Here is a 121,896-nt window from a genome sequence, read left to right as displayed (position 1 = left end):
TGATAAGGGGGGGGGAGTGGGGGGGGACGGAGGCGGAAGAAGGTAACGGAGGTGGGAGTATTGTAATTTTCAGTGGCGTTCTTCTACCTACTAATTTTATCAAGTCTTCCTTCAGTCCTAAAGAAGGGTCTCAGCCAAAATGTCGGTTCTTTATTCACCTCCCTGGGTGCTTCTTGACCTGCACAGTTCCACCAAAATTTTGTGTGCATTGGTCTGGATTTCCAACATCCGCAATTAATTTACAATTGTTCTGTTGCCGCCAGTAAGGCTACAAGAAAAAGCACCAGCAACTCCCATCAACACGTACAAAAGCTGGATGAACTCAGCAGGTCGGGCGGCATCCGTTGAAATGAGCAGTCAACGTTTCGGGTCGAAACCCTTCGTCAAGACTCTGCCCAAAACGTTGACTGCTCATTTCAACAGATGCTGCCCGACCTGCTGAGTTCATCCAGCTTTTGTACGAGTTGATTTGATCACAGCATCTGCAGTGTACTTTGTGTTTACCAGTAACTCCCAGTCACCCCCTAGACAACGCAGAACAGCACATCACAAGAACAGCCATTTCATCACCGGAGTTCCAATCACTTTAATGCCAGTATGTGAAACATGCCAGAACTGATTATGAGTTGGGGCCAAGCACAAAACACAGGACAATGCCAATAAAAGACAGGGTAATAGCAGCCAACAATTTACAAGACAGTCGTGCAAACCATGAGCAGTCACTAGTTAGCAGAACGGCCACATGCGCAAAGTCAATAATCGCGTTTAAATAAATGTGAACATATGAACCGACCCCATAATTCTCATCAGAACAATGAGAGTCTGAATGACCACTGAACGGATGTTGTGCAGGGGCCGTTAAGGGCATTTACACCTGACCGAGTTATATTGAGAGGCTGGATAGTTACTGGAAAGAAACTTCGGAGATGACGTGAGGTCCTGCTGGTCGTGGACTTGTACTCCCTGATGCAATTTGGCCCGAACATGCCGCCAAATTAAACTAAATCTCTTCTGCCTGTCACTGACGCGCATCGCCCACACTCAGCATATTCTTGTCGGCGACTTCAGTCATTGACCAGTCGGCTAAAGGTGGGAGGTGCCTGCCTGTCTCGTTCGGGGAGGCGGTGTATCCTCCCCCGAGGGCTGACTCCTCTCTGCGTTCGCCGGCGCCACCCGCATTGCCCTCCCCAACCCCGACCACTTTATTCTCCGATAGTCGCCCCGCCGCTCGCACTTCAGACGAGATTTCCGGATCCCGGGGGCAGAGGCGCTTCGTGCAGACGGTGAGTTTGTGCGTTCGGGAGGGAGCGGACAGCGAATGCGGCCGCGCCCCCACGGGGCAAAGTCTCGGCTGCTGCCGGCGGCTGCACGTTCGCGAAGTAATAATGTCACAGAGACGGCGGAAAAAAAGTGTGCGAGGCATTTCCTTCAAACGTCACTGGGTCAGCCGATGGCTCTGTGAAGTAGGAGAGCTGCTAACAGCGGCCAAGGTTGCTCTGGCCTCAGTCACGTCTTTGTGAAACGTGTGAGTGTTTGATGTGATGGTTAGGCGCGCGTTTCGTTTGAGTGTAGATAGATAGATAGATACTTTATTCATCCCCAAGGGGAAATTCAACATTTTCCAGTGTCCCATACACTTATTGTAGCAAAACTAATTACATACAGTATTTAACTCAGTATAAATATAGTGTAATATAGTGTAGTGTGTGCGTGCCCCCACATGAGTCTGTCAGCTAGTGTGTAGTGTGTGCGCCCCCACATGAGCCTGTCCGCTTGTGTGTAGTGTGTGTGTGTGCCCCCACATGAGTCTGTCAGCTAGTGTGTAGTGTGCGCGCCCCCACATGAGCCTGTCCGCTTGTGTGTAGTGTGTGTGTGTGCCCCCACATGAGCCTGTCCGCTTGTGTGTAGTGTGTGTGTGTGCCCCCACATGAGCCTGTCCGCTTGTGGGTAGTGTGTGTGTGTGCCCCCACATGAGCCTGTCCGCTTCTGGGTAGTGTGTGTGTGTGTGCGCCCCCACATGAGTCTGTCAGCTAGTGTGTAGTGTGTGCGCCCCCACATGAGCCTGTCCGCTTGTGTGTAGTGTGTGTGTCTGCCCCCACATGAGCCTGTCTGCTTCTGGGTAGTGTGTGTGTGTGTGCGCCCCCACATGAGTCTGTCAGCTAGTGTGTAGTGTGCGCGCCCCCACATGAGCCTGTCCGCTTGTGTGTAGTGTGTGTGTGTGCCCCCACATGAGCCTGTCGGCTTGTGTGTAGTGTGTGTGTGTGCCCCCACATGAGCCTGTCCGCTTGTGTGTAGTGTGTGTGTGTGCCCCCACATGAGCCTGTCCGCTTGTGTGTAGTGTGTGTGTGTGTGTGTGTCCCCACATGAGCCTGTCCGCTTGTGTGTAGTGTGTGTGTGGGTGTGTGTCCCCACATGAGCCTGTCCGCTTCTGGGTAGTGTGCGTGTGTGTGCCCCACATGAGCCTGTCCGCTTGTGTGTAGTGTGTGTGTGTGCCCCCACATGAGCCTGTCCGCTTGTGTGTAGTGTGTGTGTGTGCCCCCACATGAGCATGTCCGCTTGTGTGTAGTGTGTGTGCGTGCCCCCACATGAGCATGTCTGCTTGAGTGTAGTGTGTGCCCCCACATGAGCCTGTCCGCTTGTGTGTAGTGTGTGCGTATCCCCACATGAGCCTGTCCGCTTGTGTGTAGTGTGTGTGTGTGTCCCCAGATGAGCCTGACCGCTTCTGGGTAGTGTGTGTGTGCACCCACATGAGCATGTCCGCTTGTGTGTAGAGTGTGCCCCCACATGAGCCTGTCCGCTTGTGTGTAGTGTGTGTGCACCCACATAAGCCTGCCCGCTTGTGTGTAGTGTGTGTGTGTGCCCCCACATGAGCCTGTCCGCTTGTGTGTAGTGTGTGTGTGCACCCACTTGAGCCTGTCCGCTTGTGTGTAGTGTGTGTGTGCACCCACATGAGCCTGTCCGCTTGTGTGTAGTGTGTGTGTGCACCCACATGAGCCTGTCCGCTTGTGTGTAGTGTGTGTGTGCACCCACATGAGCCTGTCCGCTTGTGTGTGGTGTGTGTGTGTGCCCCCACATGAGCCTGTCCGCTTGTGTGTAGTGTGTGTGTGCCCCCACATGAGCCTGTCCACTTGTGTGTAGTGTGTGTGTGTGCCCCCACATGAGCCTGTCTGCTTGTGTGTAGTGTGTGTGTGCCCACACATGAGCCTGTCCGCTTGTGTGTAGTGTGTGTGTGTGCCCCCACATGAGCCTGTCCGCTTGTGTGTAGTGTGTGTCTGCACCCACATGAGCCTGTCCGCTTGTGTGTAGTGTGTGTGTGCCCCTACATGAGCCTGCCTGCTAGAGTGTTGTGTGTGTGTGTGCCCCCCACATGAGCCTGTCCGCTTGTGCGTAGTCTGTGTGTGTGCCCCCGCATGAGCCTGTCCGCTTGTGTGTAGTGTGTGCGTGTCCCCACATGAGCCTGTCCGCTTGTGTGTAGTGTGTGTGTGTGTCCCCAGATGAGCCTGTCCGCTTCTGGGTAGTGTGTGTGTGCACCCACATGAGCATGTCTGCTTGTGTGTAGAGTGTGCCCCCACATGAGCCTGTCCGCTTGTGTGTAGTGTGTGTGCACCCACATGAGCCTGCCCGGTGGGTAGTGTGTGTGTGTGCCCCCACATGAGCCTGTCCGCTTGTGTGTAGTGTGTGTGTGCACCCACTTGAGCCTGTCCGCTTGTGTGTAGTGTGTGTGTGCACCCACATGAGCCTGTCCACTTGTGTGTAGTGTGTGTGTGTGCCCCCACATGAGCCTGTCCGCATGTGTGTAGTGTGTGTGTGCCCACACATGAGCCTGTCCGCTTGTGTGTAGTGTGTGTGTGTGCCCCCACATGAGCCTGTCCGCTTGTGTGTAGTGTGTGTCTGCACCCACATGAGCCTGTCCGCTTGTGTGTAGTGTGTGTGTGCCCCTACATGAGCCTGCCTGCTAGAGTGTTGTGTGTGTGTGTGCCCCCCACATGAGCCTGTCCGCTTGTGCGTAGTCTGTGTGTGTGCCCCCGCATGAGCCTGTCCGCTTGTGTGTAGTGAGTGTGTGTGTCCCCGCATGAGCCTGTCCGCTTCTGGGAAGTGTGTGTGTGTGCACCCACATGAGCATGTCCGCTTGTGTGTAGTGTGTGTGTGTGTGCCCCCACATGAGCATGTCCGCTTGTGTGTAGTGTGTGCCCCCACATGAGCCTGTCCGCTTGTGTGTAGTGTGTGCGTGTCCCCACATGAGCCTGTCCGCTTGTGTGTAGTGTGTGTGTGTGTCCCCACATGAGCCTGTCCGCTTCTGGGTAGTGTGTGTGTGCACCCACATGAGCATGTCCGCTTGTGTGTAGTGTGTGTGTTTGCCCCCACATGAGCATGTCCGCTTGTGTGTAGTGTGTGCCCCCACATGAGCCTGTCCGCTTGTGTGTAGTGTGTGTGCACCCACATGAGCCTGTCCGCTTGTGTGTAGTGTGTGTGTGTGCCCGCACATGAGCCTGTCCACTTGTGTGTAGTGTGTGTGTGCCCGCACATGAGCCTGTCCGCTTGTGTGTAGTGTGTGTGTGCACCCACATGAGCCTGTCCGCTTGTGTGTAATGTGTGTGTGTGCCCGCACATGAGCCTGTCCGCTTGTGTGTAGTGTGTGTGTGCACCCACATGAGCCTGTCCGCTTGTGTGTAGTGTGTGTGTGCACCCACATGAGCCTGTCCGCTTGTGTGTAGTGTGTGTGTGTGCCCACACATGAGCCTGTCCGCTTGTGTGTAGTGTGTGTGTGCACCCACATGAGCATGTCCGCTTGTGTGTAGTGTGTGTGTTTGCCCCCACATGAGCATGTACGCTTGTGTGTAGTGTGTGCCCCCACATGAGCCTGTCCGCTTGTGTGTAGTGTGTGTGCACCCACATGAGCCTGTCCGCTTGTGTGTAGTGTGTGTGCACCCACATGAGCCTGTCCGCTTGTGTGTAGTGTGTGTGTGTGCCCCCACATGAGCCTGTCCGCTTGTGTGTAGTGTGTGTGTGCACCCACTTGAGCCTGTCCGCTTGTGTGTAGTGTGTGTGTGCACCCACATGAGCCTGTCCGCTTGTGTGTAGTGTGTGTGTGCACCCACATGAGCCTGTCCGCTTGTGTGTAGTGTGTGTGTGCACCCACATGAGCCTGTCCGCTTGTGTGTGGTGTGTGTGTGTGCCCCCACATGAGCCTGTCCGCTTGTGTGTAGTGTGTGTGTGCCCCCACATGAGCCTGTCCACTTGTGTGTAGTGTGTGTGTGTGCCCCCACATGAGCCTGTCTGCTTGTGTGTAGTGTGTGTGTGCCCACACATGAGCCTGTCCGCTTGTGTGTAGTGTGTGTGTGTGCCCCCACATGAGCCTGTCCGCTTGTGTGTAGTGTGTGTCTGCACCCACATGAGCCTGTCCGCTTGTGTGTAGTGTGTGTGTGCCCCTACATGAGCCTGCCTGCTAGAGTGTTGTGTGTGTGTGTGCCCCCCACATGAGCCTGTCCGCTTGTGCGTAGTCTGTGTGTGTGCCCCCGCATGAGCCTGTCCGCTTGTGTGTAGTGTGTGCGTGTCCCCACATGAGCCTGTCCGCTTGTGTGTAGTGTGTGTGTGTGTCCCCAGATGAGCCTGTCCGCTTCTGGGTAGTGTGTGTGTGCACCCACATGAGCATGTCTGCTTGTGTGTAGAGTGTGCCCCCACATGAGCCTGTCCGCTTGTGTGTAGTGTGTGTGCACCCACATGAGCCTGCCCGGTGGGTAGTGTGTGTGTGTGCCCCCACATGAGCCTGTCCGCTTGTGTGTAGTGTGTGTGTGCACCCACTTGAGCCTGTCCGCTTGTGTGTAGTGTGTGTGTGCACCCACATGAGCCTGTCCACTTGTGTGTAGTGTGTGTGTGTGCCCCCACATGAGCCTGTCCGCATGTGTGTAGTGTGTGTGTGCCCACACATGAGCCTGTCCGCTTGTGTGTAGTGTGTGTGTGTGCCCCCACATGAGCCTGTCCGCTTGTGTGTAGTGTGTGTCTGCACCCACATGAGCCTGTCCGCTTGTGTGTAGTGTGTGTGTGCCCCTACATGAGCCTGCCTGCTAGAGTGTTGTGTGTGTGTGTGCCCCCCACATGAGCCTGTCCGCTTGTGCGTAGTCTGTGTGTGTGCCCCCGCATGAGCCTGTCCGCTTGTGTGTAGTGAGTGTGTGTGTCCCCGCATGAGCCTGTCCGCTTCTGGGAAGTGTGTGTGTGTGCACCCACATGAGCATGTCCGCTTGTGTGTAGTGTGTGTGTGTGTGCCCCCACATGAGCATGTCCGCTTGTGTGTAGTGTGTGCCCCCACATGAGCCTGTCCGCTTGTGTGTAGTGTGTGCGTGTCCCCACATGAGCCTGTCCGCTTGTGTGTAGTGTGTGTGTGTGTCCCCACATGAGCCTGTCCGCTTCTGGGTAGTGTGTGTGTGCACCCACATGAGCATGTCCGCTTGTGTGTAGTGTGTGTGTTTGCCCCCACATGAGCATGTCCGCTTGTGTGTAGTGTGTGCCCCCACATGAGCCTGTCCGCTTGTGTGTAGTGTGTGTGCACCCACATGAGCCTGTCCGCTTGTGTGTAGTGTGTGTGTGTGCCCGCACATGAGCCTGTCCACTTGTGTGTAGTGTGTGTGTGCCCGCACATGAGCCTGTCCGCTTGTGTGTAGTGTGTGTGTGCACCCACATGAGCCTGTCCGCTTGTGTGTAATGTGTGTGTGTGCCCGCACATGAGCCTGTCCGCTTGTGTGTAGTGTGTGTGTGCACCCACATGAGCCTGTCCGCTTGTGTGTAGTGTGTGTGTGCACCCACATGAGCCTGTCCGCTTGTGTGTAGTGTGTGTGTGTGCCCACACATGAGCCTGTCCGCTTGTGTGTAGTGTGTGTGTGCACCCACATGAGCATGTCCGCTTGTGTGTAGTGTGTGTGTTTGCCCCCACATGAGCATGTACGCTTGTGTGTAGTGTGTGCCCCCACATGAGCCTGTCCGCTTGTGTGTAGTGTGTGTGCACCCACATGAGCCTGTCCGCTTGTGTGTAGTGTGTGTGTGTGCCCGCACATGAGCCTGTCCACTTGTGTGTAGTGTGTGTGTGCCCGCACATGTGCCTGTCCGCTTGTGTGTAGTGTGTGTGTGCACCCACATGAGCCTGTCCGCTTGTGTGTAGTGTGTGTGTGTGCCCGCACATGAGCCTGTCCGCTTGTGTGTAGTGTGTGTGTGCACCCACATGAGCCTGTCCGCTTGTGTGTAGTGTGTGTGTGCACCCACATGAGCCTGTCCGCTTGTGTGTAGTGTGTGTGTGTGCCCACACATGAGCCTGTCCGCTTGTGTGTAGTGTGTGTGTGCACCCACATGAGCCTGACCGCTTGTGTGTAGTGTGTGTGTGTGCCCCCACATGAGCTGTCCGCTTGTGTGTATTGTGTGTGTGTGCCCCCACATGAGCCTGTCCGCTTGTGTGTAGTGTGTGTGTGTGCCCCCACATGAGCCTGTCCGCTTGTGTGTAGTGTGTGTCTGCACCCACATGAGCCTGTCCGCTTGTGTGTAGTGTGTGTGTGCCCCTACATGAGCCTGCCTGCTAGAGTGTTGTGGGTGTGTGTGCCCCCACATGAGCCTGTCCGCTTGTGCGTAGTCTGTGTGTCTGCCACCGCATGAGCCTGTCCGCTTGTGTGTAGTGTGTGTGTGTGCCCCCACATGAGCCTGTCCGCTTGTGTGTAGTGTGTGCACCCCCGCATGAGCCTGTCCGCTTGTGTGTGTGTGTTCCACCACATGAGCCTGTCCGCTTGTGTGTAGTGTGTCTGCCCCCACATGAGCATGTCCGCTTGTGTGTAGTGTGTGTCCCCCCACATGAGCCTGTCCGCTTGTGTGTAGTGTGTGTGTGTGCCCCCACATGAGCCTGCCCGCTTGTGTGTAGTGTGTGTGTGTGCCCCCACATGAGCCTGTCCGCTTGTGTGTAGTGTGTCTGCCCCCACATGAGCATGTCCGCTTGTGTGTAGTGTGTGTCCCCCCACATGAGCCTGTCTGCTTGTGTGTAGTGTGTGTGTGTGTGCCCCCAGATGAGCCTGCCCGCTTGTGTGTAGTGTGTGAGTGTGTTCCCCCACATGAGCCTGTCCGCTTGTGTGTAGTGTGTCTGCCCCCACATGAGCATGTCCGCTTGTGTGTAGTGTGTGTGTGTGCCCCCACATGAGCCTGTCCGCTTGTGTCTAGTGTGTGTGTGCCCCCACATGAGCCTGTCCGCCTGTGTGTAGTGTGTGTGTGCCCACACATGAGCATGTCCGCTTGTGTTTAGTGTGTGTGTGTGCCCCCACATGAGCCTGTCCGCATGGGTGTAGTGTGTGTGTGTGCCCCCACATGAGCCTGTCCGCTTCTGGGTAGTGTGTGTGTGTGTGCGGCCCCACATGAGTCTGTCAGCTAGTGTGTAGTGTGCGCGCCCCCACATGAGCCTGTCCGCTTGTGTGTAGTGTGTGTGTGCACCCACATGAGCCTGTCCGCTTGTGTGTAGTGTGTGTCTGTGCCCCCACATGAGCCTGTCCGCTTGGGTGTAGCGTGTGTGTGCCCCTACATGAGCGTGTCCGCTAGAGTGTGGTGTGTGTGTGTGCCCCCACATGAGCCTGTCCGCTTGTGGGTAGTGTGCGTGTGTGTGCCCCACATGAGCCTGTCCGCTTGTGTGTAGTGTGTGTGTGTGCCCCCACATGAGCATGTCTGCTTGTGTGTAGTGTGTGTGTGTGCCCCCACATGAGCCTGTCCGCTTGTGGGTTGTGTGTGTGTGTACCCCCACTTGACCCTGTCTGCTTGTGTGTAGTGTGTGAGTGTGCCCCCACGTGAGCCTGTCCGCTTGTGTGTAGTGTTTGTCTGTGCCCCCACATGAGCCTGTCCGCTTGTGTGTAGTGTGTGTGTGTGCCCCCACATGAGCCTGTCCGCTTGTGTGTAGTGTGTGTGTGTGCCCCCACATGAGCCTGTCCGCTTGTGTGTAGTGTGTGTGTGTGCCCCAACATGAGCTTGTACGCTTGTGTGTAGTGTGTGTGCCCCCACATGAGCACGTCCGCTTGTGTGTAGTGTGTACACCCCCACATGAGCCTGTCCGCTTGTGGGTAGTGTGTGTGTGTGCGCGCACATGAGCCTGTCCGCTTGTGTGTAGTGTGTGTGTGTGCCCCCACATGAGCCTGTCCGCTTGTGGGTAGTGTGTGTGTGTGCCCCCACATGAGCCTGTCCGCTTCTGGGTAGTGTGTGTGTGTGTGCGCCCCCACATGAGTCTGTCAGCTAGTGTGTAGTGTGTGCGCCCCCACATGAGCCTGTCCGCTTGTGTGTAGTGTGTGTGTCTGCCCCCACATGAGCCTGTCTGCTTCTGGGTAGTGTGTGTGTGTGTGCGCCCCCACATGAGTCTGTCAGCTAGTGTGTAGTGTGCGCGCCCCCACATGAGCCTGTCCGCTTGTGTGTAGTGTGTGTGTGTGCCCCCACATGAGCCTGTCGGCTTGTGTGTAGTGTGTGTGTGTGCCCCCACATGAGCCTGTCCGCTTGTGTGTAGTGTGTGTGTGTGCCCCCACATGAGCCTGTCCGCTTGTGTGTAGTGTGTGTGTGTGTGTGTGTCCCCACATGAGCCTGTCCGCTTGTGTGTAGTGTGTGTGTGGGTGTGTGTCCCCACATGAGCCTGTCCGCTTCTGGGTAGTGTGCGTGTGTGTGCCCCACATGAGCCTGTCCGCTTGTGTGTAGTGTGTGTGTGTGCCCCCACATGAGCCTGTCCGCTTGTGTGTAGTGTGTGTGTGTGCCCCCACATGAGCATGTCCGCTTGTGTGTAGTGTGTGTGCGTGCCCCCACATGAGCATGTCTGCTTGAGTGTAGTGTGTGCCCCCACATGAGCCTGTCCGCTTGTGTGTAGTGTGTGCGTATCCCCACATGAGCCTGTCCGCTTGTGTGTAGTGTGTGTGTGTGTCCCCAGATGAGCCTGACCGCTTCTGGGTAGTGTGTGTGTGCACCCACATGAGCATGTCCGCTTGTGTGTAGAGTGTGCCCCCACATGAGCCTGTCCGCTTGTGTGTAGTGTGTGTGCACCCACATAAGCCTGCCCGCTTGTGTGTAGTGTGTGTGTGTGCCCCCACATGAGCCTGTCCGCTTGTGTGTAGTGTGTGTGTGCACCCACTTGAGCCTGTCCGCTTGTGTGTAGTGTGTGTGTGCACCCACATGAGCCTGTCCGCTTGTGTGTAGTGTGTGTGTGCACCCACATGAGCCTGTCCGCTTGTGTGTAGTGTGTGTGTGCACCCACATGAGCCTGTCCGCTTGTGTGTGGTGTGTGTGTGTGCCCCCACATGAGCCTGTCCGCTTGTGTGTAGTGTGTGTGTGCCCCCACATGAGCCTGTCCACTTGTGTGTAGTGTGTGTGTGTGCCCCCACATGAGCCTGTCTGCTTGTGTGTAGTGTGTGTGTGCCCACACATGAGCCTGTCCGCTTGTGTGTAGTGTGTGTGTGTGCCCCCACATGAGCCTGTCCGCTTGTGTGTAGTGTGTGTCTGCACCCACATGAGCCTGTCCGCTTGTGTGTAGTGTGTGTGTGCCCCTACATGAGCCTGCCTGCTAGAGTGTTGTGTGTGTGTGTGCCCCCCACATGAGCCTGTCCGCTTGTGCGTAGTCTGTGTGTGTGCCCCCGCATGAGCCTGTCCGCTTGTGTGTAGTGTGTGCGTGTCCCCACATGAGCCTGTCCGCTTGTGTGTAGTGTGTGTGTGTGTCCCCAGATGAGCCTGTCCGCTTCTGGGTAGTGTGTGTGTGCACCCACATGAGCATGTCTGCTTGTGTGTAGAGTGTGCCCCCACATGAGCCTGTCCGCTTGTGTGTAGTGTGTGTGCACCCACATGAGCCTGCCCGGTGGGTAGTGTGTGTGTGTGCCCCCACATGAGCCTGTCCGCTTGTGTGTAGTGTGTGTGTGCACCCACTTGAGCCTGTCCGCTTGTGTGTAGTGTGTGTGTGCACCCACATGAGCCTGTCCACTTGTGTGTAGTGTGTGTGTGTGCCCCCACATGAGCCTGTCCGCATGTGTGTAGTGTGTGTGTGCCCACACATGAGCCTGTCCGCTTGTGTGTAGTGTGTGTGTGTGCCCCCACATGAGCCTGTCCGCTTGTGTGTAGTGTGTGTCTGCACCCACATGAGCCTGTCCGCTTGTGTGTAGTGTGTGTGTGCCCCTACATGAGCCTGCCTGCTAGAGTGTTGTGTGTGTGTGTGCCCCCCACATGAGCCTGTCCGCTTGTGCGTAGTCTGTGTGTGTGCCCCCGCATGAGCCTGTCCGCTTGTGTGTAGTGAGTGTGTGTGTCCCCGCATGAGCCTGTCCGCTTCTGGGAAGTGTGTGTGTGTGCACCCACATGAGCATGTCCGCTTGTGTGTAGTGTGTGTGTGTGTGCCCCCACATGAGCATGTCCGCTTGTGTGTAGTGTGTGCCCCCACATGAGCCTGTCCGCTTGTGTGTAGTGTGTGCGTGTCCCCACATGAGCCTGTCCGCTTGTGTGTAGTGTGTGTGTGTGTCCCCACATGAGCCTGTCCGCTTCTGGGTAGTGTGTGTGTGCACCCACATGAGCATGTCCGCTTGTGTGTAGTGTGTGTGTTTGCCCCCACATGAGCATGTCCGCTTGTGTGTAGTGTGTGCCCCCACATGAGCCTGTCCGCTTGTGTGTAGTGTGTGTGCACCCACATGAGCCTGTCCGCTTGTGTGTAGTGTGTGTGTGTGCCCGCACATGAGCCTGTCCACTTGTGTGTAGTGTGTGTGTGCCCGCACATGAGCCTGTCCGCTTGTGTGTAGTGTGTGTGTGCACCCACATGAGCCTGTCCGCTTGTGTGTAATGTGTGTGTGTGCCCGCACATGAGCCTGTCCGCTTGTGTGTAGTGTGTGTGTGCACCCACATGAGCCTGTCCGCTTGTGTGTAGTGTGTGTGTGCACCCACATGAGCCTGTCCGCTTGTGTGTAGTGTGTGTGTGTGCCCACACATGAGCCTGTCCGCTTGTGTGTAGTGTGTGTGTGCACCCACATGAGCATGTCCGCTTGTGTGTAGTGTGTGTGTTTGCCCCCACATGAGCATGTACGCTTGTGTGTAGTGTGTGCCCCCACATGAGCCTGTCCGCTTGTGTGTAGTGTGTGTGCACCCACATGAGCCTGTCCGCTTGTGTGTAGTGTGTGTGCACCCACATGAGCCTGTCCGCTTGTGTGTAGTGTGTGTGTGTGCCCCCACATGAGCCTGTCCGCTTGTGTGTAGTGTGTGTGTGCACCCACTTGAGCCTGTCCGCTTGTGTGTAGTGTGTGTGTGCACCCACATGAGCCTGTCCGCTTGTGTGTAGTGTGTGTGTGCACCCACATGAGCCTGTCCGCTTGTGTGTAGTGTGTGTGTGCACCCACATGAGCCTGTCCGCTTGTGTGTGGTGTGTGTGTGTGCCCCCACATGAGCCTGTCCGCTTGTGTGTAGTGTGTGTGTGCCCCCACATGAGCCTGTCCACTTGTGTGTAGTGTGTGTGTGTGCCCCCACATGAGCCTGTCTGCTTGTGTGTAGTGTGTGTGTGCCCACACATGAGCCTGTCCGCTTGTGTGTAGTGTGTGTGTGTGCCCCCACATGAGCCTGTCCGCTTGTGTGTAGTGTGTGTCTGCACCCACATGAGCCTGTCCGCTTGTGTGTAGTGTGTGTGTGCCCCTACATGAGCCTGCCTGCTAGAGTGTTGTGTGTGTGTGTGCCCCCCACATGAGCCTGTCCGCTTGTGCGTAGTCTGTGTGTGTGCCCCCGCATGAGCCTGTCCGCTTGTGTGTAGTGTGTGCGTGTCCCCACATGAGCCTGTCCGCTTGTGTGTAGTGTGTGTGTGTGTCCCCAGATGAGCCTGTCCGCTTCTGGGTAGTGTGTGTGTGCACCCACATGAGCATGTCTGCTTGTGTGTAGAGTGTGCCCCCACATGAGCCTGTCCGCTTGTGTGTAGTGTGTGTGCACCCACATGAGCCTGCCCGGTGGGTAGTGTGTGTGTGTGCCCCCACATGAGCCTGTCCGCTTGTGTGTAGTGTGTGTGTGCACCCACTTGAGCCTGTCCGCTTGTGTGTAGTGTGTGTGTGCACCCACATGAGCCTGTCCACTTGTGTGTAGTGTGTGTGTGTGCCCCCACATGAGCCTGTCCGCATGTGTGTAGTGTGTGTGTGCCCACACATGAGCCTGTCCGCTTGTGTGTAGTGTGTGTGTGTGCCCCCACATGAGCCTGTCCGCTTGTGTGTAGTGTGTGTCTGCACCCACATGAGCCTGTCCGCTTGTGTGTAGTGTGTGTGTGCCCCTACATGAGCCTGCCTGCTAGAGTGTTGTGTGTGTGTGTGCCCCCCACATGAGCCTGTCCGCTTGTGCGTAGTCTGTGTGTGTGCCCCCGCATGAGCCTGTCCGCTTGTGTGTAGTGAGTGTGTGTGTCCCCGCATGAGCCTGTCCGCTTCTGGGAAGTGTGTGTGTGTGCACCCACATGAGCATGTCCGCTTGTGTGTAGTGTGTGTGTGTGTGCCCCCACATGAGCATGTCCGCTTGTGTGTAGTGTGTGCCCCCACATGAGCCTGTCCGCTTGTGTGTAGTGTGTGCGTGTCCCCACATGAGCCTGTCCGCTTGTGTGTAGTGTGTGTGTGTGTCCCCACATGAGCCTGTCCGCTTCTGGGTAGTGTGTGTGTGCACCCACATGAGCATGTCCGCTTGTGTGTAGTGTGTGTGTTTGCCCCCACATGAGCATGTCCGCTTGTGTGTAGTGTGTGCCCCCACATGAGCCTGTCCGCTTGTGTGTAGTGTGTGTGCACCCACATGAGCCTGTCCGCTTGTGTGTAGTGTGTGTGTGTGCCCGCACATGAGCCTGTCCACTTGTGTGTAGTGTGTGTGTGCCCGCACATGAGCCTGTCCGCTTGTGTGTAGTGTGTGTGTGCACCCACATGAGCCTGTCCGCTTGTGTGTAATGTGTGTGTGTGCCCGCACATGAGCCTGTCCGCTTGTGTGTAGTGTGTGTGTGCACCCACATGAGCCTGTCCGCTTGTGTGTAGTGTGTGTGTGCACCCACATGAGCCTGTCCGCTTGTGTGTAGTGTGTGTGTGTGCCCACACATGAGCCTGTCCGCTTGTGTGTAGTGTGTGTGTGCACCCACATGAGCATGTCCGCTTGTGTGTAGTGTGTGTGTTTGCCCCCACATGAGCATGTACGCTTGTGTGTAGTGTGTGCCCCCACATGAGCCTGTCCGCTTGTGTGTAGTGTGTGTGCACCCACATGAGCCTGTCCGCTTGTGTGTAGTGTGTGTGTGTGCCCGCACATGAGCCTGTCCACTTGTGTGTAGTGTGTGTGTGCCCGCACATGTGCCTGTCCGCTTGTGTGTAGTGTGTGTGTGCACCCACATGAGCCTGTCCGCTTGTGTGTAGTGTGTGTGTGTGCCCGCACATGAGCCTGTCCGCTTGTGTGTAGTGTGTGTGTGCACCCACATGAGCCTGTCCGCTTGTGTGTAGTGTGTGTGTGCACCCACATGAGCCTGTCCGCTTGTGTGTAGTGTGTGTGTGTGCCCACACATGAGCCTGTCCGCTTGTGTGTAGTGTGTGTGTGCACCCACATGAGCCTGACCGCTTGTGTGTAGTGTGTGTGTGTGCCCCCACATGAGCTGTCCGCTTGTGTGTATTGTGTGTGTGTGCCCCCACATGAGCCTGTCCGCTTGTGTGTAGTGTGTGTGTGTGCCCCCACATGAGCCTGTCCGCTTGTGTGTAGTGTGTGTCTGCACCCACATGAGCCTGTCCGCTTGTGTGTAGTGTGTGTGTGCCCCTACATGAGCCTGCCTGCTAGAGTGTTGTGGGTGTGTGTGCCCCCACATGAGCCTGTCCGCTTGTGCGTAGTCTGTGTGTCTGCCACCGCATGAGCCTGTCCGCTTGTGTGTAGTGTGTGTGTGTGCCCCCACATGAGCCTGTCCGCTTGTGTGTAGTGTGTGCACCCCCGCATGAGCCTGTCCGCTTGTGTGTGTGTGTTCCACCACATGAGCCTGTCCGCTTGTGTGTAGTGTGTCTGCCCCCACATGAGCATGTCCGCTTGTGTGTAGTGTGTGTCCCCCCACATGAGCCTGTCCGCTTGTGTGTAGTGTGTGTGTGTGCCCCCACATGAGCCTGCCCGCTTGTGTGTAGTGTGTGTGTGTGCCCCCACATGAGCCTGTCCGCTTGTGTGTAGTGTGTCTGCCCCCACATGAGCATGTCCGCTTGTGTGTAGTGTGTGTCCCCCCACATGAGCCTGTCTGCTTGTGTGTAGTGTGTGTGTGTGTGCCCCCAGATGAGCCTGCCCGCTTGTGTGTAGTGTGTGAGTGTGTTCCCCCACATGAGCCTGTCCGCTTGTGTGTAGTGTGTCTGCCCCCACATGAGCATGTCCGCTTGTGTGTAGTGTGTGTGTGTGCCCCCACATGAGCCTGTCCGCTTGTGTCTAGTGTGTGTGTGCCCCCACATGAGCCTGTCCGCCTGTGTGTAGTGTGTGTGTGCCCACACATGAGCATGTCCGCTTGTGTTTAGTGTGTGTGTGTGCCCCCACATGAGCCTGTCCGCATGGGTGTAGTGTGTGTGTGTGCCCCCACATGAGCCTGTCCGCTTCTGGGTAGTGTGTGTGTGTGTGCGGCCCCACATGAGTCTGTCAGCTAGTGTGTAGTGTGCGCGCCCCCACATGAGCCTGTCCGCTTGTGTGTAGTGTGTGTGTGCACCCACATGAGCCTGTCCGCTTGTGTGTAGTGTGTGTCTGTGCCCCCACATGAGCCTGTCCGCTTGGGTGTAGCGTGTGTGTGCCCCTACATGAGCGTGTCCGCTAGAGTGTGGTGTGTGTGTGTGCCCCCACATGAGCCTGTCCGCTTGTGGGTAGTGTGCGTGTGTGTGCCCCACATGAGCCTGTCCGCTTGTGTGTAGTGTGTGTGTGTGCCCCCACATGAGCATGTCTGCTTGTGTGTAGTGTGTGTGTGTGCCCCCACATGAGCCTGTCCGCTTGTGGGTTGTGTGTGTGTGTACCCCCACTTGACCCTGTCTGCTTGTGTGTAGTGTGTGAGTGTGCCCCCACGTGAGCCTGTCCGCTTGTGTGTAGTGTTTGTCTGTGCCCCCACATGAGCCTGTCCGCTTGTGTGTAGTGTGTGTGTGTGCCCCCACATGAGCCTGTCCGCTTGTGTGTAGTGTGTGTGTGTGCCCCAACATGAGCCTGTCCGCTTGTGTGTAGTGTGTGTGTGTGCCCCCACATGAGCCTGTCTGCTTGTGTGTAGTGTGTGTGTGCCCCCACATGAGCCTGTCCACTTGTGTGTAGTGTGTGTGTGCCCCCACATGAGCCTGTCCGCTTGTGTGTAGTGTGTGTGCCCCCACATGAGCCTGTCCGCTTGTGTGTAGTGTGTACACCCCCACATGAGCCTGTCCGCTTGTGGGTAGTGTGTCTGTGTGCCCCCACATGAGCCTGTACGCTTGTGTGTAGTGTGTGTGTCTGCGCGCACATGAGCTTGTCCGCTTGTGTGTAGTGTGTGTGCCCCCACATGAGCATGTCCGCATGTGTGTAGTGTGTGTGTGTGCCCCCACATGAGCCTGTCCGCTTCTGGGTAGTGTGTGTGTGTGTGCGGCCCCACATGAGTCTGTCAGCTAGTGTGTAGTGTGCGCGCCCCCACATGAGCCTGTCCGCTTGTGTGTAGTGTGTGTCTGTGCCCCCACATGAGCCTGTCCGCTTGGGTGTAGCGTGTGTGTGCCCCTACATGAGCGTGTCCGCTAGAGTGTGGTGTGTGTGTGTGCCCCCACATGAGCCTGTCCGCTTGTGGGTAGTGTGCGTGTGTGTGCCCCACATGAGCCTGTCCGCTTGTGTGTAGTGTGTGTGTGTGCCCCCACATGAGCATGTCTGCTTGTGTGTAGTGTGTGTGTGTGCCCCCACATGAGCCTGTCCGCTTGTGGGTTGTGTGTGTGTGTACCCCTCTTGACCCTGTCTGCTTGTGTGTAGTGTGTGTGTGTGCCCCCACGTGAGCCTGTCCGCTTGTGTGTAGTGTTTGTCTGTGCCCCACATGAGCCTGTCCGCTTGTGTGTAGTGTGTGTGTGTGCCCCCACATGAGCCTGTCCGCCTGTGTGTAGTGTGTGTGTGTGCCCCAACATGAGCCTGTCCACTTGTGTGTAGTGTGTGTGTGTGCCCCCACATGAGCCTGTCTGCTTGTGTGTAGTGTGTGTGTGTGCCCCCACATGAGCCAGTCCGCTTTTGTGTAGTGTTTGTCTTTACCCCCACATGAGCCTGTCCGCTTGTGTGTAGTGTGTGTGTGTGCCCCCACATGAGCCTGTCTGCTTGTGTGTAGTGTGTGTGTGCCCCCACATGAGCCTGTCCACTTGTGTGTAGTGTGTGTGTGCCCCCACATGAGACTGTCCGCTTGTGTGTAGTGTGTGTGCCCCCACATGAGCCTGTCCGCTTGTGTGTAGTGTGTACACCCCCACATGAGCCTGTCCGCTTGTGGGTAGTGTGTCTGTGTGCCCCCACATGAGCCTGTACGCTTGTGTGTAGTGTGTGTGTCTGCGCGCACATGAGCTTGTCCGCTTGTGTGTAGTGTGTGTGCCCCTACATGAGCATGTCCGCTTGTGCGTAGTGTGTGTGCCCCCACATGAGCCTGTCCGCTTGTGTGTAGTGTATGTGTGTGCCCCCACATAAGCCTGTCCGCTTGTGTGTAGAGTGTGTGTGTTCCCCCACATGAGCCTGCCTGCTTGTGTGTAGCGTGTGTGTGTTCCCCCACATGAGCCTGTCCGCTTGTGTGTAGTGTGTGTGTGTGTGCCCCACATGAGCCTGTCCGCTTGTGTGTAGTGTGTGTGTGTGCCCCTAGATGAGCCTGTCCGCTTGTGTGTAGTGTGTGTGTGTGCCCCCACATGAGCCTGTCCGCTTGTGTGTAGTGTGTGTGTGCGCGCGCACATGAGCCTGTCCGCTTGTGTGTGATGTGTGTGTGCCCCCACATGAGCCTGTCCGCTTGTGTGTAGTGTGTGTGTATGCCCCCACATGAGTATGTCCGCTTGTGTTTAGTGTGTGTGTGTGCCCCCACATGAGCCTGTCCGCTTGTGTGTAGTGTTTGTCTGTGCCCCCAGATGAGCCTGTCCGCTTGTGTGTGGTGTGTGTGTGCCCTCACATGAGCCTGTCCGCTTGTGTGTAGTGTGTGTGTGTGCGCGCACATCAGCCTGTCCGCTTGTGTGTAGCGTGTGTGTGCCCCTACATGAGCGTGTCCGCTAGAGTGTGGTGTGTGTGTGTGCCCCCACATGAGCCTGTCCGCTTGTGTGTAGTGTGTGTGTGCACCCACTTGAGCCTGTCCGCTAGTGTGTAGCGTCTGCGCGCCCCCACATGAGCCTGTCCGCTAGTGTGTAGCGTGTGCGCGCCCCCACATGAGCCTGTCCGCTTGTGTGTAGTGTGTGTGTGCCCCCACATGAGCCTGTCCGCTTGTGTGTAGTGTGTACACCCGCACATGATCCTGTCCGCTTGTGTGTAGCGTGTGCGCGCACCCACATGAGCCTGTCCGCTAGTGTGTAGTGTTTGTGTGTGTGCCCCCACATGAGCCTCTCCGCTTGTGTGTAGTGTTTGTGTGTGTGCCCCCACATGAGCCTCTCCGCTTGTGTGTAGTGTTTGTGTGTGTGCCCCCACATGAGCCTGTCCGCCTGTGTGTAGTGTTTGTGTGTGTGCCCCCACATGAGTCTCTCCGCTTGTGTGTAGTGTGTGTGTGCCCCCATATGAGCCTGCCCGCTTGTGTGTAGTGTTTGTGTGTGTGCACCCACATGAGCCTGTCCGCTTGTGTGTAGTGTGTACACCCCCACATGAGCCTGTCCGCTTGTGGGTAGTGTGTCTCTGTGCCCCCACATGAGCCTGTACGCTTGTGTGTAGTGTGTGTGTCTGAGCGCACATGAGCTTGTCCGCTTGTGTGTAGTGTGTGTGCCCCCACATGAGCATGTCCGCATGTGTGTAGTGTGTGTGTGTGCCCACATGAGCCTGTCCGCCTGTGTGTAGTGTGTGTGTGCCCCCACATGAGCCTGTCCGCTTGTGTGTAGTGTGTGTGTGCCCCCACATGAGCCTGCCCGCTTGTGTGTAGTGTGTGTGTGTGCCCCCAGATGAGCCTGCCCGCATGTGTGTAGTGTGTGTGTGTGTGCACCCACATGAGCCTGTCCGCTTGTGTGTAGTGTGTGTGTGTGCCCCCACATGAGCCTGTCCGCTTGTGTGTAGTGTGTGTGTGTGCCTCCACCTGAGCCGGTCCGCTTGTGTCTAGTGTGTGTGTGCCCCCACATGAGCCTGTCCGCCTGTGTGTAGTGTGTGTGTGCCCCCATGAGCCTGTCCGCTTGTGTGTAGTGTGTGTGTGTGTGTGCCCACACATGAGCATGTCCGCTTGTGTTTAGTGTGTGTGTGTGCTCCCACATGAGCCTGTCCGCTAGTGTGTAGCGTGTGTGTGCACACACTTGAGCCTGTCCGCTTGTGTGTAGTGTGTACACCCCCAAATGAGCCTGTCCGCTTGTGGGTAGTGTGTGTGTGTGCGCGCACATGAGCCTGTCCGCTTGTGTGTAGTGTGTGTGCCCCCACATGTGCATGTCCGCTTGTGTGTAGTGTGTGTGCCCCCACATGAGCCTGTCCGCTTGTGTGTAGTGTGTGTGTGTGCCCCCACATGAGCCTGTACGCTTGTGTATAGTGTGTGTGTGTGCGCGCACATGAGCTTGTACGCTTGTGTGTAGTGTGTGTGCCCCCACATGAGCACGTCCGCTTGTGTGTAGTGTGTACACCCCCACATGAGCCTGTCCGCTTGTGGGTAGTGTGTGTGTGTGCGCGCACATGAGCCTGTCCGCTTGTGTGTAGTGTGTGTGCCCCCACATGAGCATGTCCGCTTGTGTGTAGTGTGTGTGCCCCCACATGAGTCTGTCAGCTAGTGTGTAGTGTGCCCGCCCCCACATGAGCCTGTCCGCTTGTGTGTAGTGTGTGTCTGTCCCCACATGAGCCTGTCCGCTTTTGTGTAGTGTTTGTCTGTGCCCCCACATGAGCCTGTCCGCTTGTGTGTAGTGTGTGTGTGCACCTACATGAGCCTGCCTGCTAGAGTGTGGTGTGTGTGTGCGCCCCCACATGAGCCTGTCCGCTTGTGGGTAGTGTGTGTGTGTGTGCCCCACATGAGCCTGTCCGCTTGTGTGTAGTGTGTGTTTGTGCCCCCACATGAGCCTGTCCACTTGTGTGTAGTGTGTGTGTGTGCCCCCACATGAGCCTGTCCGCTTGTGGGTAGTGTGTGTGTGTGCCCCCACGTGAGCCTGTCTGCTTGTGTGTAGTGTGTGTGTGTGCCCCCACATAAGCCTGTCCGTTTTTGTGTAGTGTTTGTCTGTGCCCCCACATGAGCCTGTCCGCTTGTGTGTAGTGTGTGTCTGCCCCCACATGAGCCTGTCCGCTTTTGTGTAGTGCTTGTCTGTGCCCCCACATGAGCCTGTCCGCTTGTGTGTAGTGTGTGTCTGCCTCCACGTGAGCCTGTCTGCTAGTGTGTAGCGTGTGTGTGCACCCACTTGAGCCTGTCCGCTTGTGTGTAGTGTGTGTGTGTGCCCGCACATGAGCCTGTCCGCTTGTGTGTAGTGTGTGTGTGCACCCACATGAGCCTGTCCGCTTGTGTGTAGTGTGTGTGTGCACCTACATGAGCCTGCCTGCTAGAGTGTTGTGTGTGTGTGTGCCCCCCACATGAGCCTGTCCGCTTGTGCGTAGTCTGTGTGTGTGCCACCATATGAGCCTGTCCGCTTGTGTGTAGTGTGTGTGTGTGTGCCTCCACATGAGCCTGTCCGCTTGTGTGTGCTGTGTGTGTGTGTTCCCCCACATGAGCCTGTCCGCTTGTGTGTAGTGTGTCTGCCCCCACATGAGCCTGTCTGCTTGTGTGTAGTGTATGTGTGTGCCCCCACATCAGCATGTCCGCTTGTGTGTAGTCTGTGTGTGTGCCCCCACATGAGCCTGCCTGCTTGTGTGTAGTGTGTGTGTGTGCCCCCACATCAGCATGTCCGCTTGTGTGTAGTGTGTGTGTGTGCCCCCACATGAGCCTGTCCGCTTGTGGGTAGTGTGTGTGTGTGCCCCCACGTGAGCCTGTCTGCTTGTGTGTAGTGTGTGTGTGTGCCCCCCACATGAGCCTGTCCGCTTGTGCGTAGTCTGTGTGTGTGCCACCGTATGAGCCTGTCCGCTTGTGTGTAGTGTGTGTGTGTGTGCCTCCACATGAGCCTGTCCGCTTGTGTGTGCTGTGTGTGTGTGTTCCCCCACATGAGCCTGTCCGCTTGTGTGTAGTGTGTCTGCCCCCACATGAGCCTGTCTGCTTGTGTGTAGTGTATGTGTGTGCCCCCACATCAGCATGTCCGCTTGTGTGTAGTCTGTGTGTGTGCCCCCACATGAGCCTGCCTGCTTGTGTGTAGTGTGTGTGTGTGCCCCCACATCAGCATGTCCGCTTGTGTGTAGTCTGTGTGTGTGCCCCCACATGAGCCTGCCTGCTTGTGTGTAGTGTGTGTGTGTGTGTTCCCCCACATGAGCCTGTCCACTTGTGTGTAGTGTGTCTGCCCCCACATGAGCATGTCCGCTTGTGTCTAGTGTGTGTGTGCCCCCACATGAGCCTGTCCGCCTGTGTGTAGTGTGTGTGTGCCCCCATGAGCCTGTCCGCTTGTGTGTAGTGTGTGTGTGTGTGTGCCCACACATGAGCATGTCCGCTTGTGTTTAGTGTGTGTGTGTGCTCCCACATGAGCCTGTCCGCTAGTGTGTAGTGTGTGTGTGCACCCACATGAGCCTGTCCGCTTGTGTGTAGTGTGTGTGTGCACCTACATGAGCCTGCCTGCTAGAGTGTTGTGTGTGTGTGTGCCCCCCACATGAGCATGTCCGCTTGTGTGTAGTGTGTGTGCCCCCACATGAGTCTGTCAGCTAGTGTGTAGTGTGCCCGCCCCCACATGAGCCTGTCCGCTTGTGTGTAGTGTGTGTCTGCCCCCACATGAGCCTGTCCGCTTTTGTGTAGTGTTTGTCTGTGCCCCCACATGAGCCTGTCCGCTTGTGTGTAGTGTGTGTGTGCACCTACATGAGCCTGCCTGCTAGAGTGTGGTGTGTGTGTGCGCCCCCACATGAGCCTGTCCGCTTGTGGGTAGTGTGTGTGTGTGTGCCCCACATGAGCCTGTCCGCTTGTGTGTAGTGTGTGTTTGTGCCCCCACATGAGCCTGTCCGCTTGTGTGTAGTGTGTGTGTGTGCCCCCACATGAGCCTGTCCGCTTGTGGGTAGTGTGTGTGTGTGCCCCCACGTGAGCCTGTCTGCTTGTGTGTAGTGTGTGTGTGTGCCCCCACATAAGCCTGTCCGTTTTTGTGTAGTGTTTGTCTGTGCCCCCACATGAGCCTGTCCGCTTGTGTGTAGTGTGTGTCTGCCCCCACATGAGCCTGTCCACTTTTGTGTAGTGCTTGTCTGTGCCCCCACATGAGCCTGTCCGCTTGTGTGTTGTGTGTGTCTGCCTCCACATGAGCCTGTCTGCTAGTGTGTAGCGTGTGTGTGCACCCACTTGAGCCTGTCCGCTTGTGTGTAGTGTGTGTGTGTGCCCGCACATGAGCCTGTCCGCTTGTGTGTAGTGTGTGTGTGCACCCACATGAGCCTGTCCGCTTGTGTGTAGTGTGTGTGTGCACCTACATGAGCCTGCCTGCTAGAGTGTTGTGTGTGTGTGTGCCCCCCACATGAGCCTGTCCGCTTGTGCGTAGTCTGTGTGTGTGCCACCGTATGAGCCTGTCCGCTTGTGTGTAGTGTGTGTGTGTGTGCCTCCACATGAGCCTGTCCGCTTGTGTGTAGTGTGTGCACCCCCGCATGAGCCTGTCCGCTTGTGTGTGCTGTGTGTGTGTGTTCCCCCACATGAGCCTGTCCGCTTGTGTGTAGTGTGTCTGCCCCCACATGAGCCTGTCTGCTTGTGTGTAGTGTATGTGTGTGCCCCCACATCAGCATGTCCGCTTGTGTGTAGTCTGTGTGTGTGCCCCCACATGAGCCTGCCTGCTTGTGTGTAGTGTGTGTGTGTGCCCCCACATCAGCATGTCCGCTTGTGTGTAGTCTGTGTGTGTGCCCCCACATGAGCCTGCCTGCTTGTGTGTAGTGTGTGTGTGTGTGTTCCCCTACATGAGCCTGTCCACTTGTGTGTAGTGTGTCTGCCCCCACATGAGCATGTCCGCTTGTGTCTAGTGTGTGTGTGCCCCCACATGAGCCTGTCCGCCTGTGTGTAGTGTGTGTGTGCCCCCATGAGCCTGTCCGCTTGTGTGTAGTGTGTGTGTGTGTGTGCCCACACATGAGCATGTCCGCTTGTGTTTAGTGTGTGTGTGTGCTCCCACATGAGCCTGTCCGCTAGTGTGTAGCGTGTGTGTGCACACACTTGAGCCTGTCCGCTTGTGTGTAGTGTGTGTGCCCCCACATGAGCATGTCCGCTTGTGTGTAGTGTGTGTGCCCCCACATGAGCCTGTCCGCTTGTGTGTAGTGTGTGTGTGTGCCCCCACATGAGCCTGTACGCTTGTGTATAGTGTGTGTGTGTGCGCGCACATGAGCTTGTACGCTTGTGTGTAGTGTGTGTGCCCCCACATGAGCACGTCCGCTTGTGTGTAGTGTGTACACCCCCCCATGAGCCTGTCCGCTTGTGGGTAGTGTGTGTGTGTGCGCGCACATGAGCCTGTCCGCTTGTGTATAGTGTGTGTGCCCCCACATGAGCATGTCCGCTTGTGTGTAGTGTGTGTGCCCCCACATGAGTCTGTCAGCTAGTGTGTAGTGTGCGCGCCCCCACATGAGCCTGTCCGCTTGTGTGTAGTGTGTGTCTGCCCCCACATGAGCCTGTCCGCTTTTGTGTAGTGTTTGTCTGTGCCCCCACATGAGCCTGTCCGCTTGTGTCTAGTGTGTGTCTGCCCCCACATGAGCCTGTCCGCTAGTGTGTAGCGTGTGTGTGCACCCACTTGAGCCTGTCCGCTTGTGTGTAGTGTGTACACCCCCAAATGAGCCTGTCCGCTTGTGGGTAGTGTGTGTGTGTGGGCGCACATGAGCCTGTCCGCTTGTGTGTAGTGTGTGTGCCCCCACATGAGCTTGTACGCTTGTGTGTAGTGTGTGTGCCCCCACATGAGCACGTCCGCTTGTGTGTAGTGTGTACACCCCCACATGAGCCTGTCCGCTTGTGGGTAGTGTGTGTGTGTGTGCGCGCACATGAGCCTGTCCGCTTGTGTGTAGTGTGTGTGCCCCCACATGAGCATGTCCGCTTGTGTGTAGTGTGTGTGCCCCCACATGAGCCTGTCCGCTTGTGTGTAGTGTGTGTGTGTGCCCCCACATGAGCCTGTACGCTTGTGTATAGTGTGTGTGTGTGCGCGCACATGAGCTTGTACGCTTGTGTGTAGTGTGTGTGCCCCCACATGAGCACGTCCGCTTGTGTGTAGTGTGTACACCCCCACATGAGCCTGTCCGCTTGTGGGTAGTGTGTGTGTGTGCGCGCACATGAGCCTGTCCGCTTGTGTATAGTGTGTGTGCCCCCACATGAGCATGTCCGCTTGTGTGTAGTGTGTGTGCCCCCACATGAGTCTGTCAGCTAGTGTGTAGTGTGCGCGCCCCCACATGAGCCTGTCCGCTTGTGTGTAGTGTGTGTCTGCCCCCACATGAGCCTGTCCGCTTTTGTGTAGTGTTTGTCTGTGCCCCCACATGAGCCTATCCGCTTGTGTCTAGTGTGTGTCTGCCCCCACATGAGCCTGTCCGCTAGTGTGTAGCGTGTGTGTGCACCCACTTGAGCCTGTCCGCTTGTGTGTAGTGTGTACACCCCCAAATGAGCCTGTCCGCCTGTGGGTAGTGTGTGTGTGTGGGCGCACATGAGCCTGTCCGCTTGTGTGTAGTGTGTGTGCCCCCACATGAGCTTGTACTCTTGTGTGTAGTGTGTGTGCCCCCACATGAGCACGTCCGCTTGTGTGTAGTGTGTACACCCCCACATGAGCCTGTCCGCTTGTGGGTAGTGTGTGTGTGTGTGCGCGCACATGAGCTTGTCCGCTTGTGTGTAGTGTGTGTGCCCCCACATGAGCATGTCCGCTTGTGTGTAGTGTGTGTGCCCCCACATGAGCCTGTCCGCTTGTGGGTTGTGTGTGTGTGTGCGCACACATGAGCCTGTCCGCTTGTGGGTTGTGTGTGTGTGTGCCCACACATGAGCATGTCCGCTTGTGTGTAGTGTTTGTCTGTGCCCCCACATGAGCCTGTCCGCTTGTGTGTAGTGTGTGTGTGTGCCCCCACATGAGCCTGTCCGCTTGTGTGTAGTGTGTGTGTGTGCCCCAACATGAGCCTGTCCGCTTGTGTGTAGTTTGTGTGTGTGCCCCCACATGAGCCTGTCCGCTTGTGTGTAGTGTGTGTGTGTGTGACCCCACATGAGCCTGTCCGCTTGTGTGTAGTGTGTGTGTGTGTGCCCCCACATGAGCCTGTCCGCTTGTGTGTAGTGTGTGTGTGTGTGACCCCACATGAGCCTGTCCGCTTGTGTGTAGTGTGTGTGTGTGTGTGCCCCTACATGAGCGTGTCCGCTAGAGTGTAGTGTGTGAGTGTGCCCCCACATGAGCCTGTCCGCTTGTGGGTAGTGTTTGTCTGTGCCCCCACATGAGCCTGTCCGCTTGTGTGTAGTGTGTGTGTGTGCCCCCACATGAGCCTGTCCGCTTGTGTGTAGGGTGTGTGTGTGCACCCACATGAGCCTGTCCGCTTGTGTGTAGTGTGTGTGTGCCCCCACATGAGCCTGTCTGCTTGTGTGTAGTGTGTGTGTGTGCCCCACATGAGCCTGTCCGCTTTTGTGTAGTGTTTGTCTGTGCCCCCACATGAGCCTGTCCGCTTGTGTGTAGTGTGTGTGTGCCCCCACATGAGCCTGTCCGCTAGTGTGTAGCGTCTGCGCGCCCCCACATGAGCCTGTCCGCTAGTGTGTAGCGTGTGCGCGCCCCCACATGAGCCTGTCCGCTTGTGTGTAGTGTGTGTGTGCCCCCACATGAGCCTGTCCGCTTGTTTGTAGTGTGTACACCCCCACATGATCCTGTCCGCTTGTGTGTAGCATGTGCGCGCACCCACATGAGCCTGTCCGCTAGTGTTTAGCGTGTGCGCGCCCCCACATGAGCCTGTCCACTTGTGTGTAGTGTGTGTGTGTACCCCCACATGAGCCTGCCTGCTTGTGTGTAGTGTGTGTGTGTGTGTGCCCCCACATGAGCCTGTCCGCTTGGGTGTAGTGTGTGTGACCCCACATGAGCCTGTCCGCTTGTGTGTAGTGTGTGTGTGTGTGCCCCCACATGAGCCTGTCCGCTTGTGTGTAGTGTGTGTGTGTGCGCGCACATGAGCCTGTCTGCTTGTGTGTAGCCCGTGTGTGCCCCTACATGAGCGTGTCCGCTAGAGTGTAGTGTGTGTGTGCCCCCACATGAGCCTGTCCGCTTGTGTGTAGTGTGTGTGTGTGCCCCCACATGAGCCTGTCCGCTTGTGGGTAGTGTGTGTGTGTGTGCCCCACATGAGCCTGTCCGCTTGTGGGTAGTGTGCGTGTGTGTGCCCCACATGAGCCTGTCCGCTTGTGTGTAGTGTGTGTGTGTGCCCCCACATGAGCATGTCTGCTTGTGTGTAGTGTGTGTGTGTGCCCCCACATGAGCCTGTCTGCTTGTGGGTTGAGTGTGTGTGTGCCCCCACTTGACACTGTCTGCTTGTGTGTAGTGTGTGTGTGTGCCCCCACGTGAGCCTGTCCGCTTGTGTGTAGTGTTTGTCTGTGCCCCCACATGAGCCAGTCCGCTTGTGTGTAGTGTGTGTGTGTGTGCCCCCACATGAGCCTGTCCGCTTGTGTGTAGTGTGTGTGTGTGCCCCAACATGAGCCTGTCCGCTTGTGTGTAGTTTGTGTGTGTGCCCCCACATGAGCCTGTCCGCTTGTGTGTAGTGTGTGTGTGTGTGACCCCACATGAGCCTGTCCGCTTGTGTGTAGTGTGTGTGTGTGTGCCCCCACATGAGCCTGTCCGCTTGTGTGTAGTGTGTGTGTGTGCACCCACATGAGCCTGCCCGCTTGTGTGTAGTGTGTGTGTGTGCCCCCACATGAGCCTGTCCGCTTGTGTGCAGTGTGTGTGTGCGCCGCCACATGAGCCTGTCCGCTTGTGTGTAGTGTGTGTGTGTGCCCCCACATGAGCATGTCCGCTTGTGTTTAGTGTGTGTGTGTGCCCCCACATGAGCCTGTCCGCTTGTGTGTAGTGTGTGTCTGTGCCCCCACATGAGCCTGTCCGCTTGTGTGTAGTGTGTGTGTGTGCCCCCACAGGAGCCTGTCCGCTTGTGTGTAGTGTGAGTGTGTGCCCCCACATGACCCTGTCCGCTTGTGGGTAGTGTGTGTGTGTGCCCCAACAGGAGCCTGTCCGCTTTTGTGTAGTGTTTGTCTGTGCCCCCACATGAGCCTGTCCGCTTGTGTGTAGCGTGTGCGCGCACCCACATGAGCCTGTCCGCTAGTGTGTAGCGTGTGTGTGTGTGCCCCCACATCAGCCTGTCCGCTTGTGTGTAGTGTGTGTCTGTGTGTGTGTGTGTGCCCCCACATGAGCCTGTCCGCTTGTGTGTAGTGTGTGTGTGTGCACCCACATGAGCCTGCCCGCTTGTGTGTAGTGTGTGTGTGTGCCCCCACATGAGCCTGTCCGCTTGTGTGCAGTGTGTGTGTGCGCCGCCACATGAGCCTGTCCGCTTGTGTGTAGTGTGTGTGTGTGCCCCCACATGAGCATGTCCGCTTGTGTTTAGTGTGTGTGTGTGCCCCCACATGAGCCTGTCCGCTTGTGTGTAGTGTGTGTCTGTGCCCCCACATGAGCCTGTCCGCTTGTGTGTAGTGTGTGTGTGTGCCCCCACAGGAGCCTGTCCGCTTGTGTGTAGTGTGAGTGTGCGCCCCCACATGAGCCTGTCCGCTTGTGGGTAGTGTGTGTGTGTGCCCCCACAGGAGCCTGTCCGCTTTTGTGTAGTGTTTGTCTGTGCCCCCACATGAGCCTGTCCGCTTGTGTGTAGCGTGTGCGCGCACCCACATGAGCCTGTCCGCTAGTGTGTAGCGTGTGTGTGTGTGCCCCCACATCAGCCTGTCCGCTTGTGTGTAGTGTGTGTCTGTGTGTGTGTGTGTGCCCCCACATGAGCCTGTCCGCTTGTGTGTAGTGTGAGTGTGTGCCCCCACATGAGCCTGTCCGCTTGTGGGTAGTGTGTGTGTGTGCCCCCACAGGAGCCTGTCCGCTTTTGTGTAGTGTTTGTCTGTGCCCCCACATGAGCCTGTCCGCTTGTGTGTAGCGTGTGCGCGCACCCACATGAGCCTGTCCGCTAGTGTGTAGCGTGTGTGTGTGTGCCCCCACATCAGCCTGTCCGCTTGTGTGTAGTGTGTGTCTGTGTGTGTGTGTGTGCCCCCACATGAGCCTGTCCGCTTGTGTGTAGTGTGTGTGTGTGCACCCACATGAGCCTGCCCGCTTGTGTGTAGTGTGTGTGTGTGCCCCCACATGAGCCTGTCCGCTTGTGTGCAGTGTGTGTGTGCGCCGCCACATGAGCCTGTCCGCTTGTGTGTAGTGTGTGTGTGTGTGCCCCCACATGAGCATGTCCGCTTGTGTTTAGTGTGTGTGTGTGCCCCCACATGAGCCTGTCCGCTTGTGTGTAGTGTGTGTCTGTGCCCCCACATGAGCCTGTCCGCTTGTGTGTAGAGTGTGTGTGTGCCCCCACAGGATCCTGTCCGCTTGTGTGTAGTGTGAGTGTGCGCCCCCACATGAGCCTGTCCGCTTGTGGGTAGTGTGTGTGTGTGCCCCCACAGGAGCCTGTCCGCTTTTGTGTAGTGTTTGTCTGTGCCCCCACATGAGCCTGTCCGCTTGTGTGTAGCGTGTGCGCGCACCCACATGAGCCTGTCCGCTAGTGTGTAGCGTGTGTGTGTGTGCCCCCACATCAGCCTGTCCGCTTGTGTGTAGTGTGTGTCTGTGTGTGTGTGTGTGCCCCCACATGAGCCTGTGCACTTGTGTGTAGTGTGTACACCCCCACATGAGCCTGTCCGCTTGTGTGTTGTGTGTACACCCCCACATGAGCCTGTCCGCTTGTGGGTAGTGTGTCTGTGTGCCCCCACATGAGCCTGTACGCTTGTGTATAGTGTGTCTGTGTGCGCGCACATGAGCTTGTCCGCTTGTGTGTAGTGTGTGTGCCCCCACATGAGCCTGTCCGCTTGTGTGTAGTGTGTGTGTGTGCCCCCACATGAGCCTGTACGCTTGTGTATAGTGTGTGTGTGTGCGCGCACATGAGCTTGTACGCTTGTGTGTAGTGTGTGTGCCCCCACATGAGCACGTCCGCTTGTGTGTAGTGTGTGTGTGTACCCCCACATGAGCCTGCCTGCTTGTGTGTAGTGTGTGTGTGTGCGCGCACATGAGCCTGTCCGCTTGTGTGTAGTGTGTGTGCCCCCACATGAGCACGTCTGCTTGTGTGTATTGTGTACACCCCCACATGAGCCTGTCCGCTTGTGTGTAGTGTGTGTGCCCCCACAGGAGCATGTCCGCTTGTGTGTAGTGTGTGTGCCCCCACATGAGCCTGTCCGCTTGTGTGTAGTGCGTGTCTGTGCCCCCACATGAGCCTGTCCGCTTGTGTGTAGTGTGTGTGTGTGCCCCCACAGGAGCCTGTCCGCTTGTGTGTAGTGTGAGTGTGTGCCCCAACATGAGCCTGTCCGCTTGTGGGTAGTGTGTGTGTGTGCCCCCACAGGAGCCAGTCCGCTTTTGTGTAGTGTTTGTCTGTGCCCCCACATGAGCCTGTCCGCTTGTGTGTAGCGTGTGCGCGCACCCACATGAGCCTGTCCGCTAGTGTGTAGCGTGTGTTTGTGTGCCCCCACATCAGCCTGTCCGCTTGTGTGTAGTGTGTGTCTGTGTGTGTGTGTGTGCCCCCACATGAGCCTGTGCACTTGTGTGTAGTGTGTACACCCCCACATGAGCCTGTCCGCTTGTGTGTTGTGTGTACACCCCCACATGAGCCTGTCCGCTTGTGGGTAGTGTGTCTGTGTGCCCCCACATGAGCCTGTACGCTTGTGTATAGTGTGTCTGTGTGCGCGCACATGAGCTTGTCCGCTTGTGTGTAGTGTGTGTGCCCCCACATGAGCCTGTCCGCTTGTGTGTAGTGTGTGTGTGTGCCCCCACATGAGCCTGTACGCTTGTGTATAGTGTGTGTGTGCGCGCACATGAGCTTGTACGCTTGTGTGTAGTGTGTGTGCCCCCACATGAGCCTGTCCGCTTGTGGGTAGTGTGTCTGTGTGCCCCCACATGAGCCTGTACGCTTGTGTATAGTGTGTCTGTGTGCGCGCACATGAGCTTGTCCGCTTGTGTGTAGTGTGTGTGCCCCCACATGAGCCTGTCCGCTTGTGAGTAGTGTGTGTGTGTGCCCCCACATGAGCCTGTACGCTTGTGTATAGTGTGTGTGTGCGCGCACATGAGCTTGTACGCTTGTGTGTAGTGTGTGTGCCCCCACATGAGCACGTCCGCTTGTGTGTAGTGTGTGTGTGTACCCCCACATGAGCCTGCCTGCTTGTGTGTAGTGTGTGTGTGTGCGCGCACATGAGCCTGTCCGCTTGTGTGTAGTGTGTGTGCCCCCACATGAGCACGTCCGTTTGTGTGTATTGTGTACACCCCCACATGAGCCTGTCCGCTTGTGGGTAGTGTGTGTGTGTGTGTGCACGCACATGAGCCTGTCCGCTTGTGTGTAGTGTGTGTGCCCCCACATGAGCATGTCCGCTTGTGTGTAGTGTGTGTGCCCCCACATGAGCCTGTCCGCTTGTGTGTAGTGCGTGTCTGTGCCCCCACATGAGCCTGTCCGCTTGTGTGTAGTGTGTGTGTGTGCCCCCACAGGAGCCTGTCCGCTTGTGTGTAGTGTGAGTGTGTGCCCCCACATGAGCCTGTCCGCTTGTGGGAAGTGTGTGTGTGTGCCCCCACAGGAGCCTGTCCGCTTTTGTGTAGTGTTTGTCTGTGCCCCCACATGAGCCTGTCCGCTTGTGTGTAGCGTGTGCGCGCACCCACATGAGCCTGTCCGCTAGTGTGTAGCGTGTGTGTGTGTGCCCCCACATCAGCCTGTCCGCTTGTGTGTAGTGTGTGTCTGTGTGTGTGTGTGTGCCCCCACATGAGCCTGTGCACTTGTGTGTAGTGTGTACACCCCCACATGAGCCTGTCCGCTTGTGTGTTGTGTGTACACCCCCACATGAGCCTGTCCTCTTGTGGGTAGTGTGTCTGTGTGCCCCCACATGAGCCTGTACGCTTGTGTATAGTGTGTCTGTGTGCGCGCACATGAGCTTGTCCGCTTGTGTGTAGTGTGTATGCCCCCACATGAGCCTGTCCGCTTGTGTGTAGTGTGTGTGTGTGCCCCCACATGAGCCTGTACGCTTGTGTATAGTGTGTGTGTGTGCGCGCACATGAGCTTGTACGCTTGTGTGTAGTGTGTGTGCCCCCACATGAGCACGTCCGCTTGTGTGTAGTGTGTGTGTGTACCCCCACATGAGCCTTCTTGCTTGTGTGTAGTGTGTGTGTGTGCGCGCACATGAGCCTGTCCGCTTGTGTGTAGTGTGTGTGCCCCCACATGAGCCTGTCCGCTTGTGTGTAGTGTGTGTGTTTGTGCCCCCACATGAGCCTGTCCGCTTGTGTGTAGTGTGTGTGTGTGCGCGCACATGAGCCTGTCCGCTTGTGTGTAGTGTTTGTGTGTGTGCCCCCACATGAGCCTGTCCGCTTGTGTGTAGTGTGTGTGTGTGCCCCCACATGAGCATGTCCGCTTGTGTGTAGTGTGTGTGCCCCCACATGAGCCTGTCCGCTTGTGGGTTGTGTGTGTGTGTGCGCGCACATGAGCCTGTCCGCTTGTGTGTAGTGTGTGTGCCCCCACATGAGCCTGTCCGCTTGTGTGTAGTATGTGTACCCCCACATGAGCATGTCTGCTTGTGTGTAGTGTGTGTGCCCCCACATGAGCCTGTCCGCTTGTGTGTAGTGTATGTGTGCCCCTACATGAGCCTGTCCGCTTGTGTGTAGTGTGTGTGTGTGCCCCCACATGAGCCTGCCTGCTTGTGTGTAGTGTGTGTGTGTGTGCCCCCACATGAGCCTGTCCGCTTGTGTGTAGTGTGTGTGTGTGCACCCACATGAGCCTGCCCGCTTGTGTGTAGTGTGTGTGTGTGCCCCCACATGAGCCTGTCCGCTTGTGTGCAGTGTGTGTGTGCGCCGCCACATGAGCCTGTCCGCTTGTGTGTAGTGTGTTTGTGTGTGCCCCCACATGAGCATGTCCGCTTGTGTTTAGTGTGTGTGTGTGCCCCCACATGAGCCTGTCCGCTTGTGTGTAGTGTGTGTCTGTGCCCCCACATGAGCCTGTCCGCTTGTGTGTAGTGTGTGTGTGTGCCCCCACAGGAGCCTGTCCGCTTGTGTGTAGTGTGAGTGTGTGCCCCCTCATGAGCCTGTCCACTTGTGGGTAGTGTGTGTGTGTGCCCCCACAGGAGCCTGTCCGCTTTTGTGTTGTGTTTGTCTGTGCCCCCACATGAGCCTGTCCGCTTGTGTGTAGCGTGTGCGCGCACCCACATGAGCCTGTCCGCTAGTGTGTAGCGTGTGTGTGTGTGTGCCCCCACATCAGCCTGTCCGCTTGTGTGTAGTGTGTGTCTGTGTGTGTGTGTGTGCCCCCACATGAGCCTGTCCGCTTGTGTGTTGTGTGTACACCCCTACATGAGCCTGTCCGCTTGTGGGTAGTGTGTCTGTGTGCCCCCACATGAGCCTGTACGCTTGTGTATAGTGTGTCAGTGTGCGCGCACATGAGCTTGTCCGCTTGTGTGTAGTGTGTGTGCCCCCACATGAGCCTGTCCGCTTGTGTGTAGTGTGTCTGTGTGCCCCCACATGAGCCTGTACGCTTGTGTATAGTGTGTCTGTGTGCGCGCACATGAGCTTGTCCGCTTGTGTGTAGTGTGTGTGCCCCCACATGAGCACGTCCGCTTGTGTGTAGTGTGTACACCCCCACATGAGCCTGTCCGCTTGTGGGTAGTGTGTGTGTGTGCGCGCACATGAGCCTGTCCGCTTGTGTGTAGTGTGTGTGCCCCCACATGAGCATGTCCGCTTGTGTGTAGTGTGTGTGCCCCCACATGAGCCTGTCCGCTTGTGTGTAGTGTGTGTGTGTGCCCCCACATGAGCCTGTACGCTTGTGTATAGTGTGTGTGTGCGCGCGCACATGAGCTTGTACGCTTGTGTGTAGTGTGTGTGCCCCCACATGAGCACGTCCGCTTGTGTGTAGTGTGTACACCCCCACATGAGCCTGTCCGCTTGTGGGTAGTGTGTGTGTGTGCGCGCACATGAGCCTGTCCGCTTGTGTGTAGTGTGTGTGTGTGCCCCCACATGAGCCTGTCCGTTTGTGTGTAGTGTGTGTGTGTGCCCCCACATGAGCCTGTCCGCTTGTGTGTAGTGTGTGTGTGTGCCCCCACATGAGCCTGTCCGTTTGTGGGTAGTTTGTGTGTGTGCGCGCACATGAGCCTGTCCGCTTGTGTGTAGTGTGTGTGCCCCCACATTTGCATGTCCGCTTGTGTGTAGTGTGTGTGCCCCCACTTGAGCCTGTCCGCTTGTGGGTTGTGTGTGTGTGTGCGCGCACATGAGCCTGTCCGCTTGTGGTTTGTATGTGTGTGTGCCCACACATGAGCATGTCCGCTTGTGTGTAGTGTGTGTGCCCCCACATGAGCCTGTTCACTTGTGTGTAGTGTGTGTGTGTACCCCCACATGAGCCTGTCCGCTTGTGGGTTGTGTGTGTGTGTGCGCGCACATGAGCCTGTCCGCTTGTGTGTAGTGTGTGTGCCCCCACATGAGCCTGTCCGCTTGTGAGTAGTATGTGTACCCCCACATGAGCATGTCTGCTTGTGTGTAGTGTGTGTGCCACCCACATGAGCCTGTCCGCTTGTGTGTAGTGTATGTGTGCCCCTACATGAGCCTGTCCGCTTGTGTGTAGTGTGTGTGTGTGCCCCCACATGAGCCTGCCTGCTTGTGTGTAGTGTGTGTGTGTGTGCCCCCACATGCGCCTGTCCGCTTGTGTGTAGTGTGTGTGTGTGCACCCACATGAGCCTGCCCGCTTGTGTGTAGTGTGTGTGTGTGCCCCCACATGAGCCTGTCCGCTTGTGTGCAGTGTGTGTGTGCGCCGCCACTTGAGCCTGTCCGCTTGTGTGTAGTGTGTGTGTGTGTGTGCCCCCACATGAGCCTGTCCGCTTGTGTGTAGTGTGTGTCTGTGCCCCCACATGAGCCTGTCCGCTTGTGTGTAGTGTGTGTGTGTGCCCCCACAGGAGCCTGTCCGCTTGTGTGTAGTGTGAGTGTGTGCCCCCTCATGAGCCTGTCCACTTGTGGGTAGTGTGTTTGTCTGTGCCCCCACATGAGCCTGTCCGCTTGTGTGTAGCGTGTGCGCGCACCCACATGAGCCTGTCCGCTAGTGTGTAGCGTGTGTGTGTGTGTGCCCCCACATCAGCCTGTCCGCTTGTGTGTAGTGTGTGTCTGTGTGTGTGTGTGTGTGCCCCCACATTAGCCTGTCCGCTTGTGTGTTGTGTGTACACCCCCACATGAGCCTGTCCGCTTGTGGGTAGTGTGTCTGTGTGCCCCCACATGAGCCTGTACGCTTGTGTATAGTGTGTCAGTGTGCGCGCACATGAGCTTGTCCGCTTGTGTGTAGTGTGTGTGCCCCCACATGAGCCTGTCCGCTTGTGTGTAGTGTGTCAGTGTGCCCCCACATGAGCCTGTACGCTTGTGTATAGTGTGTCTGTGTGCGCGCACATGAGCTTGTCCGCTTGTGTGTAGTGTGTGTGCCCCCACATGAGCACGTCCGCTTGTGTGTAGTGTGTACACCCCCACATGAGCCTGTCCGCTTGTGGGTAGTGTGTGTGTGTGCGCGCACATGAGCCTGTCCGCTTGTGTGTAGTGTGTGTGCCCCCACATGAGCATGTCCGCTTGTGTGTAGTGTGTGTGCCCCCACATGAGCCTGTCCGCTTGTGTGTAGTGTGTGTGTGTGCCCCCACATGAGCCTGTACGCTTGTGTATAGTGTGTGTGTGTGCGCGCACATGAGCTTGTACGCTTGTGTGTAGTGTGTGTGCCCCCACATGAGCACGTCCGCTTGTGTGTAGTGTGTACACCCCCACATGAGCCTGTCCGCTTGTGGGTAGTGTGTGTGTGTGCGCGCACATGAGCCTGTCCGCTTGTGTGTAGTGTGTGTGTGTGCCCCCACATGAGCCTGTCCGTTTGTGTGTAGTGTGTGTGTGTGCCCCCACATGAGCCTGTCCGCTTGTGTGGTGTGTGTGTGTGCCCCCACATGAGCCTGTCCATTTGTGGGTAGTGTGTGTGTGTGCGCGCACATGAGCCTGTCCGCTTGTGTGTAGTGTGTGTGTGTGCCCCCACATGAGCCTGTCCGTTTGTGGGTAGTGTGTGTGTGTGCCCCCACATGAGCCTGTACGCTTGTGTATAGTGTGTCAGTGTGCGCGCACATGAGCTTGTCCGCTTGTGTGTAGTGTGTGTGCCCCCACATGAGCCTGTCCGCTTGTGTGTAGTGTGTCTGTGTGCCCCCACATGAGCCTGTACGCTTGTGTATAGTGTGTCTGTGTGCGCGCACATGAGCTTGTCCGCTTGTGTGTAGTGTGTGTGCCCCCACATGAGCACGTCCGCTTGTGTGTAGTGTGTACACCCCCACATGAGCCTGTCCGCTTGTGGGTAGTGTGTGTGTGTGCGCGCACATGAGCCTGTCCGCTTGTGTGTAGTGTGTGTGCCCCCACATGAGCATGTCCGCTTGTGTGTAGTGTGTGTGCCCCCACATGAGCCTGTCCGCTTGTGTGTAGTGTGTGTGTGTGCCCCCACATGAGCCTGTACGCTTGTGTATAGTGTGTGTGTGTGCACGCACATGAGCTTGTACGCTTGTGTGTAGTGTGTGTGCCCCCACATGAGCACGTCCGCTTGTGTGTAGTGTGTACACCCCCACATGAGCCTGTCCGCTTGTGGGTAGTGTGTGTGTGTGCGCGCACATGAGCCTGTCCGCTTGTGTGTAGTGTGTGTGTGTGCCCCCACATGAGCCTGTCCGTTTGTGTGTAGTGTGTGTGTGTGCCCCCACATGAGCCTGTCCGCTTGTGTGTAGTGTGTGTGTGTGCCCCCACATGAGCCTGTCCGTTTGTGGGTAGTGTGTGTGTGTGCGCGCACATGAGCCTGTCCGCTTGTGTGTAGTGTGTGTGCCCCCACATGAGCATGTCCGCTTGTGTGTAGTGTGTGTGCCCCCACATGAGCCTGTCCGCTTGTGGGTTGTGTGTGTGTGTGCGCGCACATGAGCCTGTCCGCTTGTGGTTTGTATGTGTGTGTGCCCACACATGAGCATGTCCGCTTGTGTGTAGTGTGTGTGCCCCCACATGAGCCTGTTCACTTGTGTGTAGTGTGTGTGTGCCCCCACATGAGCCTGTCCGCTTGTGTGTAGTGTGTGTGTGTGCCCCCACATGAGCATGTCCGCTTGTGTGTAGTGTGTGTGTGTGCCCCCTGATGAGCCTGTCCGCTTGTGTGTAGTGTGTGTGTGTGCCCCCTCATGAGCCTGTCCGCTTGTGTGTAGTGTGTGTGTTTGCCTCCACATGAGCCTGTCCACTTGTGTGTTGTGCATATGTGCCCCCACATGAGCATGTCCGCTTGTGTGTAGTGTGTGTGTGTGCATCCACATGAGCCTGTCCGCTTGTGTGTAGTGTGTGTGTGTGTGCCCCCACATGAGCATGTCCGCTTGTGTGTAGTGTGTGTGTGTGCCCCCTGATGAGCCTGTCCGCTTGTGTGTAGTGTGTGTGTGTGCCCCCTTATGAGCCTGTCCGCTTGTGTGTAGTGTGTGTGTTTGCCTCCACATGAGCCTGTCCACTTGTGTGTTGTGGATATGTGCCCCCACATGAGCGTGTCCGCTTGTGTGTAGTGTGTGCACCCCCACATGAGCATGTCCGCTTGTGTGTAGTGTGTGTGTGTGCATCCACATGAGCCTGTCCGCTTGTGTGTAGTGTGCGTGTGTACCCCCACATGAGCCTGTCCGCTTGTGTGTTGTGCGTATGTGCCCCCACATAAGCCTGTCCGCTTGTCTGTAGGGTGCGCGCGCTCGTATGAGAGTGAGTGTTTCTCCATGTCTACGTGCATGATTTCTCAGTGTGGTGTTGAGCCTCTCGGGGTTGTTAGGGAATGTACCCCTTCAGCTTTCTGGGAGGGAAGGTTTGGGACTTGGTTCCAGTAACATGGAACCGATATGTTCCTGTGTTCATACACCTTTGTTCTTGGTGGAATTTGGATTGGGGTGAGGTGAACATGAACATGGACAGCCCCAAGCCCAGCTCTGAAAGGTGGAGGATTCCCATCGCATGAAAAGCTAACGCTGCAGGAACTCCAACAGAACTTCCAGAGGTCTCCTGGGGAAAAATTGAAAGACTGGTCCAGGACAGAGGATCTAGTGAGATACCTTCAATGGCCTTTGCCCCAGTAGGGGGTGATCGGCTTAAGAAGAAGAAGAATAAAGTGATGGGGTGCTTCTAATTTGCAGAAGTCATCTTGCTGCTCTGAGGTCCTTTCTCACTGCCTCTGACCTGCACACTTTAACAAATAGACACACCCATACATGTGAAAAGGCATGTGTACTAAAATTTAAACACATACAAAAGCATTTATACGCCTGTTCACACTTGTACATACAGGGTGGCATACAGTACACACAATTACACCAGCATTCAATAGCAAAGAAATCCACACATTGCAGATATGGAGAAACAGGTACATAGGGGTGGGGGCAGGGTATGGGACAGGGGGCAGAGAAGGAGTGCCAGGAATGTAGTGGGACGTGGCGTGGATGCAGACGCACCCAGCCCTGAGACACCAGGCTAGGTAATTTGTTATAAGTGGAATTGAGTATAGGAGTAAAGAGGTCCTTCTGCAGCTGTACAGGGCCCTGGTGGGACCCCACCTGGAGTATTGTGTGCAGTTTTGGTCTCCAAATTCTTACTATTGAGGGAGTGCAGCGTAGGTTCACAAGGTTAATTCCCGGAATGGCGGGACTCGTATGTTGAAAGATTGGAGCGACTGGGCTTGTATACACTGGAATTTAGAAGGATGACAGGGGATCTGATTGAGACATAGAAGATTATTAAGGGATTGGACACGCTGGAGGCAGGAAGCATGTTCCCGCTGATGGGTGAGTCCAGAACTAGAGGCCACAGTTTAAGGATAAGGGGTAGGCCATTTAGAACTGAGATGCAGAGAAACTTTTTCACCCAGAGAGTGGTGGATATGTGGAATGCTCTGCCCCAGAAGGCAGTGGAGGCCAAGTCTCTGGATGCATTCAAGAGAGAGTTGGGTAGAGCTCTTATAGATAGCAGGGTCAAGGGATATTGGGAGAGGGCAGGACCAGGGTACTGATTGTGTATGATCAGCCATGATCACAGTGAATGGCGGTGCTGGCTAGTAGGGCCGAATGGCCTACTCCTGCACCTATTGTCTGTTGTTTCCAAACAATTGATTTATTGATCATTGCAGAATGATCTCTCTGATGCTTCCTGCTCCCTTCCCTCTCCATTCCCCTTTTCCCAGCCATGATTCCCCTCTCCCTGTCCTCTTCCCACTCTCAGTCCACAATAGAGACCCATAATCAGAATCGGGTTTATTCGCACTCACATGTCATGAATTTTTTTTTAGTGGTGGCAGTACAGTGCAATTCATAAAATTACTACAGTCCTGTGCAAAAGTCTTAGGCACCCTAGTTATATATATGCATTGAAGACTTTTGTACAGTTCTGTGCACGGGCGTGCATGCACGCACGCACACACACAGCATATATACACATGCACAAGCAAATAGGTGGTTTGCTTTGGAACTGAACTCTCTGCCAGAGAATACATTTGGGAGTTTACAGATTCCTCTGGTTCAAGCTGACAGAAGTGATGTCAGACCATATCGGAATAAACCAATTCCAGTTCCAATTCCTTAACAGCAATCTGCCATGGCAGCGATGGAACTCCTATAAAAGGTGGCAGAAAAGGCAGAGGAAAGAGGGGATATGATGATCTGCTGCATGAGTGGCCTTAACTGTCCACAACACCTATGCCAATGATTAGCTTTATTTATTTGTTAAATGTACATCAAAAGATATGGTGAAATAAATTGTTCTGCGTCAAATCAAATCGGCGAGGATTGTGCAGGGGGAAGACTACAAGCATCACCATGCTTCAAGTGGCAACATAGCATGCCCACAACTTAACTAACTACAATTATACATTTTTGATGTGTGGAAAGAAACTGAAGCACCTGGAGGAAACCCACGTAGTAATGGGGAGAACATACAAACTCCTTAAGGCAGCGGTGGAAATCGAACCCCAATCTTACAGCTGGCACTTTAAAGCATTGCTCTAACTGCTATGCTACCTGATTTCTCCTTACCCTGAGTATGACTGCTGCAATTGTGAGGTGTAGGATCAACATTCCCTCCAATTTTCTTTTACAGCTGAATGAATCAACCATTCCTCTAAGCAGGAAATTTTTACATGGCCTGTTTATGTGGCACTTTACATTTTTTTTTGTAATATGCATTCTATGAATATTTAAAATGAAAAATTTTAAAAATCACGTATTTTTATTTCATTTATTAATTGTACGTTACAGTGAAGTTCAGTACGACAAACAAACTCTTTCACATTTCTGAAGTATTTTCCGGCTGTGTCCAATTCCAGCTACTTAAAACAAAGACTACGTGCGTTATCACACAGCTGCACACCCAGACTGCTTAGAGGGAACATTGTGTAGGATACTTCAACAGAAAATCTTTGCTGCGTATAAAATAGAAGGCTGCAATTGGTGGTGGAACAATTCTTGAAAGGTTTCATATGCCTGACTTTGAGATCTAAGGCTTTATGCAAGGCATTGATGTTAAAAGAGAGACTGTTTAATTGATAATCTCAGCATGATGTGGTTTTTATGACTGCTCAACAAATGTCATTAGCAAACCAGGAATCTGTTATTAAAGAGGCAGCATGGTCAGCAAATGTTAATGCAGTCAAGAGTAATCCAGATGGTTTTAAGGAATTAAATTGTGTTTAACATCTCAGAGTGCTTCAAGAAAAAGGAAATCAGGTGTGGTTTATTTGGATTTCCAAAAGACATTCAATAAGATGTCACAGAAAGTGTTCTCAGTTGGAAATATTGACTGTTTAATCTCCACCATAGATGCTGCCTGACCTGCTGAGTTCCTCAAGCATTTTGTCTGTTTTGCTTTAAGTTTCCAGTATCCATAGAAAACACTCAATTGCTGTCTCCTGTACCTAATAAAGAGACCACAGAATGTATGTTTGTAGAGTTCTGCTGCTTTAGCCCATCCACTCCAAGGTTCGATGTCTTGTGCATTCAGTGCACATCACTGTGGTAACATGTGGTTATTGGAGTTACTTGGGTTATTGGTGTCCTGTCAGCTTGAGCCAGTCTGGCCATTTCCCCCCCGGCCTCTCTCATTGTTCACTGGATGTTTTTCTGTTTTTGGCACCATTCTCTGTAAACACTAGGTCTGTTATGCATGAGGATCCCAGGAGATCAGCGGTTTCTGAGATACGCAAGCCACTCATCTGGCACCGACAATCATTCCACGGTCAAAGTCACTTAGATCTCATTTCTTCCCCGTTCTGATGTTTGGTCTGAACAACATCTGAACCTCTTGACCACGTCTGCATGCTTTTATCCATTCATTGGCTGCCACATGATTGGCTGATTAGATATTTGCATTAACAAGCAGGTGTACAGGTATAACTAATATAGTGGACAATGAATGTAAAATATATGTTATGTGTTTTATATATATGTAACTCCCTGGGTCGCCTCAGGCTCCCTCAGCTCGTTCTTGTCTAGGGGGAGCAGCCTTCGGCCCCGCCAAACTGGGTAATCAGCTGGTGTGGATGCTGTGTGATGTCCCCGCCTCGCCCAAAAACAGACAGTACACCATAAGCGATTAAATGAGTACAATTTATAAAGGTTACTATAACTAAGTGATTAATAACGATACAGTATATATGAAGAGAAAATTAAAAAAAAGGCGCCAAACTTATCAAAGTCCAAACCACTTCGTGCACAACCGTTGGAGCTCAATTACTGAAGTCTTCTGGCCACCATTCGATCCCCTCCGAACTCCTCGACTCGCAGCTCAGGACCCTCCGAACTCCTCGACTCGCAGCTCAGGACCCTCCGAACTCCTCAACTCTCCAAACAGCTCAGGACCCTCCGAGTGGTCAACCAAGCACATCTAGCTTCATCCCCCCCCCCCCCGGAGAATCTCCCGGCCTCGGACCCCCCTTTGGGGTCCGATCCTCACCCAGCTTAGAGCATTGTGTCCTCTCTCTCGACCCCCTCGCGCCGATCTCTCTCCAGAAGCCCGTCAACAAAAGCTTACAGACTCAGAAGAAAGAACATTAATCCCCATTTGGTTTACAAAGGAATACCATTCTCGTTATCAGTAAATTAGCATTCCTGCTAGTTAACAAAAGGAAACCCTTTCCCAACAGTAACAAAAAAAGAAACCCCCTTTACATATACAATATGGAGCATTATAATTATATATTATGTAATTATATATAATATCTAATTTTTAATTTTATATATTCATATTCATTTAAGGAGGTGGGCTTTGCGATCTAAGCCAGCATTTAATTGATGATCCCTAATTGCTGTTGAGGTGGTGGTGAACGGCCTTTTTGCCTCATTGCAATACTTAAGATACAGGTTATTCCACAGTGCGGTTCAAAGTTCAAAGTAGATTTATTATCAAAGGGCAGATATGCCAACATGTATGTAGCACCCCCTGGCTCGCCTCAGGCTCGCTCAGCTCACTTCCGTCTAGGAGGAGCAGCCTTCGGCCCCGCCAGACTGGGTAATCAGCTTGTGTGGATGCTGTGTGATGTCCCCAACACGCCAAATGACAGACAGTGCATCATATGCGATTAAATGATTACACTTTAGAGATCTTACTAGGACTAAGTGATTAATAACGATACATTATATATGAAGGAAAAGAAAATAACGAAAAGGCGCCAAACTTATCAAAGTCCAAACCACTTCATGCAAAACCGTTGGAGCTCAATTAATGAAGTCTTCTGGCCACCATTCGATCCCCTCAGACCTCCTCGATTCGTAGCTCAGGACCACCCGAACTGATCAACCAAGCACCCTCGTCACCGTCTCCTCTCCTTGCCGAAAATCCTAGCCTCGGACCCCCGCTCGGGGTCCATTCTGTCGCCCAGCTTACAGCATTGCATCCTCTCTCTCTCTCCCCCTCGCGCCAACTCCCCAAAAGCCCGCCAATAATAGTTTACAGACCCAGAAGAGAGAATAACATTAATGCCAATTGTTTAACAAATGAATACAATTCTCGTTATCAGCAACTCTAAACCCAAACAAACTGTGAGAGAAAGCACTTGAAAGTAGCATTCCTACTTTTAACAAAGCAAAGAAGCCATTTTGATTAACATATGCAGTAACAAAGAGAAAAAAAAACCCCTTACACCAATAAGAAACCCCTCCCTTACACTCTCCCCCCACCAAATTTAGTCATGTCCTCATGACTGCTAAATAACTTGCCAACCCTTCCTGCCAACACACATCCTAACCCAGGCACAAACAGCGACATTGCTCCCCAAACAGTAGACCTCATGCCCTGTTCCTCAGGCGCTACATAGGACAACTTATCTGGGAGTTTCCTAACCCTCCAAGACCTCTGTACCCCCTCAACTACACCCTTCAGGCTCGGACACAACCAGGGATACCTCGGGTCTGCTTGCTACCACCTCTCTCAATATCTCACTGCAACTTGAAGCCCCCCTGTCCAGTGACCGGGTCCTGCTGTAACCCAGGCTGCCCACAGCTAGCCCTCCCCACTACATCTGACTCACTGGGAGAAGGGCCAAAGGTCTTTTCCTCAATCAAGGGAAAGTTAGCAAAAGGCAGCATGTACCGCCCATCCAGCACATCAACCTTCGAATCCGTATTCTTCCTCATTTCTGCGATCGGTGGCTGCTGTTTGATTTTCTCCAGACGGAAGCACTCAGCCTGGACTGCTCCTGCAGCCTCTTCAGCCTCCTGCAATCGAGACGTCAGCTTCTCCTCTGGCTCCTCCAACTCTTGCCACCTTCCCAGCAGTGCTGACTCACGCTTTATGCTCATCTCCATTTGGAACGCAGCTGCTCCACCAGCTTCTTGCACCCTGACCTGAAAAGCAGCAGATAAAGATAGGTCAGCCTCCAGAGATAAGTTCACTGAACTTATCTCCAGCCTTTTCTTCCAGGTCAACTTTCAGGTATTCCACTTAACCTGGACTGTCGATGGTCATCTTCAGGTTCCCTTCAAGCTTCTGCTACCCTCTTCTGAGATCTGTCTGCAATTGCTTCACTTCCGCAAACTCCCCTCTGCAGGCTCTCGGTTTGCTGTTACTCTTAGCTAGATAACTTTCTTTGTCTTCCCCAACTTGTAAGTCTTCCAACTGGTTCCAGATCACTTTCGCCAGTCTCTGCGGCGAATTTGGTCTCTCCGTCGTCACTTCAAACTTGATCCTGTAGAGACAGTCACTCACGAGCTGCGACCTGTGCCAGACCTGGCACGTGTCCAGAGAAAGCTTTAGCTGTTTAGTTCTCAGCCGCTCCTGCAACAGTCTCGCTTCAGATCCTTCCGAGGCAGATCCAAATACCAGGAGGTCATCCACATACGCCAAAACTCCAGACACCTCCACATCCCCCATGGTCTTCCACATGCCCACCGGGAAGGTTGCAAGGGCTCTGGATATGCCCTGTGGCATCTTTTCGGACTGGAAGAATCCTAGGGGACCTATAGCGGCAGTCTTCTCCTTGTCGGCCTCACTCATTGTGATTTGGCAACATCCACTCCTCAGATCCAGCACCTTAAACCACTTTGCACCACTCAGACAGGTCATCGCCTTTTCGGCCCTCAGGGGCGTGTTCTGGTTATTGATAGTGTGCCTCTTCAAAGTACTATAATCCACATACACGCTGCCTACGTCTTTCACAGCTGCAAGGGCCAGTCGCCGTGAACTCTCTCTCACCGAGGTGTCTTCAGCGGTCCACTCCCCTCCCTCGTGGTGTTTCTGAGTGTCCACTAAGAGGATTTCACCCTTAGATACTTCCCCTAGACCGTACCACCACGGGCTCTCGTTTGAATTCTGTACCGGCCCAATGCTGCTACACACATCCGCACAAGCAGCTTGAAACTCTGGGTGCATCGACCAGCGGGGTGTTGATCTCCTCCAGAATCAAAACACTGCCCATCTCAACAGTGTCTGGACGCATCAGCATAAATGATTCACAAACCTCAGGCACCCCCACATTGGCTTCTAAGAACTCCATTTTCACTGACCAATAACTGTCATCTGGATAATCACCGGCACTGGTACCCCAAATCTCCAGTGCCCTCAATGTTGTCAAGGGTAAATGCTTCAAATACCAGTTGTAAAACAAACTGTACAGCAATTTGACTTATGCCCCGGTGTTGAAGATAGCTTTAGCATGGCTTCCAACCATCCGTAACGACACCCGAGTGCGTGGTCCCTCTAAGCCTTCAGGAATAGGGTCTGTTCCTTTCAGGACTTCCTTGGCACTTTGCTGGGAACGTGCTTCCCCAGAGACCCCAAGCCGTTCCCCCACTGGGCCTCCTCTGAGTTTCCCGACACCTCTCAGATCAACTGAACAACAGAGGGAGGAGCTGATCTCCTTGACAGATCCCCCTGGCACTCCCCCCAACACGCATGCAGTGATAACCAGGAATCGCACACCAGCATTCCTTCCCCGCAGCCTGCATAATTTAAAGAGGGCGATCGCACAGAATTCCACAGAATGCAATCCCGGACAGAACACCCCACAACGTAGCCCCTTGGCATGCCTCAGGCTCACTCAGCTCACTTCTGTCTGGGGGAGGAGCCTTCAGCCCTGCCAGACTGGGTAGCCAGCTTGTGTGGATGCTGTGTGATGTCCCCACCCCGCCAAATAACAGACAGTACACCATATGCGATTAAATGATTACACTTTATAGATCTTACTAGGACTAAGTGATTAATAATGATACAGTATATATGAAGGAAAAGAAAATAAAGAAAAGGTGCCAAAACTTATCAAAGTCCAAACCACTTTGTGCACAACTGTTGGAGCTCAATTAACAAAGTCTTATGGGCACCATTCGATCCCCTCAGACCGCCTCGATTCGTAGCTCAGGACCACATGAAGTGATCAACCAAGCACCCCCGGCACATCTATCATTGTCTCCTCCCCTTGCCGAAAATCCTGGCCTCGGACCCCCCGCTCGGGGTCCGTTCCGTCACCCAGCTTACAGCATTGCATCCTCTCTCTCTCACCCCCTCACGCCAACTCCCCAAAAGCACGCCAATAATAGTTTACAGACCCAGAAGAGAGAATAACATTAATCCCAATTGGTTAACAAATGAATACAATCCCTGTTATCAGCAACTCTAAACCCAAACACCGAGAGAAAGCACTTATCATAACAAAGAAGCATTCCTACTTTTTACAAAACAAAGAAGCCATTTTGATTAACATACACAGTAACAAAGAAAAATGAAACCCCTTTACACCAATAAGAAACCCCCCTTACATATACAACCCTGAGATTCATTTTCTTGTGGGCATTCACAGTAAGTCTAAGAAACAATAGAATAAAGCTGGGTCAAACAATGTTGATGCCAAAATCTAGTGAAATAGAAATATTAATTCGAGAAGGAAAAATTAAAAAATTTACATCTTGTATTTATAATTTGATTCAAAAACAGACAATTAAATCAGGAATTCATAAATCAAGACAAAAATGGGAATTTGATTTGAATGTTAAAATTGATGAAGAAAACTGGTCAAGATTATGTTCTGATAGTATGAGAAATACAATAAATGGTCGACTTAGATTAATACAATATAATTTTTACATCAATTATATATAACACCACAGAAAATAAATAGATTAAATTCAAATATGTCTGACCAATGTTTTCGATGTAATCAAGAAATTGGTACTTTTTTACATTCTACTTGGTCTTGTTTTAAAATTCAACCATTTTGGATAAATCTAAGACTTTTATTGGAACAAATTACTGGAGTACAACTCCCACATATTCCAGTATTATTTTTATTAGGAGACATTGAAGGGACAATACCAAAACTTAAATTGAATAAGTATCAGAAAAAATATATAAAAATTGCATTGGCAGTAGCCAAAAAAGTTATTGCAGTTACTTGGAAATCTGATTTATATTTAACTATGGATCATTGGAATAATGAAATACATAGTTGTATTCCACTTGAAAAAATTACATATAATCTAAGAAATGAATATGATATATTTTTGAAAATTTGGCTCCCATACATACAAAAGATGGGATTAACAGTTCCTAATGTTTACAATTTGCAGTTACTGTTCTATAGATTTGCTAAGTATGCCCACAAAGAAAGAATCTCAGGTGATGCGGTGATTTGTATGTGCTCTGATAATAAATTTTACTTTGAACTTTGAATTTTGAGATGCTGTTGCCAATCTGAACTGCTTGGCATCTGGAAGTGAGGAAATTGAGGGTACAATTGAACAGTAAGGTAATGAGGCCATTGTCTTAGTTTCGAGAGGATTGATAAGGAACATCATGATGTATGTATTTTTGATGTCCACATGTTCCAGGATTGAGTGAAGAGCCAATCAAATGGTGTCTGTGTAGTCCTGTTGCACTGGTAGACAAACTGGAGCAGATCCAAGTTGCTTCTCAGGCAGTAGTTGATATGTTTCATTACCAGCATCTCAAAACACTTCATCACAGTGATTATAAGTGTTACTGGATGATAGTCATTGGGACAGGTTACTACTTTTTTCTTAGGCACCAGTATAATTGAAGCCTGCTTGAAGTAAGTGGGTACCTCAGACTGCTGAAGTGAGAGTTTAAATCTATCAGTGAACACTCCAGCCAGGTGATCAGTGCAGGTTTTTAGTTCTTAGCCAGGTACACCATTGGTGCTGGGTGCTCTCTGTGGGTTCACCTACCTGAAGGATGCTCTCACGTTGGCCTCAGAGTGAAATCACAGGGTCATCGGCGGCTCTGAGAGTTCCTCCATGTTTTTACAGTCAAAGTGAGCATAGAAGGTGTTGAGATCAACTGGGGGTGAAACCCTGTTGTCAACCATGTTGCTTAGTTTTTCTTTGTAATAGCAGTCAAACCCTACCACAGCTATCGACTATCCTTCAGTGATTCAAGTGTAGTCTGGAATTGCCACTGCACCTGTGAGATGGCTTTCCGACGATCATACCAGGCCCTCTTGTATCATCCTCCAGACCCGAATGCCACTGATCTGGCCCTCGGCAGTTTGCTGATTTCATGCTGAGTGTGCTTCTGACTGGGGAAGACTCTGAATGATTTTTTGGTGGCGCACTCATTATGACTGCTTTAATGAAGCCCGTGTCAACTTTGGTGTACTTGGATAGATCCTCTGTGTCCTTGAGCACGTCCCAGTCCACCGACTCGTAGCAATCCGGCAGCTGATCTTCTGCCTTCCGTGACCACCTCTTTGTTGTCCCTGTCTCTGGAGCCTTGCTGTTTAGACTTTGCCTGTATGCAGGTAAGAGCAGGACAACCAAGTGATCAGATTTACTGAAGTGTGATCTAGTCATAGTATAGCAGTGGTCAAATGTGTTGGCACTCCTGGTTCTGCAGGTTATATGCTGATGATAACTGGGCAAAGATTTCTTCAAACAAGCCCCTGACTATGAATTAAATGCTTTGGGGTGGACTGTTTCTTGTTGGATGATGGCAGCATTCAATATCTCAAGTGCCTGATAACTGTTGTCCTTTGGTGGTATATAAACTGTGATTAGGATCACAGAGAAGAACTCTTTTGATAAATAGAACGGTTGGCACTTAATCATTGGATATTCTAGGTAGGGGGGAACAAATCTCTATAGTCTTGTACTTCGTTAAAGTGTTTTTGGTGAGTAAACACAAGATTCTGCAGATGCTGGAAATTCAAAGCAATGCACACAAAATGCTGGGGTAACTCAGCAGGTCAGGCAGCATCTGTGGAAAGGAATGAGCAGTCAACGTGTCAGGCTAAGACCCTTGAGTTCTTGGGAAGAACTTTACTCAAAAGAATCACAAATCCTAGTTCATCGGCACTTTATCTTTGCTAAATTACTCTTTTGCCTTAATTGTTTCCAGAACCTAATAACTATACTGCACTTTTTGGTGGATTTTACCCTTTATTCTGCATTGTCATTGTTTTACCTTATTCTAGCTCAATACACTGTGTAATGATCTGATCTGTATGGACAGTGTGCAAGGCAGGCTCTTCACTGTATCTTGGTACGTGTGACAATGATAAGCCAGTACAAATAACATTGAGGCACAATGTAGTTGATGCTGAACTACAAATTAAATATCATCAACCGGAAGTGTTATCTTTTCTTCTGTCTTCTCAGATCCTGACTGATCTGCTAAGTATTTCCATAATTAATTCTTCAATATTGGAACTCAGAATCAGAATGAGATTTATTATCACTGGCATACGCCATGAAATTTGTTGTTTTGGGGCAGCTGTTCTCTGAAAGACATAAAAATTAGTGTATATTTCAAAAATTGGGTGGCTGGGTGGAGATACGTCTCTACCAAAGGAGGCATAAAACACTCCTTCTCTCCACTAGCCTGCAGGTCACCCTTGGGCATGGTGTAGCATCTGCTTAGCTCCCCCACTCAAGGTCATGTGAAGCCATGGGAGCAGATGGTGGATGGTAGTAGGAGCAGATGGTACACCTCACAAGTCCTGGTTATGTGACCATTGATGCCAGGCAGATGATCACTGATGAGTATTGATAATGGCTGGGGTCACCTATTTTTTAAAGGTGCTGCCCAGAAGGTGGTAATGGCAAACCATTCTGTAGAAGAATTTGCTAAGGGCAACCACGGTCACCGTGATCATCCATCCACGTCGTACAACATGGCACATAACAACAAACAAAATTACAAAAATAATTAAGTTGAGCAGAGGATGAATAATGAGGTAGTGTTCATGGGTTTAGGGGACCATTCAGAAATCTAATGTCCAAGAATAAATAAGACTACAAAAAGTGGCAGTCCATTGCAGGCTTAGCCATCACCACCATTGAATACGCTTATATGGAGTGTTGCCACAAGAAAGCAGACTCCGTCATCGAAGACCCCCATCATCCAGGCCATGCCATCTTTTCACCACTACCACTGGGCAGGAAGTACTTCAGTCCCTCACCTCCAGGTTCAAGAACAGTTATTACTCTATCAGGCTTGTGAACCAGAGGTTAATTCACCACAACTCTGAACTGATTCTGTGACTTACACACTCACTATCAACGACACTTTTACAACTCATATTTTCATTATTACTTTTTTATATTTGCTCAGTTTGTCTTCATTTGCACATTGTTTTTTGTCAATCGTTTACAAAAAGGCTTTTGACAAGGTCCCACACAGAAGATTAGTGTGCAAACTTAAAGCACACTGTATTGGGGGTATGTTATTGATGTGGATAGAGAATTTGTTGGCAGACAGGAAGCAAAGAGTGGGAGTAAACGGGACCTTTTCAGAATGGCAGGCAGTGACTAGTGGGGTACCGCAAGGCTCAGTGCCGGGGCCCCAGTTGTTTACAATATATATTAATGAATTAATCAAGGGAATTAAATGCAGCATCTCCAAGTTTGCAGATGACACGAAGCTGGGCGGCGGTGTTAGCTGTGAGGAGGATGCTAAGAGGATGCAGGGTGACTTGGATAGGTTAGGTGAGTGGGTAAATTCATGGCAGATGCAATTTAATGGGGATAAATGTGAGGTTATCCACTTTGGTTGCAAGAACAGGAAAACAGATTATTATCTGAACTGTGGCCGATTAGGAAAAGGGGAGGTACAACAAGACCTGGGTGTCATTGTACACCAGTCATCGAAGGTGGGCATGCAGGTACAGCAGGCGGTGAAAAAGGCAAATGGTATGTTGGCATTCATAGCAAAAGGATTTGAGTACAGGAGCAGGGAGGTTCTACTGCAGTTGTACAAGGCCTTTGTGAGACCGCACCTAGAATATTGTGTGTAGTTTTGGTCCCCTAATCTGAGGAAAGACATTCTTGCCATAGAGGGAGTACAGAGAAGGTTCACCAGATTGATTCCTGGGATGGCAGGACTTTCATATGAAGAAAGACTGGATCGACTAGGCTTATACTCACTGGAATTTAGAAGATTGAGGGGGGATCTTATTGAAATGTATAAAATTCTGAAGGGATTGGACAGGCTAATTGCAGGAAGATTGTTTCCGATGTTGGGGAAGTCCAGAACGAGGGGTCACAGTTTAAGGATGAAGGGGAAGCCTTTTAGGACTGAGATGAGGAAAAACTTCTTCACACAGGGAGTGGTGAGTCTGTGGAATTCTCTGCCACAGGAAACAGTTGAGGCCGGTTCATTGACTATATTTAAGAGGAAGTTAGATATGGCCCTTGTGGCTAAAGGGATCAGGGGGTATGGAGAGAAAGCAGGTACAAGGTTCTGAGTTGGATGATCAGCTGAATGGCCTACTCCTGCACCTATTTTCTATGTTTCTATGATTTATGTTGTTTTTATAGGTTATACAGTATTTCTTTAGTTTTCTTGTGAACGTCTGCAGGAAACTGAATCTCAAGATCACATACATGGTAACATATGCATACTTTGATTATAAATTTACTTTGAAATAAGATGAATATGGATCTTACGCTTTCCTGGCATATATGATGTATAAACTCTTCTTGGGTTATAATCGATACCTTTACCTGGCAGGAAGCCTGAGAAGAGTTTATTCCTTTAAAATAAGATCTTTTAACATCAGAGAAAGAGGTGTTTCTCAAGTGAAATGCAAATTGCCAGATTGATAAGATAGGCAAGCAGCAACGAGTTGAAACCAAATTAATAAACTGTTGTGTGAATGCTAGATTTCATGTCCTTTCATTTGTATGTCTTATTCAACTTTTCCATGGCTTCTATGAACAATTCATTGTTTGTAGAACAATGCATATGCTCATTGGTAACCTTGTGAATGTGTCGGTGGGATGTTTTGACGGATTTATCAGTCCTTTGATTTGTTAATGAACCGGATTTGATCGGGGATCTCAAGGTAAACGGACCATTAGGAGGTAGTGACCATAATATGATATGTTTTAACCTACAATTTGAGAAGGAGAAGGGAAAATCGGATGTGTCAATATTACAGTTGAACAAAGGTAACTATGGAGCTATGAGGGAGGAGCTGGCCAAAGTTCAATGGAACAATACCCTAGCAGGGAAGACAGTGGAACAACAATGGCAGGTATTTCTGGGAATAATGCAGGAGGTGCGGGATCGGTTCATTCCAAAGAGGAAGAAAGATCCTAAGGGGAGTAAGGGGCGGCCGTGGCTGACGAGGGAAGTAAAGGATAGTATAAAAAATAAAAGAGAAGACCTATAACATAGCAAAGATGAGCGGGAAGCCGGAGGACTGGGAAGCTTTTAAAGAGCAACAGAAGATAACAAAAAAGGCAATACGCGGAGAGAAAATGAGGTACGAAGGTAAACTAGCCAAGAATATAAAGGAGGATAGTGAAAGCTTCTTTAGGTATGTGAATAGCAAAAAAATAGTTTGGACCAAAACTGGGCCATTGAAGACAGAAATGGGTGAATTTATTATGGGGAACAAGGAAATGGCAGACGAGTTGAACAGGTACTTTGGATCTGTCTTTACTAGGGAAGACACAAACAATCTCCCAGATGTAATAGTGGCCAAAGGAACTAGGGTAAATGATGAACTGAAGGAAATTTATATTAGGCAAGAAACGGTGTTGGATAGGCTGTTGAGTCTGAAGGCTGATAGGTCCCTGGGACCTGATGGTCTGCATCCCAGGGTATTTAAAGAGGTGGCTCTGGAAATCGTGGACGCATTGGTAACCATTTTCCAATGTTCTATAGATTCAGGAACAGTTCCTGCTGATTGGAGAGTGGCTAATGTTGTCCCATTTTTCACGAGGGAGAGAGAAAACAGGGAATTATAGACCGGTTAGCCTGACATCAGTGGTGGGAAAGATGCTGGAGTCAATTATAAAAGAGGAAATTACGACACATTTGGATAGCAGTAGAAGGATCAGTCCAAGTCAGCATGGATTTATGAAGGGAAAATCACGTTTGACTAATCTTATGGAGTTTTTTGAGGATGTAACTATGAAAATGGACAAGGGAGAGCCAGTGGATGTAGTGTACCTGGACTTCCAGAAAGCTTTTGACAAAGTCCCACATAGGAGATTAGTGGGCAAAATTAGGGCACATGGTATTGGGGGCAGAGTACTGACATGGATTGAAAATTGGCTGGCTGACAGGAAACAAAGAGCAGTGATTAATGGGTCCCTTTCTGAATGGCAGGCTGTGACCAGTGGGGTACCACAAGGTTCGGTGCTGGGACCGCAGCTGTTTACAATATACATTAATGATTTAGATGAAGGGATTAAAAGTAACATTAGCAAATTTGCTGATGACACAAAGCTGGGTGGCAGTGTGAAATGTCAGGAGGATGTTATGAGAATGCAGGGTGACTTGGACAGGTTGGGTGAGTGGGCAAATGTATGGCAGATGCAGTTTAATGTGGATAAATGTGAAGTTATCCACTTTGGTGGCAAGAACAGGAAGGCAGATGACTAACTAAATGGAGTCAAGTTAGGAAAAGGGGAAGTACAACGAGATCTAGGTATTCTTGTACATCAGTCAATGAAAGCAAGCATGCAGGTACAGCAGGCAGCGAAGAAAGCTAATGGCATGTTGGCCTTTATAACAAGAGGAATTGAGTATAGGAGTAAAGAGGTCCTTCTGCAGCTGTACAGGGCCCTGGTGAGACCCCACCTGGAGTATTGTGTGCAATTTGAGGAAGGACATTCTTGCTATTGAGGGAGTGCAGCATAGGTTCACAAGGTTAATTCCCAGAATGGCAGGACTGTCATATATTGAAAGATCGAAGCGACTGGGCTTGTATGCACTGGAATTTAGAAGGATGAGAGGGGATCTGATTGAAACATATCAGATTATTAAGGGATTGGACACACTGGAGGCAGGAAGCATGTTCCTGCTGATGGGTGAGTCCAGAACTAGGAATAAGGGGTAGGCCATTTAGAACAGAGATGCGGAAAAACTTTTTCACCCAGAGAGTGGTGGTTTTGTGGAATGCTCTGCCCCAGAAGGCAGTGGAGGCCAAGTCTCTGGATGCATTCAAGAGAGAGTTAGAAAGAGCTCTTGTAGATAGCGGGGTTGAGGGATATGTGGAGAAGGCAGGAACGGGGTACTGATTGTGTATGATCAGCCACAGTGAATGACAGTGCTGGCTATAAGTGCCAAATGGCCTACTCCTTCACCTACTGCCCATTGTCTATTGTCTGTGTTTGCCTGCTACTTCCTGTATTTGATATGCCTTAAAACTACTGCTTGGATCTCTCAGTGATTCAAAGTTCAAAGTAAATTTATTGTTTTTTAACAGGTTCTTTTGAGTTTCTTTGTTTTGTAGCTGCCTGTATAGTGTATATACTTTAATATAAATGAACTTTGTATGTCATCATATACTGCTCTGAGATTAAATTTCTTGCAGGCATCCATAGCAGAACAAAGATGTACAGTAGTATCAATGAAAACCACACACAAAGACTGATAATTAATGTGCAAAAGAAGATAAACGGCAGAAATACAAAAAAAAGTAATAAAATTTCAAAGTACATTTATTATCAAAGTATGTATGCAGTATACAGCCTTGATTAATGTTGCCACAGACAGCCTCAAAACAAAGAACCCGTTCAAAAAAACAATCTAACACCCAGCACTCGGATAAAAGAACAGATTGTGCAAACGACAGCAAATGAGTGAAAAACACAGAATATAAACCATCAAACTACAGAGTCATTGAAACAGTTTAAGGACGTTCAGTTCAGTTCAATTTGGCATTGTCGTTCACTGACTAGAGGCCACAGAACCTGTCCTCCCTGATCAAAATGGCAATAAAAAAGGAGTAACCGGAAACCCATAACACGAATTGCAGAGTTCAATCTACAAACCGTATTGAATAAACCTTGCCCAAGAGAGCAAGAGATCGAACATGAGTTGACAAGTCCTTGAAAGAGAGTCAGTCCATCGGTTGTGGAATCAGTTCGGTGTTGGGGTGAGTAAAGTTATCCATGCTGGTTCAACCAACCTGATGGTTGAAGGATAATAAATGTTCCTGAATCTGGTGGTGTGGGACCTAAAACTCCTGTACATCCTTCCTGTAGGCCCGAATGATGAGGGATCCTTAATGACAGATGCTGCTTTCTTGTGGCAGCTGTCCTTGTAGGTGTGCTCAATGGTGGAATAGACTGTGTCCTATCCACTACTTTTTGTAGACCTCTTAGTTCTTGGATATTGGTATTTCTATACCAGGCCATGAGACAACCAGTCTGTATGCTGTGCATCTATGGAAACTTGTTAAAGTTTTGATGAAATGTCAAATCTGCACAACCCTCTAAGAAAGAAGAGGTACTGCCTTGCCAAATGATGGTGCATTACGGTAGCATCAAAATGCTTTACAACCCCAGCAATCAGGGTTCAATTCCTCCCACTGACTGTAAGGAGTTATATACTCCCATGACCACATGGATGTCCCCTGGGTGCTCCAGTCTCTTCCCACATTCCAAAGAGTTGTGGTTAGTGAGCTGTGTGTCTGCTGTGCTGGCTCTGGAATTGTGCTAGCCTCCAGCTTAATTCCTCACTGATTTGATGCATTTCACTGTATGTTTTGATGCTTAGAAGAACATATAGCAAGTAAAGCCACTCTTTACCTGTCAAGACCAGCAGAGGAGTGAGAGATCCCTTCAGGATCACAACACTCGTTTGTTATTGATCATGGATTATTGATTCAGTCACTGTTGGACCCTTGGGAACAGAGCAAAATGTTGTTTATTTATTGAAGCACAGCATGGAATAGGCCCTTCAAGCCAGGCTGCCCAGCAATCCCCTGATTTGAATCTGCGCCTGATCATGAGGCAATTTACAATGACCAGTTGACCTATCAACCAGTACACCTTGAGACTGTGAGGGAAAATCAGAATACCCAGAGAAAAGCCACGTGCGGGGAGAATGTACAACCTCCTTACAGACCGTGGCAACAATTGAACCTGGATCACCTGTACTGTAAAGCATTGTGTGAACCATTGTGCTACTGTGCCACCCCATGTGAAAAAATACAAATATAGACGCATATGCTGTGCCTATACCCTGGACAGATGTTAATTACAGTTGAGCATTCTTAAGGCTCCTTAGCAGTTAACAGGAGGGCTTAACCTTCAAGTTGATTGGGGTAAGGATTGGAGAGTTAATGAGGATGAAAAATAAACGTTTCACTCAATGGGGGGCGAATGTCTGGAATTCACTAAGGAACCATTATCTTTGCCTATAAACAACCTGCTGGAGGGGCTTAGTGAGTCGAGCAGCATCTGCGGGAGAAAAGAAACTGCCGGCATTTCAGATTAAGATCCTGCATCAGGACTGAGAATGGAGAGATACCCAGTGTAAAGAGGAAGGAGGGAGGAGTGAGATGAGTTCATGGTGATTGATGGACTGATCAGTGGTGTAAGTTGATAGGCAGTTAGTTCTAGGGAGGGTGGAGGGGCACAGAGCTGGAGCTGGGAGATCATGGCAGGTGAATCATAGATGGAGGGAGACAAAAAGAAGGAGAAAAGTAAACAAGAAGCTCTTGTGTGTCTATTGCCTTTCAGGGCTAATAGACAAACATAGGAAATAGGACTAACTTAACATTCATGTTTTTGATGATTACAAGCATATTTTGTTTATATGCTTTAAATATTTATAACTTCTGATGTCTTGTGCAAAGTTAATTGTCCTCTACTCTGCGTTAAGTGCTGCAGAGGTTATTGTAGAGATTAGAGCCAGTGACCCAGTTTCAATTCCCGACACTGTCTGTAATGTCACATACCCCGTGATGGGTTAAAGAACCAGCAGAAATGGAAAACGCATTAGAGTCTGGGATTGCTAATAACTAACAGTGTTTATTAGTAATTACGCAATACACTAATATAAAGGCAGGTATATCAAACAGGTTAGCAATGACATATATATGCATAATTGTGGAAATAGGAACAAAACCAGGCTCTTTCAAACCTAGGGGTGAATGGATATAGTCTTACAATGATGAAGAGAGTTCAGTTCAGTTCGAGGTAGTTGGTTGAGTAACGTTGGAGAGAGAGAGAGGTGAGAGGTGAGCTGATGCCGTCGATCTTTCTGTTGTCTGAAATCCCCGTTGTCCTCCGAAACCCTGTTGAAGTCACCGACTGTGACCATAACATGTACAACCGTTCTTCAGTGATGGAATTATCACCCAGGTGAGAGTGGACACACAAATAATTCCCTACCTGTTGCACCCTTTCATACTGCTGAGCCACTGATCGATTTCCCCGAATCGATCCTCCAAAAACCCAGCCTGCCTCTGGGTGCAACGAAGCTCGTTCAGTGTCCGAAACTGTGTGTCTGTCTGTGTAACAGCGGACCTGGTTTCTATCTCTACATGTTGGACACTGTCGTGGTTTCTCGTGCCCCACAAACGACCAGGAGACGCAGAAGATTCTTCAAGAAGTATTAAACTTTAATTTGCAAATCAAAGTTGAGACAGTCAGTGAGCTCGTCACTGATTGCCCACCGATCCTTATGCATAGCATTTTTTATAGCAATCTCCTGGTTTAGTTGCATTAGCATATCCAAAAGGTCTATAGTTGCGTATCACAAGTACATCCACCACTATTGTTTCTACCCATTGACTTAATCATGTTCTAATCTACATCTCTTAGCTACCTCTCATTAACACACCATTGTCTTCTACATTCTTAAGATTTCATTCTCCTACTAAATTGGGTACATGCATAGCAAATAGCAAGTTCAAACTACATAATCTACATCAAGGCTGACTACATAGTTTTGGTTACACAGCAAACAAGTTCAAAGCAAAACATCTCTTAGCTACCTCTCATTACTACACCATTGTCTTCTACATTCAATTGGATACATGCATAGCAAATAGCAAACTCAGATTACATAGTTTTGGTTACACAGCAAACAATGCAACTTTTATACTCCAATATCACCAGCTGTCCATCAACCTGCTCTGTCCTCCTCTCTCTGTAAGAACTTTACAAGCAGGCAAGTGTCCTTGTGGAAAGGTAAACAACTTGTAGAGAAACCGTAACATCAATCTTTCAAGCAGTTTCTGTCTGTCTCTCTCTCTCTCTTTTAATCACAGGGACTGTGCGTTGGACACCTCCCTCTCTCTCTTAATAGCAGCACAGTTCATAGGGTCAATTCTAAACCCTGTCAAAGTAAGGAGTTTGTAAGTTCTCTGTGTGACTGTGTGAGTTTCCTCTGGGTGCTCTGCTTTCCTCTCACATTCCAAAGACTTACGTACAAGTAGGTTAATTGGTCACATGAGTGTAACTGGGCAACGTAGGCTTGTTGGGCTGAAAGGGCCTGTTACTGTACTGTATCGTGAAATAAATAATTAAATAAAAGTAATATCAACTGAAATACTTCTTGCAGTTACTACCTTTTTGTCTTTACTAGTTACTCATGACTCTGTTCTTGCCTCTTTGTTTTTATGTACATCTCTTTCAAAGGGTCTTCAATGATTAAAAATAAAATTCTCTCTTTTCACTCCAGAAAACTGCAACGAGACAAAGTTTCTCCAGGAGGGACAAATCAATGGAGTTACATATAAAACTTGGGTAAGTTTCACAAACCACAATCAGTTTGAAGAATGCTGCGTCTGCAACATTTCCAAAACTAAATTTATTTAATGGTCTTGATTAAAAGAGTGGCTGCCAAACGTAGCTCCATCCACCACAAGTGGAAATTCCCAGTGGTTAAACATTTTAATTCCGATTCCCCTTCGCATTCCGACATGCTGGTCCATGGCCTCCTCTTGTGTTACAATGAGGCCACTCTCCGAGTGGAGAAGCAACACCTAATATTCCATCTGGATAGCCTCCAATCTGAAGGCATGAATATCGATTTCTCCTTCCATTTAAAAAAGTAAAATTCCTCATCCACCCCTCATCTTCCATTCCCCACTCTGGCCTCTTATCTCTCTTCACCCGCCTATTACCTCCCCCTGGGTCCCCTCTTCCTATGGTTCACTCTCCTCTCCTCTCAGATTCCTTCCTCTCCAGCCCTTTATCTTTCCTACCCAATTGGCTTCACCTATCACCTTCTAGCTAGCCTCCTTCTCCTTCCCCTCCCCCATCTTCCCCCCTTCCTTTCATTAGATGCTGCTGAGCTCCTCCAGCATTTTGTGTGTCTTGTTGGTTTAAACATGTTTAAAATGTCTAGTATAATGGGGACACGTTGTAAGACCTCTTGCAGTGAGGCTTTGAAGCAGTCCTTCGGTAATAACTCAGCCATGATCAAATGGCAGAGCTGACTCAATGGGCCAAATGACCTAATTTTGCTCCTGTATAATGGTCCTTTTGACATTCCTGTGAGGAACTGCATCTCATAGCACACATCTTGCCAAGGTGCAGTCTGAAAATTAACCCTGATGTAATTTATTAGTAATTTGTGACAAAGCCATTGTATTTTATGGATTAATGTAATTACTTTTAAAACAAAATGCTCTATATTTGTAGTGAAATGCAGGTTAGCTTTTCTACTCACACTCTCTCCTCTCTGCGCAGGAACATTGTGGCTGTTATTCTGTGGTTCAATTCTATGCTAATGATCTGTATAAACTGCACAGAGATTGACTATCAGCCTAACATTGTACTCATAATGGCAGATGACCTCGGCATTGGCGATATTGGCTGCTATGGAAATAATACCATAAGGTAATGATTTTTGACCTTTGACCCTTTGCCTGCCTGGCAGATTGTGGAGCTGGAGGAGGCAGATGCATATTGAAGTGAAAGGCATTGGCTTCTGTGGGTAAATTATTGAGTTGATTTTGGTATAAGTGTCTCATTAATGCCTTGGAAACAGAATTACAGGTTTCCCCTCTATCCGAAGGTGGACCGTTCCTGTGAAACCGTTTGTAAGCTGAAATGTCGTAAAGCGAAGAATCAATTACAATTAATTTATATGGGAGAAATTTTTGAGCGTTCCCAGACCCAAAAAATAACCTACCATATAATACCAAATAACACACAAAACCTAAAATAACATGAACATATAGTAAAAACAGGAATGATATGATAAATATACAGCCTATATAAAGTAGAAATATTGTACGTGTGGTGTAGTTTCACTTATCAGATTTGGGAAGACAGCAAGCCAAAATCGATTTGGAGAAAAAAAATTGACACGCACACACATGCGCACACAACTGCCCACCCAAGGCTTCACGGTCATGGTAGTCTTTTTCGGGTAAACACAAGTATAAAGCGGGTGTCTTTTTTCCCTAGAAGCGAAAATCCTCTTTGGTTAGCGAAAACAGGTACTAACGTGGGTCTTTTGTAACAGTAAGCTGTTGTAAAGCGAACGTTCAAAAATCGGGGTCCACTTGTATCACTCAAGTTTGAAGTAAATTTATTATCAAAGTACATATATGTTACCATATACCACCCTATAGTCACAGTAGAACAAAGCAACACAATAGAACCAATGAAAAACTATACACAAAGACTGACAAACAACCAATGTACAAAGAAGACAAACAAGGCAATAAATACAGTAATAATGAAAATTATAATAAATAACAATATTGAGAACATGATTGTATGTTGGTAATTTCTTTATCAATATATCATTTGTATTCTGTCCATATTACTAATACTAATAAAAAGATTTAGAAAGAAAGAAAGAGAACATGATTGTAGAGTTCTTAAAAGTGAGTCCACAGCTGGTGGAGTCAGTTCAGTGTTGTGAGTAGTTATCCATGCTGGGTCAGGAGCCTGATGGTTGAGGGGTAATAAGTGTTCCTGAAGAGGCTACACACAGGTTGGAGAGAGAGATTTAAAATGAAGCATTCACAGGCTTTTGACTTTATCCAGTGGCCCAATCAAATTGCAATTCATCAGGAAGGCAGATAAATAGCGTAGGGCCAAGCGGAGCGGCCATTGTGTGGGTGGACCAGTGTTAGAGTGAGGAAGATTTGGCTCAACAGTCTTGGGCGAAGTAAGTTCCTTCTTCATTCTTTGTCTGCTTGTGTGTTGTTAATGCAGAGAGAATGGCTCCAGGGGCTGGGTTGAGTTCTTTGTGTGAGACGTGGGAGTTCTGGGAGACCTCCACAGCCCAATTAACCACATTTGCACCATTTGAGCTGAGCTGCAGCTCCTCAGAAAATGTGAAATGGAGCTGAAGCTCATTGACCTTCGGCTCATACAGGAAACTAAGGTGGTGATAGATAGGAGCTACAGAGAGGTAGTCACCCCTAGGCTGCAGGAGGCAGGTACCTGAGTGACTATCTGGAGAGGGAAAGGAAATTGGCAATCAGTGCAGAGCACTCCAGTAACCATTCCCCATAATAATAAGTATACTATTTTGTGTGGGAGGTGCAACCAACCAGGGGGATCTGCAGCCACTGGGTCTCTGGCACTGTGGTTCAGAAGGGAATGGGGAGAAAAGAACTGCAGTAGTCATAGGGGATTCCATAGCTAGAGAAGTAGAGATGAGATTCTGTGGACATGAAAGAGGCACCTGGATTTTGTGTTGCCTTCCAGATGCCAGGCCAACCAGAAGTGTTGGTACGTATTGGCACCAATGACATAGGTAGGAAAAGGGAGGAGGTATTGAAGAGAGAATTTAGGGAGCTAGGTAGAAAGCTGAAAAGCAGGACCTCGTGTGCCACATGCTTGCCAGTGCGGGTAAGATTAGGATGATTTGGCAGATGGGCATTGGAGAAGTTACGAACTGTACAAAAGGCAAGGTTTTCACCTGAACCTGAAGAGGTCCCATATCCTTGCAGGCAGGTTTGGCGGATCTGTTGGGGAGGATTTAAGGAGATGGAAACCGGACTGTTAGAGCTGAAGATGGCGCAGTTGGTATACAACTAGATGCAGTGTGAAATGAGACTGTCTGTAAGGAAAGGTGGGCAGATGATAAGACAAAATTGCATTAGGTGGGATGAGTTCAAGTAAAAAGTGATGAATACAAGGTGAAAGTTGTATATTTGAATGCACACAGCATACAGAATAAAGTAGATGATCTTGTAGTGTAGTTAGACATTGGCTGTATGACTTTGAGTCACTGAGCCGTAGCTGAAAGAGCAACATGGTTCGGAGCTTAACATCCAAAGATACATGATGTATCAAAAGGACAGGCAGGTAGGCAGAGAGTGTGGGGTGGCTCTTTTGGTAAAAAAAAAGAAATCAAATCCCTAGAAAGAGGTGACAATGAATCAGAAGATGTGTAATCCTGTGGATAGAGCAAAGTAACTGCAAGGGTAAAAAGACCCTGATAGGAGTTATATACAGGCCTCCTAAAAGTAGCCAGGATATGGGCTCCAAATTACAACAGGAGATAGAAAACACTTGTCCAAAGGGCAATGTTAAGAAAGTCAAGAGGGATTCCAATAAGCAGACAGATTGGATTGGTGCTGGATTCCAAGAGAGAGAGTTTGTAGAATGCCTACAAGATGACTTTTTAGAGCAACTTGGAGTTGAAACCTCTTGGGGAAAGACGATTCTGGATTGGGTGTTGTGTAATGAACCAGATTTGATTAGGGAGCTTAAGATAAAGGCACCTTTAGGACACAGTGATCATAATATGATAGAATTCACCCTGCAATTTGAGAGGGAGAAGCTAAAGTCAGATGTATTGGTATTACAGTGGAGCAAAGGGAATTACAGAGGCACGAGAAAGGAGCTGGCCAAAGTTGATTGAAAAGGGACACAAGCAGGGATGATGGCTGAACAGCAGTGGCTGTAGTTTCTGGGAGAAATTCAAAGGTGCAGGTAATTGTTCATCTGTTCTGTTCTAATAAGTGTGGGGTAGCCACACTGGGACTCACCCACAAGTTGCGTAGACTTCTTGTACTGCTTTACCCTTTCCTCAGTATGTGTATTAATTAGTGCCTTTGTTGATCGATTGAATGGCAGGTGAACTTAATGAGTACTTTGCATCTGTCTTCACTATGGAAGACACCAGCAGTGTGCCAGAGGTCCGTGAGTGTCAGGGAGCAGGAGTGTGTGCCATTACTATTACAAAGAAAAAATGCTAGGAAAACTGAAAGACCTTATGGTGGATAGGTCACCTGCGCCAGATGGACTACATCCCAGAGTCTTGAGAGAGGTTGCTGAAGAGATAATGGATGCATTGGCCATGATCTTTAAAGAATCACTTGATTCTGGCATGGTCCTGGAGGATTTGAAGATAGGAAATTATAGGCCAGTGAGCCTAACCTCAGTGGTTGGTAAAGTGTTGGAGTCTATTATTAAGGATGAGGTTTTGGGGTACATGGAAACTAATGATAAAATAAGTCAAAGTCAGCATGGTTTCTGAAAAGTGAAATCTTGCCTGACAGGTCTGTCAGAGTTCGAGGAAGTAACAAGCAGGGTGGACAAAAGAGAAGCAGTGGATGTCATATACTTAGATTTTCAGAAGGCATTAGATAAGGTGCCACACACGAGACTGCTTAACAAAATAAAATCCTATGGCGTTACAGGAAAGAAACTGGCATGGAGAGCAGAATGGCTGACAGGCTGGAGGCAGCGAGTGGGAATAGAAAGGGCCTTTTCCGGTTGGCTGCCATTGACTGGTTGTGTTCCTCATGGGTCAGTATTGGGACCACTACTTTTCAATTGTTTGTCAGTGATCTGGATAATGGAATTGATGGCTTTGTGGCAAACTTAGCGGATGGTACATAGATAGGTGGAAGGGAGGTAGTGCTGAGGAACCAATGCGATTGCAGCAGGACTTAGACAAATTGGAAGAACGGGTAAAAAAGTTGCAGATGGAATACAGTGTTGGGAAAAGTATGATAATGCATTTTGGTAAAAGGAACGATAGTGCAGACTGTTATTTAAATGGTGAGAAGAATCAAGCATCAGAGGTGCAGAGGGACTTAGGTGTCTTTGTGCAAGACTCCCTGAAGGCTAATTTGCAGGTTGCGTCTGTGGTTAAAAAAAGGCAATGCAATGTAGGCACTTATTTCAAGCAGAATCAAATAGAAAAGCAAAGAGATAATGCCGAGCCTTTAAAAGACACTAGTCAGGCCAGCTCCAGGCCTGTACTCACTGGAATTTAGAAGTATGTCGGAGGGGGCTCATTGAAACCTACTGAAAGTTGAAAGGACTGAATAGGGTGGATGTGGAAAGGATGTTTCCTATGGTGGGGGTATCCAGAACTAGAGGGCACAGCCTCAAAATTGAGGGGTGACCTTTCAGAACAGTGGTAAGGGAGGAATTTTTTTAACCCGAGAGAAAAAAATCTGTGAAATGCTCTGCCACAGGGGAGGCCAAGTCCACATGTACGTTTAAAACAAGAGTTGATTCCTGATTGGTCATCAAAGGATATGGTCAGAAGGCAGGTGTATGGGGTTGAGTGGGATCCAGGATCAGCCATGATGGAATAGTGGAGCAGACTCGATAGGCGAACTGGCCTAATTCTGCTCCCATGTCTTAAGGTCTCGGACCCAGTCTTCCATCTACAGTCTTGCCCCTTTCCAGGAGCTCAGAGATGGTCACTGCCCAGTGGGACCCAGCCCCTTGTCTGCACTGGTTTTGCCCTACTGGTCTTGTTTTACACCCCTCCCCCCACACCTCTCTGGAGACTCTCAGCAGCTTATGGTGAAACGTTACACATGAAACCTTCCCAAACGGAACTCACAAATCTCTTTGTCTGTGAATCTTGTTCACTGATCCCACTTCTCAAGCTCACGGTAACTCACAGTGTAATGGTTCGCTGGATCTCGTATAAAAGGGGTCTCTGTTCGGGCACCAAATTGTTAGGGAAATTCGATTAAAGTTGATCACAAGTAAATTAGACTTGGACTTCAAAGTAAAGAGAGCTTTAGTCACGATATTGTGGGGAGTGAAACTGCGAACGGTGGGTTTCGAACTCCAAATAATACAGAGAGCACAGCTCCTTTTATGCAGTTACAAATTGAGCAAAGTGCAAAGGCTGTTGGATTCTCTTGTGAATTACAAAAGGAAAGCTTGGTTCACATGCAGTTCTCTAATGATAAGCTACACCCACAGCAACAGCCAAAAATTTAAAATTCAGTCCTATGCACATTTTTGGATTAACAGACAGTTTATCTCATATCATTAAGGCTAATTCTCACAAGATCATAAGCAACTGCAAGTGTTTATTCTAAGACTTGTCTCTGCTAAAAACCTAGGTCATATCTCTCGCAAACTAAATTACAAACTGGTTTCCATATTCACAAGCCAATATTAACCCTTTGTCCATCAAAATCTTTAATTCACATGCTTTCCTCCACAGGATGAGTTCTCAGGGTGCTTTGAGGCACATGGTAAAATAGGCTTCCTTAAGGGAAAATCTTGCCTGGCAAAGCTGTTGGAATTCTTTGAAGAAATAATGAACAGGATAGACAAAGGAGGATCGGTTGATGTTGTTTAACTTGGATTTTCAGAAGGCCTTTGACAAGGTGCCAAATGTGAGGCTGCTGAACAAGTTAAGAGCCCATGGTATTACAGGAAAGATGTTAACATGGATGAAGCAATGGATGATCGGCAGGAGGCAAAGAGTGGGAAGAAAGGGAGCCTTTTCTGGTTGGCTGCCGGTGACAGGGCTCAGTGTTGGGACCACTTCTGTTTACGTTATATGTCTGTAACACTTACCCAACAGGCTGGTATATATATGTAGGGGAAAAGGAGATCCAGCCATACACCAACCCCAACTCCTGTACACGCAGGTGCTGTGAGAATCGAGTTTTTGCCTCGCGCCGCCCACAGTATCAACTTCACACCAAATACCGTTATGAAATACACTTTAAAGAGTTTACTAACATTAACTAAAGAAGGATTAGGCAATACAATATATATATATATACACAAGGAACAAAAAAAAAGGCGCCAACTTATCAAAGTTCAGTCAGTGTAGTGCACATCTTAGGAGCTCAATCAACGAACCGACGACCCATCCGACCGCCACTCCGTCGCATCTGGGACCACCCCGGTGGTCTTATGAGCAGTCCAGGGCACGTCCACGTTCCTTGGCGTCTTCCTCCCGACTCCCCTCACACCAAAAACCCACGAAAACCCCTCCCCCAAGTTCCCAGCCTCACAAGACACAATAACATTCCCCATTGATTAACAAATGAATACAATTACCATATTTGTCATTTTAAAGTGAAACAACGGCGAGAGAAACACTTATCAGACAAAGAAGCATTCCTACTCGTAACAAACCAAAGAAGCCATTTTGAGTAACATACACAGGACATTGTACATTCTCTCCCCACCAGCAAATGTCATGCCCTCTTGGTATTACTAGAGTTCCCCAAAGCTTCTTGCAACACACAAAACCCAACCCAGGTGCAGAAAGCAGTGACATAACTATCCAGAGCAGTAGAAATCACACTCGGTTCTCCCTGTACCACATATGTCAACCGCTCCGGGGGGCGCCTAATCCTCTGAGATCTCCATACCCCTTCTGCCCCACTGGGCTCCCTCGTCACCTGCGAACCCAGTGTCTCGGACACCCCAGGTCTACCTGACAGACCCGCACCCCCTTCCTCACAGGGTTCCTCCCTCACCTGAGATTTCTCCGGCTCACGCTCGGGTTCCACCCTCTCTCTCGCCAATGTAGGCTGTCTCTCCATCTGACCCTCAAGACCTTCCGTCCTCTCACCTAATTCAGTATGGGAAGGGCCAGGAGCCTCCTCTCCTGGTACTGGAGCACCAGCGAATGGGAACAGGGGCCACTCATCTGAGTCGTCCTCTTTCGAATCAGTAGCCATTCCCAGGTGAGGGACCCGTCCCCGCTCTTCAGCAGCGGGCTCTTCCCATTCTCCGCGCCCTCGCAGAGTCCTTGTACTAGGCGTAACCTCCCACTCGGGCTCCTTATCCACCTGCACCGCTTGACCCAGTGGCAGCAGGTGATTCCGATGGAGTACCTTGATAGGCCCTTTCCCATCCTCGGGTTTCACCTGGTAAACTGGCAGGTTCGGCATCTGGCTCTCTATTACATAGGGGCTGGCTGCCCATCGATCTGCCAACTTGTGCTTACCAGGGAGTCCCAAATTCTGTAAAAGGACCCAGTCGCCCGGCAATAATTGGACAAACTTCACCTTTCGATCATACCGCATCTTATTCCTCTGATTTTGTTTGGTAGCCGCCGCCTCGGCCAACTCGTACGCCCGCTGTAACTCCCTCTTCATGTCGTCCGGGGCGTCTACTAACAGGGCTTCTCCCGTCGGCACTCCTGGGAATCTGGGGGTCCCCATCACTAGTGCTACCTCCCCTGGTCGGATCACCTTGGGCCTCGCCTGCGTACACCACACCATCCCTTGTTTACACTCTGGGTCCAGCCCTAGGGAGGCAACCCCTTCTTTGAACACTTCTCGAAACACTGGATGCACCGAGAGGGTCTCCAGAAAGTCTTCCCCCCCCCCCCTTTCTCCTTACAAGCTCCCAGGAGCTGTCGCACCACAGGGGAGTTAGTCCCCACCAGGAGGGCAGCACCACCGGTTTCCACTGGGTCAGGGCACACCAACACCAACGTCTCAATAGCTTCGGACACTCCCACATCACCCTCCGAGAACTCCAATCTCACCGATAGGTACCTATCATACGGGTAGTCACCCTCGCTCACACCCCAAATCTGCAGGGCGTCAAATGGGGTTACGGGCAAATGCTTTAGATATTGGTTGTAGAAAGACCGGTACAATAAGGTCACCTGCGATCCCGTATCAAGAACAGCTTTTGCGTAAACTCCCTCTATCCGTAGACCCACACTGACACGAGGTCCTACCAGCCCATCCGGAATAGAGGCGTGGGCACCCGGTGGTCCCCTGGCTGATCTCTGGGAACATGTTCCTCCAGAGGCTCCAGTCCATTTCCTCACTGAGCCTCTCCTAAGTTTCCCGACACCTCTCCCTTTTTAGTCGTAGGGGTGCTTGTCCTCCGCGGGACTCCTTGTCTCTCACAATTCCACCTAAAGTGTCCCTCCTCTCCACAGCTATAGCACACTCTCGGCTGCCTGCAGTCCCACCTGAAATACCCCTCTTTCCCACAGTTAAAGCACACGCTGCCTGCCGCCTCTCCTCTCCCAGGACGGCTCCCGCTCCCAATCCACTGCACTGGTCGCCCCTGAGAGTGGGTACCTCCCCTGTCCCTCCCCTCCAGAGGGGGTTCCCTACTCCCCGGGGGGTTATCATTCCTCCACCCAGCCACCACTTCCTGTATCGCTGAGGATCGCTCCCGTAGGCCCGCGCCCCTTTTCCGCCCCAACACTCCCTCTTCCTCCCGCACCTCTCTAATCAGTTGCCCGAACGATGGAGGGGGGCCTTTCCTATAAGCCTGCCGGATAGTCCACGCCACCTTGTCCTCCTCCAGAGAGCCACTGAATATCTGACTCATCCTCATGCTAGCCACATCAGGCGCCTTCACTATTCCCCCCACCCCCCAGCGCCACAGCCCCGAGAGCATCCCCTCCCCCCTACAGCTTTTCCCCTCTCTGTTGTTCCAGGCGTTGGAACTCTGCTAAAAGCAGCCAGGGTTCCCCTGACAACCCAAACGCTCCCTCCAAAACTTCTACACATTCCTCCACTGAGGCCCCAGGCTTCTCAGCTTTCAACTCCCGGACTGTTTTGGCTGCTAAACCCCTCAAACTTCCCACTAATTGCTGCCTTTTCTCCTCCGCTGAGCCTGGCCACTCCTCTAACATCAAGGACGTATGCTCGATCCAGGTCTCATAGTCCACCTCCCCGTCCGGAGTAGGCTTGGCTCCAGAGAACACCCCCAGCTTCAGCCGTGGCCTCTCGACCACTCCCACCAGGGAGTTAAGCGCGGCTGCCAGCTCCGAGGTTTCCACCCTACCTGGGGAGCGGGGCTTAGTCACGACTCCCTCCTCTCACCTCCCTTTACTAGTGCCGGGCACCTCTCTGGGGTCCACCTCTAGTTCTAACTCCTCCTCCGATGTCTCCTCAGCCTCATCCTCAGAGAGGGTGTGGAGCCCCCACGGCCCCGCCTCCCCCGGAACACTGACCGTCGCCGGCAGTTCCACCGTCCTGACTTCAGCACTCGTACGAACCAACACCCAGCTAGCCTCCACCTCTTTACCACACCGTCTAGCTACCAATTCTACCTGCCCAATACCCTTCACCGAACTTAAGCCCCACACTATCGCGTCTCCCGAAACTCGAAAATTCACTCCGCTCACTACGCATGTGTACTGCACCGATACACCTTCAAATTCACACCAACAAACAATCTTATCTCTGTCCATCTCCGCTCTGCTGCCTGCGCAATTCCACAGCCCCAGACAATCCAATCCCGGACGAGCCCCCACAAATGTAACACTTACCCAAAAGGCTGGTATATATATGTAGGGGAAAAGGAGATCCAGCCATACACCAACCCCAACTCCCGTACACGCAGGTGCTGTGAGAATCGAGTTTATGCCTCGCGCCGCCCACAGTATCAACTTCACACCAAATACCGTTATGAAATACACTTTAAAGAGTTTACTAACATCAACTAAAAAAAGATTAGGTAATACAATATATATACATACAAGGAACAGAAAAACAAAAGGCGCCAACTTATCAAAGTTCAGTCAGTGTAGTGCACATCTTAGGAGCTCAATCAACGAACCAACGACCCATCCGACCGCCACTCCGTCGCATCTGGGACCACCCCAGTGGTCTTACGAGCAGTCCAGTGCATGTCCACCTTCCTCGGTGTCTTCCTCCCTACTCCCCTCACACCAAAAACCCACGAAAACCCCTCCCCCAAATTCCCAGCCTCACAAGACACAATAACATTCCCCATTGATTAACAAATGAATACAATTACCATATCAGCCATTTTAAAGTGAAACCATGGCGAGAGAAACACTTATCAGACAAAGAATCATTCCTACTCGTAACAAACCAAAGAAGCCATTTTGAGTAACATACACAGGACATTGTACATGTCAATGCTTGGGATGATGGAATTGATGGCTTTGTGGCCAACTTTGCAGATGATATTGATGCAGTTATCGAGAAGACAAAACATCGGCTGTATTTCTTTAGGAGTTTGAGAAGATTTGGTTTGTCAATTAAAACACTCAAAATAGACCGCTAGAATTGGAATAGGTTTATTTTTGTCACATTTACAAGGCACGATGAAAAATTTCTGCAATATTCGAGAATCAACGTTTAAGTTAATTTATCATGTCTACATAGAACCATACACTCAGCAATCGCCCTGTTAAGTACTGCTCATTAATGCAAATGTCTAATCAGCTAATCATGTGGCAGAATGTCATTGCAAAATTACACACAGACATATTCAAGAGGTTCAGTTGTTGCTCAGACTAAAGTTCAAAGTTCATTTATTATCAAAGTATGTATACATTATCCAACCTTGAGTTTGGTCTCCTAACAGGCAACCAAGTCACAAAGGAACCCAAAAGAACCATTAAAAAAAAAGACGGTCAAACACCCAATGTGCAGATAGAAACAAAAACAAATCATTCAAACAATAATCTGCAAAGAGATTCCCATAGTACAGCACAGAGTCGGTGGTGTCCAGACGACCATCTCTGAACAAACAACACGTTGAACTTTGAAGTGCATGGACCACAGCAGTAGAAAACAACACCATGTTCCACTCCTGTACCTAATAATGTGGTCACTGGGTGTATAGTGAAGTGTGTCTGAATCGACAACCGACACAGCTGAGGACGTGCTGGGGTCCGTCCGCAAGTGGCCGCACATATTTCGGCGTTAGCATAGCACGCGCACCGTGCTCGGCAGAACAAAACAGGACAGAATAAGCAATGAGACAACAACAGCAAAACAAGCTCCCCATCACACACAGACGTTGTCCTTTAACCACAGGACTGGCCTCCAGTAGACTAGGACTTGGGGCTGTATGCATACTGTTTACATAGATCAAATCTTTACACAGCGCATTGAGGATGAACAAGGATAAACAATAAAAGAATGCAGAATAAAATGTAACAGTTACAGAGAAAGTGCAGTGCAGGTAAACAATCACGTGATAGATCATAACGAGGAAGTTTAGGGGGTCAAAAATCCATTGTATCTTATCAGGGAACCTCTCAATAGTCTTGTAACAGCAGGAGAAAAGCTGTTCTTTAGACTGATTCGTATCTTCAGCAGAGGATGGAAGAATATCCGGGATGGCTGGGGTCTTTGATTACCCCTGCTGCTTTACTGAGGCAGTGGAAAGTATAGACAGAGTCCATAGAGGGGAGACTGATTCCCATGATGTGCTGAGCTGTGTCCACAATTCTCTACAGAATGTGGAAGGAGGAGTTTTCATGCAGTTGGAAATGCAATTGTCAGCCTGCAAATTCCTGTAGCATTAAAGCAAGAGAAAGTTGGAGCTGAGAACGCGAGTCTAACTATGTGCTTTACTTTCAGCAAGGCTTGCACATATCGTGTGGTGACATAATGATGGATGCTATTCAAGGATTTTTTTTACATATAACCCATAGAGTAATTAACAAGATTGCCTAATCAACAATACACTTACAAGATTACTCAAATGTTACTGAAATATTAAATACGCCACAAGCAAAATTGATGTTGCAAAGCAAGTTCAGTTACTGTGTTCTTAACATTTATGTATTTTTAAAGATTAGCTTTATTTGTCACATGTATAGCAAAACATACAATGGAGTACATTGTTTGTGTAAAATCAAATCAGCAAGCATTGCGCTGAGCAGCCCACAAATGTTGTCACGCATCTAGTGCCAATATTTGCAACTCACTAACCCTAACCGTGCATCTTTGGAAAGTGGGAGGACACTGGAGCACCCAGAGGAAACCCATGTAGTCATGGGGAGAACGTACAATCTCCTTACAGGCAGATGTGGGAATTCAACCCTGGTCGGTGGTCATAGTTGCTGTAAAATGATGCGCTAACCACTTCACAACCTTGCCGCCCTTTAATTTACCTTGATCCTTCCATGGATAGAGGGAAGGCACTGAGTAGAGCTATGTAGAACTAGCCCCCCACAAAAGAAAATAATCTTCAAAGCACTGCACCATTGGGAAGAACCATGCCAAATGTGATGTTGTGCCCCTCCATCCCAATAATAATTGGTTTCTCTCCAATAGAACTCCCAATATTGATCGCCTGGCTGAGGAAGGGGTAATGCTGACCCATCACATAGCGGCTGCTCCATTGTGCACACCCAGTAGGGCTGCCTTTATGACAGGCCGGTACCCTATTCGCTCAGGTAAGGTTGTGTGTACAGCAACATTTCTGCGTTACACTCTGTCGCGGTTACTTGAGAAAACAAACGTGAACTGCTGAGAGACTGAGACGGCGTGACACACTTCCAAGTACTAAGTTCCAAGTCGAAAGTAGTACGTTCGATCATTTATTAAGAAACCAGTAAAGACAAATGGTCGTACATAGCGATTAAAAATATAGTAACAGTGAAATGAGCAAAATAAGCAAAGTTAAATTAACCAACTGAGTGATACAGTAGTTAATTTTTAAAAAATCCACCTAATTGCAACCCCTATCCCTAATGCTGGCCCACATGCCCCACACCTGAGCACTGATTCCCTACAATCCAACATCAAACCCCTCTTCCCCCCCAGACTGAACATAAGTAATAACCTTAACATATTCATAACCCTGAACTTAAAATAGGTGTAAGGAGGAGGAAGTTCTCAATAAAGGCAAGTGTTGGACCAGGTTAATGAAGGTGTGGGCCAAATCAAAGTCACTAGGTTGTGTGACACTGAATCCCCAGTAATGAGATCAAGAACCACAGAGGGATAATTTTCCTACTGCCCGCATAATTACACCTGCCTCATTTGCTTCTAGCGCACCCCAACACATGTGACAAATTACCATAATAAATGTGCAACATAAAATACAATGCAGTCAGACAGAAAATAGATAGGTGGCTCCTTCACGTAGTTTTGTACATGTGAGTTATTTTAATGAATTGAAGAGCTTCCCTTGAATGCAGATCAGTTCACCCGATTGATTTTAAGGTCAGGCAGCTTCTATGAAAATGAATAAAGAGAGAGAGAGAGAGTGTGTGTGTGTGTGTGTGTGTGTGTGTGTGTTCCTCTCAAAGTGAAAACCAATTTCTTCAAGTTGGTCTAAAATTATTAAACACAAAATAATTCATTGCATAATTACTCACCTCCTTCTAGTCAGTATTTAGTAGATGCACCTTTGGCAGCAATTACAGCTTTGAGTCTGTGTGGATAGGTCTCTATCAGCTTTGTACATCCGAACACTGCAATTTTTCCCCATTCTACTTTACAAAACTGCTCAAACTCTCTCAGAATGCATGGGATCATAAGTGAAGAGCCCTTTTCATGTCCAGCCACAAATTCACAATTGGATTCAGGTCTGGGCTCTGACTTGGCCACTCCAGGACACTAAATTTGTTGTTCTTAAGTCATTACAGTGTAGCTTTGGCTTTATGCTTGGGGTCATTGTCTTGCTGGATAAATTCACTTTACCCTCTACAAACCTTCCAGGGCCTGATGCAGTGAAGCATCCCCACAGCATGATGCAGCCACCACCATGCTTCATGGTCAGAATAGTGTGCTTTTCATGATGTGTGGTGTTTTGCTTATGCCAAACATAGCATTTAGTCTGGTGGTCAAAAAGCTCAATTTCAGTTTCATCAGACAATAGAAACTTCTTCCAGCTGACTTCAGGTTCTCCCATGTGCCTTTTGGGAAACTAGTCAAGATTTCTTTTTTTGTAATTTATTTTTTTATTCTCTAGCCAAGATTTCATGTGAGTTTCTTTTCCCCAACAGTGGTTTTCTCTTTGCCACTCTCCCATAAAGCTGCAACTGGTGAAACACTCAGGCAGCAGTTGTAAGCGCAGTCTCTTCCATCTCAGCTATTGAAGCTTGCAACTCCTCCAGAGTTGTCATAGGTCTCTTGGTGGCCTCCCTCACTAGTTCCCTACTTGCATGTTCACTCAGTTTTTGAGGATGACCTGCTGTAGGCAGATTTACGGCTGTGCCCTATTCTTTCCATTTCTTGATGATTGACTTAACTCATATATGTCAAACTCAAGGCCCGCGGGCCAAATCTGGCCCGAGGTGGAATTTTCTTTGGCCCGTGAGATAATATCTAATTACTATTAAAGCTGGCCCCAGTAATTGAAGCGCCAATGGCGTATGATTATGGCTAATGCTGAGTTTATTCAGGTACCAGGTTTTCAGGGTTTTTAGTGTTTATTCGGTTTCCCTGGTTTATTTCCTGAATATCATTAATGAATAATTTTTTTTTCTATTAGGGCTGGCCCACCAGTATATTGCATGCACCACTAATACTACAAATCCCACAATGCACTGCCAGTGCATTGCTCACGCTTGCCTTACTCTCTCATCAGCATCCTTATGGCGCTAGTCACGTGTGGTCAACTTTCAGCTATCCCTCACCCCAAAAATGGCTGAACGAAAGGTGGACTTTGAAAACAGGGGTTTTCAAGGCAGGTGGGAGGCAGAGCATATGTTCGCAGATATAAAGGGCAAACCTGTTTGTCTTGTGTGCGGAGACGGTGTAGCTGTAATTAAAGAATATAACGTAAGACGACACTATGAAACGAAACACCACGACAAATACAAGCATCTGGACAAGAAACAGAAGCCAGCGATGTGCGGTCAAAAGAGTGGATTGGTGGGCAGGATCCGGGAGAAGATGCAGGAGGAAAACGGCGCAGGTGAGCTGACAGCTCATCACTGCATCATACACCAGGAATCGTTGTGTGGCAAAGCCTCGAAAATGGAACATATAATGAGCACCATAACATGAGCAGTTAACTTCATAAGAGCCAAAGGTTTAAATCACCGCAAGTTCAAGTCGTTTCTGGAGGAGTTGGGTTCAGAATATAATGATTTGCCCTATCACACAGAGGTGCGATGGTTAAGCCAAGGAAAGGTGCTGAAAAGATGTTTCGATTTGCGTGAGGAGATCTGTCAGTTCATGAAAAGCAAAGGGAAAGACACAACAGAGCTCTGGGATAAAAAGCTGCTTTGTGAAATGGTGTTTCTGTGTGACATCACGAGCCATCTCAATGCGCTCAACCTGCAGCTTCAGTGGCGGGGTCGTGTGATCACAGACATGTACGCTGCAGTGAGGGCTTTTAAAACCAAGCTGCGCCTGTGGGAGACGCAGAAGCAGCAAGAAAACTTGAGCCATTTTCCGTGTTGCCAAACTATGAAAGAGCAGGTTTCTACCGCAGTGTTCCCACGTGCAAAGTTTACTGAAAAACTTAGCATACTTGGTACCGACTTCACACGGCGATTTGCCGACTTTGAAGCCCAAAAAAGCAGGTTTGAACTGCTCAGTAATCCATTTGCAGCTGACGTGGAAAGCGCACCAACCAACATACAAATGGAGCTGATTGAACTCCAATGTAGTGACACATTCAAGGCAAAGTATGACTCGGTGGGCGCTGCACAGTTTCTACATTTCATTCCCGACACAATGCCCCAGCTGCATACCCAAGCTGCTCAAATGCTCTCTATGTTTGGCAGCACATATCTGTGTGAACAACTGTTCTCTTTGATGAAGATAAACAATACATCACACAGGAGTCGTCTTTCTGATGAACACCTTCACTCAATTCTGAGGATTTCCTCAGCTCAGAGCCTGACTCCAAACGTTGATGAACTTGCATCCAAGATGAGATGCCAAGTATCTGGCTTAGACTAGTGTGAATCACAGAGTGTTGGCCTGTGGAAAAATGTTTTCATTAGAAATTACTCCTGAAAAGCTGCAGATAAAGCCATAAGAAATAAATGCAACTTATTTTTTATTTATTTAATGTTCAATGTTGTTTTTGTAGGCAATAACCTAAACTTTGTTAGTTCCAGGTTAATATGTGTAGTAAATTAATTTCAATAAGTTTTGCAATAAACGCTGAACCAGTCCAGCCCTCGACTTGTACCGATTTTTTAATTTTGGCCCACTGTGTATTTGAGTTTGACACCCCTGCGTTAGGTCTACATTTGTGTTTGCTAATGCTTGATTTCAAATGGTTTATTAATGGAAAAGGTATGGCTCCCAAAACAATCTTAGCCGAAATAGCATTGTTTCTTTCTCGTTGCCTACTTTCTTCTAATCTATGCCTATAAGTTAATACCAATCATAAAAAGAATGCTTGCTAGGCAATCTGCTTCATAAAAAATGAAATTCGTAAAATGAAACAATTTTAGATATAGCAGAGACTGAGACATGAGAGCAGGTTGAAAAAATGAAGGCAACGAAAGCTGTGGGAGCATGCACGTGTACACAACTGATCCGGCCCGCATGAAGTCACATTTTTCTCAATCCGGCCTGTGACCTAAAATGAGTTTAACACCCCCGTCTTAACTGTACTCCAAGGGATATTCAGTGACTTGGAAATTTTCCTGTATCCATCTCCTGACTTGTGCTTTTCAATAACCTTTTTGCAGAGTTGCTTGGAGTGTTCTTTTGTCTTCGTGGTGTAGTATTTGCCAAGATACTGACTCACCAGCAGTTAGACCTTCCAGATGCAGGTGTATTTTCACTACAATCAATAGAAATACACAGTGATCACCGTTTAACTAATTATGTAACTTCTAAAACCAATTGGCTGCAGCAGTGATGATTTAGTGTGCCATATTGAAGGGAGTGAATACTTATGCAATCAATTATTTTGTGTTTTATATTTGTAATTAATGAATTAATTTGTAAGTCCGGGTTGTAGCGAAGGAAGGGTCCAGCCTGTTTGATGAGTTTTAGTGTTTTTGCATCACCAGCACCAATGCTGCCACCAACATACAGCCACAGCTTGTGTATTGTGCTGTAGGTTTTCTATGTTTCTAAGACTGCACTTGCTGTAACAGACTGGTAAAAGATCTCCAACATCCTGCTGCCCATATTGAAGGATCTCAGCTTCCTTAGCAAATAAAGTCTACTTATCCCCTTCTTTTAAATAGCTTTGGTGTTGGTTTTCCAATCAAGTCTATTGTCGAGGTGACCACCCAAGTATTTGTACTCCTCCACCACTGCAACTTCTTCTCCCAGAATGTATATTCGACTCATCACAGGCCCCTTCCTGCTAAGATCAATTACCGTCTCCACGTTCAGAAGAGGGTGATTCCTCCCGCACCACTCCACAAACTTATCTACCAGCACTCTGTACTCTGACTCCTGCCCATCTCTGATGAACCCAGCCACCGCAGACTCATCAGAGAACCTCTGCATGTGAACACAACTCGGATTTGTGCTGAAAGTCTGAGGTGTACAGTGCGAACAGAAATGGAGCCAGGAGACAGAATTGAGCCTCCATCACCATCCTGTGTACCCACCACTCTCTGCGGCTTAAAAAAAATCTTACCACTGGCATCCTCTCTATTACGTTTACAGAGAAAGTGGAGAACAGGCTGGCAATATAGTGTAAGTGCCACAGGGAGGTAGACTGAGAGATAAAGAGTTCAAGACCCTGCTGTGTGAAGTCCTTGCATTAGCTGGTATACAACAGCTACCCCACTCTAACAGAAACGATTCAACTCTGTTCGGTGATGTGAAGTTCAGGACTGGGAATGTCAGGACCTTCATGAATAACCCCAATAGAGAATGGAAAGAAAGCAAATCCACAGGGGGATGTCTGAAGAAAGAGGGAAGAGAGTGGTGGTTGAGGAATAAATGTTGACTCACACCCACCAGGAAAATTCATCTGCAGATACAGGAACAATTTGACTGCTTCTTCATCTAGGGTTATCAAATCCTTTGTGTTCACAGTTTGAATTGTTTGTGACATTTACCAGGAGCATTGTAGATGAAGGGCTCAAAACACTGATGAGGATCCCATTCACCCATCTCACAATCTCCTTGACCCACTACCATCAGGAGGAAGGTGCAGGAGTAAGATTGACAGACTGGGTAACAGCTTCTATTCTCAGGCTGTGAGACAAATGAAAGAATACTTTACTGCCACCGAGGTATCATCACCAGGACACCGAGCTGTTCACTGTTTACCTGTGCTGTGCACTTCACGTGCATTTTGCATTATATTTTATTAACTTATTTGTGCTAATATTTTGTTTTTTCTGATCAGTGTGATATATGTATTGCGGGTACACCGTGGTCTGGAGGAACATTGTTTCATTTGGTTGTATATATGTATAGTCAGATAACAATAAACTTGAACTTGAATTATATGCTGTTGATACTCAAAGCAAAGCCAGCAATAGTTTTGGCTGTCAGTCAAAAGTCCTACCTTCTTCATATTCTGTTCCATTGGAGTCGAGGGACCTAGAGCTCAGGAAGAGGGGATGACAAGGGACCAAAACCAATTGCTGGCTTTTAATCTTAAACAATAAACCAACTCTACATTGGTGAGTCCTGATGTAAATTGAACTGCTTCGTTGAGCACCTCCACACCATCCACCACATACATTACTTCCTGGTGGCCAAAGGTTTTAATTCTGATTCCCATTCCTATTCTGACATGTTGATCCATGGCCTTCTCTTGTACTAAGATGAGGCCACCCTCAGGGTGAAGGGGCAGCACCTTATATTTAGTCTGAGTACCCTCCAACCTGATGCTATGAATATTGATTACTCTTTTCAATTAACAAAATTCTACCCCCCCTCTATTCTCCTCTCTAACTTTTTGTTTTTTTTTCTCACCTGCCTATTACTTATCCCTGGGTCCCTTTCTCCTGTTGTCCTCTCTCCTCTCCTATCAGTTTCTTTTTTCTCCTGCCCTTGACCTTTCCCACCCACCCAGTTTCACCTATAAACTTCCAGCTAGCCGCCTTCCCCTCTCCCCCCCCCCCAGCTTTTTATTCTGACATCTTGCCCCTCCCCTCTCAGTCCTGAAGAAGGGTCATGGCCTGAAACATTGACTGTTTACTCTTTTCCATAGATGCTGCCTAATATGCTGAGTTCATCAGGCATTTTGTGTGTGTTGCCTTGGATCTCCAGAATCTGTGGATTTTATTGACTTCCCAATAAATCAACTAATTGTTTGCACTTTGATTCAAGGTATGGACAATGGTTACAGAGTCCGTGTCCTTCTCTTCATTGGCGGCTCTGGTGGACTCCCAAGAAATGAGACAACGTTTGCAGCAATATTACAGAAACAGGGATATGCCACAGGCATTATAGGTACGCCCCAACAAAATATCGACAGTGGTTTTCATTTACTTATTCATGGGATGCAGCAGCTGCAGTCCGTCCCAGCATATTAATACCTTGTTATTCCTTGTTTTGCACTATACACTCAGTGTCTACTTTTTTAGGATAATCTGTACACCCGCTGTTCATGCAAATATCTAATCAGCCAATCATGTGGCAGCAAATCAATACATAAAAGCATGAGGTCTTGGTCAAGAGGTTCAGTTGTTTCTCTGACCAAACATCAGAATGGCGGGTGGCAGCAGTGGGGGGGTGGGTGGGAGGAAGTGTGGTCTAAATGACTTTGACCGTGGAATGATTGTTGGTGCCAGATGGGGTGGTTTGAGTATCACAGAAACTTCTGATCCCTTGGAATTTTCACTCACAACAGTTTCTAGAGTTCACAGGGAATGGTGCGAGAAACAAGAAACATCCGGTGAGTGACAGTTCTGTGGGCAAAAGTGCCTTGTTAATGAGAGAGGTCAGAGGGGAATAGCCAGATTGGTCCAAACTGACAGGAAGGTGATATTCACTGAAATAACCATTACAAAAGTGGTGTGCAGAAGAGCATCTCTGAATGCACAACATCCCGAACCTTGAAGTGGATGGGCTACAGTAGCAGAAGACCATGGACGTGAACTCAGTGGTCACTATATTAGGTACAGGAACTATCTAATAAAGTGGACTCCGAGTATATATTTGTTTTTCTAATTTATAAGTTTTTTATATCTTTGCATTGTTGTCATAAATTGACACATTTCATCTCATATGTCGGTAATAATGAATCTGATTCTTATTCAGGTGTTCAGGGGTTGTTCAGATTGAGTGAATTCGGTTTCCTAGGGGTGAAAGGTCACCAGGAGGAAGTGGGATATGGTGTTGAGTCAGATCAGTCTCATTGAAAGGTGGTGCAGATATGAGGGTCTGTGTAGACTGGACTGGGTTAAATGACAGGTACCCTCCCCGGGAAGGATGTTAGCGTATCACAATCTGTTATAAGTACGGGCTTTAAAATTGCAGAGTGAATTTAGTGATGATGGATGTTCACAGGGTAAATGCAAGCAGGCTTTTATCCCCACTTAGGTTTGTTGTGACTAGAAGGTCATAGGTTAACAGTGAAAGGTGACATGGTTAGGCGGAAATGAGGGAAACCTTTTCACTCTGCGAGTGTAGAGCGAGCTGCCGGAGAGGTGGTGGATGCAGGTTTGATTTCAACAATTATGAGATGTACGTGGGCGGAAGGGATATGGAGGGCTATGGTTCGTGTGTGTGTTGATGGAAGTCGGCAGAATAGTAGTTTATCATGAAATAGATGGGCCAAAGGTCTTGCTTCTCTGTAACTCTACTGGAATTTAAATGCCCCTATCTGAAGTAGTGGGATTTGAGTCAAGGGCCCAGGCTTCTGAATGCTGTTAAGATGTTGGAAGCTGGCCAATTAAAGGAATAAATAATGAAACCTTTGAAGAAAAAGGAAGCTATTCTTGGCTATTACTATAATGTCCATACTGGAAACGTTATAAAAGTACAGCTGAATGAAAGATAAAATTACCAACTTGGGGGTGGGGGGTGGGGAGAGGGAGGGAAAAAAGCAGAGAAACAGCATTGGGACAGATTACATTGGTTCAGGGAACTATCATCAGGGTTACCTTCAATTTGAAATGACATAATTGAGCTCTCTGATGTAAAGCTGATAGCCAGATATTAAGTGCATCAACAGCCCCTCTCCTCAGTCAGCCACTGACCCACCACTAGGCTCAGTGTCTAGACACAGGATGGCTGGTCAGACATAGCTATATTGTATCCTGCTTTGTGCCTCAGGAGTGTGGGTTTCTGGGCCTTTCTGAATCACAGAAGAACCAGCTATCAGCCAGCCAATATGGCCCGTTGGTTATGGTTCCATTTAGTGGGTCAAAATCATGTTTTCCCTAATGCAGTGCTTTCTGATTGATACTATAAACTAATCGTGCCCTTTATATCCCTCTCCCTGGGGAAGGGAATTTGAGGTGAAGATCAGAGAACATAGAATACCACAGAACAGTACAGGCCCGTCAGCCCACAATGTGCTGACATTTTAATCTACTCTAACATCAGTCTTACCCTACATGGCCCTCCATTTTTCTGTCATCCTTGTTCCTAAGAGTTTCATAAATGTCCTTAATGTGTCTGCCCCTACTGCTACCCTGGCAGGGCATTGTACACACCCATCACTCTATGCCAAAGTAAAAACACGCCTCTGACTTCCAAGGTGTGTAGGATTACATTGGAAAAGTTTACCTTGAAAGATTAATTCAGAAACTTTTCTTTTTCAACAGGCAAATGGCACCTGGGTGTAAACTGTGAAACCAGGAATGATAACTGTCACCACCCACTCAGTCATGGCTTTGATTACTTTTATGGCATGCCATTCACCAATGTCTATGATTGCAAGCCGGGAAGTCAAAGCGTCATTTTAGCGGATGTACAAACCGTTGTCTATCTGATCACTGAAGTGGTCTTTGCGGGGTTTTTCACCCTGCTGGCTGTAAGATGGACTGGCTATATATGCATTGGTTGGAAGTGGATCATATGGCCTGTGGTGTTTTATTCCCTGCTCTTTGGGTCTTGGTACAGCGTGTTTGGATTCCTGAGACTCTGGAACTGCTTGGTCATGAGGAACCACCAAGTCGTCCAACAGCCATCAAATCTGGAAACCCTCTCGTCAAGAATGACCGAGGAAGCTCTGACATTCATTGAAAGGTAGAACAAACTTAAAAACTGGAGAAGTAAGAATATTGGGTAAAGCTGCCTCACCACTGTAGGTTCAATCCTGATCTTCGGTGCTGTGGGTAGAGTTTGCACATCATGCTAGCCACCACTTGGTGCTGCATAGAACATAGAACAGTATAGCACATGAACAAGCCATTCAGCCCACAATGTTGTGCTGAACTAATAAAATTAGTAACTAACTGGCTAACCAGACTAATCTTTTCTACCTACACGATGTCCATATCTTCCCATTTCCCTGACATTCATATACCTATCTAAACATTTCCTAATAGTTTGGAATAACTTCCTTGACATTCTTTGGCATTTAACCCTTGGAGAACGATGTTGTCTGCCTACTCTATCTATGTCTCTCATAATCTTAGAAAAACCTCTATCAGATCTCCCCTCAGCTTCTGCCACCCCAGAGGAAACGACACAAGTTTGTTCAACCTCTCATTTATAGCACGTGCTCTCTAATCCAGGCAGCATCTTCCCCAAAGCATCAACATCCTTTATATAATGGGGTGGCTTGAAATGTCTGCTATACTCCACATTCGGTCTAATTTGAGTTTTATAAAGCCATAGCATAACCTCCTGACTTTTGGACTCAATGCCTCAAATAATAAAGGCAAGCATACCATAAACCTTCTTAACCAACTCATCAACTCATGTAGCCACTTCCAGGAAGCTATGAACTTTGACTCCAGTTTCTTTCCCAATCCCTAAGACAAAGTGGCAAAGGACTTCAAGGATGTTATCCCTTGGGGTGTAGGGGGAATGAGTAGAGATTTGACAGAGGCAGACATAATTATGGGGGGTACAGATAAGATGAATAGAAGTAGGGTTTTTCTAGAGGTTGGGTGAGACTAGAACTAGAGGTCATAGGTTAAGGGTGAAAGGTGAAATATTTAAAGGGAACCTGAGGGGGGCCAACTTCACTCAGAAAGTGGTGCAAATGTGGAACGAGCTGCGAGCGCAATTGATGGATGCAAGTTTGATTAAAATATACAGGCGTCCCGCACTTTACAAATGTTCATTTTACGCCACTTTGCTTCTACAAAAAACCTACATTAGTAACCTGTTTTCGTATTACAAAGAGGATTTTTGCTTTTACGAAAATTTTTCCCAAATAAATTAATGGATTTTTGCTGTACGCCATTTTGGCTTAAGAAAAGTTTCATAGGAATGTTTTACCTTTGTAAAGTGGGGGAGACACCTGTATACATTATAAAAAATGAAGATAAATACATGGATGGGAGGCTATGATCCAAGTCCAGTTCGATGGGACGGAATAGAGTAACTATTTGGCACACGAGTGAATCTGCAGATGCTGGAAATAAATAAAAACACAAAATGCTGGCAGAACTCAGCTGGCCAGACAGCATCTATGGGAGGAGGTAGTGATGACGTTTCGGCCCAAAACATTGTCACTACCTCCTCCCACAGATGCTGTCTGGCCAGCTGAGTTCTGCCAGCATTTTGTCTTTTTAACTATTTGGCACAGACTAGATGGGCTGAAAGGCCTATTTCCGTACTCTGGCAAAATGTGGCACTATGACACTATAATCTCTAACCTCTGGGAATTTGATAATAATTTCAAAGAAAATAAGTTTTAGGGCCACAGGGGAATGGGACTGATGGGATTGCTGCCCTGAAAGGATATCCATTCAAGGTGAGTGGAGGAACCTTTAGGAAAGATGTCAGAAGTAGGTTTATCTACAAAAAGAGATAGGTTCTTGGAATGTGCTGCCAGTGGTGGCAGTAGAGGCAGAATCAATAGGATCATTGACGGAGATGGCAGAGGAACTGAATGCGTATTTTGCATCAGTCTTCACAGCGGAAGACATCTGCAGTACACCAGACATTCAAGAGTGTCAGGGAAGTGAAGTACGTGCTGTGAAAATTACGACTGAGAAGGTGCTCAGGAAGCTTAAATCTCCTGGACTAGAGATGTAGAGAAATTACTTTAGTCAGAGGGTGGTAGATCTGTGGAATTTGTTGGCACGAGCGGCTGTGGAGGCCAAGTCACTGAGTGCATTTAATGCAGAGATAGATAGGTTCTTGATTAGCTTGGCATCAAAGGGTATGGGGAGAAGGCAGAGGAGTGGGGATGACTGGAAGAATTGGATCAGCCCATGATTGGATGGTGCAGAAGACTCGATGGGCCTGAGATTCATTTTCTTGCGAGCATACTCAACAAATCCATAATAGAATAAAGACCATAATGGAATCATTGAAAGTCCATTTGCCTTTTGTTCACCCAGTGTGCAAAAGACAACAAACTGTGCAAATACAAAAAGAAAGAAATACTAATAATAAACAAATACCTTGAACATGAGATGAAGAGTGCTTAAAAGTGAGTCCAAAGGTCATAGGAAAATTTCTGTGATGGAGCAAGTGAAGTTGGGTGAAATTACCCCTTTAGTTCAAAGCCTAATGGCTGAGGGGTAATAATTATTCCTGAACCTGGTAGTGGGAGTCCTGAGGCTCCTGTACCACCTTCCTGATGGTCACAGTGAGAAGAGAGTATGACCTGGGTGATGGGGATCCCTGATAATCGATGCTGCTTTCTTGTGAAAACGCTCATTGGAAAGAGTTTTACCTGTGATGCAGTGAGCCATATCCATTACTTCTTGTAGGATTTTTCCGTTCAAGAGCATTGATGTTTCTATTCCAGGCTGTGATGCAGCCAGTCAGTATACTCTCTGCCACACATCTATAGAAGTTCGTCAAAGTTTTAAATGTCATGGTGAATCATTACAAACTCCTAAGGAAGTAGAGGCTTTGCTGTGCCTCTTTGTAATTGCACTTGCATGTTGGGCCCAGGACGCATCCTCTGAAATGATTACATCAAGGAATTTAAAGTTGTTGATCCTCTCCACCTCTGAGGCCCAGCTCATCAACATCTGATTTCACGCTTCTTAAGTCAATAATCAGCTTCTTGGTCTTGCTCATTGAGTAAGAGGTTGTTGTTGCACCACTCAGCCAAATTTTTAGTCTCCCTCCTATATGCTGATTTATCCATAAGACCATAAGACAGAGGAGCAGAATTAGGCCATTTGGTCTATCGAGTATGCTTCGTCATTCAATCATGGCTGATCCTCTTTTTTCTCCTCCTCGACCCCATTTTCTGGCCCTCCTGTAACGTTTGACGCCATGTCCAATCAAGAACCTTAAATATCTGCCTTAAATACACCCAGTGACCCGGCCTCCACAGCTGCATGTGGCAACAAATTCCACAAATTCACCACTCTCTGACTAGAGAAATTTCTCTGTATCTCTATCCTGAGGCTGTGCTCTCTTGTCCTAGACTCTCTCACCTTGGGAAACTTTATTTCCACATCTACTCTGTCTAGGCCTTTCAACATTCAAAAGGTTTCAATGAAATCCCCCCTCACATCCTTCTGAATTCCAGCAAGTACAGATCCAGAGCTATCAAATGTTCCTCATATGATAACCCTTTCATTCCTGGAATCATCCTTGTGAACCACCTGTAGATCCTCTACAATGCCAGCACATCTATTCTAAGATGAGGAGCCCAAAACTGTAAACAATGCTCGAGGTGAGGCCTCACTAGGGCCTTATAAAGCCTCAGCATCATATCCCTGCTCTTGTATTCTAGACCTCTTGAAATGAATGTTAACATTGCATTTGCCTTCCTCACCACCAACTCAACCTGCAAGTTAACCTTCAGGGTGTTCTGCACAAGGACACCAAAGTCCCTCTGCATCTCAGATTTTTGGATTTTCTCCCCGTTGAGAAAATAGTCCACATATTTATTTCTACTACCAAAGTGCATGACCCTGCATTTTCCAATATTCTATTTCATTTGCCACTTTCTTGCCCATTCTCCTAATCTGTCGAAGTCCTTCTGCATCCTACCTGTTCCGTCAACTCTACCTGCCCCTCCACCAATCTTCGTATCATCTGCAAACCTGGCAACAAAGCCACCTATTCCATCATCTAGATCATTTATATACAACATAAATATAAATGGTCCCCTCATCACCCCCTGCGGAACACCACCAGTCACTGGCAGCCAACCAGACAAGAATCCTTTTAATCCAACTTGCTGCCTTCTTCCAATCAGCCAATGCTCTAACCATGTTAGTAACTTTCCTGCAATACCATGGGCTCTCAACTTGGTATGCAGCCTCATTTGTGGCACCTTGTCAAATGCCTTCTGGAATTCCAAATATACAACATCCACTGTATCCCCTTTATCTATCCTACTTGTAATCTCCTCAAAGTACTCTAACAGGTACATCAGGCAGGATTTTCCCTGAAGGAAACTAGGCTGACTTTGTTCTATCTTGTCCTGTGTCACCAAGTACTCCATCACCTCATCCTTAACAATTGACTCCAACATCTTCCTAACCACTGAATGTGATTTGCACCATCGAGATATAAAATTAGTCAGTTTTATCACAAATACTAACTCCGTAGTATCCAAGACGTCTTCAAGGAACAGTGCCTTGGGAAGGCAGCACCCATGATTAAGGACCCCCACCACCCAGGACATGCCTCCTTCTCATTGTTACCAGCAGGAATGAGGTACAAATGCCTGAACGCACATATTCAGATTCAGGAACAGCTTCTTCCTTCTGCCATCTGATTTCTGAATGGACATTAAACTCATCAACACCAACTCGCTACATTAAAAAAATTTATTTCTGTTTTTGTACCATTTATTTTACCGTAATTATTTTATAAATACTTACAGAATGTCTCTCTGGTGCTTCTCCGCTCTCTTCCTCATACCTTCCCATTTTTCCAGCCATGATTCCCCTTCCCACTCTCAGTCCACAATAGAGACCTATATCAGAATTGTGTTTCTCATTACTCACAAATATTTATTATAACTAAGGTAGCTAATACTTTTGCACAGTCCTGTATATCTGGATCTGGCAGGAACAAAGGATTTGTGGAATGGAGAGAGCAGAGTGCCACGTGAAGAGGTCCGGAACTGGTGGCAGAGGAGTGCCTGGGGTGGGAGTGGCATGGTGCAGATACACCCAGCCTTGTTACACTAGAGAAGGTCATTTAATTCCAAACAATTACTTTATTGATCATTACCAAATGTCTGTCTGATGCTTCCTGTTCCCTCCTCTCTCCCTTTCCCTTTTCTCAGCCATGATTCCCCTCTCCCTACCCCCTTCCATTGTCAATCCAAGATAGAGACCCATATCAGAATCAGGTTTATCATCATTCACATATATCATGACATTTATTATTTTTGTCGCAGCAATACAATGCAATACATAAAATTACTTAAGTACTGTGCAAAAGGCACATATACGTGTGTGTGTGTATTTATATACACACACACACACACGCACACAAGACTCTTGCACAGTGCTGTATATTTATTAATTATTATTGTTTGGAATGTAATATTATGTATTACACTGCACTGCTCCTGCTGCAAAAACATTGTGACATGTGAGTGTTGATAAACTTGGGTCACTATATATATAGATGTGCCTTAGAGTTTTGCACAGAACAGTAGATGCAACATGATCTCCTTCTTCAATAGTGTCTTTCAGTGAAGTACAAACCTGGCCCCTATGATCTCTTTGTATCTTAATGTTCCTAGGGGGTCTACCATTAACTATATATTTTTGTCTTTCATTTGACCTCCCAGAGTGCAATACTACACACTTGCTGAATTAAACTCTATCAGCCACTTCTCTGCCCATATCTATAACTGATCTATACTCTGTGGCCATTATATTAGGTACACCTGTACACCTACTCGTTAATGTACATACCTCATCAGCCAATCATGTGGCAGCAACTCAATGCATAAAGACATGCAGACATGGTCAAGAGGTTCAGCTGTTGTTCAGATGAAACATCAGAATGGAGAAGAAATGTGATCTAAGTGACTTTGACCATGAAATGATTGTTGATGCCAGATGGGGTGGTTTGAGTATCTCAGAAATTGCTTGTATTCTGGGATTTTCATGCACAGCAGTCTCTAGAATTACAGAGAATGGTGTGAAAAACAAACAAAAATCCAGTGAGCAGCAGTTCTGTGGGTGAAAATGCCTTGTTTAATGAGAGAGGTCAGAGGAGAATGGCGAGACTGGTTCAAGAGATTGTAACTCAAATAACCACAGGATACTTTTACAAACTTTTTAATTTTTTTCTTACAAACTTGCTCTTCACTCCACGTTGACAAGTACAGTACAGTGCAAAAGTCTTAGGTATGTACAGTATATATAGTTAGGGTGCCTAAGTCCATCTGAATGAGGATGGATTTGAAATAAATTAATAATGGAAAGGAAATAATTATGCACAGGAAATCGGAACCTCTAGATCCTACCACATTTTACCTCTAGTCATCTCTCCCCACTGATCTTCCTTGTGACACTTAGTACTGCAAGCGGAGCAAATGTCACACCTGTCGCTACACTTCTTCCTTCTCCACCACTCAGGGCCCCAAAGACCTCTTCTAGGTGAGGTGACATTGGGCTCATCTAATGTATCTGGTCCTCCTGAGCAGCCTCCTTGTCATTGGTGAGACCCAATATAGAATGAGGAACCGCTTTGTTGATCACCTTCGCTCTGTCTGTCGCAAAAGGCAGGATTTTCATGTGGCACCCATTTCAATTTGACTTCTTGTTCCTCTTCTGCCAAGATGAGTCCATCCTCAGGTTGGAGGAGCAGCACCTTGTATTCAGTCTGGGTAGCCTCCAACTTGATGGTATGAGCATCAATTTCTCTAACTTCTGGTAATTTCTTACTTCTTCCCTCGTTCTCTCATTTTTTCCCCTTCCCATTCTGGTTCCCCTCTTACCTCTTCTCTTCTTGACCTGACCATCACCATCCTTTGGTTCCCAGCTCATTCCCTTTATTCCTAGGTCCCACTCTCCTCCCCTTCTTCATCAGCCCTTTACCTCTTCCAGTCATCACCTCCAGCTTTTTAATTCATCCACCCCATCTCCCCCATTCAGTCATCTTCCTCCTCACCTGGTCTCAACTATCACCTACCAGCTTGTTCTCCTCCTTTACCCTCTCCCTCTTATTCTGGCCTCTTCCCCCCTTTCTTTCCAGTCCCAATGAAGAGCCTCAGCCAAAAACATGTTCATTCTCCTCTGTGGATGCTGCCTGATTTGCTGAGTTTCTCCAGATGTGCGTATGCGCGTGTTGTCATAAGTACCATGGATGCAGGTGGGAAAAAATTGAAATTGCAAATGGGGCAGCAAATAATCTCTGTAGCTGGTGAACATGCTAAACAGGTACTGTAGTTGTGTATCTGAGGAAGGAGGCAGAAGTGGATTGTTTGATTGGGTGGGCTCATTATATTCCAGGATAGTCCAACTATTCCTTCTGTATTGAGATTGACGCAAGCTATTCTAACACGGTCAATTTTTCATATTTTAGAAACCAGAAGAAACCATTTCTACTTCTCCTATCGCTACTACATGTTCATTCTCCCTTCTTTACCACCGAGCCATTCATTGGGAAAAGTAATCACGGTTCTTACGGAGATAATGTGGAGGAGATGGATTGGCATGTGGGTAAGCTCTCCCAAAAATAATGAGAAAGAGGTTCAGCAGGTAGTGAAGTCAAGTTTATGGTCGAATGCACAAGTACAATGGAAAACTTACTTGCACCAGCATCACAGGCAGAGCATCAGAGACACAATGCTCACAAAGATAACATAAACATAATGTATGCAAAATTATACATGAAAGTACAGAATTACAACCAAAAACGAAGTCCTTTGTAGAGCAAGTAATCAAAGTCATAGAACACTGCAGCACAGAAACAAGCCCCTCAGCCTAACTAGTCCATGCCAAACTATTATTTTGCCTAATCCCATTGATCTGCACCTCCATACCCTTCCCATCCATGTACGTATCAAATTTCTCTTAGTTGTTGAAATCGAACTCACATACACCACTTCCAGTTACAGCTCGTTCCACATTCTCACCAAGCTCTGAATGAAGAGGTTCCCCCTCATGTCCCCCTTAGACATTTTGCCTTCCAGCCACTGCACATGACCTCCAGTTGTAGTCTCACCCAATCTCAGTGAAAAGAGCTTGTTTGCATTTACCCCCTTAATTTTGTATACCTAGTGGTCATAGTCTCACTATACTGAGGTATTGATAAGGGTTGTGCCAATTGGTTCCAGAACTGAATGCTTAAAGGGAAGTAGCTGTTCCTGTATTTGCTGGTGTAGGACTTCAGGTTTCTGTACCTCTTACGCAATGATAACTGCGAGAAGGTAGCATGGCCTGGATCGTGGGCACTTTCGATGATGCATGTTGCCTTTTTGAGGCAGCAGCTCATAGATTCTTCTTATGGTGAGGGGAGGGGAAGACAGTTTTGGATATCTTTGTGATATACCAGATGGAGTCCACCACTCATTGCAACTTTATACGCTCCTGTACATCTGAATTGTGGAATTTCAGTAGCAGAATTAACAGGTTCCTGTACCAATATTCAGAGGCTCTGACTATTGATATGGTGACTAAAATCCACATCCATCAGAGTAACTGGGAACTAAGTTCAAGTTAATAAATAAAACTGAAATAAAAGGCTGGTATCAGTCATTGTAACCATAGAATTGAAAGGTGGTTGTGAAAAACCAATTTGATTCATTAATCCTCTTCAGATCTGGCCAATACTTGATTCCATAGGTAATGTGGTTGCCAACTGAAACTGCCCAGCAACTAAAAATATATTTGGGATGAGCGATAAAGTAATGGTTCAATCACACAAGATGGATCATCTCAGGACCTTCATACTAATGATTATAGAAGACCATTCACCCCTAAGCCCATCACCCCTATTGGGGCATAAGCTGTTGACGGTAGCTTGCCAGTGTTCTCTATCCTGGGTCAGTCTTTCATGTTATTTCTAGGTGTAGCTCATCTTCTTGGTATATCCTTTCTCTCCCAGGTGTTTGGAGCTTCTGTTGGTGTTTGTAGAACTGTTCCTTTTACCAGATGGGGTTGCTAGCCCCATGCCCAACCCTCCTTTTTTCATAGCTGGGCTTGGGACTCTCCATGGTGAATTAGAGAAGACACAGTCATGCATTTAATTTCATGATCTTCAGACTTTCTCTAAACAATGATATTTTCTCATCACCAGGACTCATTTTTTTTGCAGAACTACATAAGTTTATTCATTCACAAAACACACAAAATACCAACATTTGAACAAAGACTGTTCAAATTAAAATCAAGTTACTACTATCTACAAAATACTCAGTTCGCTGAAGGGAATACTGTTCTCAGTAATCCCCAACTTCACCCATGGTGACCGTATGTTCCCACTCTAAGGACACTTGGGCACAAACATAACTCCAGAGGAGGGAGTCTGCTTGGGCAGAGCCCTCAACTGCCCATTGTCTGGACCCATGAGTGACCTTCTTGGCCAGACCCAGGAGCAAGCCCACCAGTAGATCCCCCCGAGCAATCCACACCTCTCAGTGCTGGGTGACCATATGTCAGGAGTGTGGGGCTAATCTGCACCAGAACTTGATGAACAGCCCCTTTAGATACACAAACAAGGACTGCAACCACTCAATTAGGACTCTCTTGGTTACGCATTGTTTAATTAAAATTAGTCTCATCTAAATTACTGGAAACATACGTTACCCCATCCTCCAGGAACCTTGTTGGAAATAATGAACCAAGCTTTTGTTCAAGTCATATCGTCAAAGAAAGCAACGTTCCTCCAGACCAAGGTGCACAGTGCAGTACATGTAACTCACACACAACGTAAGATAATATTACCACAAATGTATTAACAAATACTAAGGTGCACTTACATCACAAGTCTGGAGTTGTGGTGGTAGTTGGGCCAGGGGAAAGTTGCAGGAGTACAAGGATGAGTGGCATCGCGTGAATGATAGAGAAAGTCATGTTGGGTACTTCCATCCTCATTTGGACTTTGAAGTCACAGTTGGGGCTGGAACTACTTATAGGAATATATATACGCATACATATACAGTACTGTATTTCTTATTATGAATTATAATATATTCAGTTCAGTTTCAGTTTATTGTCATTTAGAAACCACAAATGCAATGCAGTTAAAAAAATGAGACAATGTTCTCATTTTACATATTTCACTGACCTGCTGCTGCAAAACTACAAATTTCACAACATGTCAGTGATAATAAACCTGACTCTGATTCTGAGCCGGGCTCCCAGCACCAACCTGTGAAAACCAGTGAAGCTTACAAAAGCAAGATTCCATCACAAGCCTGACTCCATCACATGGGAGGACCCTGAGTGAAAATCGTAGCAACGTGCCCAATCCCCAAATTTCACTTTGTACTTTGCACTTTGTAGCACAGAAAGACGCGGCAATCCAACTTCTAACCACAGAATCGTCCACAAATCTCTTCCACTCTTAATCTTCTTTTCATGTTGATTCCAGGTCAGATTGTAAATTCCATCAACAATTTTGGCCTTGCAAATAAAACTCTCATCTATTTTGCCTCGGATCATGGTGGTGGCAGAGACTCTGTTGGAATGAACGGAGAGCTTGATGGCGGTTGGAATGGAATATACAGAGGTAACTGCTTTATGAAACATGTTAGACCTGGTTGACTATTATTGTTTCTGAATTCAAACCTTGCATGTAATTATTCCACCAAATCATTTTCCATTTTGGAAAGTTTGTTTAGAATAGTCTTAGTTCCCTTACTCCTTACTGCTTGCCTCTACCTCCTAACCAAGATCCACAAACCAGACTGTCCGGGCGGGCATATTGTATCTGCCTGCTCTTGTCCCACTAAAGCTGTGTCCTTGTACCTCGATTCCATTCTATCCCCCTTGTTCAGTCCCTTCCCACCAACATACGTGATATTTTTCAAGCTCTTGATCTCCTCACTAATTTTCAATTCCCTGGCCCTGACCAACTCACTTTCACCATGGAAGACCAGTTCCTACACCATAAGACCATAAGATATAGGAACATAATTAGACTATATGACCCATCAAGTCTGCTCCACCATTTCATCAGGGCTGATCCAATTTTCCTGTCAGCCCCAATCTCCTGCCTTCTCCCCATATCCCTTCATGCCCTGACCAATCAAGAATCTATCAACACACAAGAGAAAATCTGCAGATGCTGGAACTCCAAGCAACACACACAAAATGCTGGAGGAACTCAGCAGACCAGGCAGCACCTATGGAAAAGAGTACAGTTGATGTTTTGGGCCAGAACTTCTGCCTTAAATATATGTAAGGACTTGGCCTCCACAGCTGCCTGTGGCAAAGAATTCCACAAACTTATCACTCTCGCTAAAGAAATTCATCCTCATCTCTGCTCTAAAAATGCCGCTCTATTCTGAGGCTGTGTCCTCCGATTGTAGACTCTCCCACCATAGGAAACTTCCTCGCCACATCCACTCTACCAAAGCCTTTCATGATTCAATAGGTTTCAATGAGGGCACCCCTTGTTCTTCTGAATTCTAGTGAATACAGGCCCAGAGCCATTAAATGTTCTTCATATGACAAGCCATTCAATCCTGAAATCATTTTCGTGAATCTCCTTTGAACCCTGTCCAGTTACAACACATCCTAAGATAACAGTAAGATAATGGGCCCAAACCTCTCACAATACTCCAAGGGAGGCCGCACCAGTTCTTTATAAAGTCTCAACATTACATCCTTGTTTTAATATTCTAGTCTTCTTGTCATGAATGCTAACATTGTATTTGCCTTCCTCACCACAGACTCAACCTGCAAATGAACCTATAGGGAATTATGGACAAGGACTCTCAAGTCCCTTTGCATCTCAGTTTTTTGTATTTTCTCCCCACTTCAAAAATAGTCAGCTCTTTCATTTCTTCTACAAAGTGCATGACCATACACCTCTTGACACTGCATTCCATCTGACATTTCCTTGTCCATTCTCCTAATCTGTCTAAGACTTTCTGTAGCCTCTCTATTTCCTCAAAACTACCTGCCCCTCCACCTATCTTAATATCAGCTACAAAATTTACAACAAATCCATCAATTCCATCATCCAAATCTTTGACATATGACTTAAAAGGAATTGGTCCCAACACAGACCCCTGTTGAACACCCTTAGTCACTGGCAGCCAACCAGAAAACGGCTCCCTCTATTCCCATTCCTGTAACACGGAGGTCAGACTTACAGTTTTCTTTCATCTGCCGCTCTTACCCGCCCCCCACCTGAAAAGTGGGGTAATATTTGCACTTTTTCAGTCTTCCAGAACCATTCCAGAATCTAGTGATTTTTGAACGATCATTATAAGGCCTCCACGATCTCTTCAGCTACCTCTCTCAGAACTCTGGGCCATACGCTATCTGGTCCAGGTGACGTAGCCACCTACAGACCATTCAGTTTCTCAAGAACCTTCTCTCTAGTAATGGCATCTTCAAACAATTCATGACCCCTGACACCTGGAACTTCCACTATACTGCAGGTGTTTTCCACAGTGAAGATTGTTGAAAAATACTTACTCAGTTTGTCCGCCATTTCGTTGTTCCCCCATTAGTACCTATCCAGCCTGGTTTTCCAGAGGTCTGATATCCAGTCTTGCCTCTCTTTTACACCTTATATATCTGAAGAAACCTTTAGTATCTTTTTTATATTATTGGCTAGCTTACTTGCATATTCGATCTTTACCTTCTTATACAGTTCTAACCGCCACTAAGCAGGCCTTAAAGCTTCATTCTGACGAAGGGTCTCAGCCTGAAACGTCGACAGCGCTTCTCCCTATAGATGCTGCCTGGCCTGCTGTGTTCCACCAGCATTTTGTGTGTGTTGTTTGAATTTCCAGCATCTGCAGATTTTCTCGTGTTGCTGTTCAGATAATAATATGTTCTCCTGTTCTTGCAACCAAAGTGGATAACCTCACATTTATCCACATTAAATTGCATCTGCCATGAATTTGCCCACTCACCTAACCTATCCAAGTCACCCTGCACCCTCTTAGCATCCTCCTCACAGCTAACACCGCCGCCCAGCTTCGTGTCATCTGCAAACTTGGAGATGCTGCATTTAATTCCCTCGCCTAAATCATTAATATATATTGTAAACAACTGGGGTCCCAGCACTGAGCCTTGAGGTACCCCACTAGTCACTGCCTGCCATTCTGAAAAGGTCCCATTTACTCCCACTCTTTGCTTCCTGTCTGCCAACCAATTCTCTATCCACATCAATACCATATGCCCAATACCATGTGCTTTAAGTTTGCACACTAATCTCCTGTGTGGGACCTTGTCAAAAGTCTTTTGAAAATCTAAATATACCACATCCACTGGCTCTCTCCTGTCTACTCTACTAGTTACATCTTCAAAAAATTCTACAAGATTCGTCAGACATGATTTTCCTTTCACAAATCCATGCTGACCTTGTCTGATGATTTCACCCCTTACCAAATGTGCTGTTATCACATCTTTGATAACCGACTCTAGCATTTTCCCCACCACCGATGTCAGACTCACTGGTCTATAATTCCCCAGTTTTTCTCTCCCTCCTTTTTTAAAAAGTGGGGTTACATTAGCCACCCTCCAATCCTCAGGAACTAATCCAGAATCTAAGGAGTTTTGAAAACTTATCACTAATGCATCCACTATTTCTTGGGCTACTTCCTTAAGCACTCTGGGATGCAGACCATCTGGCCCCGGGGATTTATCTGCCTTTAATCCCTTCAATTTACCTAACACCACTTTCCTACTAACATGTATTTCCCTCAGTTCCTCCATCTCACTAGACCCTCGGTCCCTTACTATTTCCGGAAGATTATTTATGTCCTCCTTAGTGAAGACAGAACCAAAGTAGTTTTTCAATTGGTCTGCCATGTCTTTGGTCTGCCATGTCTTTGTTCCCTGTGATCAATTCACCTGTTTCTGACTGTAAGGGACCTACATTTGTCTTGACCAATATTTTTCTTTTCACATATCTATAAAAGCTTTTACAGTCAGTTTTTATGTTCCCTGCCAGCTTTCTCTCATAATCTTTTTTCCCTTTCCTAATTAAGCCCTTTGTCCTCCTCAGCTGGTCTGAATTTCTCCCAGTCCTCAGGTGTGCAGCTTTTTTTTGCTAATTTATATGTTTCTTCTTTGGACTTGATACTATCCCTAATTTCCCTTGTCAGCCACGGGTGCACTACCTTCCCTGGCTTATTCCTTTGCCAAACTGGGATGAACAATTGTTGTAGTTCATCCATGCAAACTTTTATAAGCTTACCTCTTCCCACTCTGTCTCCAGGAAAAAATGCTATTCCCTTTTCTCAGATCCTTCATCCCCGCTACATCTGCTTCCAGGATGCAGCTTTTCTTTCCAGAACATCAGAGATGTGCTCCTTCTTTAAAGAACAGGGCTTCCCTTCCTCCACTGTTGATGCTGCCCTCACCCACATCTCCTCTATTTCCTGAACATTCATGCTCACCCCATCTTTCTGCCACCTTAACAGGGATAGAGTTCCTCTTGTCCTTGCCTACCACCCTTTGAGCCTTCATATCCAATGTATCATCCTTCTGTAACTTCTGCCATCTCCAAATACTGTTGTGTTTGTTATTGAGGGATAGTGCAGAGCACACCAGGATGCCTGCATGCAGGATACTCAACTGAACTATATTGGTAACCCTGCTTGTACAGTATGTGAACTCCCCCCATGTGGGAGTGGCTAACTAAGTGGCTTAGGAATAACACTATTGACTACCACTACACATACCACCAAATATATCTTTACCTTCACCCCCACCCCTTCCACTTTCACAAGGATTGTTCCCTTTGTGATTGCCTTGTCCACTTGTCCCTCTCTACTATCTCCATCCTGGCACTTATCCCTGCAAACAGCCGAAGTGCTACACCTGCCCATTCACCTTCTCCCTCACCTCCATTCAAGGCCCCAAACAGTCCTTCTAGGTGAGGCAGCACTTCACCTGCTGGTGTTGTCTATTGTGTCAAGTGCTCATGAGGCAGCCTCCTCTACATATAACCATATAACAATTACAGCACGGAAAAAGGTCATCTCGGACCTTATAGTCCATGCCGAACGCTTACTCACACCTAGTCCCACCTACCTGCACTCAGCCCATAACCCTCCATTCCTTTCCTGTCCATATACCTATCCAATTTTCTTTAAATGACAAAATTGAACCTTCCTCTACCACTTCTACTGGAAGCTTGTTCCACACAGCTACCACTCTCTGAGTAAAGAAGTTCCCCCTCGTGTTACCCCTAAATTTTTGCCCCCTAACTCTCAAATCATGTCCTCTTGTTTTAATCTCCCCTACTCTCAATGTAAAAAGCCTATCCACATCAACTCTATCTATCCCCCTCATAATTTTAAATACCTCTATCAAGTCCCCCCTCAACGTTCTATGCTCCAAAGAAGCATTGGTGAGATACACTGGTGAGATACCAAAGATACATTGGTGAGACCCATTGCAAATTGGGGGACTGCTTCGTTGAGCAACTCCTCTCCATCTGCCCAAAGTGGAACTTCCCAGTAGCCAAACATTTTAACTCTGATTCTTGTTCCTACATGTTGATCCATGACTCCTCTTGTCCCAAGCTGAGGCCACCCTCAGGTTGGAGGAGCAACACCTTGTATTCTATCTGGGTTGCCTCCAATGTTTCTCCTTCCGGTAAATAAATTTCCCTCCTCTTTTCCTTTTTCCTATGATCCACTCTCCTCTCCTGTCAGATGCCTTCTTCTCCAGTTCTTTATTGTTCCCACTCATCTAGCTTCATCTGTCACCTTCTGGATATTCTCTTTCCTTTTCTGCCTTCCACCTTTTTATTCAAGCACCTTTTCCCTTCCTTTCCAGCCCTAAAGAAGGATCTTGCAGTGGTATATCTAAGGTATGGCAGGTGTGGCAGGTGCCCTGGGCAGCACTGAGCAGTTTCTATTAAAGTCAGACGAGCCATCCTCGGATAGTGAAAAAGAATTTTCTTCAGATGTATGATCTGTCTTTGATTATCATGGGTGAGAAGCACTAGGATGGCCTTATTTCAGAGCATTGTGTAAGAAGACCATGAAACGTTTCTTCACGAAGAAGGAAAGTGGAACCGAAGGATGGAAGAGACAAAAGTTGCAGGCAGAGGATGCCAAGAAGTTCAGCAAGTTCTTCATGCCCTTCTTTGGAAAGCCCAGAACAAGTAGTTCGATACATTCCATGGAGTCGCCTGCACCTGCTACAAGTTTGTTAGAATCCGAAGGTGGATCAAGTACAAATGTGTCACAAGCCGAGGAGGAAGTCAAGGCAGATAAATTCGAGTGTGATGAGATTGAAAGTGAGGCTGCCACAGAGAGCGTAGACATGACAGGAGGGGAAGACGATGGTGGTGGTGGTGTTGAGTTTATTGACGAGATTTAACCTGACGACACTGAACCTAGTGAACTGGATGGTGTCAAAGAGCCTCGAACTGTCATACCAGAAGTAAGTGAATAGTATGACATTGGACTTCTGAATTTCGACAAGGATACTGGAAAAGGAATTCTGCCTGACATGTTGAGAACAGAAATAATAAAGCAGGGTTCGAAGAATTTCCAGAACAGTGAGGGGCCTTTCCTACCAACAAATAACTGCTCAGTGAACAAAACTTGATTCAAGAAGAAATTGGGAAATGGTCATGATGAAGAAGTGACTTGCTCATGGCTGGTCTATTCCCCTTCTAAAAAGTCTGCATTTTGTATCTGTTGTCTTCTCTATTCCTGGTCAGACCATCAATCCTCATTGGAGCAGGAAACTAGATTCAACCTGTGGAAAGCACCTGAAAGGATTAGTGTTCATGAAAATACCAAGAATCATCGGGAATGTTTCGCACAGTGGAAAGAAATGGAAAGAAAATTAGCTGGAAACAGAAGAGTTATTGACGTGGTATTTCAGTCACAGATTGAGAAGGAAAAGCAGAAGTGGTGTGATATCTTGATGAGAATCCTTCACTGCATAAAATTCCTTGCAACTCAGAATCTGGCTTTGCGAGGACACAGGGAGTCACTTCAGCTAGACAATGACTCCAATGTGAGAAATTTCCTTGGCTTACTGAAACTACTGGCCATCTTTGACCCTGTCATAAAAGAACACCTCACTCATTTGGAAAGTCATCCTGGATCCACGTCTTATCTTTCACCAAAACGAATTCATCCACATGATGTCATCCACTATTCGCCAGAGTTTATTGAGAAGCATTCGTAAAGCCAAGTACTATGGGCACGAGTTCAACTCAGCTCCTGATCAGGCACACCTTCAGCAGATGTCAGGAGTAGTGAGGTATGTGGAAGTTGATTTTGAGAGGAAAACAGTGCATGTTAGAGAGTCCTTCCTTGGTTTTATCCATTCAGATAAGCCAGAAGAATGCTGAGGTCTTGGTTGAAGACATCTTGAAAGAGCTAGAGAAGGACTAAATGGAGCTACAAGATTGTCAGACAAAGTGCTATGGCAACACTGCTGTGATGGCTGGACACAGAAGTGGTGTTTATCAAAGAATAAGTGAGAAAAACAACCTGGCAGTGTTTGTGAATTGTGACAATCACTCACTCAACTTGGTGGGTGTACAGGCTGATGAGAACAAGAGAGATGCTGGGTTAACAGCTAAGGAGGAAATGGAAAGAGTCATGAAGGGAACACTTAACCATCCTCACAGAGAAATGAATGAAAGGTTCGCTCCTTTGCATGACACTGACACCAAGTTTGGGTTCCTTCTGGATGTCGAGGGACTGTGTTACGGCGTCAACAGTAACAACCTAAAGAAGTATGAAAATTTGTGCGAATTGTACAGCTCTGATGTTCATGGACAGCAGCTATATGAAGAAATTTTGGATTGCAGAATGTTGATATAAAGGTGGGTCAACATGAAAATATCAAGACTGAAGAGCTCCTTGAATTTATTGTTCAGTATGGAGATGACAGCATCGTCCCCAATCTTCGTATTGCTATTCAGATCTTGCTTTGCTGAGTGAGAAAGAGAAGAAACTGAAAGAACGGACTTTGATCACATCATAGACCAATTTGCATCAGTGAAAGCAAGGAAGATGCAGTTATAACTTTCATGTAGTGCCATAATTTGTTAATTAAAAAATTAACGAGCTTGACTTGTATTTTTGAGCTGATATTATGGTAAAGTTATCTAAAAGCTGGGTGTCAGATGTTTAGACAGGGGCGCCAATTCAATGCTTGCCATTGGTGCTATTTTCCGTAGATACGCCCTTGGGATCTTGGCCCAAAATGTCAGCTGTTCATTCACTTCCATAGATGCTGCCTGATCTACATCCGACTCCAATGAAGTACTCGGCGGGAGTACAGAGTCTGCTGCGCGTATGATTTCACATAGGCGTAGCTCACTGATGGAGTCCCTGAGTCAGCGGGACGGGCTCACCTTGTTTTGAGTGGACCGGGATGCAGCTCTTTCCGGTAAGACTCGCGGGGGTGGCTTGTGTGTTTACATCAGAACGGAACGGTGCAAGAACTCTGTGCTGGTTTCCAGATACTGCTCGTCGCTAGCGGAGTTTGTGACCATTTTGTGATGCAGACCATTTTATTTACCACGGGAACTCACCACTGTCCTTATAGTCGGTGTCTACATTCCCCTCAGTGCTAATGCTGTGAACTGTACGGGGCTATTAGCGAACTGCAGAATGCATACCCTGATGGAATGTTTAATCTCGCCAGAGATTTTAATGATGCGAACCTCAGGTCAGTGATCCCAAATTCCATCAGTATGTGGACCTTGCAACGAGAGGGGAGAACATGTTGGACCTAGTTTACACAAACATCCCTAAGGCATACCGGGCAGAGCCCCGCCCCCACTTTGGTTAGACCACATCTCTGTTATGCTAATCCCAGCATACAGACCGCTCGTCAGGTGTTCCAGACCAGTTCAGGAGCAGGTGAAAACCTGGCCAGCAGGAGCCATCTCTGCTCTTCAAGACTGCTTTGAGCACACTGACTGGCACATGTTTAGGGAGGCTGAAACCGATGGTGACCCCACCAATTTAGAGGAGTACACAGCATCAGTGACTAGTTACATCAGCAAGTGAATCGACAACGTCACTGTGTCCAAGACCATCATTACACGCTGTAACCAGAAGTCATGGATGACAATGGAGGTGTCCAGTGCTGAGGACCTGTGACTCCACCTTCAGAGCTCACGACAAGGAAGCCATAACAACAGCAAGGGCCAAACTGTCCTGGGCCATTGGAGAGGCAAAGTGTGCACATGCCCTGCAGATCCACAGCCGCGTCCAGGACAGCGGCGACACGTGGCGCATGTGGAAGGGCATTCGGGATATCACCAATTACAGGACAACATCACCTGACTGTGCAGGTGATGCCTCCCTCCCAGACGCGCTGAATAACTTCTACACTTGTTTTGAGGTGGAAAATGACATGGTGGCGAGGAATTCCACCCCTCCTACAAATGACCAGGTGCTGTGTCTCACCATGGCCGATGTGAGAAGAACCCTGTGCAGGGTCAACCCACGGAAGGCTGCTGGAGCAGACAATCTTCCTGGTAGAGTGCTTGGAGGATGTGCAGACCAGCTAGCAAATATTCTCACTGACATCTTCAACATCTCCTTGAGCAGTGCCATCATTCCAATGTGCTTCAAGGCAGCCACCATCGTCCCTGTGCTGAAGAAGTCTTCAGTGTCCTGCCTCAATGACTACCGTCCCGTTGCACTCACATCCATCATCATGAAGTGTTTTGAGAGGCTCATCATAAGGCACATCAAGGCCCTGCTGCCCCCCCCCCCCCTCACTGGACCCCCTGCAGTTCACGTACCGTCCCAACCGTTCAACAGACACCACCATTGCCATCACCCTCCACCTGCCCCTAACCCACCTGGACAAAAAAGACACATACGTTCGGATGCTGTTCATAGACTTCAGTTCAGCATTCAACACAATCATCCCTCAGAAACTGATTGGAAAGCTGAGCCTACTGGGTCTAAACACCTCCCTCTGCAACTGGATCCTAGACTTCCTGACTGGGAGACCTCAGTCAGTCCAGATCAGAGGCAGCATCTCCAACACCATCATACTGAGCACGGGGGGCCCCCAGGGCTGTGTGCTCAGTCCACTGCTGTTCACTCTGCTGACCCACGACTGTGCTGCAACACACAGCTCGAATCACATCATCAAGTTTGCCAATGACACGACCATGGTGGGTCTCATCAGCAAGAACAACGAGTCAGCTTACAGAGAGGAGGTGCAGCAGCTAACTGACTGGTGCAGAGCCAACAACCTATCACTGACTGTAAACAAAATGAAAGAGATGGTTGTTGACTTCAGGAGGGCACGGAGTGACCACTCCCCGCTGAACATCAACTGCTCCTCGGTAGAGATCGTTAAGAGCACCAAATTTCTTGGTGTTCACCTGGCAGAGAATCTCACCTGGTCCCTCAACACCAGCTCCATTGCAAAGAAAGCCCAGCAGCGTCTCTACTTTCTGCAAAGGCTGACGAAAGTCCATCTCCCACCCCCATCCTCATCACATTCTACAGAGGTTGTATTGAGAGCATCCTGAGCAGCTGCATCACTGCCTGGTTTGGAAATTGCATCATCTCGGATCAAAGACCCTGCAGCGGATAGTGAGGTCAGCTGAGAAGATCATTGGGGTCTCTCTTCCCACCATTACAGACATTTACTCTACACGCTGCATCCGCAAAGCAAGCCGCATTATGAAGGACCCCACGGACCCCTCATACAAATTCTTCTTCCTCCTGCCCTCTGGGAAAAGGCACCAAAGCATTCGGGCTCTCACAACCAGACTATGTAACAGTTTCTTTCCCCAAGCCATCAGACTCCTCAATACCCAGAGCCTGGACTGACACCAACTTACTGCACTCTACTGTGCCTATTGTCTTGTTTATTATTTATGGTAATGCCTGCACTGTTTTGAGCACTTTATTGCAGTCCTGGGTAGGTCTTTAGTCTAGTGTAGTTTTTTTGTCTGTGTTGTTTTTACGTAGTTCAGTGTAGCTTTTGTCCTGTTTCACGTAGCACCATGGTCCTAAAAAACGTTGTCTCATTTTTACTGTGTATTGTACCAGCAGCTATGGTCGAAATGACAGTAGAAAGTGACTTGACTTGATCTGCAGAGTTCCTCCAGCATCTTGTGTGTGTGATACTCTGGATTTCCAGCATCTGCAGACTGTATCGTGTTTAGATTAGTTTATTGTAATATGTTGTTAATGCCTGCGTCGTATGAAGTTCAGAGTAAATGGTATACATGGTAGTTATACACTCAGTGGCCACTGAGTATGTTTGTGGACTTCAACATCAAGGTTCAATGTGTTGAGTATTCAGAGATTCTCTGGATATTTGAGTTAATGTTACCATCCCGTCAGCCAATTACTGCCTGGCCCTTCTCCTCTGACCTCTCTCATTAACAAGGCAGGTTCATCCACAGAACTGCTGCTGTCTGGATGTTCTGTGTTTGTGCACCATTTTCTGTCAACTCCAGAGACTATCGTGTGTGAAATTCGCAGGAGATCAGCGGATGCTGAGATACTCAAACCATCCATTCTGGCACCAACAATCATTCCATGGTCAAAGTCACTTAGATCACATTTCTTCCCCTTTGTGATGTTTAACAACTGAATCTAATGACCATGCCTGCCTGTTTTTATGTACTAAGTTGTTGACACATGATTGGCAGACTAGATATTTGCATTAACGCACTGGTGTACAAGTGTACCTTTTAAAGTGGCCACTGAGTTTCAATACAACAATAAACACAGAGGCAATCACAGGAACAGCAGAATAATGCAAAGGTTGGAGTGTAATCTGAACGTGGAATGGTACCGGACAGTACTGGCCCTTCGGCCCACGATGCAGTGGTGCAGCAAGTATTGATAATGTGACAATAATGGACGAGGAAGAACAACGAATCTGAGAATGTGGTAGCATCACCAGGAAGGGGATGTGGAAGAGGTGATGAGCTCAAAAGTCTGATTGAAGTAGGGGGCAAAGCTGTTCCTGAGTCTGGTGGTCCAACCTTTCAAACTTCTGTATTGAAAGGTAGCAGTGGGAGAAGGGACTATAAGGATGGTATTTGACCCCATGAACACTACTACACTAGTCCTCTTTACACTCTTAATTATTTTTGTGATTTTTATGTTTGTACTGAACTGCTGCCACAAAGAAATTAATTTCATGACATTGACTCTGATTTCTGTACCTCCTGCCTGATAATAACGAGAAGAGAGCTTGGCCTGGATGCTGGGGTCCTCGATGATGAATGCTGCTTTCTTGCGGCAACACCTCATGTAAAGGTACTCAATGGTGCAGGGGGCTTTGCCTGCGATAGACTGGGCTAAATCCATCATGTTCTGTAGTCCTTTCTGTTCCTGGGTATTATTGTTTCCATAACAGGCCATGATGCGTCCAGTTGGGACACTCTCCATGGTGCAATGATAGAAGTTTTTTACAGTTCTTGTTGACATGCTGAATCTACACAAACTACAGTATAGTCACCATTGTGCTTTTTCTATGAAGGCACTGTGTGCTGGTCCTAGGACATATCCTCTATAATGATAACACCAACATATTTAAAACTACTGACCCTTCCCACCTTTGATCTCCTAACGAGGACCGTCTCATGGACCTCCCACTTCTTCCTCTCGTACTCTTTGGTTCTGTAAGTTTTGAAATTCTGTTTGAAACTCATGACCCTCTTCACCTCCGATCACCTGGTGGGAACTGGGCTTGTGGACCCCGGCTGCTTTCTCCTACAGTCGATATCCAGCTCTTTGGTTTGAAAGTTTAGAAATTCAGTTTGATTGAGGCACACAGCATTGAAACACATCCTACAGAGTATGGGCAATGGACCACGTCCTGGATGATGTTCCCTCACAGTGTATTTGTACCCTGTCCTTGGAGTCGATGGTGAGTTCAAAAGGGTGGGAGGTCAGACGTTCTGGGAACTATCGTCAATCTCAGTTTAACTTTGATGTAGCTATTCACAGTGGTGATATGATGACCCAGGCATTGCAGATAATTTGTAGCTCCCTGTGGAACAGAGGACCTGATTGAGGCTGCACCTGGAGTATTGTGTGCAGGTCTGCTTACAGAGAGATATCATTGAGATGGCAAGAGTCCAAAAGAACACTTGCAAGAATGTTGCTAGTATTGTGGGCCAGAGTTACGGGGAGAAGTCAGGCAGGCTAGGACTTTGTTCATTGGAGAGTAGTGGACTAAGGGGTGATCTTATAGAGGTGCAAACATTCTTAAGGAGTGTAGGTAGAGTGCATCAGTCCTTAAGAAGGGTCTCAGCCCGGAACATTGACTATTTACTCATTTCCATTGATGCTGCCTGACCTGCTGAGTTCCTCCAGCATTCTATTTATTTATTTATCTATCTATCTATCTATCTATTTATTTGTGTGTTTATTTGTTTATATATTAGGCTAGAAACGATATATATCTCGTCTTTGGATTGTGGGAGGAAACCGGAACTTTCCGAGGAAGCCCACGTGATCACAGGGAGAACGTACAAACTCCTTACAGGCAGCGGCGAGAATTGAACCCAGGTTGCCTGTACTGTAAATTGTCGAACTAATCACTATACTGCTGTTTTGTGTGTGTTGCTTTGGATATCCAGCATCCACAAACTTTCTCGAGTGAATTGACATTTTTGCATCCAGGATTAGGAAATTAAGAATTGCATGACATAAGGTTAAAGTAAAAGAAGTTTTGAAAGGAATCTGAGGGGCAGTTGGTCAATATATGAACTGATTGAGGATGGTACCTTAACAACATTTAAAAGACATTTGGGCAGGTATATTTGCCCATGTTTGGTGCATGTTCCCCTAAACTTCATCTTGGAAAGGTTTAAAACAAGGGTTCCCAACCTGGGGTACATGGAGCCCTTGGTTAATGGTAGGGGTCCATGGCATAAAAAAAAACTTGGGAATTCCTGGTTTAGAAGTGTGGGATTGCAGTGATTTTCTGATCTGTGGGTTCTTTTAGAAGTTCAAGAATGAGTGGAAATTTGGCTTCATGGTCGTTTATTTTAAAATCTAAAGAAAGGAACAGGTACAGAGCATTTGGAACTAAGTGAGAAGTTGAGAAACAAAAGAACAAAGAACAGCTAAAATGGCACTTTTGCAAAAGCTGGCAGTTAAAATATTACAGAAAACACCACATTCTTGAGATAAGAAGAAACCAATTAAAACACACATAGCACGTGTGTTATGTGCTAATACTTAAAAGAATAAAAAATGAAAAATGTGACAACCACTTTTCTGTCGGTAAACGGCACTTTATGAAAATACACAAGTTTAAAAATGACAGTAAACTGCAATTTTTGTCTTGTACTAATATTTTATCAAAAGCATGACAAATACCGTAAATTCCGGACTATAAGCCGCTACTTTTCTCCCACGCTTTGAACACTGCGGCCTATACTACGGTGCAGCTAATGCATGTTTTTTTTTCATGCTGCCAAAAACATTTTGCCTCGTAACAGTAGACCAATAAAATTGATGAGTAGTTCACAGAGGTCCAATGAAATTGTACGATAAATCAAGCGCACTTTCACAATTAAATTATTGTAAATCAGTCATTTGTACTCACCCTCATCAACATGGAAAACACTCGAAGAAAAGCATATGATGCAGCTTTTAAGTTAAAGGCGATCAATCTGGCGGTTGAAGAAGGAAATCGAGCTGCTGCACATAATCTTGGCATAAATGAATCGATGTTGAGACGGTGGAGACGCCAGCGTGAAGAACTGAGTCAATGCAGAAAGACGACAAAAGCTTTCAGAGGTAATCATAGCAGATGGCCCGAACTTGAAAACTTTCTTGAAGACTGGGTTAACACACAGAGAGCAGGCGGCCACGGTGTTTCCACCGTGCAGATCAGACTGAAGGCTAAAGCAATCGCCACCAAAATGAAAATCGAAGATTTTAGAAGTGGGCCATCGTGGTGTTTTAGATTTATGAGACGAAAAGGCCTGTCCGTCAGGGTACACACGACTCTGTGTCAGCAGCTCCCTCCCGACCACGAGGAACAACTTGCTAACTTCCGCACATTCACTCAAACAAAGATAGCGGAGAATTCCATCGGGCTAGATGATATCATAAATATGGATGAAGTGCCTTTGATGTTTGACCTGCCTCTCACTCGGACTGTTAATAAAAAAGGTGACTCGTCCATCACACTGAAAACAAGTGGCCATGAGAGAACGCATTTTACTTGTGTTCTGAGCTGCACAGCATCCGGACTAAAGCTTCCACTGATGGTGATTTTTAAGCGGCTGACAATGAAAGTTCAGTGAAAGCTGCCATCAAGAGTACAAACTCAATTCCAGCTGTGATTCCTGGGGGCACCACGAGGTATTTGCAGCCACTGGACATCAGCGTGAACCGGGCATTTAAAGTGGCGCTGCGCGTTGAGTGGGAGGCTTGGATGACGAGTGGCGAGAAATCCTTTATCAAAACAGGACGCATGCGAAGAGCATCTTTAACTCAAGTCTGCCAGTGGATCCTAAATGTGTGGAGCCGTGTCACAACATCCACCATCACCAACGGGTTTCGAAAGGCTGGAGTGCTGCGTGATGAAGAGGACCGCGTGCGCTCAAGTGAGAGCGACAACAAAGAGATTGAAGTGAGTGACGAGATCCTGAGGTTGTTCAATTCGGACACTGAAGGACTTTGATGGTTTTAGTGCGCAGGAGGAAGATGAAGAAGGCGATCAATAACTTTTCCTGGTAGGCTGCAGTATATATTTTTTTTACCAGTCGTTAGGAGATATTGGAATGTTGTTCGTGCACTGTTCAGTAAAAAAGTATACGCAACGTAATTTGTGTGTTACCGATACGTATGTATATTTAAAAGTAGCTGTGTTACAGGCACTGTTCGAAAAAAAGCATTTGCAATATGTATTTGTTTATGTTACCATACGGATTTAATTAAAAGTTAAGAAATCCTCACGTGTAATATCTTTCTGTGTAAATATCTCATATTACAACGTGGGACACCTGCGGCTTAAAATCCGGTGCGGCCTGTACAAGTACAAAATTGATTTTCTTTCTAAAATTAGAGCGTGCGGCTTTTAATCAGGTGCGCTCTGTAGTCCGGAATCTACGGTAATCAATTCCAACAGAAGGATATGGGCCAAATGTAAGCAAATGGGACTGGCTTAGATGAGAATCTTGATCAGCATGGAACAATTGGGCCGAAGGGCCGGTTTCTATGCTGTATGTTCTTAAGACGATGAATTGCATGCATATGGTAGCATGTTCAGGCCAAATGTCACGTGACATGGAAGGTGGGAAAGAATGGTAAGAAAGTAGCTGAAAGGAAATGGTTTCTTTTCCTAAATATTAATTCCAAATGAAATAACCACAGATGCCTTTCTGTTTTTCAGGTAAAAAGGGACTTGCTGGATGGGAAGGTGGGATTCGTGTCCCTGGAATATTCAGATGGCCGGGCCAGTTGCCTTCTGGTAGGAAAATTGATGAGCCCACCAGCCTCATGGACATTTACCCAACTGTTATCGACCTGGCTGGGGCATCCTTGCCACAGGATAGGTGAACAATTCAAAATATAAATCTCCTTCAGTGTAAAGTATTCCCATCTGGACAAACTTCCAAGCATTTTTTGCCTTTGTGTTCCCAATTACCTCCCTCCAGCATCAGTCTCCTACCTTCAATCTCCTCTGACCTCACCTTGCTGCATCTGCCTGATCTTCCTATCCCCTTCCCTCCCCAGCCTCTCTTTATCTCTATCTCCCTCTATTTCTCTTTATATCTGTCTCCCTTTATCTCTGTATTTCACTCAAATCCCTGCCACTTACTCCCTACACCCCTCCCCTCCCTGGCACTACCTGCCTGTCATCTTTCACCCCTCCTCAGTCAACCTTGGACCCTTCCCATCTTGTCTCTCCACTCATAGTCCAGATCCTGAGTTTCGATCTGGAATGTGAACAATTCCTTTCCTCAAACACACCTTGAACTAAGTTCCTCCAGCAAACAGTTGACAAACGCTCTTCCCACTCTCATCTCTTTGCATCACAGGTCAATTTTCCTGTGCTAAGTTCCCTGCATGAACATACAGAATGAGAACTTTACTTGTAAGAATTTTGTCATTGTACTTTTTCTTGAGACTGGCGGAGATTTAGATCTATTGCATGGGTCCACAAGCTCTTGTTTAATGGTACAGGTCCATAGCATAAAAAAAAAGTTGGGAACCCCGATCTGCTGGAACGTAGGAACATGAACTTTGTCTCTCAACCCCATTCTGCGGTGCAATGAAATTATCCTTAACCTAGTTTTTGGTAACTCTGGTTGCTTGAAAACAAACAGCTTTAAAATTGATACTTGGTTCAACCTCTAATACCATTTGCTGAAGAGAATTCCTAATTCTCATGGAAGTTGCTTATCTTTACTTGGAGTCAGAGTGATAGAACTATCTCAGTGAGAAACAATCCCTTCAGCTCAACCTCTCTGTGCTGACCAAACTGACCGACTGAGCAAGTCCATTTACCTGCACTTGGCCTTCATCCCTTGAAACCTTTCCTCTTCAAGTAATTGTCCAAATACCCTTTCGATCTAGTATTTGTAACCTCAGTTGGTCTCTTGTCGACATCACCTCAGTCACTCGGTGCTTCGCTCCCAAAATAGCCAGTCCCTGCACTGTGAGAGCCGTGAGCAGGGCTCGAAGCTGTGTGGGGGATCCCCGTTGGATTTCAAGTCCAATGCTTTAACCACTCGGCCATGTTTTCATACTGTATGGGGTTGAGTCTAGCCATAGCTATAAATGTACGAGACTTTAGTGGGGCCTAAGCTGGAATATGGCAAGGAGTGCTGGAGACTACTGTTCATGAACAAAATTGTAATTGTGGAGGAGTTACTTGTGGATTTACCAGAATGATGCCTGATTCAAATTACTGTGTAAGCTAATGGAGCTAAGCTTACATTTCCTGCTTAGACAATGTTAAATGCTCAGTCGTCAGTTTATTAGGCACCTCCAGTCCCTAATAACATAGCCACTGAGTGTATGTTCATGGTCTTCTGCTGCTGTAGCCCATCCACTTCAAGTTTGGATGTTCTTCTGCACACCACTGTTATAACATTTGGTTATTTGAGTTACTGTCACCTTCCTGTCAGCTTGAACCAGTCTGGCCATTCTCCTCTGACCTCTCCCATTAACAAGGTGTTTTCGGCCACGGAATTGCTGCTCCCTGGCTGTTTTTTATTCACCATACTCTGCAAACTTTAGAGACAGCTGTGTGTGAAAATCACAGGAGCTCAGCTGTTTCCGAGAAACACAAACCACCCTGAATGGCACCAACAATCATTCCATCGTCAATCACTTAGATCACATTTCTTCACCTTTCTGCTGTTTGCTGCAAACTACAACTAAATCTTTTGATCATGTCTGCAGGCTTTTATGCATTATCTTGCTGCGACATAATGGCTGATTAGATATTTACAACTCTGGCCACTGAATGTGTACTTAAACGCATAGTGAATATTGTTCTCTTCTCAGTGAGTTTGAAATATAAATATAAATTCTGCCCTTGCACCTTCCTAGGGTAATTGATGGACATAACCTGATGGGGCTACTGAGGGGCGAGGTGCAGAAGTCAGAGCATGAGTTTCTGTTTCATTACTGCGGAAGTGCTTTGCATGCAGTGCGATGGCATCCAAAAGACAGTAAGTGTTCACCTCCTGACATGTCTTCATACTCTGTAGGTGTGAATCTCAGTATATCTACAGGTATGTGTGACTTCACCGAGGCCACATCTGGCTGACTGAGCAGTTCGGCCTTCCAGAGGTAGAGGACTGAACGTTGAAGCTCCAAGGCCAGCTTCTCTGGAGGTCGGAGGCTCCCGCTGCCTGCAAGTCTCTTGAGTCCGGATGAGGGATTAGAGATCGGAGGCCCAGTGTCTGTGAGTCCAGGCCACGGATTGGAGATTGGAGGCCCAGAGTCTATGAGTCCAGGCCAGGGATTGGAGATTGGAGGCCCAGAGTCTATGAGTCCAGGCCAGGGATTGGAGATTGGAGGCCCAGAGTCTATGAGTCCAGGCCAGGGATTGGAGATTGGAGGCCTAGTGTCTGTCTCCAGGCCAGGGATTGGAGATTGGAGGCCCAGTGTCTATGAGTCCAGGCCAGGGATTGGAGATTGGAGACCCAGAGTCTATGAGTCCAGGCCAGGGATTGGAGATTGGAGGCCTAGTGTCTGTGAGTCCAGGCCAGGGATTGGAGATTGGAGGCCTAGTGTCTGTGAGTCCAGGCCATGGATTGGAGATTGGAGGCCCACTGCCTGCCAATCTCTGAGTCTAGATGAGGAATTGGAGATTAGAGGCCCAGTGTCTGTGAGTTTATGAGTCCAGACCAGGGACTGGAGGTTGGAGGCCTGATCTCTGAGAGTCTGGGCCACATATTGGAGGTTGAAGATCTGATATCTGAAAGTTCTGTGCTAAGGATTGGAGGCCCAACGTGAGTCTGAGAGTCAGGGCCAAGTACTGGAGGCCCAGGAGCAGCTTGTCCTGAGGTAGAAGGTCTGTCTATGTATGTTAATGGGCAGAGGAGGGTGAGAAAGGGGATTGTGGTGCCATTGTTGTCTCATTTTGCTGTTGTTGTTTTTGTTGCTGCTGCTTGTATTGCTATGTTAGTGCCAGAATGTATAGTGACACTTACAGGCTGTCCACATCCCCACACTTCCTCAGGTTGTGTTGGATGTTAACACAAATGGCACATTTCACTGTATGTTTCGATGTACATTGTAATAAATAAATGAATCCAATCTGATGTGGTAAAATCAAAGGAGACTCACAGACTCACATCACCAGCTCGATGATGTTTTCTTTCTTGAAGGTCCAGTTTTAAGCTTAATTAATGGAGGCATAGTTAAGACAGGATTCCTTCAGGTTGCTTTTGCCAGGTGGTAGTGGGGATCAGTTCCCACTACTTATTAAGTGCTCCCAATGGCGTGTGTCTCAAATAGGCTCTCACAACCAAGTCCTTGGCCTTCACATGTAGTTTAGCCACTAAGCCAGGTGGAACCTTGCCACTGACAGGAGAAGGAGCAAAGATGGGTTACTGGCGCCTTAAAACCAGTTGCTTCAGGCAGAAGGGGCTCATCAGCTGCGGTTGGCAACTCATCTATGAAAAGGAAAACTCTGATCTCAAATCTCCGCTGCCTTGTGGCTATACCCATTTGTACGCAAAGGGTTCAGGGACAGATTCCAAGAAAAAATCCAGAGGTGGGGTCCCTAGGGCAGTCCTACGTTGAGTTCAATGCTGACTGGCAATTTCTGCGGCACTGTTGGTGTTAAACTGTATCAGAGTCTGACCTGCACCAGGACCACAGCCCTCCACATCACTCCCATCCATGTAGCTATCCAAATTTCTCTAATTCAACCCACATCCACCATTTCTGCTAGCAGCTCGTTCTGTGCTCTCGCCGCCCTCTGAGTGAAGAAGCTCCCCCTCATGTTCCCCTTAAACATTTCACCTTTCACCCTTAACCCATGAAAAGCTTCGGTCATGCATGGAAATTAAAATCCTTTTGTCAGCTGCGTGATGTAACCTTGTTGCATTTTCAAGAATTTATTTCCTTCCTTCACCATTTTTTTTCCCTCCCTTTCAGCTGACTCTGTGTGGAAGGCTCACTTGTTTACACCCAGATTTGAAGATAAAAACTGCTACAAAACTGAAGCAGGGGACTGCCACGATGAGTCTGTCACCTACCATGACCCACCTTTGCTCTTTGACCTCTTAAAAGACCCCTCGGAGGCAAACCCATTGTCGCCTGCCGTGGAGCCTCTTTTCCATAACATCCAGGACCAAATCCGATTGGGTGTGGAACAACATCAGAAGACCTTGTCTCCAGTGCCTCTTCAGCTCTCTTGGAGTAATACTCTCTGGAAGCCCTGGCTTCAGCCTTGTTGTGGTTCATTTCCATTTTGTGGCTGCAGCGAAGATCCCACTGAACCCGGTAAAACACTGAAACCTGGCAAATAATTCTGATGACTGCATCATTATTATATTATTGACATTCAATGATTCTGCTTGGGAATAAAAAGCCGGAGTGAAATCTGACCATAAGACTGTAAGATATAGGAGCAGAATTAGGCCATTTGACCCATCAATCTGCTCCGACATTTCATCATGGCTGATCCACTTTTTTTTCTCTTGGCCCCAATCTCCTGTCTTCTCCCCTTATTCCTTCATGCCCTAAACAACCAAGAATCTATCAACCTCTGAACATCCGTAGGGATGTTTGAATGGGAATTAGAACAATTTTATTATTGGTGTGTGTACTGAGATATTATTTCCCTCGGGATCAATAAAGTATGTCTGTCTGTCTGCCTGAAACACTTAGGTTAGCATGCCATTCATACAGATCATTTCAAATCATAGCTACATCAAGATAGTGCGAGGGAAAAGGTACAACATCATGTTGCATTTAGTGTTACAGTTACGGAGAAAGTGCAGAGCAGGTGGACAGTAAGGTGCAGGGCTGTGATGATATAAATTGTGCGGACACAATTTCATTCTGAATGTATAAGAGGTCCATTCGAGAGTGTTATAACAGCGAGGTAGAAGCTGTTCTTGAGCCTGCTGGTGTGCTTCTTCAAGCTTTTGTATATTCTGGAGGGGGGAGGAGGGAGAATTTTCTGAGTGGTAGGTGCCTTTGATTATGCTGCTTAGTTAGAGTCAGCAAGAAATGGATTTTATTTATTTATTGAGATAGAACAGAGAACAGGCCCTTCTAGGCCTCCAAGCTATGTCCCAGAGCAATCCATCAGTTTAACCCCAACCTAATCACAGGACAATTTACAATGGCCAATTATCCTACCAACCAGTACATCTTTGGATTGTGATAGGAAGCCGGAAGGCCCGGAGGAAACCCACATTGCCATGGAGAGAATGTGCAAACCCCTTGCAGGCAGCGTTGGGAATTTGAACCCGGGTCACTCATATTGTAAAAACCTTGTGCTAACCACTACGCTATCATGCCGCCCCATTTTGTCAGGCTCCAATCTTCATCTGCTGGGGCTTTAATCTTTGTAGTATGCCTTCCTGACCCTCTCCATCTTTCTAACTCTGTGTTTCCCAACCCTTTTTAGCCCAATGCTTCCCACCCCCGCAAAGAAACTTCATATTTGCCAAAGCCCTACTTAGGTATAATACACTTTCTGGCACCCCCATAGTGTAAAAACATCTACCATATGCTAACATGTGTAACACCCTGGGTCGCCTCAGGCTGGCTCAGCTCGTTCTCGTCTAGGGGGAGTAGCCTTCGGCCCCGCCAAACTGGGTAATCAGCTGGTGTGGATGCTGTGTGATGTCCCCGCCTCGCCCAAAAACAGACAGTACAACATATGCGATTAAATGAGTACAATTTATAAAGGTTACTATAACTGTGATTAATAACGATACAGTATATATGAAGAGAAAATTAAAGAAAATGCGCCAAACTTATCAAAGTCCAAACCACTTCATGCACAGCCGTTGGAGCTCAATTACTGAAGTCTTCTGGCCACCATTCGATCCCCTCCGAACGCCTCGACTCGCAGCTCAGGACCCTCCGAACTCCTCGACTCTCCAAACAGCTCAGGACCCTCCGAGTGGTCAACCAAGCACATCTAGCTTCATCCCCCCCCTCCTCGGAGAATCTCCTGGCCTCGGACCCCCCTTTGGGGTCCGATCCTCGCCCAGCTTAGAGCATTGCGTCCTCTCTCTCGACCCCCTCGCGCCGATCTCCCCAAAAGCCCGTCAACAAAAGCTTACAGACTCAGAAGAAAGAACATTAATCCCCATTTGGTTTACAAAGGAATACCATTCTCGTTATCAGTAAATTAGCATTCCTGCTAGTTAACAAAAGAAAACCCTTTCCCAACAGTAACAAAGAGAAAAAAAAGAAACCCCCTTTACACACTTCCTCCACCAAATAAAAGTCATGTCCTCATGACTACTAAATAACTCGCCACCTTTCCTGCCAACACACCGTAACCCAAGCACAAACAGTGACATCTCCTCCCCACACAGTAACCCTCACGCCCTGTTCCTCAGGCGCTACTTAGGCCAACTATCTGGGAGTCCCCTAACCCTTCTGAGGCCTCCGTACCCCCTCACCTAAACCCTTCAGGCTCGGACACAACTGGGGATACCTTGGGCCCACTACCAACTCCTCTCTCAACCTCTCACTCATGCCCCACACTGCACACAGCTAACCCTCCCCGCTACACCTGACTCAATGGGAGAAGGGCCAAAGGTCTCTTCCTCGATCGAGGGAAAGTCAGCAAAAGGCAGCATGTACCACACATCCAGCACATCATCCATCGAATCTGTATTCTTCCTCATTCCTGTGATCGGTAGCTGCTGTTTGATCTTCTCCAAACGGAAACACGTGGCCTGCACTGCTCCCGCAGTCTCTTCAGCCTCCTGTTCAGTATTCACTGCACTTCTCTCCAGCTTTTTCTTCCTCATGACTTCTTCCAGATCAACTTTCAGGTTTTGCACTTCATTTGAACTGTCGATGGTCATCTTCAGGTTCCCTTCAAGCTTCCACTTCTCTCTTCTGAGATTCGTCTGTAATTTCTTCACCTCCGCAAACTCCCCTCTCCGGGTTCTCAGTTTGCTATTACCCTCAGTCAGACAACTTGCTTCATTCTCTCCAACTTGTAAGTCTTCCGAAAGGTTCCAGATCACTTTCTCCAGTCTCTCCGTCTTCATTTCAAACTTGATTCTGTAGAGACAGTCACTCACGAGCTGCGACCTTCGCCAGCCCTGGCACGTGTCCAGAAAACACTTTAACTCGGTAGTTCTCAGCTGCTCCTGCAACGACCTCACTTCATATTCTCCTGAGGCAAATCCAAACACCAAGAGATCATCCACATACACCAAAACTCCAAACGCCTCCACATCCCCTATGGTCTTCCACCTACCCAGCAGGAAGGTTGCAAGGGCTCCAGATATGCCCTGTGGCATCTTTTCGGACCCGAAGACTCCTAGGGAATTTATAACGGCCATCTTCTCCCTGTCGGCCCCACTCATCGGGATCTGGCAACATCCACTCCTCAGATCCAGCACCTTAAACCATTTCACACCACTCAGACAGGCCATCGCCTCTCCGGCCCTCAGGGCCATATTCTGGTCACTGACAGTGCACCTCTTCAACGCAATATAATCCACACACACACTGCCTACGACTTCCACGGCTTCAGGGGCCAGTCGCCGCGACCTGTCTCTCTCCGAGGTGTCTTCAGCGGTCAACTCCGCTCCCTCGTGGTATTTCGCAGTGTCCACTAAGAGGGTCGCACCCTCAGCTACGTCCCCCAGGCCGTACCACCACTGGCTCTTGTTTGAATTCGGAATCAGCCCAATGCTGCTACACACGTCCACACAAGCAGCTCGAAACTCTGGGTGCATCGACAATGCCTCCAAACAACGCTCACCCGCCTCCTCCGGGCAGGCCCCCAAGCGCACCAGCAGGATATTGGTTCTCTCTAGAACAGAAACGCTGCCCGTCTCAACAGGGTCCGGACACATCAGCATTAACGATTCCTGAACCTCAGTCTCCTCCACATTTGCCTCCAAGAACTCCATTTTCACTGACCAACAACCGTCGTCTGGATAATCACCGGCACTGGTACCCCGAATCTCCAGTGTCCTCAATGTCGTCAAGGGTAAATGCTTCCAATAACGGTTATGAAACAAACTGTACAGCAACTTAACCGGCGCCCCGGTGCCGAGGATGGCTTTAACTTGACTTCCATCCATCCGTAACAACACCTGTGCGCATGGCCCCTCTAAGCCTTCAGGAATAGGGTCTGTTCCTTTCGGGAGTTCCTTGGTATATTGCTGGGAACGTGCTCCCCCAGAGACCCCAAGCCGTTCCCCCACTGGGCCTCCTCTAAGTTTCCCGACACCTCTCGAATCAACGGAACAACTGATCCCCTTGGCACCACAGGCAATTTATCTGCCCCCCTAGGCAAAAAGGGATACCCTAAAAACTTCCCACCAATCTCCTGCCAGGATATGATATGCCCCCCCCCCCCAGCTGCGGCATTTGACTTCCAGTCGAACCACACGCATTTTCCCACACTTTCCTAGAACTGGCAGCGAGGTAATTGCGCCTGACAGTTCTAAAAAAGTCACCAGCCCGCCTACTCAAACTTTCAACCCGTCCCTGTCGCCTTCCCTCAGCCAAGCACTGCCACTCACCCAACAACTGAGGGGTCCGCTCCGCCCACGCCTCCGCCCCTTTAGGGCTGGACATTATTCCAATAACCGGGCGGAGCTCACCACTGCTGAAACATCCCAACCTGTCACTCCTCAATCTCCAAACAGTACGGACAACCCATGGTCCCACCACCATTTCGTCAGCACTAGTCGGAACTCGAACAACGACAATTGCTACCAACAGCAACCACCCCACCCAACACACACACAGCGATAACCAGCAATCGCACACCCACAAAGGCACACCAGCTCTTCGCCGCAGACACAATTTAAAGAGTGTGATCACACAGCTTCCACAGAAATCAATCCCGGACGAGCCCCCACAATGTAACACCCTGGGTCGCCTCAGGCTGGCTCAGCTCGTTCTCGTCTAGGGGGAGTAGCCTTCGGCCCCGCCAAACTGGGTAATCAGCTGGTGTGGATGCTGTGTGATGTCCCCGCCTCGCCCAAAAACAGACAGTACAACATATGCGATTAAATGAGTACAATTTATAAAGGTTACTATAACTAAGTGATTAATAACGATACAGTATATATGAAGAGAAAATTAAAGAAAATGCGCCAAACTTATCAAAGTCCAAACCACTTCGTGCACAGCCGTTGGAGCTCAATTACTGAAGTCTTCTGGCCACCATTCGATCCCCTCCGAACGCCTCGACTCGCAGCTCAGGACCCTCCGAACTCCTCGACTCTCCAAACAGCTCAGGACCCTCCGAGTGGTCAACCAAGCACATCTAGCTTCATCCCCCCCCTCCTCGGAGAATCTCCTGGCCTCGGACCCCCCTTTGGGGTCCGATCCTCGCCCAGCTTAGAGCATTGCGTCCTCTCTCTCGACCCCCTCGCGCCGATCTCCCCAAAAGCCCGTCAACAAAAGCTTACAGACTCAGAAGAAAGAACATTAATCCCCATTTGGTTTACAAAGGAATACCATTCTCGTTATCAGTAAATTAGCATTCCTGCTAGTTAACAAAAGAAAACCCTTTCCCACAGTAACAAAGAGAAAAAAAGAAACCCCCTTTACACATGATAAAAATGATTCTGTTTTAAATACTTATTTGTCATTAAACCTCACTGACACGGTATCTGTGCACTGTACAGCAGCTTCGATATCAATGTGATCTTTGAGCTGGATGGTTTTTAGCAAGAGTTAAAGTTCAGTTGGGACACAAAAGCCTTAGGTCCCCACATGTTTTTGTGAGTGTGTGGTTTACTGCACTGAAGCCTCTTTCGATAAGGGAGGAGGATGGAAATGTAATGAAAAGCAGTTTGGCTCTTCTCCAAAGACATGAATGACAGTGTAGCCGCATACCACAAAAGCTGACATTTTTGAAAAGCATTTTTATATTTCATCATTCTGAATTTCTTCTTGCAAGCTCTCTTCCTGTTCTTTCACCTTGAAAATAAATGGGTTAATTAATTACCCAGTCAGGAATTTCCAGATTGTTCCAATCTTTGAATCAAATCTGAAAATCCTTCTTTAGTGACTGCAGGTGTAAGCAGTACTCTTGCAAATCACCAGCTGTGAAAGAGAGTGTCATACTTTCCATGCAGGGAAACCATAAGAACATTCTGCTCCCAATGTTTTGCTTGCCCATTTCCAATATTCTGATAAAGGTGGACACTACAATTTTTACCTGGATTAAATTAAAATGCTCACCCTGCAGTTTCATATTTAGAATGTTCATGTTTTTATACAGATTGGCTAAGTATGCCAGTTCTTGGCAAATGACTCGAGTGTACAATGCTTTTCAAATGTTTCTTTCATCCTTGGGAATTGAGTAATACCATAAGTAGCCTTTTCAGGGTATCTTTTACGCAGGTGTTCCTGCAACTTTGTTGGGGTGTTTCATGGCTTCATTAGACAGTGCAATGTAACAAATAAGGCATCACAGATTTGATGGGAATAGAATAAAACCATACTCCTAGTATGTGTTGACACACTTTGTTTCCTAATGGGATTAGAATTCAAAGCTTCATCACATTCAGACTCATTGAGATTGTACTATATGTACTTATCCATCATTAACAGGGCTAAATTAAAACAAAAAATTAACACAAACTGGAAATGCCTAGCGAATGTTGATGATAGCAGCGAGTTGACACGGTCAGTCAGGTCTCGTGCCTCAAGTTAGGGTGCCACTTAACCACCCCCCAAAGAATCTTGAATGCCCCCTGATAACTTCTATTACCCCTAATGCCCTTTTAAGACACCTAACAGCCCCCTTGAGGGGGACAGCACTGCCCCCGTGGGGAATTATTGCTCTAACTCTTTCTCGCTCCTTTACAATGCTTCATTCCTCTTTGTTCCCTACTGTCATGATGAAGCCACTCACAATCTGGAAAAGCAACACCTCATATTCTGTCTGGAAAGCCACCAGCCTGATGGCAGAAACATCAATTTCTTTGACTTTCAGTAATTTTTCTCTCTCCTCCCACTTTCCGATTCTTCCATTCCCCATTCTGGCTGCCTGCCTTTCTTGTCTCCTCACCTGCTTATCACCTCCCATGATGCTTCTCTTTCTTCCCTTTCCCCCATGTTCCACTCTCCTCTCCTATCAGATTCCTCCTTCAGCCCTTAGCCTTTCCACATATCACCTCCCAGCTTCTTTCTTCATTCTCCCTTCCCCCTTCTAGTCCTTTCTGTCCTCCCACCTTCTTGTTCTGGCTTCTTTCTCCTTCCTTTCCAGCCCTGATGAAAGATCTCAACTGAAATGTCGACTGTTTATTCTGTTCTGAATGTACCACAGCTCTGAGGGGCCGAAGGGGCGGGAGCAGCCCCCTCCTTCCGGAGAATCGCAAGAGCACTATTAATTCGGGTCTCGGACCCATTCAAGTGAGAGACAATGTAACGGTTTTGGCCATGGCTCTTAGAGACACCTGTGCTGAGGGCATGCCCCTGCTACGTGACAGCTACCATGGATATGGACACCCCCGGGCAATGTGGGGGTGGGGATTTCATCGCCCTACTTTGATGGACATCTACAACTCTGCAAGTCAAGATAAAAGGGGACTGCAGAAGGCGGTACCGCAGAGAGACGCACCAGAAGGACTCGATCGCTCAACGCTCCCGTGATAGCTGGAAGCCAGTCAAAAGCCACGTGCGCTCCGTAACTGCTCTGCCTGGGGAGCGGGTGGCTGATAATACCGAGAAGGACTTCGAACTAATAACAGGGAAACAACGCTCCCCTGATTCAACGGTGTTGCTTCGTCAAAGACCCGGGCAAGTTTTTCCCGTTTCTCCTCACTCTCTCTGAAATATGTGAAACCCAGCGATTCCCCAAAAAGGCTGAAGGCTGCAGACTTCTGAGTGACTTTTATAGTCCCAACGGACAATATATTATCCCCTAGACAACAGTCGAGATTATTTCTTAATGATGATTATTGCTATACCCGCGCTTTAGATTGAGTTTTGCCGATGTATATGTTCTGAATGTTTGTATTAACCCTACTTTTGTGCCCCCCATATGAATAAAACCGTTCGAAAATAGTGCCATCAGACTCCAACGGACCTCTCTATCTTTGCTGGTGAGTTATCCAGTTACGGGGTACGTAACAATTCATTTTCATAGATACTGCCTGTCCTGCTGAGTTCCATCAGAATTTGTGTGTGATACTCTGGATTTCCCACATCTGCAGAATCTCTTGTCTTTGTGCATGTGTTCCTCTTTATCCAGGCCTGTTTGTTTGCCCTAAAACATTTAACGTGGACATGACGGTAGCGTAGTAGTTAGCAGAAGTTCAGAGTGCAATACTAGTGCTTTCTGCAAGAAGTTTGTTGGATCTCCCCGTGACCACATGGGTTTCCTCCCGGGGCTCCAGTTTTCCCCCCGCATTCCAAAGAGTGTTAGTAGGTTAATTGCAAATTATCATGTCATTACACTTGGGTTAAATGGGCTTGATGTGCCAGTAGGGCCTGATCCATGTTGTATCTCTAAATTACAAAAAATTCTTGTTCCACTAATGTCTTGGACCCTTTGCTGCATTAAAGGTGCTACAGAGATGAAATCTTTTAGACCACAAGACCATAAGATATGGGAGCAGAATTGGGCCATTTGGCCCATCAAGTCTGCTCTGCCATTTCATATTGGTTGACCCAGTTTTCCTCTTAGCCTCAATCTCCTGCCTTGTCTTCATATCCCTTCATGCCCTGGCCAACCAAGAATCTATCAACCTCTGCCGCAAATATATATAAAGACTTGGCCTCCACAGCTGCCTGTGGCAAAGAATTCCAGAGATTCACCACTCTCTGTCTACAGAAGTTCCTCCTCACCTCCGTTCTAAAAGCACACACCACTATTCTGAGGCTGTATGCTCTGGTCTTGGACTCTCCCACCATATGAAATATCCTCTCCATATTCACTCTGTCAAGGCCTTTCACCATTCCATAGGTTTTTACGAGGTCACCCCTTGTTCTTCTGAATTCTAGTGAATACAGGCCCAGGGCTATCAAACACTCTTCATATGACAAGCCATTTAATCCTGGAATCATTTTTGTGAACCTCCTGTGAAGCCTCTCTAGTTTCAGCACATTCCTTCTAAGAGAACAGGCCCGAAACAATTTACAGTACTCCAAGTGAGGCCTCATCCATGCTCGATAAAGTCTCAACACTACATCCTTATTTTTATATTCTAGTCCTCTTGAAACAAATGCAAACATTACATTTACCTTCCTTACCACAGACTCAACCTACGAATTAACCTTTAGGATATCCTGCACGAGGTTTCCCAAGACAATTTGCATCTCAGATTGTGTTGTATTTTCTCCCCATTTAGAAAATAGTCAACCTCTTTCATTTCTTCTACCTAAGTGCATGACCATACACTTACCGACACAGTCTTACATCTGCCATTTCTTTCCCCATTCTCCTAATTGGTCTAACTCCTTTTGTAGCATATCTACTTCCTCAGAACTACCTACCCCTCCACATATGTTCATATCATCTGCAAACTTTGCAACAAAGCCATCACTTCCATCATCTAACACACACAAAATGCTGGTGGAACGCAGCAGGCCAGGCAGCATCTATGGAAAAGAGTAAACAGTTGACGTTTCAGGTGAGACCTTTCATCTGGTGCTGATGAAGGATCTGGTCCCAAAATATGAACTGTTTTCCTCTTTTCCATAGATGATGTCTGGCCTGCGGAGTTCCTCCAGCATTTTGTGTGTATTGCTTTGGATTTCCAGCATCTGCAGATTTTCTCTTGTTTATGAGTCTGACCTGAATTTCACTGTCTGTATGAATGGCAGAAACAGAATAAAGCCTTCTGAATGGAGGGAATATTGTACAGGGCTTTGTGAAAGGAACAGCTCAATGTGACTGACACATTTGTTTTACTGGTTTAATGGGCTAAATTGTCTTCAGGCTTAAGTTCAAAGTCAATTTATTATCAAAGTACATATAAGTCACCATATATAATGCCTATAAAAGTATTTACCCCTCCCCCCCTTGGAAGTTCTTCTGTTTTATTATTTTACAACACTGAATCACATTGGCTTTAATGTGTTTTACATGCTGATCAACAGAAATAGACCTTTTTGTGTTACGAACCCCGTAACTGGGTCACTTACTAGCAAAGATAGAGAGGTCCGTTGAAGTCTGATGGTACTATTTTTAACAGTATTTATTAGTAAAAATACACAAAAATAATATCAATGCAAACATACAGATAATATACGTCATCAATACTAAATCTAAAAGTGCAGGTATAATAATAATAAGAAATAGCTCTATCGTTGTCTAGGGTATAATGCATTGTCCGATGGAAATATAAAAGTCA

General features: G+C 48.1%; 1 protein-coding gene across 1 annotated transcript; it reads left to right on the top strand.

Moving 5' to 3' along the window:
- Positions 1-1,008: 1,008 nt before the first annotated feature.
- On the top strand, positions 1,009-112,246 carry LOC132391062 (arylsulfatase D-like). The gene is made up of 11 exons (XM_059963754.1): positions 1,009-1,283; positions 57,660-57,724; positions 58,673-58,822; positions 71,194-71,315; positions 78,085-78,207; positions 80,529-80,952; positions 88,351-88,487; positions 91,363-91,500; positions 107,289-107,451; positions 109,457-109,578; positions 111,518-112,246. Exons 2-11 carry the CDS (start codon positions 57,702-57,704, stop codon positions 111,889-111,891), a joined length of 1,776 nt encoding a protein of 591 aa, XP_059819737.1. The 5' UTR covers positions 1,009-1,283; positions 57,660-57,701; the 3' UTR covers positions 111,892-112,246.
- The last annotated feature ends 9,650 nt before the right edge of the window (positions 112,247-121,896 follow it).

Source organism: Hypanus sabinus, chromosome 3 (genome assembly GCF_030144855.1).
Source record: "Hypanus sabinus isolate sHypSab1 chromosome 3, sHypSab1.hap1, whole genome shotgun sequence".
NCBI lineage: Eukaryota > Metazoa > Chordata > Chondrichthyes > Myliobatiformes > Dasyatidae > Hypanus > Hypanus sabinus.
The sequence above is the reverse complement of the archived record's forward strand: the minus strand, read 5'-3'. Positions and strand labels throughout refer to the sequence as shown.

Bases quoted from the DNA above. Each gene is read 5' to 3' on its own strand.
- LOC132391062 (XM_059963754.1), top strand. From the start codon at position 57,702: ATGGAGTTACATATAAAACTTGG. The intron at 58,823-71,193 runs GTAATGATTTTT...TCTCTCCAATAG, and splicing joins TATGGAAATAATACCATAAG to AACTCCCAATATTGATCGCC. The intron at 88,488-91,362 runs GTAAGCTCTCCC...TGTTGATTCCAG, and splicing joins GGAGATGGATTGGCATGTGG to GTCAGATTGTAAATTCCATC.